General features: G+C 42.2%; 4 protein-coding genes across 6 annotated transcripts in view; all 4 read left to right on the forward strand.

Moving 5' to 3' along the window:
* Positions 1 to 14,722, forward strand: part of LOC137635934 (uncharacterized) — a 98,980-nt gene extending 84,258 nt beyond the window's left edge. For 2 of the 3 annotated variants that reach the window (XM_068368382.1, XM_068368384.1), the window contains exons 8-9: positions 12,075 to 12,119; positions 13,685 to 14,722. In XM_068368382.1, the coding sequence (XP_068224483.1) occupies positions 12,075 to 12,119; positions 13,685 to 13,801 (162 nt within the window). In that variant the 3' untranslated portion in view covers positions 13,802 to 14,722. The remainder of the gene's footprint in view (positions 1 to 12,074; positions 12,120 to 13,684) is intronic. The other variant, XM_068368383.1, reaches the window with a different exon arrangement.
* A 22,640-nt stretch (positions 14,723 to 37,362) lies between these two features.
* LOC137635936 (zinc finger protein 271-like) lies at positions 37,363 to 101,046 on the forward strand. The gene is made up of 3 exons (XM_068368386.1): positions 37,363 to 37,489; positions 37,970 to 38,015; positions 96,560 to 101,046. Exon 3 carries the CDS (start codon positions 96,773 to 96,775, stop codon positions 98,201 to 98,203), a length of 1,431 nt encoding a protein of 476 aa, XP_068224487.1. The 5' UTR covers positions 37,363 to 37,489; positions 37,970 to 38,015; positions 96,560 to 96,772; the 3' UTR covers positions 98,204 to 101,046.
* On the forward strand, positions 87,204 to 87,605 carry LOC137635928 (apical junction molecule-like). Its single transcript, XM_068368370.1, has one exon. The coding sequence runs from the start codon at positions 87,204 to 87,206 to the stop codon at positions 87,603 to 87,605; it is 402 nt and encodes a 133-aa protein (XP_068224471.1).
* Positions 98,773 to 99,102, forward strand: LOC137635929 (uncharacterized). The gene has a single exon (XM_068368371.1). The coding sequence runs from the start codon at positions 98,773 to 98,775 to the stop codon at positions 99,100 to 99,102; it is 330 nt and encodes a 109-aa protein (XP_068224472.1).
* Positions 101,047 to 135,000: the final 33,954 nt, after the last annotated feature.

A 135,000-nucleotide genomic window follows, 5' to 3' on the forward strand; every position in this document is an offset into this window, starting at 1 on the left:
TCTCTCGCATACGAACAAAGGGTGCCCTAGGGTTCCCTTGAGACACCTTTGTCATCAAATTAAAATAAACAATACATTGGGCTGATCATTTGAGGACTCCTCAAGGAAGGAAGGTGCCATTGCTTCTCAGGGTAAGCAACAGGGTCTTCCACACCTGAAAGTTGTGAGTGAGAAAAGGCACGTCCCTCTTACTTATTCGTCCTCTGGAGGAGACTGAGCAAGCAGAAACAGGAAGGAGGTGGGTTATTGGAGAAGAAAAAAGTCTGGGAGAATCCCTTCTGACTTCTTTCAACTTCGGCAGAACCCTTCCAAATGGTTGGATGGCCACTCCCGACAGCATGTAGCAGGATGATTCCTTTGCATGATAGGCAATGATAATGAGGATCCGTCTCTTAGAATGAATGGAACTGGTCACAAGCACAGCCGGTCTTACCTGGACAGAGCTGCTTACTGTTTTCTCAGAAAACTGCATTTGTCAGTGAAACAATAAAAGAAACAAAGTTTGAACATCCAGAAATAGAAAAAGAAAAAGGGGGACTCTATCAAGGTAGTGAGATACACTACCCTGCCGATTGCAGAACAGGTACCGATTGTGCCCGCTGCTGCAGGGCTTTTTCCCATTGAGGTGTGGGTGTCAGTTCACCATCCCATATCCCCTCTCCTCAACCTAACCTCACGTTCGTCAAGCAGTAGCACATTAACATCTTTCCGTGCTCCCGCCACCACTTCATCGCTTGTTCCTTGGTCTCGGGCCCAGACTCGACCAGCCCCGGAGGTGACATCATCCTCTCAAGTACCGATATCTCGCGTGTCTCGATATCAGAGACGGAGAATTCGAGTTTATGCCTATTGGTCCCAGTCCTTCTATGGAAGGATCTTGGCCTAGATCTTTATAAGTTCTCAGAGAGACGGCATAAGGGTTTGTAGGTCTTGCCTCCTCCAGGAGTCACCTTACATTTATCTCAACGTGCACAGGAATAGAGCTTTCTGCATGCTCCCATACGGCTCCCCTTGGGATGCTGATTGGAAAGATTTGGGATATTGTCAAAACAGCCTTATCCACCCGAGTTGACTTCAATGGTATCTACAGCTTCATCGGATCAGCCAGAAGAACCGTTTTATTTTCCTTTATCAAGAACCCAGGGGTACCCTTTGTTCATAGGTGAGAGAACACATTGTCATCCTTTCGTTCTTCCTCTGCCTCTTCAGCACGTGCACCGAGACCTAGTGCGCCAGCACTGTTCCCCCCTCCCTCTGCCAGTGCTAGCTTCCACTTGCACATCTACCCACATTTTATGGTTTAAAAACACCTGGAAACGAGAGCTGCCAGTACAGGGCATTACAATCCTGACTACATCTGGGAAAGGCTCTGCCTAGTCCTAGTACCCAAATGAAGGTGTCAGAAGCTGAGGCAGGTCTCTCCACCTTCTGGACATACTTTTTACCACAAAACTAGTAGGGGATTCAGATCTCCAAGAAGGAGATCTCATTTGTAGAGACTTACAGGCTCCCTCCTGCTGATACAGTCCTCCCCCTTGGGGGTCTCCCGGTTCTCATAGTCCCCGGAGTTTTCATATTCACGGGAAGTTCCTGAGCTCCAAGGGACTCCTCCATAGAAGGCACATAACACCCTACCTCCTTCTCAGGCTAATTCCAGGGTCGGAATAATTGAAACTCCTTCCCGAAGTATTGAGCGTCGATAGTGGTCTATGACCCCCTCTCTTCAACAAGGAATTTAGAGGCCGTTGTTAGAACTTTGGCTGTTACTCCCAGGGAAACTCCTCCCAGGCCTTGTTCCCCTTCCAAAAAGGCTCACTATGACGAACGTGAACCACCCCGAGCTCAGCCGAGTTTGAGGGGGGGATCAGATGCTCTATACGACGGCAATCCTGACTTACAGGTAATCGTCGACTTCCGACTGAGATCGGGACAGAGACGAGTCATAACTTGATCTGAATGTATGTCGAATTTAAAAAGTGAAATATACATTGATTTATCATGCTGAGTCATGATACTGTTTTAATCATTTTTAATCATTTAATTGATATTTTATCAATATTTTCTTACTGTACTGTATATCATTATTTCATTCGCTTGGTTCATAGGATATCATATGCTTCATTGAAGCATTTCGTATTCTATTTTTTTATTTTTGGAAGCATTTTAACAATCAATAATCACTGACTTTTTTTTTAGTTCACTTTTGGTTTTGATCAGGTGATCTCAAGGTCCTATTGAATCGAGAGAATGCTCACATACGACTAACAAGACGTATCGTTTATATAATTTCTCAACTTATTTGAAATAACTTCATGATGATTATTACATCAGCACCAATATATTATAGGATATCATAGTTTTCATACAGTTTGTTTATGGCCATTATTAATAATCATATGAATCGGTTCTTTTTCTCTTTCCGTGTTAGTGTGTATACAGGTAGTTACACATTTTTAGTTTCTTACATGATGAGTCTTCATGTTGTACTTAATTGTGATTTATTAAAGCATGTTTGTGTTCTATTTTTTTTTTCAATTTCGGGAGCATTTCAATAATCAACAATTACTTTTATTTTAGTTTTTGTAGTACTTGACTGATCTCATGGTCAGGCTGCTGTATTGGGATTATACACTCATATGATTAACAAGAAGTATCGTAGGTAGTAGGTTGGCCAGGGCATCAGACACCCGTTAAGATACTACCGCTAGAAAGTTATGGGGTCCTTTGATTGGCCAGACAGTAATACATTGTATCCTTCTCTCCGGTTACGGTTCATTTTCCATTTGCCTACACATACACCGAATAGTCTGCCCTATTCTTTACATATTCTCCTCTGTCGTCATACATATGACAACACTGAGATTACCAAACAATTCTACTTCTCTCAAGGGGTTAATGTCTGCAGTGTCATTGTTCAGTAGCCACTTTCCTCTTGGTAAGGGTAGAAGGGACTCTTTAGCTATGGTAAGCAGCTCTTCTAGGAGAAGGACACTCCAAAATCAAACCATTGTTCTCCAGTCTTGGATAGTGCCATAGCCTCTGTACCATGGCCTTCCACTTTCTTGGGTTAGAGTTCTCTTGCTTGAGGGTAAACTCGGGCACACTTCTATCTTATTTTACTTCCTGTTATTTTGTTACATTTTTTGTAGTTTTTATAGGAAATATTTATTATAATGATGTTACTGTTCTTAAAATATTTTATTTTTCCGCATTTCCTTTCCTCACTGGGCTATTTTCCCCTGTTGGGTAATAGTAATAATAATAATAATAATACAGGTAGTCGTAGACTTATGACGGAGATAGGGACCGATCTTGACGTGTGTCGAACTAAAAAAGTCATTTTTAATCAATTATTTTCTTAGTGTATCTCCTTATTTAATTTTCTTGTTCCATAGGATATCATATGCTCTAATAAAGCATTATTGTATAGTTGGCCCTTGTTAACAGCGGGTTCTTACTTCGCGGTTTCGGTATTTTGCTGCCAAGGGAAAAAACATTTTGATGATTGGCAACAGCATTGGGATATTGGGATGGCCAGAACAATGCAATACTTATTAAATAAACGTGCTGCGCTCCACTACCGATCTCTATACCCAGCTGGTCCTAGTTCTCTCTTTACAGTGTACAGTATATCATTTTACTGTTGTTAAAAATTACAGCTATATATGAAATAAACCGAATTTTGATTAAACTGGTGTTTCACTTAACTGTATGCAATGTTAATGCTTGTGATATTCACATTTTAGTATCGTATTTATAATTAGAAACATAGCGAATTATAATCTCATGCATTTTTTACATTCAAATCAGCTGATTAACCATGCGTAGTTTGTTCGTCGTCAACCTATACAGTAAAGGTATTCACTTTCACGATATTATCTCACTGACATGACCATTCACTTTCACAGAATTGCCTCACTGATATAACATATGCATATAAGTATGATATCTCTTTCACATTATTATTGTCCATTACTTATTATATCCTCAATCTTTTTCCCAATGCCTTCCCAAATCCATTTTGTACTTTTTTCATAACTCTGACCATCCTTTACATTCAGATCTCCCTGGACAATTCTATCCTGTTCGTAATACTAGGCAGGCCGTTAATTCTAATAGCCAGGCCTTCTCCATCACGAGGCTCAATACTACGCAGTACTCTAGAAATTTTATTCCAGCTGTTACCAAGTTGTGGAATGATCTTCCTAATCGGGTGGTTGAATCAGTAGAACTTCAAAAGTTCAAAGTTGGAGCAAATGCTTTTTTGTTGACCAGGCGGACATGAGTCTTTTTATAGTTTATTTATGACATATTTGTTTTTTATGTTGTTAATAGTTTATATATGACATGTCTGTTTATACGTTGTTACTTATTTTAGAATGATTTATTGTTAATTTGTTCTCTTCATTTATTTATTTCCTTATTTCCTTTCCTCACTGGGCTATTTTTCCCTGTTGGAGCCCCTGGGCTTATAGCATCTTGCTTTTCCAACTAGGGTTGTAGCTTGGATTGTAGTAATAATAATAATAATAATAATACATTGCTCTCCCACACACACATATCTACAACATATCTTTCCAACTCTTTTGATTCCCTCTACTTTTCACAATTTCATTCATCTTCTCTTTTCTAGCATTCATCTGTCATTTTCATCCTATTAATCATTCCAGACCCCTTTCTTATCCCTCATTCCCCCTATTCCCATTATTATTTTTCATTCCTTCTTCCCACATTTCCTAAATACCTTGATTTCGCTAATTTATTTGAGTTAGCATAGATTTGGCGGAGGGGATGTGCAAGAAGAAGGAACTCTGTGATCGTCCGCGGATTGGCTACCCCCTACCCTTGTCTCGTGTCTATCGCTCCCTTTGACGTATTGTTTAGTCCTTCTCTCTCCCTGTTCTCCCCGGTGTTTCACTTAACTGTATGCAATGATAATGCGTGTGATATTCACATTTTAGTATCGTTTTTATAATTATAAAAGCATAGCGAATTATAATCTTATGCATTTTTTACATTCAAATCAGCTGATTAACTCTGCGTAGTCCATTGTCCACCTCAATTTTCAAATCAAATAACTCCCTTACGTCTTTAGGAGGGGTCCTTAGTCCCAGGAGGACCCAGAGAAGCTGGGTAAACCCGTTGGAGTCCTTGACGTGGCACATTCTATAATAGAGTCTATTATTACATTTAAAATATGCAATATAGAAGAAATGGAAAATATTTATAGAACATCACTTGCCAATGAGTTAGAAATTGGCGAAAATAAAGAAAATAATTCAACTTTTTCTTGACTAGATCATCTTAATGTCAAAAAACACCTTAAATATGTTTGCGATTTATTAAGGCGTGCTACCGAAGGATATTTCATATATACTTAACCCTTTTACCCCCAAAGGACGTACAGGTACGTTTCACAAAAGCCATCCCTTTACCCCCATGGACGTACCGGTACGTCCTTGCAAAAAAATGCTATAAAATTTTTTTTTTTCATATTTTTGATAATTTTTTGAGAAAATTCAGGTATTTTCCAAGAGAATAAGACCAACCTGACCTCTCTATGACAAAAATTAAGGCTTTTAGAGCAATTTAAAAATAATATACAGCAAAATGTGCTGGGAAAAAAATAACCCCCTGGGGGTTAAGGGTTGGAAATTTCCAAATAGCCTGGGGTAAAAGGGTTAAAGAAACAATTATTACTTGATCTATTATTTTCCAATTAGCATACTGATTTTAATGGTTTTATTTGAAGTTCTTTTTTTTTAATTTTATTTACTTGTACTGTGAGTTGAATCGCATAACGTTAACTGGCGTTTCCGTCATGTTCCCGATGCATGGTATCTTATAGTTTTTAGCTCTGTGGTGCTTGATTATAAAGCTTAGGAAATTATATGAGAGAGAGAGAGAGGGAGAGAGAGAGAGAGAGGGAGAGAGAGAGAGAGGGAGAGAGTCAAAATACTTAGATTGATAAAATACACTTGAAATTTAAAACAAAAGAAGTTGCATCATGCTTCAAGAAAACGCAAAGTGGCATAGGCTATAAGTCTTGAACGAAAACACAGAACACTTACCGTAAGTACAATTGAGCTGTACTGTAGTACTGTAATATTACTGTACATATATATACATTACAGTATCAGTGAGTATTAGGTTACAGTACAATATTACTAGATAGAAACATTTTTTTTTTTGTTATACAGAACAGTAAGGGGATGATGACGACTCGGTAAAACTTTACCTTAGCTCATACTGTGCTGTAACCATACTGTGTCCGGTACGTAGTGTACATGTGTGCAAATGTACTGTACACTACATGTGATTATAAACTGTTGTAGAAACCAAATTAAAACCAGATTAGGCAGTATTTACCGTGTTAATCATCAGCTCGGGCACCTGCTCGTGGCATGGGGCAGCGACTTCTTAGGTTAGGAGTTAGCCCACCCCAGTGCAGTATTTATTCGCGAAAATTCCCTTTTTGCGGCTGTGTCTATAACCTAACTCACGAAGGAGGAGGTATGACTGTATTCTATTTTTCAATTTTTGAAACATTTTAGCAATCAACAATTACCAACTTTTTTGTTTACCTTTGATTGTGATAAGCTGTGCTATTGATCTGAAGGTCCAGCTACCATCTCTAGATAATGCACATATGTAGTTTATATAATTTCTTAACCCTTTTACCCCCAAAGGACGTACTGGTACGTTTCACAAAAGCCATCCCTTTACCCCTTGCAAAAAAAGGCTATAAAAATTTGTTTTTCATATTTTTTGATAATTTTTTGAGAAAATTCAGGCATTTTCCAAGAGAATGAGACCAACCTGACCTCTCTATGACAAAAATTAAGGCTGTTAGAGCAATTTAAAAAAAATATACTGCAAAATGTGCTGGGAAAAAAATAACCCCCTGGGGGTTAAGGGTTGGAAATTTCCAAAAACCCCGGGGGTAAAAGGGTTAATTTATCCATAATATATTCATGATGAATATTACATCAGCACCAGTATGTTACAAGATATAGTTTTCACCAAAATGAAAATATATCATGTATTTGATATGCGTAGTAGCATTATGCATTCATACATATAATAGTTCTGTTCATTCTGTTTTTTAATTTAAAAATGTACTTATTGATATAGAATTAATTGTAATTAATCATGACATTAAAATGAAAAAATATGTTACGATCTGTTATTTATTCATCAAAAGGAAAGAAAAATATATCACTAATGTTTTGACATGCTTAGTTGCATTGTGTGTACGTACCTACTGTACATACACACATTGCAGTACTGTTCATTGTTTTTTAATTTGTAATGTACTTTCTGTATCGATATAAAATAGGAGAGTAGGATCTTATGGCGGTAACTAGCACAAGGTAAGGGGATAACCAATGGGAAAGCAGGACGATGATGGCTGGTTTACAGTTTTGCGGCGTGCAAATTTTATTTTTTGGTGGCTGGGCAAATCTCATTTTGTATCGTGGGGTGTTTTCGTTATATAAGGCGAAAAAATCTACACTGGAAGGAGCACTGCGAGCGGTGGAGAGACTTATTGGGAGAAGGAATTGGAATATGTTAGAAAAGGAGATGGAAAGTTGGGATTAAATGCTGGAGAAGCTGCAGAGGTAGAGGGTTCATGCGCAGGCCTTTTTACATTTTGAAAGTACACACAGGTTTGTCTGGTGGTATTGCATGCTCTTCTCCAAGACCTCGTAAAACCTTTCAGTGTATATGGCCCCCTGGACACCTTCATAAACCTTTCCATGCTGGGGTCCTGTTCTTCAAACTTAGTCATTGCTCTCTCTAGTAGGGCAAAACCTTCTACCAAGGTTGTAACTTTCTTGGGCTGTTCTGCAATCATCTGGCTCTCCAGTTCTATGAGGTCCTCAGCAGACAGCTCTTCTCCATTAGATGCTAGGAACTAGGTGACATCATCAGCATCCACCTCAAGGTCCAGCTGCTTATTAAGGTCAACAATTTTCATTGCTGACAAACTTGGGGCAAAGCTTCTTCCAGACAACATTCATGTGGGTTTGCTTCACTTCATTCCCAGCTTTACCAATGTTCTTGGTGGCATCTCGGATGTTGTAGAACATCCAGAACATTTTGAAGGTCATGTTCTTCTCCCCTGTTACTTCCTAAGCCTTAGCAATTGTCTTATGGTAAATAACAAGAGGGTCATCCGTGCCTTCCTACTTAATTTTCAGATGACAGGTAGCTGATTCTTCCAAAACCTCCTTGAATATACTGGGATTTTCAGCTTGATACACCAGTATAGGCTTCAGCTTGCATCAGCTTGCATTTCCTCCAATAGGCAAAGTCAGTCTCTTCTTGCCAACCTTTTGTCCTGGTGCCGTCTCCTCCTTAGTAATGTACATCTGGTTTGGCATACACTTATAGAATAAGCCTGTCTCATCCACATCGAAGACTTGTTCAGCACAAAACCCATTTTCTTTAGTAATTTCAGCAATGCATCGGGGAATTTACTATCTGCCTCATTATTAACAATAGCAGCTTCACGTTTCACCTTAACCCTTTTACCCCCAAAGGACGTACTGGTACGTTTCACAAAAGCCATCCCTTTACCCCCATGGATGTACCGGTACGTCCTTGGCAAAAAATGCTATAAAAATTATTTTTTTCATATTTTTGATAATTTTTTGAAAAAATTCAGGCATTTTCCAAGAGAATGAGACCAACCTGACCTCTCTATGACAAAAATTAAGGCCGTTAGAGCAATTTGAAAAAAATATACTGCAAAATGTGCTGGGAAAAAAATAACCCCCTGGGGGTTAAGGGTTGGAAATTTCCAAATAGCCTGGGGGTAAAGGGGTTAAAGGCTATGCAAATTGGCATGAGCCTTAAATCATATAAGCTCCCCTTTACTATCCACAAACTTACCACTTTCACTCATTTTCCTCTTTGACATTTTATGGTCTCAAACAAACGCTTAGCCTTCTCCTGAATCACCATAAGGCTCATTTGTATATGTCACTGATTCTGGTGGAATGAAGGAGTGAATGTAAAAGTGAAAGAGAAAAAGAGGGCTTTTGAAGAATGGCTGCAGAGCAATAGTATAGAGAAGTATGAAAAATATAAAGAGAAAAATGTGGAAGTAAAGCGCAAGGTACGTGAGGCAAAGAGGACAGCTGACCTGAGGTGGGGTCAGGGATTGGGTCATTCATATGAAGAGAATAAGAAGAAGTTTTGGAAAGAAGTAAAGAGAGTAAGGAAGGCTGGCTCAAGAATTGAAGAGACAGTGAAAGATGGAAATGGAAGGTTGTTAAAAGGAGAGGAGGCAAGGAAAAGATGGGCGGAATATTTTGAAAGTTTACTGAATGTTGAGGATAATAGGGAGGCAGATACAATAATGAGACCACGTGTTTGGTAAAAATAGGGACAGATCAGATCATGTGTTCAAGGATGTAATGTTTATCCTTGATGATAGTCACTACTAAGGCCTGACACATAACTTTTTTAATCTCTTTACAGTGTCCACTTTCAGTTCCATCGTAATGGCTTTCCTATTCTTGGATGCACTGCCATCAGAAGAGTCCCTTATGCTTTCCAGACATGATACAAAGTAAAAAAAAAAAAAAAAAAAAAAAAAAAAAAAAAAAAAAAAAAAAAAAAAAAAAAAAAATCCCATAAAGAACAGCACCAAAATCCCAAATATGAATTATAAACTAAGATGGTGAACTGATGCTAAAGTGAAGCATAGCGCACCCTGGAGTCAGGGGACAGCATTAGCTGGTAGTTTGCGGGAGGCCGTTCGTAATGGCAAAAAGTCATACCTTGAGACCATCGTAACCCAAGGACTTCTTGTATTTAATACTATACTCAAGCAATTATGATTGGGTTTACTGGGTTTATGTATTATTGTGAATGTTTTTATGTACTTTATAATTGGAGAGCCTTCAGTAGTCGAAGAAAGGTTTTGGAATCTAGATGTAGGATTTCAATATTTAAAAGATTTTGGTTTTGAACCTTTGGAAAAAACTTATTCGAGATATCACTGCTAAAACTTTTCTTATAGGCATTAGTGAACTAAAAGATCTTTCTTGTAAAGTATGTTTTGGAGAACATAATACGATATCTTTAAATGTGTTCAGCGCCAAGAATGATTTTAAGCCAAATGAGTTACCACAATTTTTTTTTTTTTAATTTCCTTTGTAAAAGGAAGTTAGGATTACATCAGAGAGTAGATTTCTTTGTACAGCGAGGGCTGTTAAGTATTATTTCCTGATTTGTATTGCAGTATAGTAATTGGTTTTCAAAGTGACCTTTACCCAAAATGGCTATTTTTTATGGGTTAAATGATTGGTCACCAAGGATAACAAGGAGTTCTATATCCTTGGAGAGACTTTTAGAAGCAGCACAGAGGAAAAGCACCTCTTTTTTTAACACATACATACATACGTATACCAAGGCACTTCCCTCAATTTTGGGGGGTAGTCGACATCAACAAATGAAACAAAACAAAAAGGGAACCTCTAGTCTCTACGTTCCTCCCAGCCTGACAAGGGACTCAACCGAGTTCAGCTGGTACTGCTAGGGTGCCACAGCCCACCCTCCCCCGTTATCCACCACAGATGAAGCTTCATAATGCTAAATCCCCTACTGCTGCTACCTCCTGTATATAATCCTGCGAGACGTCAACTGTTTTTAACATACACTACTATTGTAAAAGGGGGGGGAGGCAGACTTTGGGAATGATTGGTCTGTCAGACAGAGAGTAATGGCGATACATACATACACATACCAAAGGCACTTCCCCCAATTTTGGGGGGTAGCCGACATCAACAAATGAAACAAAACAAAAAGGGGACCCTCTACTCTCTACATTCCTCCCAGCCTGACGAGGGACTCAACCGAGTTCGGCTGGTACTGCTAGGGTGCCACAGCCCACCCTCCCCCGTTATCCACCACAGATGAAGCTTCATAATGCTGAATCCCCTACTGCTGCTACCTCCTGTATATAATCCTGCGAGATGTCAACTGTTTTTAACATACTGTACACTACTATTGCAAAAAGGGGGGGCAGACTTTGGGAATGATTGGTCTGTCAGACAGAGAGTAATGGCGATTCTAAAATTAATTTTTTCTTAGACTGAAATAGTATAAGATTTTAGGAATAATAATTAGTTAGATCTGGTTATTAGTTTTGGTACGATGCTAAAAGAATTTTAAACAGTCATGGTGATGGGCGACAAGGCATAGTTTAGTTTATGGTCAAGGCACTGTTGGAGACGCTTCCAAGGGGTCTGGAATAAATCTAATCACAGGAAGTAAGACATTTAAGAAATAACTTTGGTTTAGAATTTCTTAGGTTGTGTCTCCTCATCACCAGTATCCCAACTACCATTTAACCCTTTTACCCCCAATGGACGTACTGGTACGTTTCACAAAGCTCATCCCTTTACCACCATGGACGTACTGGTACGTCCTTGCAAAAAACTGCTATTTACATTTTTTTTTGCATATTTTTGGTAACTTTTTGAGAAACTTCAGGCATTTTCCAAAAGAATGAGACCAACCTGACATCTCTATGATGAAAATTAAGGCTGTTAGAGCAATTTAAAAATATATATATTGCAAAATGTGCTTAAAAAAAAAAACCCTGGGGGTTAAGGGTTGGGAAGTTCCAAATAGCCTGGGGGTAAAAGGGTTATGTGTTTGGTTAAGATTTATTATAACTGTTTGCAAGATATTTTATATTTTTATTCATTACTTCTCTTATAATATTTATTTATTTCTTTTCCTCTCTGGGTTATTTTCCTTATTGGAGCCTTTGGTCTTATAGCAGCCGGCTTTTACAAATAGGTATTTTAACTATTGATGATAATAATAATAATGATAATAGAGATGATTTTTATATTACAATTTATTTAAATACTTGATTTAATAAAATTAAATAATGTTTCCCACCCTCCTCCCCATGCTTAGTGGTGGAACATTTCTAATAAATAGTATTGAAGACTCCCAAGAGAGGAGCAAGGGTTGCTGAAAGACCTCGTATTACGATGGAGAGCTATACAAGGCAGCATATAACTCTTAATTTTTTATTTAAAATGTAGGGGGTGCAGACGTCCAATACAGAGGTGGAACAGCGGTTAACTTCGGTAATTATTGAAGCAATTAATTTTAATCCATAAATTATATTAGTGGTAATGATAGTATAGTAATTTGTAGCCTCCTGTGTTTAATTAAGCTTCAATTTCATTGGAGTAATTAAACAACAGTGCTCCTTCGTAGCTAAGAGGATTTGTGTTCCAAAACAGTATTTAGTATTGCTGTATTGGTTCATTTGCAGCAAATGGTGGAGTGGAAGCAGATGTACGTCAGAGAGTGAATGAAGGTTGCAAAGTGTTGGGGGCAGTTAAGGGAGTAGTAAAAAATAGAGGGTTGGGCATGAATGTAAAGAGAGTTCTATATGAGAAAGTGATTGTACCAACTGTGATGTATGGATCGGAGTTGTGGGGAATGAAAGTGATGGAGAGACAGAAATTGAATGTGTTTGAGATGAAGTGTCTAAGGAGTATGGCTGGTGTATCTCGAGTAGATAGGGTTAGGAACGAAGTGGTGAGGGTGAGAACGGGTGTAAGAAATGAGTTAGCAGCTAGAGTGGATATGAATGTGTTGAGTTGGTTTGGCCATGTTGAGAGAATGGTAAATGGCTGTCTGCTAAAGAAGGTGATGAATGCAAGAGTTGAGGGGAGAAGTACAAGAGGAAGGCCAAGGTTTGGGTGGATGGATGGAGTGAAGAAAGCTCTGGGTGATAGGAGGATAGATGTGAGAGAGGCAAGAGAGCGTGCTAGAAATAGGAATGAATGGCGAGCGATTGTGACGCAGTTCCGGTAGGTCCTGTTGCTTCCTCCGGTGCCTTAGATGACCGTGGAGGTAGCAGCAGTAGGGGATTCAGCATTATGGAGCTTCATCTGTGGTGGATAACGGAGGAGGGTGGGCTGTGGCACCCGAGCAGTACCAGCTGAACTTGGTTGAGTCCCTTGTCAGTCTGGGAGGAACGTAGAGAGTAGAGGTCCCCTTTTTGTTTTGTTTCATTTGTTGATGTCGGCTAACCCCCAAAATTGGGGGAAGTGCCTTGGTATATGTATGTATGTATGTATGTATGTATTGGTTCATGGAATTGAATGTTGTTATAACCCAATTTTCGGTTTTAAATAATTTCTCAAATTTTGTTTGTGCAATTTGTATTTGTACATTTTTCACTGTTGTAGAATGTCTTAACTCTGCTTTGTGTAGATTTTAGAATACTTTTTATAACTGTAGAATTATTGTAACAATTTCCTTATCTTAACCCTTTTACCCCCAAAGGACGTACTGGTACGTTTCACAAAAGCCATCCCTTTACCCCCATGGACGTACCGGTACGTCCTTGCTAAAAAATGCTATAAATTTTTTTTTTTCAGATTTTTGATAATTTTTTTTAAAATATTCAGGCATTTTCCAAGAGAATGAGACCAACCTGACCTCTCTATGACAAAAATTAAGGCTGTTGAAGCAATTTAAAAAATATATACTTCAAAATGTGCTAGGAAAAAAATAACCCCCTGGGGGTTAAGGGTTGGAAATTTCCAAATAGTCTGGGGGTAAAAGGGTTAATATATATAAGAAATATTTGGTTGACTCCCAGAATAAAAAAAGTTTACGTAATTTATCCTTTCAGTGCGGTTTCCGTCTTCAGGAGTGGGTCAGAGAAGTTCCTCCTCACGATCCCAACATCACAGCACCTTTTGACTTCCAGAGTGAAACTTCGGAAGTTAAACTTTATCAAGTCATATAAGAATTAAGGGTCTAACAAGGTAGTTAGTGTCGGTGTAAATGAAAGTCAGTTGAAAGATCATGAGTGGCCGGTAATTGACATTGAGTCAACTTGTCTTACTTTCTTAATAAATGGAATCCAGTCAGGAATAAACTGTAATGTGCGAGGAGTAGTTATTAAAAGGAATCTGACTGTATCCCTCTTGCCAAAGATTTGAGCATTTTGGATGTTCCATGTGTGCTGTTTTAAGCACATGAGCTTTATGTATATAGTATGAAAGTGCCATGCCTTATGGATTTTGCCTTAAAAACATGTCCAGGCTTTCTCAGTTTTATTTCTTTCTTCTGGATTTGCAGAACAAAACCATTTAAGTATCCAAAAAAAAATCTTTAACCCTTTTACCCCCAAAGGACGTACTGGTACGTTTCACAAAACTCATCCCTTTACCCCCATGGACGTACCGGTACGCCCTTGTAAAAAACTGCTATTTACATTTTTTCCCCATAATTTTGATAATTTTTTTGAGAAACTTCAGGCATTTTCTAAGAGAATGAGACCAACCTGACCTCTCTATGATGAAAATTAAGGCTGTTAGAGCAATTTGAAAAAAATATACTGCAAATTGTGCTTGAAAAAAAATAACCCCTGGGGGTTAAGGGTTGGAAAGTTCCAAATAGCCTGGGGATAAAAGGGTTAAATGTAGATTTTTATCATAATCCAGATATTTCATCTGACCAAATTTCCTTTTTATCTAACTCTAATGCCCTTAATAGCGTGAATCACAGATATCATTTTCAGTATAATTTTTTTACTTGTAATTAAATTAGGAGATAAGTATGTCCACTAAAACTTTTTTCTGTTACGGTGATAGGCAGAGGCTTATATTTATATATGTACCAGACTTGAAAAATGTATGAAATGCAATTATACAAAGGAAAACTATATTGGTTTTTTCACAAGTGCCTTAATCATTTGTCGGTTCTTCTTCGTAGGAGGAAGGATCCTACCAAATGATCGTTTTAGTCTTCACACAATGTACGTGTGCATATCTTTTGTGAAAATCCTATGTGACACCAGCGCTGCCGTTTTTCTACACAACACTGTGGAATGCTGAGTGTTGCCATCACACAGAGCTGCCATAAATTCGTAGCTGCTGGTGACGTCAAATTTCCCTCCGTTTTCTATCCCATCATGATTGGTGAAATAAGCTTTATTTCAAATGTAGATCTTTATTCAACATGACGTAGAATTATCCACGTCATATTAAAACCTAAAGTTACACTGATTTCAAGTATTTAGCATTATTTTGATGAATTTACATAATTCAACATATTTTACCATATTTTTTTTTTCATATTTTTCTTCCTATTCATGCACTGATTCATGCTTCAAGTAAAGGACTGTGGATGTAGAAAAAAATTCTACAGTCAGTTGCCAGATGTCACAATATTTCTACAGTAGCAGACGAAATTCCATGAAACGGCAGCCCTGTGTGACGCCCTTACTGTGTAGAACTTGAAAGTACTTAGCCAAAAGAAAAAATCTATTTTAATTGATAAGCATTTGTACTTTCAATTTGTCTATTTAATATTTATTGGCCTATGCCATAAATTATTTTTATAAACACTGAATGAATCAGCATTGCTGTTTATATTAGATCTCATAGGATGAAGACTTGTATCCAAAAAAGGTCATATTTTGGACTTGAAACTTTGGTAGTCTTATGCAGGATGTTTTTCATTTCATTTTATAGATTAATATGCTACTTTAATTGATCGATTTACAAACGCTTTTCCACCCATGCCTATACATGCAGTAGGTAGTTGCTTGTAATCTAATTTGGGTTTTGTGGGCATAACCTTTTATTTCTGGGGTTTAGTGTGAATCTAGAAATACAGTGAACCCTCGTTTATCGCGGTAGATAGGTTCCAGACCCGGCCGCGATAGGTGAAAATCCGCGAAGTAGTGACACCATATTTACCTACAGTGATACCTCGGTACTCGACCATAATCCGTTCGAGATCCGTGTTCGACCTCCGATTTGTTCGAGTACCGAATTTTTTTTCCCCATAAGAAATAATGGTATATATTCTATTCCGTTCCCAAGCACTCGAACAGGCCCAAAATATTAATAAAACGTGTACCTAAACAACAATAATTATCTAAATGTGTATGAAATTGGTCAGAAAATCCTATAAAACAATTTTAAACCATTTACTGTACTAAAATAAAAACAATTTTAAACCATTTTCTGTACTGTAGTGAACATACCTTTGAGCAGCGGTTCGATGGCATACAGGGATGGATGTGGAGAGGATGGAAGGGGGAGGTTACTGCTTGGAAGGAGAGTCCCCTTCCATGATGTGGCGGGGTAGTTCTCCTTCAGGAGTTGTTTCTCTCTCCAATGAAAGGGTGGGCAGATCTATTTCAGGGGTTTCTTCTCTTCTTTGTCTCTTCTTTGGAGGAGAAACAGGCTTTGATGTAGCAGCTTTCTTTTCTTTTGTGAAAAACTGGTCTATTGTTAATTGTTTCTTCCTCCTCTGCAGTATTCTTCGAAAATGATACATGACACTATCATTAAACATATGCACTGCCCGGTTTGCTACTGCAATTTCTGGGTGGTATTTTTCAGCAAAAGCCTGCACATCTGCCCACTTGGAACAAATTTCATTGATGAGAGAACTTGGAACATCCTCCCTTACCTCATCCTCTTCTGAAGATTCCTGCTCCACAATCAGATCCTGCTGCTGTTGTTGTTGCAGGTGCAACAATTCCTCCACAGTCAACTCGGTAGAATGGCTTTCTACAAGCTCATCAATATCATCCTTGTCGACCTCAAGCCCCAAACTCCTGCCCATGACAACAATTTCCTCAACGACATCAGTGTCATCAGAAATTACAGGGGTAGCAGTGCTTGGACCCGCCTCTGGTTGGAAACCTTCAAACTCCCTCTCTGTGACACATGATGGCCACAGCTTACGCCAGGCAGAGTTCAATGTCCTATAGGTCACACCTCGCCAAGCTTGGTCAATCATGTTAACAGAGTTGAGGATGCTGAAGTGTTCCTTCCAGAATTCCTTTAGGGTCAACTTCGTGTCACTGGTCACTTCAAAACACTTTCTGAAAAGGGCCTTGGTATAGAGTTTTTTGAAGTTTGAAATGACCTGTTGGTCCATGGGCTGGAGTATGGGAGTAGTATTGGGGGGCAAGAATTTGATTTTGATAAAGCTGTATTCTTCTTTCAAGTCATCCTCGAGACCTGGAGGATGTGCAGGAGCATTGTCCATAACCAGAAGACATTTCATTGGCAAGCTCTTTTCAATGAGGTAAGCCTTAACCTGGGGGGCAAACACTTCGTTTATCCACTCAGTAAAGAATTGTCTTGTGACCCAAGATTTAGTGTTCGAGCGCCACATAACTGGTAGTGCACTTTTACAAATATTATTTCGTTTGAACACCCGGGGGTTGTCCGAGTGGTACACTAACAAGGGTTTGATCTTGCAATCGCCACTTGCATTTGCACACAGCAACAATGTTAGCCTATCTTTCATTGGCTTGTGACCTGGCATCTTCGTCTCGTCCTTGGTAATGTACGTATTGGCTGGCATTTTCTTCCAAAATAACCCAGTCTCATCACAATTAAAGACTTGTTGTGCGATCAAATTTTGTTCATTTATGTACCGATCGAATTCCCCCACGTATTTATCGGCTGCAATTTGATCCGAACTAGCTGCCTCCCCATGCCTAGTAACACGATGAATACCTGTTCTATTACGAAACTTTTCAAACCAACCCCTGCTCGCTTTAAATGTAAATGAATCACTTTCACTGGTACTCGGACTTTTCTTCACTAATTCTTCATAGATATGCAACGCTTTTTCACAAATGAACGCTTCACTAACACTTTCCCCGGCCAACTGTTTTTCTTTAATAAATATTAAAAGCAACTTTTCCATCTCCTCAATCACTTGTGGCCTTTGCTTAGTTACCGCCGTAACTCCCGTTGCAACATTCGCCTTCTTAATCATTTCTTTATGCTTTAAAAACGTAGAAATGGTCGACTTCGCCATTCCGTATTCTACCGCTAAATCGGACACTCGTACACCATTCTCATATTTCGCTATAATTTCCTTCTTCAACTCGATCGTTGTTCGCACTGTTTTCCTCTTCTCCTTCCCCTTAACACTCATTACTTTCTTGGGACTCATTATGAAAGCTAAAAAAGCAATTAAAAGCACTGAAAATCACTAAATCACAACGAATGCTGATCGCGCGTTGTCTGAGTGACGCTCTCGAGAGAACTGATGCTTCCCGAACAAGCGAGAGTGGCCGAGATGGCGCGATCATCACAAAGCCCATGCGGTCGTCACGTGTTCGGCTGGTCGAGTACCGAATTTTTGGTCGAGCACCGCAGCAAAAATTTCTCGAAAATTTTGGTCGAACTCCGAATTGTTCGAGTATAGAGTCGTTCGACTACCGAGGTATCACTGTATTTATTTAACATGTATATTCAGACTTTTAAAACCTTCCCTTGTACGTAGTACTGTTAACAAACTACCCTTTAATGTACAGAACACTTAATGCATGTACTACAGTACCCTAAACTAAGACAGGCACAAATATTAAAGGCGATTTTATATCATGCGTTTCCTAAACACGCCAAAAAGCACGATAAAAAATGGCAACCAATGTTTTGTTTACGTTTCTCTGATCATAATGAAGAAACAAACGCATTTACTGTACACATCTGTGTATAGGTTAGTTTTTGCATCGATTATATTGATTACTCAGTACAGTATGTTGATTTTGTTATTACCAACATGTATATATATACTGTATGGGTTATGAAAAAAATCCGCGAAGTGGTGAATCCGCGATGGTCGAACCGCGAAGTAGCGAGGGTTCACTGTAAAGTGCATTTCTTTGTTAATTATTTTTCCTAGATGGTCTGACTTTACTAGAGATACCTAATGACTGTTCTTAATTTTTTACACATTTGGTTTCATTGTTTTCATATTATTATTGAATAATATGGCCTAATGAATATGGTTCATATGGTAAATCATGCTTATATTTTCAAGTGAAGTATATTAATAGATGATGCTCATTAATATAATAAAATACCATGTCATTCTCATTCTATGTAGGTTTTTGTACCTCCTGAAGTATATTTTTAATTCTATTCATTTTCATAATGTAACAAAATTTTATAGCTTTACAGGAGCCAATTAAAGGTTTCTTTCTGTTGAAAATTATTAGCATTATACCACGCTTTTGCGGAGCCATTTTGCCTTTTATTTCAAAGGTATAACACTTGAAAGCTTAGTTTCATTGTGATAGCAGGGCAAAGTTTTTTTAGATTTTTGGGGACATGATTTTTATATTTTGAATTATTTAAATTTAAATCTTAGACAAGACTTTTTTATAAGGTGATTTGCCCACTTTAGCATTAAATAGTACTGTACAGGTTGAGAATCATTTATCTTAAGTTTCAAAAACAACAGAAATCATAAAGGTTTTGAAATTATGACAAAAATAATAAAAATCCACATTTTGGGGAAGATTCTACTAAATAAGAGCAGCAGAAGTAAGGATACTTGACCGGTGCCCCTTATCGTATGTGTGATAGCTCGATAGTATATATGTTAAACAAGATACGGCCCAGAACACTACCCTGTGGTACACCCTTCATAAGAATTCTCTCACTGGATCGGTTTCCAGAAACTTCTACAATAGTCTTCCTATTCACAAAGTAACTTCGCAAAAATATCAGTGCTCCCTCAGTCACTCCAATAGACTTTAAGTCGTCAAATTGACCGTGGTCATAAATAATAGCTTGGTCCATTTATTCAATGTTTATAACCCTCTATCTACCAACTAAGGTGTTCCTCACCTGACTTACCCTTTAACTACATAGTATCACTTTGCTATTAGCAGTTGCTGTAGAAGCTTCTTCCTTTCCTATTCTGATGAATCCTCTTTGTGCACTCCCTAGTTTGAAATACAGTCAAAATGTCAATGAAAGAAACATATATGCTTATAGCTAATAGAGAAGAGAGAGAGATCATACATAAATATACCATGGCACCTCCCCCAATTTTTGGGGGTAGCTGACATCAACAAAGAAACAAAAACAAAAAGGGGACCTTTACTCTCTACGTTCCTCCCAGCCTAACAAGGGACTCAACCGAGTTCAGCTGGTACTGCTAGGGTGTCACAGCCCACCCTCCCACATTATCCACCACAGATGAAGCTTCATAATAGAAAGATAGAAAGCATTTATGTTCATTTAAAACTGAAAAACAGTTAATAGTAGGGAAAAACTCTAAAGCAGCATAAACATGAAGTGTTATTTGAGAAGTTTGGTGTCAGAATAACTATAACCTAAAGAAATAGAAAGACAAAAGTTGAAGTTCTGTACTGAAGATGATGAGTAAAAGTTGAAAAATAAAAAAGGACAACATAGAACAAAAATTATCCAAAGACCTGATGGAGTTTGTTTGTATTTATCTTTGTTTAAGTATTGTATATAATTCTGAATAGTATAAGATGTCATTTTAATTGCATCTTTATTAATATAAAATGAGTGATTAACATGAAAATAATATTTCATTTATAATATATCAGAGCAACCATCGAGAATTCTTCAATGGATAATCCAAGAATTGTGGGACCTGATTGAAATTAGCTAATTATATTTTTTAAATTGGCATCGCTGTGGCTTAAAAATTGGTGGCTGCATTAAATTAACTATAAGAAAAAATCTCTATCCCAACTATTTGGTATCATCCATGAAATGCAAATATTATTATTATTATTACTATCACTATCCAAGCTACAACCCTAGTTGGAAAAGCAAGATGCTATAAGCCCAGGGGCTCCATCAGGGAAAAATAGCTCAGTGAGGAAAGGAAATAAATAAATGAAGAGAACAAATTAACAATAAATCATTCTAAAATAAGTAACAACGTCAAAACTGACATGTCATATATAAACTATTAACAACATCAAAAACAAATATGTCATAAATAAACTATAAAAAGACTCTGTCCGCCTGGTCAACAAAAAAGCATTTGCTCCAACTTTGAACTTTTGAAGTTCTACTGATTCAACCACCCGATTAGGAAGATCATTCCACAACTTGGTAACTAAATGAACTTTTGAGTTCATTCACAACTCCGCTCAGTAATGTGTATGCAATTTTTAGTGACTGATGCAATGCTGTGTTGCCTAATAACGAGACAAAAATGGCAACAGGTAAAGATATGAAATAGAATGGATAAGAAAATAAGCAAACATTTACCTCTCTCTTCCAACTGCATATATAAAAGTTATTCTAATTATCATGTATTTAGTCAGAACAGATTTATTTGCACTGATTTACATTCATTTTCTTTATTTAGCTGTGTTCCATGTAAACACTTTCGTCATAGTCTTGTAGGCCTTTCCCGTGTTATATGCTAGGGATGCTACTTAGCCAGATGAACTAAGATTTTTCTTTTCATAAAATCAATTGTTGATATTTATAAAACATTCTCTGTTTAAAAATTAAATTGAATAATTCCGCTGCTAAATCATGTTAGTTATATCAAGAACTAACTTAAATCCAAAAATGATTTTAGTTTTCTGAAAAGAAAAAAAAAATCCATTACTATACCACACTAAGAATACTGTATATACAACCGTCCTCTTACCCTCTTTTAGCAGATTTGCTTTTTTGAAAATTCACTTAGTACCAAATTTTTCCCACAAGACATTGTCCTGAATTTCCTAGCAATCCCAAAAGGACCAAATTTCCCCCAAAACAGAAATTTAAAAAAAAAAATCATTTTAATAATTTCAATATCATTTCTTACCTCAAAAGATAATTATGAATATAATAAAAACTAGTTTAAAACACATTGTAAAAAATATCACTAGCAAAGAAAGTTTGGCTGAACAAGAACTTGATGGAAAATAATCTAAGCATGGGTCTGTTGACACTGCACCAAGATTGTGTATATCGTGTGTTGCTGAAGTGACATAGTACAACACACACTATTGGTTGATCAATTATATGTTCATAATTTTCTGATATAGCATTTTTTTTTTATTATTTACTCTACAAATTTATGTAAGGAAGATGAGAACCTCTTAAGAGAAAGTCAATGAACATGAAAGAAAAGTTATCAAGGTTGAAAATATGTATCTACTGTACAATGGAGACCTAAGGTACAATTACACAAATTGTAAGAATAGTATATCAGTACATCATTTAACAAAAATGTAAGCATTGAAATTGGGTTGAATTATAGCTGGAATTGAGACAAGATATAATTATATAAGCATATCAAGTATTGACCCTTTTACCCCCAAAGGACGTACTGGTACGTTTCACAAAAGCCATCCCTTTACCCCCATGGACGTACCGGTACGTCCTTGCAAAAAAATGCTATAAAATTTTTTTTTTCATATTTTTGATAAATTTTTGAAAAAATTCAGGCATTTTCCAAGAGAATGAGACCAACCTGACCTCTCTATGACAAAAATTAAGGCTGTTAGAGCAATTTAAAAAAAATATACTGCAAAATGTGCTGGGGAAAAAATAACCCCTTGGGGGTTAAGGGTTGGAAATTTCCAAAGAGCCTGGGGGTAAAAGGGTTGAGTATGGGCTCTAACAACATGCAGAAAAGAGCACAGTAGTATACTGCACATCTACTGCTGACACGACCCCCAAGTTTGTCCATATAAGAAATGAAAGCGCACGGTTTATCTTTGCTTTCCAATGAGGAAACACGGCCTGACTGACAACTTCAACACACATTCATCAGTGTACCCTTCACGGGGCAACTACAGGCAAGCCACTACGCTATTTTCACAAAGTTTTGGTGAGGCATCCATTGCATCACTACAAATAATAAGGAACACCACAACCTTCACAACCAACCCCTTTTTAATGAAATTCTCTGGAATTTCAAACCCAAACAAACTCCGACGTATGTCTTTGTGTGTAAGACACATAGCTACAGTTCAGTGATATTGCCATAAAGCAAGTGTTTGCAAACCCGTCGCACAACGAATGTACGCCAAAATATCCCGAAGTCATGACACAAATCAGGTGGTATTACATTCAGTTAATCATCAGTATAGACTGCATTATGTTAATTGCTTAGTGTGTGCAGGGCATGGAACAAATCTGAAACAAAAATTAAGGGTCATGAGACAATTTAAAGACTGATGAGGTTAACATAATTAAAAATGCAATGTCAAAATAACAAAGTTTATTATTTCAATACAAATCACATGACTTACATTCCCAATTGTTGTTTGACATTTCCTGTCGTCGTTTGTTTAAAAAAAAAAAAAACATACTTTTAGCAATAGAGATAGAGCAATTAATTCAGTCTAAACCCTGCTGGCAGATCACAAAATTATAATGTATGGTGTTTCATAATTACGAAAGGAAAAAACAAATTTAGTGTCGTCGGTTTTTTTACATTTGAAGACTTATTAGCCTACAGCTTAAAAAAAATATATCGCAAATATTAATGTAGCCTACTAATTTACTAACCTACTTCAAACTTTTTCAAGTACTGTAATTAAATCAATAAGAATAGTACGCAATTTTCACCAGTACGAAATTAAATATTTGTGAACCCGCCATTATAGGGATATTCCAAAATCTGAAACTTATCCCGTCCAAGGAATTCAGGATAAGGAATTCTCAACCTTTGCTGAATAATCTTTGCATGACATGTCCAACCATATTTTGATAAGTTACTAAAGCTTTGTGATATTTTTTAATTGCTTTTATATGTACAGTATTAATTTGATTTCATTTCTTTTTAATCTTCATTGTAAACATCTTTATGTTGGCTTTTCCGTTCCTGTGGTAAACATTACACGAGTTCTCTCCACTATCTCCTCTCTTGTATTCTGCCTAAACTTCCATTTGGACTGAGTCTCCATTTATTCCATTTTTGCATGATATTCTGGGTTCTTTTTACAGGTTTTTTTTTATTACCATTTCGATATCTATGGCCTTTTTGACAAAAAGTTCCCAATCCTGTACTTTTGTTATTCTTCTTTTGTTGTCTTTCCACCATATATGTCCCACTGTATAGTAGGCTCGGCCGCTTGAGTCGACTTTCTCCAAATTTTTTTCTATTCCTTGTATCTTCTTTCCCCAGTCCTATGCCACCCATACCCCTTCTTACCACATACGTCCATCTGACCTGCTGATGCCCCACACTCCTCCTCTCTATCAGTGGCATGTTCTCAGTTCTCTTGATTGATTCCATCTCCTCCATTCATATTAAATGACAATAGTATTTCAGACAAGCTTCCCTAGTTTTATCTTTTACATTGCATATACCACACATTCTTTCATCTTGACTACTTCTTTTCCAATAGTGATAGTCCAGCAATCCATCTCACCATTCTTATCTCGGTTCTTTCCAACACTCCCTCTCCTAAGTCCCCAAGCCTCTGACCCTTATTTTTATTACTTGCTAAGCTACAACCCTAGCTGGAAAAGCAGGATGCTATAAGCCCAGGGGCTCCAACAGGGAAAGTAGCCCAGTGAAGAAAGGAAACAAGGAAAAATAAAATTTTTAAGAAGAGTATCAACATTAAAATAAATATCTCCTATATAAACTATAAAAACTTTAACAAAACGAGAAGAAGAGAAACAAAACAGAACAGCGTGCCCGAGTGTACCCTCAAGTAAGAGAACTCTAACCCAAGACAGTGGAAGACCCATGGTACAGAGGCTGTGGCACTACCCAAGACTAGAGCACAATGATTTGATTTTGTAGTGTCCTAGAAGAGATACTGACCATACCTAAAGAGTCTCGTCTACCTTTAACAAAAGGAAAGTGACCACTGAACAATTAGTACAGTAACCCCTTGGATGAAGATGAATTGTTTGGTAATCTCGGATCTCAGTGTTGTCAAGTGTATGAGGACAGGAGGGTAAGTAAAGAATAGGCCAGACTATTCTCTGTGTGTGTAGGCAAAGGGAAAATGAACCGTAACCTGGGAGGAGGATGCTATGTAGTATTGTCTGGCCAGTCAAAAGACCCCATAACAGAACAGTGTACCCTCAAGCAAAAGAACTCTAATCCAAGACAGTGGAAAACCATGCTACAGAGGCTGTGGCACTAACCAAGACTTGAGAACAATGATTTGATTTTGGAGTGTCCTCCTAGAAGAGCTGCTGACCATAGCTAGAGTCTCTTGTACCCTTAACAAAAGGAAAGTGGCCACTGAACAATTAGTGCAGTAACCCCTTGGATGAAGAAGAATTGTTTCGTTAATCTCAGTGTTGACAGGTGTATGAGGACAGAGGAGAATAAGTAAAGAATAGGCTAGGCTATTCTCTGTGTGTAGGCAAAGGGAAAATGAACCGTAACCATGGAGAAGGATTCTATGTAGTACTGTCTGGCCAGTCAAAAGACCCCATAACTCTCTGGCGGCAGTATCTCAATTGGTGTCTGGTGCCCTGGCCAACCTACTACATATAGTATGAGCCTCATAACAGTGTAATAGATCTTCATTTTGCCTCTGAAAAACATTTTCTTGTCTAAAACAACTCCAATTTTCTCAGTACCCCCCCATACCATCCTCCCCTGTCTCTTTCCTTACATACACCCAAACTGCTGCTCATGAATATCTATTAATTCTCAACCTTTCTTCTACTATTCTTTCTAGTGTCTATAGTGTCACTGTTACAAGATCCACATGCAATGCTACCTTCCTATCACCTCTCTCTGGAGTCTTGAGTTACAAATATAGTCTTGGATATTCAATCAAAGGTCTGTCAAATATGTTCCATTTGGATCTGTTAAGTCAATAAATGCTAGATCTACACAGAATTGGTAGTTTCTTCTTGTGTGAGTAATGTTCAATGCCCATATGTATAATAATAACTTTCATTAAGTCACTTGATAGCAAGACTTTATTTCATGGGAATCGTGTAAATATCTGGGAAACCTGGGTTGTCATTAAAGAATTAAAGAAAGTTTTTATGTTTAGCTCTTCAAAATTTGGAATCAATTCATCTCTGACTCTTCCTTACAGTACTGGTTTTATGTGAAAACTTCAATTTTACTGTATACATAGAATTTGGGCTATACTTTGACTTTTAAGTGCTAATAAAATCTCCAATTTATGCAATATTTTTTGTTGATTATTCAATACAGTACTCTACTGACTTATTCAAAAGGTTTATTTTAATTATAACAATTTTATTTTCCTTGTTTGCTATAATGTAAGATGATGATGGTCTTGCACGTAATATGGTATGAAACACTGTACGGTAGAGTGCAACAGTAACAGACATGGCTATGACAAATTTTGGTATATCCTGACTGAATCAAGATAACCATTGTAGTGAAGTTGGCAGAGGTCACTGTAAGAAGAGTTAGGCTGCGTAGTTCTGAAAAAATTATAACTATTTACTGTATATTTATTTACATGAAAATTATAAAACAATTTTTACTTTATTATTAGCAAATGTAAGAAATAGCCTATTTGAGGAATAATTTTATATCAATGAAATCAACTTTTTTCTGTGTGAGCCCAGCTGAGAACATGTAAACACACTCGGCTAATTTTGTCTTGTCATTAGTTGCTTCTAAGCTCTCGAGGATATGCTCATGTATAAATAACCAATAGTATTCTTAATATATGTAATGATGATGTTTTTACAAATGTTGCTTTACCTACTGCATCCTTAAAAATTCAAAATAAAGTAAATAAAGCCGTTTCGATATGTTTTTCCTACAAACAAACGCATTTACATATCCAATTAATTAACTCCTTCGCTACAACGACGTCGCATACATTAGGGCCGGGAGCACACTAGCGACTCTGTGGCGCCACAAAGCCACAGCATCGTGTGGCGGGGATGTGGTCTCCCATAGGTTTCCATTGTTTTCAAAGCCACACCACACCTGTGGCGGGGATGAGCGACAGAGAGCCACCGTCGCTTCCCACAGTCACTAGTTTGCGCGGCAAAACTTGAAAATAATGGAAACCTATGGGAGACCACATCCCCGCCACACGATGCTGTGGCTTTGTGGCGCCACAGAGTCGCTAGTGTGCTCCCGGCCTAAAACATGCTTGGTAGGATTTCTCTCCCAGGTTCCTTGGATCCCGCCCATTTTCCGAGGGTTAAACAATCTCAGGATTTTTTTCATTGTCCTGAGATTTCCAGGGACAAACTAATAGAAATTTAAATTGAATGGTCATCCTTTTATTGGCAGTAGTAGTAGTAGTGGTAGTACTATTACTGGTAGAAGTAGTAGTTGCTGTTGATAGTTATGTTGTTAATGATGTGACACAAAGACGTGTGAGAAAGAGATTCTCTCTCTCTCTCTCTCTCTCTCTCTCTCTCTCTCTCTCTCTCTCTCTCTCTCTCTCTCTCTCTCTCTCTCTCTCTCAGAATTATTAATTACAAATTTCTTTAGGAATTGTCTAATGGTTACTTACTAGGTTGAAAATTACTACAAATTTTGTAATAGATATTACCTAAAAACCATGGCCTTAATTTTACTTTTACTAATATAGAATATTTTTCATTTTGTTATATTATCAGCTGAAAAAAATAATGGTTAATTACACATTTTAAAATCATTATGAATTTTGTTCTAAATATTACCTACAGACAGTCCCCTTGATTTTACTTTTACTGATATAAAATTACGTTTTCCGTTTTGTTATATCATCACCAGCGAAAAGATATTCTTTTTAGTTTTGTAAAATCAGAAAATATATATAATTGAAGCCTTTGTGGGGTGAACAGTTAGTCCACATGAGTGTCCTTTCATCATCTCGTGCAGATAACTATAGTCCATTTCTTTTAGCGATGCATATTTGCACCGACTCGCAACGGTGCCCTTTTAGCTCGGAAAAGTTTCCTGATCGCTGATTGGTTAGAATTATCTTGTCCAACCAATCAGCGATCCGGAAACTTTTCCGAGCTAAAAGGGCACCGCTGCGAGTCGGTGCAAATATGCATCGCTAAAAGAAATGGACTATAGTAAAAGGGTGATGGGATATCATAGCACAGTACCTATGGGACTACTGTATACTTAAGAACAATGGTTATACTATATGGTTAAAAGCCAAAAGTAGCATTAATAAAAATACATCGTAAAAGCCATTCATAAAAAGTGGACGTCCCAGGATTAGATTGTAAGGACAGTGAGACAAGCGTCACCAAGATCAACTGATACTTTATTCAAATGTGCGTGGGACTATATTACAAGTTGCGGACGGAAAGGTAGGATGGCGCTGGCACCAAATCAGATTGAATTGCCCGCCAAAATATATGTGTTTTCTTACACTTACAAATATACGAATTATGAGTTAACAGAAACATGTAATGAAATGATACATATGTCAAAATGTAGCTCTGATAGAGCGGAATACATATACATGGGAAACCACGGTGTGGTGAAAGGAGAATTCAAATAGATAAACAGTTTGTTGATTTTCTGGACGACGAAGGGAGTGGTGTCCTTACAAGATGAAATTTTATCCCAGAATAAGATAAAGACGTCTCAAAATGGAGCAATGTCTGAAATATGGTGACAGGCTGGGAGCTCTACGAGAAGAATTTTCAATGAGATTCCGACCTTGGGGAAACACTCTCTAGGTATTGAACTGCTTGCTTCGCCATTTCATGTGGATGTGAAAAATATTACAGAGGATTTTCAAATGGAAATAACTGAACTGCAATGTAATAATGAACTAAGAAATAGGTATTTTGGTAGATCCATATATCAGTTCTATAGACAATTATCATCAAACACAAAATATCCAAAATTATAAACTATCATCAAACAAAAAATATTCAAAACTATCTGGTCATGCAATGAAGATGATGGCAGTTTAGTAGCACATATGTTTGTAACATCTTTTAAGAAATGAACCTGGTTAAAAACAAATTTAGGTCCTCGCTAACTGATGGACACTTAGAAAGCAACTTATGTGTTTCCACATCAACCAAGTCTGATATTGACCACTTGATCCAACAAATGTCGACTATCTCACTAGATTAAGTTTTCATTTGGTTGCTTAAAGAATGTTAGGATATTCCTATCATTTCAAGTACAGTTACCCTTACATACGTATTACAGCCATATATAATAATAAATACGCCATGAGAAATATCCATATATGATTCAGATGGATTTTGTTTAGGATGGAAACGTTAAGAATCTTAATTCTCGAGATAATTCGCTTGACATAGGCCAAAGGAGGATTTGTATTTTATGTATTATATATTACACACATGTTCTATGAAGCCATTTATTACTACAAAATGCTTTTCCTTATTTGAGTATACAAAAGTAATTTTGTAGCTGGTTTTTAAATGGGGCCGCACCCTCCATAACATGAGATTCTTGAGTAGTGGTTGTCTAGTGTCAATTTTAACACCACTCCTGAATGTTTTTGTTTTGAGTATCTATATACTCGTTTAAAAGGAGTGTGATTTTGTTTCAAATACTTGATAATTGGCTATTTACAAGGAGTATGACTTGCTGTAATATGTGTTTTTTATTTTATTGATTCTAAATCCTCCTTTTGATAACAATCAAAGCAACTTAGTAGGCCTATTAGTTAAGTGGGACAGTGTGTTTGAGGAAATCCTTCAAGTGGTATCACAAACTTTTCATCTTATTGATGTCATTATGCTCCATGCATACAATATTTACCTTGTATATACATCCAACCCCACTTGCAAGAAATTCAAATGTGACTTATATACATGTCTGTGCAAATACTTCCCAGCAAAAAAAAAAAAATAAATAAATAAATGAACTAGAGTTACAACTATCTTTGCTGAATGTGGTATGCCATTATGTCTAACTGGCTGCGTTGGTGAATGGCATACTAAGGTAGAGAGAGAGAGAGAGAGAGAGAGAGAGAGAGAGAGAGAGAGAGAGAGAGAGAGAATCTTTCATTAAATATTTCATGTAATCTCTATAGTCCATTATTTAGATTTACTATGAGAATTTTCTATATGGCTTGTATATTTCTTTAAATAAATGGTGGAGATTTTGTTATATGCATTATAAAGATGCTTGAAAATATCACATAAAAATCTATTGTAATTAATCCGACTGCTCTCAAATAATGCCTAAGTCATGACTATATAAAGTTATGCTTTTTAACTAACTATTATATATTTTCAAAGAATTTCTCTTATAGTTTCATTTCTAATCCTGTCCTGCCATTTAACTCCCAATATCCTTCTAAGGGCCTTATTCTTAAATCCACTAAATCTATTGGAGATTGTTTCTATGTCATACCATGACTCATGTCCATAGAGTAATACTGATATCACTGAACTGATGTATAGTCTGATTTTTATATGTGATTTCAGGCAATTAGATTTCCAAATTTTACTTAACCTAGCCATTGTCATATGTGGATGAGATAATGATGAGGGGTAGATGGAGATGGTTTAGGCATGCTCTTCGCACTCTCCAAGAGAAATTAATTCGCCAAATGTTCAGCTGGGCTCCACAAGGCACTAGAAGAGTTGGAAGACCCAGGCCTACATGGATGAGGACTATGAAACGCAAAGTAGGAGATGATGGTTGGAGAAGTATTGAATTAAAAAAGCTGAAGTGAAGTCTTGGGACACAAAGTTACAAGGAGAAAGCCATGGATATCAAATGATACTGGAGACACTATAAAAAGGAGACAAAGACAGAAATTGATCGTTAAAAGTTTTCGAGGAAGTAATGAAAATTACAAGGTAGAGCATACTAAGTAATCCAGTATTGATGTGAGGTCAAAAGAAAAGCCAGGAATAACTGGAGAGGATATTTATGCATTCCATCTTCTGCCTCCAACTAAACCAACTTTAACCTCCTTCCCGTGACCTCCTACTCCCACGGGTGTCGCAGCTCGCTGATATATCACTTTCCCTCTTACTGACAGAACTTATCTGTCAATATCTTTCCGCTCGCGGACACGGAGAGGACTGTTTAGAAGTTAAGAGCAAATAATGTCAATGCCCATTAATCCCATTAGTCCCTTGCTACTGCACAAACAAACCCCCCATGATTAAGATACCTGGTAGAAGCCAGAATGACCTATCCCTCGGTCAGCATTTACGAGTTTCAATATAAGAAAAATATGACAAATGCACTTGCTCTATAGAGACCACTCCTTCAGGCAAGAGCTCTAAGGGCTCGGCCAGAGCAAGCGCGGCTAGCTGCTAGGTTAGCGGCAAGAGGTAATGGCGGAAAATGGAAACCTTAGGTATCTTATGTAGGTGGCCAGATAGGAGGCGCGGGAAGCCTCGCGCCTCCTATCTGGGCACCTACATAAGATACCTGAGGTTTCAATTTGCCGCCATGACCTCTAGCCGCTAACCGCGCTTGGTCTGGCCGGGCCCTTACGGGTTTCAATATAAGAAAAAAAAATGACAAATGCACTTTCTCTATAGAGACCACTCCTCAGACAAGAGCTCTAAGGACAGAGCCGCCTGAACAACCCATGGGAGCATGGCATCTTGCCAATAACCCCCACCTGGAGACCAAACTCCAGGCTGCCGAATGAGGACAAACCGGCTCGCTCAAATCTGCCACCACCCTTAATCACTGACCAGAACCTAGGTTGGAGCAATCTACCAAGCAAGCAATAAACAAGTCATTTCTCAGTTGCCTCTCATTTCGTGCCATTACATTGTCATTTTGTGTAAATAAAGAAATTACATTCGATTATATCCTCAAGCATTCTTGCTCAAACTATTGCAAATTAATCATTTAGTTTGGGATGATTATGCCCTAGATATTAAAGTGAGTAATTAAACCAGAGTAACATGGGTAAATGATACTAGCTAGCGCAAGTTTTATTTCTATGCTTCGAAGTTGAAGATCCTGAGTTTAACTTCCGTACAATACACCATTGCTCTCCCTAACACACTACAAGCAATAATAATAATAGGGAAGTGGGGAATATGGGAAAAGGAAGAGTACCCCTGGATACAATCCAATTTATAGCTCAAAGGCAGGTACTCGGGATGGGAAAGATTAAGGAAATAGGGAGAAAGAGAAGTACAGGAGAAGAATAAAAGAGAGGGGCAGACCCTCTTGCGATATTAGCGAATTGGTATTATTATTGTTTTTCGTCACTGTCTCTGTTAATGTAATCAGTCTGAGCACATTTTATTAGGATTTACTAGTCTATGCCTTGAGTAGCACCAGAACCTCAATGTGTTATCAATTTTGACAGTCCCAATATAATTAATCTTTATACTTTAACGTGTGTATGGTTAGTGAATCGTGTGGTCATTGTGGTTCTCTAGTTTGTTGAATGTAAGAGTGTTTGTGCTCCATCTTCCAGGCCTGGGTCTGGAAATCAGAGCGAGGAGGCTTTCCTGGAATTATTTCCCACAACATTCAGGTCTTTAACCAATTCAGTTTCATAATACCAATATAATGGAAGATTGATGTCATTAGTTGCGGAAAATCAGTAACAAATAAATAGGTAAAAGAAAACACCTGTAATTTTTATGTTATTTAGTAGAACGTTATCTGTGCATTCGAAGTATTATAATATGTCAAATTGAATTCTAATGAAATATTTTCTTGTATATGTAGCTTTTCTTTAATTGATTTGCTTCTGAATTCTTATGTATGTTAGGGTTTAGTCTGGTGTATCTAAAGATAAAGTAATTAAAAGCAATTTAGCGCAAAGTGTGTGCGCAGTGGACAAATATATTTTCTAAACAATCAGACCTGAGTTGGTAATAGATTGAATAATGCACATAAATCATCAATATTTAAATCATAATTGAATCCAGAGGTTTTTTTTCTCGTATGTATATATGGCGTATGACGTCTGTCTCACGTGGCGTCATAAAAAGAGATGAGGTATATATTGTGAACCTGTGAGTTTACCATAGTATAGCCGCGATCTCGATTGACAGAAAACGGAAAAGGCGTGTCCTGGTCCCTAGAATAGAAAACGGAAATATCAGGGTTACGGGTTCCTCGTTGCTCTCTCCACAACACTGTGATTGTGGGCACAGTACTAGATGAAGCGTAGTAGGTGCAAAGATCTGCAATCTGCAGAAAAAAAATCATTATTATTAGTTACCTCTTACACAGACAGCACAGCTTGCATACTTTTACTTCTAAATTTACTTAACTCATTACAGTTAAAAACATGCTCAGTAGTATCCTCTGCCTCCCTACTGTCTTAGGCTAGATTTCTCTTGCTTGAGGGTAAACTCGGGCACGCTGTTATGTCTTGTTTATCTTCTTGTTGTTTTGTTAGAGTTTTTATATTTTATATATAGATATTTATTTTAATTTTGTTACTTTTCTTATGATATTTTATTTTAATTGTTAATTACTTCTCTTATTTCCTTTTTTCCTTTCCTCACTGGGCTATTTTCCCTGTTGGAGCCCTGGGCTTATAGTATCCTGCTTTTCCAACTAGGGTTGCAGCTTAGAAAGTAATAATCATAATAATAATAATAATAATAATAATAATAATAATAATAATAATGATAATAATACATTATACAAATGCTATGTAAAAATAAGATGTCAAGAAGAAAGAGTGAAAAAAATTCTTCACCAGATGGGAATGGGATCCATACAAGACAAATTCTTATTCTCCCACTGATATCAAATAGTTAGGTGTCGAATAAGTAAGCTCCTACCTCCAAATACCTAAAATTGTATACAACAAACAGATCTTGTAGGTCCTGTAGAACACAGGGGTCCAATGTTTGATATAACCTAAAAAACAAGTAAAGCGAGTGAACGTAAACATAGCTATGGCATGTATCATAAAACAATACTATATCTTTTGCCATAATACGATAGGATGGTTTTCACTCGTTGTAAAAAGTCTTCTTCCATTAGCATATATAAGAATATAAATCTATTGAAAAAAAAGAATACTTTACAATATTGTTTTTCAAGACAAAAAAAAAACTATATTCAAACACTGAGTAGTATTTGTGCAAGTACAGTATCGCAATAATAATGTTAATAATAATGCTAATAATAATATAATAATCGACCCATCATCAGCCTCTTTCATTCATTTATATAAATTGCTGAAACACCAGCAGAATTTACAAGTGGATAAAAGGAAATCATATAAATGGATGAAGGATAATCTGCAACTTTTATTCATTTATCAATATACTTTCTTATTTTGGAGGCGTCCCTGCCTCTTTTTAGGTTCATATGTAAATGAAGAAGGTGACGGAGGAGTGGGGGGGGGGAGGGTTGAGTACACCCATCCAATAGAATCATCTAGTTCCGTCAATCAGTTGGAGAGAAAGAGGTATTAGCAGCAGTTCCGGTAAGTAGAAGAACTCGGAGTGTGAAGCACCACTTGGTTTCTTTATAAGGAATGACAGATTTAGATATTCGACATTGACACCAACATCTTCTGGACGAGCAAAAACACCCATGTTTTCAATTTCATCAAATTTTCATCGCAATTCTACCAGATTGTTTCTTGAATGGAGTGGAAGACGGCCTTTATGCTGTGGAGGTTTTTACTGAGCCCATATTGACCCCTGGTTTAAAAGGCCCAGGGGCACTATTGTATCCAGTTATTAAAGGATAAAAAAAACGACGTCATGGCTGGTAAGTAACTCCCTACATTTGCTAGTGTGTGTTGAAAGGAAGGAGTTATCTAGGTCCACGGGAAGACCAACAGTATTCAAAGTGTGGCCTTTAGAACTAGGATTTGCCTTAGTGAGTTCAAGTGGGACATTGCCCATGCTTGGAGCTGTCTCTGGAACATAAACTGAATGTACTTGACAAAAATGTTCTGAAGGGTTTACTTTACTTTGACGGCTACTTCTTCGATCCCATACAGCAGGGGAACCCTACTCTCTACATGACTTCCACTGTCGTTTTACCTTGTTCGTTCAGAGTATTCAACGCTACAGTAAGAGTTAGACATGCTGATGACCCACATAGATTATTCGAAATGAGTGTGAATCGTGCTATAGGAGGAAGAACGTTTAGTTATGCTGCACCGAGACTCTTCAATGACCTTCCACTTGATGTCAAGAATAGCAAAAATGTTGGAGCTTTCAAGAAAAACCTGAAGACTTATCTCTTTGGAAAGTGTTATGATAGTGATCTGAAAACTATTAAGCCTGAATACAAATGCTAGCGAAATAACTGAAAAGATACAGAGCAAAATATTAACTGGAAAGAAATTATTTTCACACACCAAGGCCCGCCTGAACAGACTCTTAGTGTCTGATGGAGGGCGAGAAATCAACCCGTAAAAAGTAAAAGTAAAAGTAAAGTTTCATATCACGTATTGTTCATTTACTGTTAAATATTCACTGTTAGACGAATGATGAAATAAGAAAGTCTTCAGTTTCCTCTTGAAAGCCTTAATGTCTTCAATCCTTTGGATGTCTCGTGGGAGCTTATTATATAGTCTCGTATTATCATCACCATCAATAAAACCACGCAGAGGGGAGGCCCTTGTCATTTTAAGCCACTGAGTGTCATTAATTAAAAATGGGGCAAAGTTAAGGTCCAATGACAGTGTATATTGTAAATTCTGTTTCTAATTTTCAAAAGAATTCACTGTTTCAGACTTCCCAAGACACCATTGCTTTGGTCCCCTGTGTGTACTTGCCATAGATCTGTTGGTGCAACTTAAATAATACTAAATCACAAAACTACAGATTGCATTCACAGGGCAAAAGAAACGCCAGAAAAGTCTATCCCATTTAGTGAAGGTCCGGCATTTTGTTCTCTAGTCTTGGGTAGTGCCATAGCCTCTGTACCATGGTCTTCCACTGTCTTTGGTTAGAGTTCTCTTGCTTGAGGGTACACTCAGGCACACTTTATCTTCTTGTTTTGTTAAAGTTTTTATATTTTATATTGAAAATATTTATATTAATGTTACTATTTTTTAAAATATTTAATTTTTCCTTGTTTCCTTTCCTCACTGAGCTACTTTCTCTGTTGGGGCCCCTGGGCTTATAGCATCCTGCTTTTCCAACTAGGGTTGTAGCTTAGCATTTGATAATAATAATGATAATAATAATATATACAGAAACTAGTTAGTTACTCAGCAACTCCACCACAGTTTTGTTTTTTTTCTTTTTTCTTCTCAAGTAGATGAGAGTTCGAAATAGCTGCCAGCCTCCCACCACGCCAGTATGTTGGTAAGGGCTGGATTCAGTAAACAGTACACAATACTCGCAGGTGAAATAATGAGCCTTTATTTACAGCTAAGCACACACACACAAAGACCTCGACCTACTTAGTACACAGCAGTCTGATAACAGAATGCAGATCTGACGGGGATTGTACAGTAAATAGATGGAGCTGAAAAGATAATTACATACCAACTCAATAGCCGAATAGCGAAACATATGCATAATAAATAGATAAGTTTGTATAGATAATAACAAAACATATACACCGGCGCTAGGTATTTCCCTAACCAAAACCCCGATTACCAACTGAGGGGCCCCTAGCTTGTAGGGTGGGAAAGAGCATTAAGATACCCTTTCCTCTTGGAAATAATGTCAGATTCATTTGAAATACACCATAAATGAAGGATTATTTATGTTTTTTTTTATAGAAAATGCTGAGGCAACTTGTTTCTGGTGAAATTTTAGGTGGTAGGTTGGCCAGGGCACCAGCTACCCCGTTGAGATACTACCGCTAGAGAATTATGGGGTCCTTTGACTGGCCAGACAGTAATACATTGGATCCTTTTCTCTGTCCATGGTTCACTTCCCCATTGCCTACACATACACCGAATAGTGTGGCATATTCTTTACATATTCTCTTTTGTCCTTATACACCTGACAATACCGAGATTACCAAACAATTCTTCTTCACCCAAGGGGTTAACTACTGCACTGTAATTGTTCAGTGGCTACTTTCCTCTTGGTAAGGGTAGAAGAGGCTCTTTATCTATGATAATCAGCTCTTCTAGGAGGACACTCCAAAACCAAACCATTGCTTTCTAGTCTTGGGTAGTGCCATAGCTTCTGTAGGCTACCATGGTCTTCTACGGTCTTGGGTTAGAGTTCTCTTGCTTGAGGGTACACGCGGGCACAATATTCTATCTAATTTCTTTTCCTCTTGTTTGTTATTTCTTTTATAGTTTATGTACGAAATATTTATTTTAATGTTACTTTTTTTTAACCATTTTGTTTTTCCTTGTTTCTTTCCTCACTCGGCTATTTTCCCTGTTGGGGCCCCTGGTCTTATAACATCCTGCTTTTCCTCCTAGGGTTGTAGCCTAGTAAGTAATAATAATAATAATAATAATAATAATAATAATAATAATAATAATAATAATAATAATAAGCAACGTTAATATTTATTATGATTAATCTGTAAGTGTTTTCGTAATTTTGCGAACTCACTTGACCGCAGAAGGCGGTGTTCCCATTAAAAGTAGTTATTTTTATATTATCAAAATAGATTTATTCTATCGGCTATGAATATTATTAAAACTTAAAATAAAATATTTCAATATTTATATTTTTAAATGGACAAACAACGTATGAAACAGACTAAAGATATAGATATATGACAGTACCAAACGGTTCCAAAGGATTGTTGTCACCCGTCCAAGTTGTCTACATTTAGTTACTGTTGTTGTTGTTTAGTTTATCCAAGTAAGTTAATAAATCCTCATCCCAACGTTGTTACTGAGGTTCACTTGAAGAAACTCGTCATTATAGTAAGTATGTGTTCAGTGTTTTATCTGTTGAAATACTAATAGGGATTTTGATGGGAGTTTGTATAGGTGGTGAATTCAAGTAAGTTCTTCCCGTATAGATCAGTCCAAGTACTGCCTGTCTTATGAATGTATAGAGTATTGCTGAAACCTTCGTTTGGTGGATATACTCAGAACCCATAACCTAACTTGCTGTGGCCTGCCCCCCCCCCCCCCCCCCTTAACTTTGCAGGCTAAAGGGAGCCTTTGTATATCAGCGGCCAGTTCCTCATGCGTTCATTAGAAATGGACATCAACTAACATAAACTTTCCCCCTCCCTAACCTAACCTACAAGCCGTGTCCTTATCTAACGGTGGGGGGGGGGACTAACACACCCTTACACTGCCGTATTCTAAGTTAGGCATAATAATACATACATGTGGCCGCTATCATACATACACTCCTTTATGGAATATTAAGTAATTTTTTTCACATCTTTACAGGACAACAAAGCATTTCCGGGAGAGCTGCGTGGACGACAGTCGATAGGTAAGTATAAGATTGTGTCAATAAGAATGCCAAAGCAGTCATATTAACGTGGATTAAAACTGTATACTGTATATATATATATGAAAATATATATAAGGATATCCAGGCTATTGTCACTGTCCCTTGTCTCTACCATTCATGAGTAACTTTTAAACCTTTTTGTAGTGTGGTGTATATTTACCTATGCACCGCTCAAAGATGCTATGATATTTGCTGAGTAAGAAGTGGGTGTCTTAGGTTAGTTTAAGTAAGGTGAGGACTTCAGTCCTTTTGAGTATGGAATCTGTTATGAAATTACCAAATTCTTGGCTACGAAAAGGTACGGTGACAAAATGACTAGATCTCCTTCAGTCCCCCATAAGTAAGGACTCTTATATTTAGGTTAGTTTAGGTGGTGGAAGTTTAAGTTGTTCCTACAAGAATACGAACCATCGTCTTTTAATAGGAGTATAATTTCAGCGAAGCTGGAAAGGCTGTTGGAAATTTAACAAGGCAGTTGTTACAACATGTAGGTGGTGGATGTGGATAAGACCCAGTCAATTCTCAGTCATCAAGATTACTACTTTTGAATTCGGCTGCAAGCAGTATTCACATAGTTGTACTACCCATCAAATTTGGCTTCGATCCTACACGTACAGTAGTGCAAAACGTCAGAAAACTTGGAACAGCCGTTAGACTTTTAACAAGGTAAACATACAGTAGTTTTCCATCAGGGAAGAGGAAGCCTCACCTACCTGACAAGAAGAGCAATCCTTCAATTTGACTATGGCCGTCTGAGAGTACTGTTTAGCGCCCTTATCTTGCTGTTTCAATCTACTGCTTTTCTTTAAGTTTGAATGTTTAGTCTTGTAATCTTCTTGGAGGGAATTCATGATTGGTTATGCAGTGTTTCCTGGTAACTGTAATTGTGTATTGTTACGATCAGCTATTATACTCAACATAGATTATGTAAAATCTACTTTTATGATTAGGGAAAAATGGAAAAACAGTAACAGGGATAAGAAAATAATTACCAGCAAGTAATATCAATAACTATATTTATGATTTAACAAGTATATACAATATTTTACAAGGTTCATAGAATACGCACATCACACCAAATATCTCCACCAAAGCAATGATTACTTGGTCTATGAGAAAATTTGGTCAAGTGTGCTCCCCTCACGCTTCACATATTTTCTTATATATACCACAAGTTTTCTCTGGAAAATTCCTAATGAACTTTAGAACGTCCAGGGCTAATGTCATGCAATACACACACCGGGCCAGTAGCAAAGTAATTATGAGTAATATCTAGGAACTTATGTTCTAGAATACAATGACGTCTTTGAGTTATAAAGTTTTTATTATTACATTAACATTTGATATGTAAAAAAAAACAATGTTCCTTACAGGATGTATAGCATAATAAATATAAAATTTAATTTACCTATTATTATTATTATTATTATTATTATTATTATTATTATTATTATTATTACTTGCTAAGCTATAACCCAAGTTGGAAAAGCATAATGCTATAAGTCTTAGGGCTACAAGAGAGAAAATAGCCCAGTGAGGAAAGGAAATAAGGAAACTACACAGAATGTAATTAACAATTAAAATAAAATATTTTATTGAAAATACAGTAACAACGTTAAAATAAAAATTTCATATATAAACTATAAACACTAGAAAACAAGAGAAAGAGAAACAAGATAGATTACTGTGCCTGGGTGTACCCTCAAGCAAAAGAACTCTATCCCAAGACAGTGAAAGACCATGGTACAGAGGCTATGACACTATCCAAGAACAGAGAACAATGGTTTGGTTTTGGAGTGTCCTTCTCCTAGAAGAGCTGCTTACCATAGCTAAAGAGTCTCTCCTATCCTTACCAAGAAGAAAGTAGCCACTGAACAGTAACATTGCAGTAGTTTACCCCCTGAGCGAGGAAGACTTGTTTGGTAATCTCAGTGTTGTAAGGTGTATGAGGGCAGAGGAGAATATGTAAAGAATAGGCCAAACTATTCGGCGTATGTGTAGGCAAAAGGAAAATGAGCCATAACCAGAGAGAAGGATCCAATATAGTACTGTCTGGCCAGTCAAAGGACCCAATAATTCTCTAGCGGTAGTATCTCAACGGATAGCTGGTGCCCTGGCCAACAGTGTTTCATTGTTTCTGTGCTACATGCAACTATTCAGTAGAATTGTTTGTGTAGGTGGCATGTCTGTTGTTGTCCTATCTCACGTGTGTGGGGCTGACAGTGTGAGCCTAAGGAAGATTTTCTTTTGGGTATCGCTTGTGCTCCGTGGGCAGATTGCCGTCCTTCTTCCCTTGCGATCCTGGAAGGAGGTTTGCTGACATATGTCCTGTCCTATGAGAGTCGTTCATTGGCCTATACGACTTCAGAGAAGATGAACTTTGTCTTCTTTCCTTTTTGCATCTTCCCTACCACTTAGGAGAAGTTTGAGTAGAGATCATTGTGAAGTCTAGGAAGTCCAATTGATAGAAGTTATGTTCACTTAACTCTTACCATTTCTCTCCCTGTGAAAGAGACAATGCTGTATGCACTGTTAGTCAGGATGAAGAATGCCGCCCTATTCCCCTTCCTGGATGAGATATTGCCATGCACTGCTACATACTGCTGTCCCCCTGGTACCGAGTTCCAGAGATGGTAAACGAATCTTCGGATATGACGCCTGTTACGGAGTTCCGAAGACTACCAAAGGACAGGATGACTGATCTGTCTGTCTGGAGTTTGTCTGGTTTCTCTGCATGGTTTCTTGGGAGGAGTAGTGGTGTACAGTAAGCCCTCCGTATTTGCAGATTCGGTCACTTATGATACAGAGAACCAGATAACCTATCAAATAAATATTCACCCATTCGCTGTTTCACAATAATTACGCTTGCGACTCGACGATTTCAAACCGACCTTGTTCCTTTGCACCCTGCCTACTTCGCATCATTTCTCTTTTCGCACAGCACAACAGCCCATCTCTCGCTGACTCTGTCTCAGTCTCACATCGTCTGTCCTTGCTTGTGCATCATCTGCTTCTGTCGTCTTTGTGCTGCCATCACATTATCTTTACTTTGTTAATATCAAGGCCCCCAAAAGAGCTGCTTCAACAACATCTGAAGGTTCTGCTATTGTTTTAGGGTACTGTATTAACTTAGTGTACAGAACAACACTGTATACAAAATCCCATTTAATGTACCGTACTATACAGGTGTTTGGGAGTTGATAGAGTCGACTACTCTATACAATAAAGCCATCACTTACAAGTGATGTGTTGCTGTACCTTAGCTAATTAAGCTGTACTTTAGTGATAGTACTTGATCCTTTGGAGTGGCACTCCCTTCAGAAGGTGCGGGAGAAATTTTGTTCCTCCATCCAGCCTTCCCCATCTAAGCGTCTGGAGTGCTGTTCTTTCCAGATAGTCTTGTGCCCTTAGTGTAAGCTCCCTCCGCAACTTCTCATCTAGAGGAGTTGTTAGTAGGTTCTCCATGGAGTCCTTGCCAGGCTGTAGCATGCTGAGTCTACTCAGCAGGAGGAACTTTGTTCTTCCACTTTCCAGGGTAGGACGCCCTTCTCGCTAAGGTGATAGGGCTTTTTCACGTGAGCGGTCATCCCTCTCAAGCGCCTCGGAGGCGGGTACCTGATTTGTCAGGACCTTCCCTCAGTCCTTCGGAAATGAGCTCATCATAGCACCCTAGTGATGGTGACTGCCGACTCTCTGTAGTCACAGCCTCTCTTAACTGTGCCTCAAAGGCACAATGAATCTCTGCAAGCCTTGTGAGGTGGACCCTCCAAGAACCTTGCCTATGGCATCTAACCCATCAGGGGAAGGGTCTTTGTTTTTCTGTTTCAGTGAGTACTGTACATGTTCATAGACAAGATACCTTGCCTAGCTTGTATCCATTTGAGTGTATGTGCCTTTCTTCATGAGCATGTGAGGCAACTCTCGAACATCCTGTAGGTTCTTTAGTGAGTGTTGGCTTGCATATTTACAATGCTACATCTCGTGAACATCCAGTTCCTTTGTGGCACTGGAGTTTTCCACGTCCTCCAACCCTACTACTGACGAAGGTCTGATTGCTTTGACAGCTGTGTGCGTTACCTCATTGGGGCATGAGCATACCTTGATACTATCACGAAGAGATGCAAATACACGTGATCGCCCCATAGAGAACTTACGGAAGTCCCTTCATTTGCGAAGGATGCACCATGATTACAGCTCATAAGTACCGTGAATCAGGTAGTTTTCGACTCTGTTGCAAGGCATCAGTGGCCTCTTTCATGGCTGTTGGCAATATCTCTTAGCAGAGTCAGGTTCTCCAAGGAGCCCGTGCCCTCCCATAGAACCCGGATGTAGGAGGGTTTCCTCCAAGCAGGTTCCTCCTCCATCCCTATCAGGTCGTTGTTCAACTCCGGATTGTTCGTCTGGGTATTAGACGTACATAGACTCCAAGATTTCTCTAGACGTGTCATTTCCCTTTGGGAACAATAGGAACTTATCTCAGTTAAACTAATCAGTAAACGAAGATATCCGAGACAGGGTACGCCCTTTTAAGAGAATACCTTTCTCCTAAGAATGGGTAGGGATTTGGGGTCTCTGAGTAAGTTCTCATTTACAAACATCTACTAGTTGGGGCAGGTTGAGTTTGTGCATCTAGACTATCCATTCTGCTCCCAGAACTACCATCTGCCCAGATGGTCCCACCTCAGACTTCAGCTCCACCGGAAGTTCCTCGCAAGGACACCCTCTCCTCTTGTTTCCTTTGCAGCTGAGTCCTGGGAGCAAAAGGAGACAGGATCCCTTCTGTAAGACTGGGCTTCCAAGACTTGAGGCCCAAGTCATCGGAAGGACCCATCTGGTTTGGTTCTCGTTGCAAGATTCCTGACGACACAGAACCTCCCATCTCTGTCTCGGGCCCCTACTGGTGACCTTGTTGACTTTATTTTTGGAATTTGGTTTTCCCGTTGACACTTACGTCTCAGGCATTTGTTCCCCCTAGAGCTGGAGACTCGCTAAGTACTGTATCAATACTCCTTTAACTTTGTAGATTGGTTAATGGTCAGCAACGGTAAACACGAGCTTACCTTTACCACCTTGGAGTGCGACTTCTGTGAAGTCTTAGTATCAGAAATCCTCTAGAGAGGTAGTCGGTTCTATCTGTGTTTACCAGTCCGAGGTGCGGACACATGTGAACAACTTCCATCATAGGGAGTGTGCTTGAGGTGACTGTATGGCTCCCCAAGTGTTCACTCTGGTAGCTGCTTGGTCCCTTTTGTCAGAGATATGTTTGCTGATGTATCTCGATAACTTGTTGATCCTGGTCTTGTCGGAAAGGTAGTTGCTTCAGGATCGAGATTGCCTTCTTGCGGTTTGCCACGATCTGGGTACAATCAGCCCTCACTCTTTGCAGGGGTTATTATTATTATTATTATTATTTTTGGGCTCAGCCATGTTGTCCTGATGGAAGGTTCCTTTAGGCAGGTTTCTAAGGGATATTTGGCAACAGTGATATTCCCAGAGAATTGACCACAGGTCTCCAGAATTCTAACTCGTGGCGCGAGTATCCTTAAAATAACTCAAGGATATCGCATAATATCAGGGGATGTATTTCTTGATACGACACACGGCAATCTTCACCCCGAATAGAGTTTTCGCTCTGAGGGGGAAGAGTGGCGAAATTGAAGGGGAGCCGTCATCAAGGTTACCCGGTGGATCCCCTTCCCGTACTACTACGGCGAACTATTCCTTTTGTAGTAGCGAATTAAGCACGGTGTATCTCCCAACTGCTCTCGGTTTTGTTACTATTTCAAGGATTATTACTATGCAATCTCCAGCATCTTCATCCTCTGGAAAGTTGAGTATTATATCTTTCCTGTGTATAATTTTTCGCTCCCTTCTCACAGTTAAATTAGCATAATTTAGATGTGTTTTTTGGGCTCAAGCCATGTCGTCCTGATGGAAGGTTCCTATAGGTAGCTTTCTAAGGGATATTTGGCTACAGTGATATTCCCAGAGAATTGACCTTTAGGTCTCCAGAATTCTAACTCCTGGCGCGAATATCCTTAAAATTTCTCTTAAGGATATCGCATAATATCAGGGGACGTATATCTTGATATGACACATAGCAATCTTCACCCCAAATAGCATTTTTGTTTCGAGGGGGAAGATTGGCGAAAACAGAAGGGGAGCCGTTATCAATGTTACCCTTCCTCCTGTACTATTACGAGTATCCAAGGTGGCGCTCATTCCTATTTCTATAGCGATTGCGCACGGTGATTTTCCCTGTTATCCTAACGTTTTGTGATCGTTATTGAGAGGATTTATAATGCAATCTCCAGCTTCTTCTGCCTCTGGAAAGTTGAGTATTTATTCTTTACAGAGTATAATTTTTAGCTCCTGCTTCACAGTGAATTAGTGGAATTTTATGTGTTATGGAGCTTAGCCGCTCACCGGAGGCGCCATGGGCGCTGTCGTTCGTTATGCATGTGTTATTTAGTTAGCAGAAGGACATTCCGGTTGTAGATCCAAATGTTATTTTTCCTTTGTTTTTTATAAAGTGCAGATTTCTTAGCTCCAAAGTTATCTGTTATTTTGCGCAAGTTAGCAAGAAGAGGAGCTTTTAGCACTTGTTGGAGAATTGGTAATGTTACTCCTCTATGTAAATGTGTTTGTGGTAGCTCAAGTCCCACTGATTACCACCCAATTTCCATAACTCCTATTTTTAAATATTAAACTTAGCCGGTGAATATATAATAGCTGACGTCTCGGACGGCTCGACAGAAACACAAAAACTCGCGAGCGATCGCCATGAAGGTTGCGGGTGTGCCCACCAGCGCCAACTATCAGCCAGATACCGCATATACATGTAAACAGCTCCAGTTCTTCTCTGTCGGTCTTGTCGACAAGTTGATTCCATTACTCGCTGTTGACCTGGAGTTTTTCGTCATTCTTGGTGAAGTACTTCTTTTTGGTTTTGAGCTTTCGCAGTGCAGGTGTTTTTATCTTCAATTAAAACTCTTGAACCCTTTTTTGTATTGTTGATGACTTTGGATTGTTTTTGGATTTTCTTTGACTTTTCAAAATGGCTGACCCTTCTCCGATTCCTAAATTTCGTAAATGTAATGCTAGGGATTGTAACAAACGTCTTCCAAAGGCCTCTCTCGACCCACATACCGTGTGTTCTAATTGCCGGGGTAAAACCTGCCAATTAGGAGATCGGTGTGATGAGTGCGTGGTACTTTCGGAATTCGACTGGCTAGAGTTTGATAAGTATTCTCGTAAGCTAGAGAGAGATAGGGTGAGGAGAAGTTCCTCTAGATCATTAGATTTTTCCTCCTCCCATGCCCCTGAACCTAATCCTTCCCCTGTAGTAGTTGTGCCTGAACCTTCTACTAGCACTCATGAACCATCCATGCGGGATATGTTGCTTGCCATTCAAGCGTTGGGCGAGAGAGTTGAGTCTTTGGCAACGGACCGTAATCAACTCATGGCGGATGTGAAAGTGTTAAAGTGTCAGAGTGCCACATTAGAAAATCGTGGGGATAAAGTGATTAGTGCGAAGTGTTTTTAGTGTTGCGACCGAGGGTTCGTCTGTTCGTGCTTGTCGTTCTCCTAGTCCGAGACCTCTTGCAAGCTCCCATGCACCAGGGAGAAGTAATGTCGTAGGACTTATGGGGACGAGAGGCTCTAACCAACGAACAGACGTTCCCTCTATGGTTTTGGGCGTGTCTCGTCAAGACCGCCCCTACCATAAGACGAGCGAGGCGGTTTTCTCCTCGTCATCCGAAGGCTTCTCGCGAAAGAAACCGTGGAGCAAAGTTTCTAGACCCTTAAAGCGGAAGTCAGTCCCTTCAGGACAGGTCCAGCGTCCTGGCTGTAGCCATTGGGACAGCTCTGACCCTGTGCAGTCATCGGAAGACTGCTCGCCGCCTAAACGAAAGCGTAACACGGGCTCCGAGAGTCTTAGTAAAGGCAATGTTTTACCATCGTCTCGACCCGTACCGACTCCCGTTGATCCTAAATGGGTTGTCCTGCAGGATGTGCAGAATAAGCTTGCCTCCCTTATGGAGGAGTATACCGTTGAGTAGGTTCACGATGATCCTCGCCGTTACGCTGATCGAGATCCTGGCCTTCAGCCGCCCAAACGAGCCTTTACTCGTCCTGTTGACGTTACAAAGTCACGTCAGTCACGTGACTTGGAGCCTCACTCGATGCAGTCCCGTGTTGACTTTCAGCCGCTTGTTGATGTTCAGCCGCCACCGCATGCTCGTGTTGACGTTCAGGACGTTCGCCAACCATCTCAGTTGCCTTGTTTTGACGTTGAGCGTCAAGCACCGCAGTCAAGGGTTGTTTTGACTGCTCAATCTAGGCAGTCAAGGCAGTCTCGACTTGACGTCGAGCGTCCTCCCGCTCCTGTTGCTGTTGCTGGTCAGTCCTTTAAGCAGTTACATGACGTAGCATCCTTGACTGCTACTGATGCTCCTTTGCGTGTGGACTTTGCTTGTCAAGCATTGCCACCACGGCAGGTCTCTTCCTTGCTTGAGACTCATCAATTGTCGGACGAGGTTCCTTCAGATGAGGATGTTGCTGATCCCATGCCTACTGATAATCCTTTGGACATTTTATCAGACGTGGAAGAGCCTAAGGCTGCGCAACCTTCCATGGATTTTAAGAAAATTATGATGGTTTTTAAGGATCTTTTCCCAGATCATTTTGTTACTGCTGCTCCTCGTTCGCCTCCGTCTGAGTTTGCGCTAGGCTTAGCTGCTGCCAAGCCGTCATTTACTAAGCTAGTGCTTTCTCGCTCTTCTAAGAGGGCTTTAGGTAGTAGGTTGGCCAGGGCACCAACCACCCGTTGAGATACTACCGCTAGAGAGTTATGGGGTTCTTTGACTGGCCAGACAGTACTACATTGGATCCTTCTCTCTGGTTACGGTTCATTTTCCCTTTGTCTACACATACACCAAATAGTCTGGCCTATTCTTTACACATTCTCCTCTGTCGTCATACACCTGACAACACTGAGATTACCAAACATTTTTTTTCTCTCTCAAGGGGTTAAGTACTGCACTGTAATCGGTCAGTAGCTACTTTCCTCTTGGTAAGGGTAGAAGGGACTCTTTAGCTATGGTAAGCAGCTCTTCTAGGAGAAGGACACTCCGAAATCAAACCATTGTTCTCAAGTCTTGGGTAGTGCCATAACCTCTGTACCATGGTCTTTCACTGCCTTGGGTTAGAGTTCTCTTGCTTGAGGGTACACTCGGGCACACTGTTCTCTCTTGTTTCTCCTCCTCTTGTTTTGTTAAAGTTTTTATAGTTTGTATAAGAAATATTTATTTTAATATTGTTGCTGTTCTTAAAACAATTAATTTTTTTCCTTGTTTCCTTTCCTCACTGGGCTGTTTTCCCTGTTGGAGCCCCTGGGCTTATAGCATCCTGCTTTTCCAACTAGGGTTGCAGCTTAGCAAATAATAATAATAATAATAATAATAGGCGACTGGTTGGTTACCAGGAGGAGTTTGGGGAAGAATGCCTTTGCCTTCCCACCTTTTAAACTAGCTTCTAGAGCGAGCGTCTGGTATGACACGGGAGAAGTTCTCGGCTTGGGAGTCCCTGCCTCTGCCCATGGTGACTTCTCAAGCCTCGTAGACTCTCCCCGTCGCCTGGCCATGAGACGCTCTAAAATTTGTTGGTCCTCCTCGGACCTTGACCATCTCCTTAAAGGGGTATACAGGGCCTTCGAAGTTTTTAACTTTTTAGATTGGTCTCTAGGAGCATTAAGCAGGAAGATCTCGTCTGCTGACCAAGATGTGTCCTTACTTATTATGTCTTGTATGGACAAAGCCATCCGCGATGGCTCCAATGAGCTCGCCTCCACCTTTACGTCTGGAGTCTTGAAGAAGAGAGAAACCCTTTGCTCTTTCCTTTCAGCAGGAGTTACTCCCTGTCAAAGATCGGAACTTCTCTTTGCTCCCTTATCGGCTGCCTTGTTTCCTCAACAGCTGATTAAGGACATTGCTGCTTCGCTTGTACAGAAGGACACACATGACCTGATGGCTTCTTCTGCTCGCAAGGGAGCTCCTCCTTCATCCTTTGTTGTGAGACCCAGAATCGAGACTCCTGCGTCTAGGTTTATCCCGCCCTTTCGTGGCAGAGCTCCCAGCAGGGGAGGCTCTCGTGCCGACGGAAAGAGAGGTAAGAGGAGAGGAGCCAAGTCCTCCCGTGGCAGAGTCTGACTGCCCACGTCCTCAGACAGTGGTAGGGGCCAGACTGAACAACTTCTGGCAGGCCTGGGAGAAGAGGGGTGCAGACCAAGAGTCTGTGTTGTTGCTCAAGGAGGGGTACAAAATACCTTTTGTACGCAGACCTCCTCTAGTAACAGTTCCTCTAGACCTCTCTCCCAGGTATCGAGAGGAGTCAAAGAGACAAGCTCTACATCACCAGGTGTCTCTGTTGCTAGAGAAGGGAGCGGTGGTGAAAGTCTCGGACCTTCAATCACCGGGATTTTACAACCGTCTCTTCCTAGTCCCAAAGCATACGGGAGGTTGGAGGCCAGTGCTGGACGTCAGTGCGCTCAACGTTTTTGTTACGAAAACAAAATTTACGATGGAGACCACGAAGTCCGACCTAGCAGCGGTCAGAGAGGGAGACTGGATGGTCTCTCTCGACCTGCAAGATGCTTACTTCCACATTCCTATACACCCGGATTCCCAACCGTATCTGAGGTTTGTTTACAGGAATGTGGTGTACCAGTTTCGAGCACTGTGCTTCGGCCTCAGCCCTGCTCCTCTCGTGTTTACGAGGCTCATGAGGAATGTGGCAAAATTCCTTCATTTATCGGGAATTCGAGCCTCCCTGTACTTGGACGACTGGCTTCTCAGAGCATCGTCCCGTCATCGCTGTCTGCAGGACCTTCAATGGACGTTGGGTCTGGCAAAGGAGTTGGGACTGTTGGTGAACTTAGAAAAGTCTCAACTGAATCCCTCCCAGACGATTCTCTATTTGGGGATGGAGATTCGCAGTCTAGTTTTTCGGGCTTTTCCGTCTGCCACCAGGATAGAGCAAGCCCTGCTCAAAGTCCGGCTCATGCTGAAAAAAGACCGTTGCTCAGTAAGAAGTTGGATGAGCCTCTTAGGGACTCTGTCATCCCTGGAGCAATTTATCTCACCAGGGAGACTTCACCTTCGCCCTCTCCAGTTCCATCTAGACTCTCAGTGGAACAAGAGCAAGACTTTAGAAGCTGTATCAATCCCGGTCTCCGAGCCAGTAAAAGCATGCCTGAACTGGTGGGACAGCAACATAAGTCTGAGAGAGGGTCTATCCCTGGCAGTCAAGAACCCAAACCACGTGTTGTTCTCAGACGCGTCGGATTTGGGTTGGGGTGCGACTCTGGACGGTCGGGAATGTTCAGGTCTTTGGACGTCGGTTCAGAAGAGCATGCACATCAACGGCAAGGAGCTATTAGCAGTCCACTTGGCCTTGATGAGTTTGGAGAGCATTCTTCGAAACAAAGTGGTAGAGGTCAATTCAGACAACACCACAGCTTTGGCGTACATCTCCAAGCAAGGAGGCACTCACTCCCACACACTGTTCGTGATCGCAAGGGACCTCCTCATCTGGTCAAAAAATCGAGGCATCTCCCTGTTGACAAGATTCATCCAGGGGGACTTGAACGTCTTGGCAGACTGTCAAAGTCGGAGAGGTCAAGTGATCCCCACGGAATGGACCCTCTACAAGGACGTGTGCGTGCAAGAGTCTTTGGGCGACTTGGGGTCAACCCTCCATAGACCTCTTTGCCACCTCGTTGACCAAAAGGCTCCCGACCTATTGCTCGCCAGTCCCAGATCCAGAGGCGACCCACATAGACGCGTTTCTACTGGACTGGTCTCACCTGGACTTGTACGCATTCCCACCGTTCAAGATAGTCAACAAGGTACTGCAGAAGTTCGCCTCTCACGAAGGGACAAGGTTGACGTTGGTTGCTCCCCTCTGGCCCGCGAGAGAGTGGTTCACAGAGGTACTTCAATGGCTGGTAGACGTTCCAAGGAGTCTTCCTCTAAGGATAGATCTCTTACGGCAGCCCCACGTAAGGGATCTTCATCAAAGCCTCCCCGCGCTTCGTCTGACTGCCTTCAGACTATCGAAAGACTCAAGAGCTCGAGGCTTTTCGAAGGAGGCAGCCAGAGCGATTGCGAGAGCTAGGAGAGCTTCTACCATCAAAGTATATCAGTCGAAGTGGGAAGTCTTTAGAGACTGGTGCAAGTCAGCATCTATTTCCTCTTCCAGTACCTCTGTAGCCCAAATCGCAGACTTTCTCTTACATCTGAGAAATGTTCGCTCCCTCTCAGCACCCACTATTAAGGGCTACAGGAGCATGTTGGCGTCTGTCTTTAGACATAGAGGCTTAGATCTTTCCAATAATAAAGATCTCCAAGATCTCCTTAAGTCTTTCGAGACCTCTAAGGAGCGTCGTATGGCAACTCCTGGATGGAACTTAGACGTGGTCCTAAGGTTCCTAATGTCCGACAGGTTTGAGCCATTACATTCAGCCTCCCTGAAAGATCTCACCCTCAAGACACTTTTCTTAGTGTGCTTGGCTTCGGCTAAAAGGGTCAGTGAGATCCATGCCTTCAGTAGGAACATCGGCTTTTCCACAGATAAAGCCACATGTTCACTTCAGCTTGGTTTCTTGGCCAAAAATGAACTGCCTTCTCGTCCTTGGCCTAAGTCATTTGATATACCTTGCCTGTCAGAGATCGTAGGCAACGAGCTTGAAAGAGTACTGTGTCCAGTTAGAGCTCTTAAGTTCTATTTAGCTCGTACCAAATCCTTACGAGGTGGATCTGAGGCCTTGTGGTGCTCAGTTAAGAAGCCATCATTACCTATGTCAAAGAATGCTTTGTCATATTTTATTAGATTTTTAATCCGAGAGGCTCATTCTCACTTGAGTGAAAAAGACCGTTGCTTGCTTAAGGTTAAGACGCACGAAGTAAGAGCTATAGCAACTTCCGTGGCCTTTAAGCAAAATAGATCTCTGCGAAGTATTATGGACGCGACCTTTTGGAGAAGCAAGTCGGTATTCGCGTCATTTTTAAATATTTAACTTAGCCGGTGAATATATAATAGCTGAGCCTCCGGCGGCTCGACAGAAAAACACAAAAACTCGCGAGCGATCGCTATGAAGGTTGCGGGTGTGCCCACTAGCGCCAACTATCGGCCAGATACCGCATATACATGTAAACAGACTCAATTCTTCTCTGTCGGTCTGAACGAAAAGACGTACCATTACTCGCTGTTAACCTGGAGTTTTTCAACAGTCTTGGTGAAGTACTTCCTTTTGGTTTGAGCTTTCGCAGTGCAGGTGTTTTATCTTCAACTTAAATCTTGAACTCTTTTTTGGATAGATTTAATTGTTGATGACTTTGGATTGCTTTTTGGACTTTCTTTGACTTTTAAAAATGGCCGACCCTTCCCTTAGTACGGAAGTGTGTTTTAGGCTTTTAGCAATTATCTTATCACGTTATAAATTGTTGTTGTTAATTATAGATTTTCCTCTATATATTTTATATCTCAACCGCCTTTATTAGGCCTCTTCGATTAGCTTTCCATTTATAATAAACATCAAGATAAATTTTAATGATTTGTTTATATGCGACCTTACCTATTCCTCCCCTAATCCGAGAGTAGGCGGTCCTAACTTGGAAACCGAAGTTAAACAACGTTGAGCCCTTTCAATCGTAAATAACTTTTACAGAGCAAATGATTTAAAACTTATTAAATGAATATTTTTTAGTAGATATTTCATGAAAGATTTTCTTTGAGTAGTCTTCGTACTGTTTCAAAGATGAACTAACGTTTGGTTTATTTATGCTACGCAGTTTGCGCTCTATCGTTACGATAGAGAGAGAGAGAATCACGGTTTCACTTTGCAGAAAGAGTAAATCGATTCTGACGTTTTGTTCATTCTTCTTTCAAACGTAAATGTTTTAAATACTAATTTAAAGGAACTTGTTAATTTTCAATTTCTTAGTTCTTTTAAGTTTTTTCCTTTGGTCAAATAACCTGTTTATTGACGAAAGGTGAGTGGGCTTTTCTCTTCGGTGTGAAATCAAGAGAAAGAGAGAGAGAGAGAGAGAGAGACGGAGAGAGAGAGAGGAAGAGAGAACGTTCCGATCTTTATTCTCGTCCCAAGCGAGTAACGTTGTTCTCGAGTCAGTTTTTTACTCTCGTCCCAAGTCTCTGTACGGGGAGAAAGGATAAAACGTTTTTAGTTTTTATTCTCGTCCCAAGGCACTGTACGGTGAGAGATTGAAAACGTAGTTTTGAATGAACTAGTGTTTAGTCTCATCCCCAATCACTGATCTTTTTATCTTAATATATGTTTACTGTTTTTTGCTTGTATTAATGTGCTTACATTATACGACTTATTTCGCAATTATAACCTTTTGATGTAGGGTAGAATTGCGTGCTTCAGGTAGAAATCAGTTTTATTCATGCCTAATGTGAATTGTTGAAAAATTTGATTTCAGTGAAGTAAGTGTAAAACAGAAAATCGTAGTGATAAAGTGATAATTGCGCAAAGTGTTATCAGTGTTGCGACCGAGGGTTCGTCTGTTCGTGCCTGTCGTTCGCCTAGTCCGGGACCTCTTGCAAGCTCCCAAGCCCAGGGGAGAAGTAATGTCGTACGACTTATGGGTTCGAGAGGCCTTGATCAGCGAACAGACGTTCCCTCTATGGTTTCAGGCGTGTCTCATCAAGACCGCCCCTACCATAAGATGAGCGAGACGATTTTCTCCTCTTCATCCGAAGGCTTTTCGCGTAAGAAACCGTGGAGCAAGGTTTCGAGGCCCTTTAAGCGAAAGTCAGTCCCTTTAGGACAGGTCCAGCGTCCTGGTTATAGCCATTGGGACAGCTCTGACCCTATGCAGTCATCGGAAGACTGCTTGCCGCCTAAACAAAAGCGTAACACAGGCTCCGAGAGTCTTTTTGTAGGCAAGGTTTTGCAGTCACAGACGTTACCCTAGTCTCTTACCGCACCCATTCCCGTTGATCCTAAATGGGTTGTACTGCAAGACATGCAGAATAAGCTTGCCTCTCTTATGGAGGACTATTCTGCTGAGCAGGTTCACGATGATCCTCGCCGCTTAGCTGATCGAGATCCTGGCCGTCAGCCGCCCAAACGAGCCTTTGCTCGTCCTGTTGACATTGACGTTACAAAGTCACGTCAATCATGTTTTGCAGAGCCTCACTCGATGCAGTCCCGTGTTGACTCTCAGCCGCTTGTGGACGTTCAGCCGCTGCCGCTTGCTCTTGTTGACGTTCAGGACGTTCGCCAACCAGCATAGTTGACTTGTTTTGACGTTGAGCGTCAAGCACCGCAGTCAAGAGTTGTTTTGACTGCTCAGTCTAGGCAGTCAAGGCAGTCTCGAGTTGACGTCTAGCGTCCTCCCGCACCTGTTGTTGTTGCTGGTCAGTCCTTTAAGCAGTTACATGACATAGCATCCTTGACTGCTACTGTTGCTCCTTTGCGTGTGGACTCTGCTTGTCAAGCATTGCCACCACGGCAGGTCTCTCCCTTGCTTGAGACTCGGCAATTGTCGGACAAGGTTCCTTCAGATGAGGAAGTTGCTGATCCCCCTCCTACTGATATTCCCTTGAGGACTGTCAGACGGAGAGGAGCCTAAAGCTGCTCAGCCCTCTATGGACTTTAAATAAATCATGCTGATTTTTAAGGATCTTTGTCCGGATCTTTTTGTAACTGCTGCTCCTCGTTCGCCTAAACGTCAGAGTTTACACTAGGCCTAGCTACTTCGAAGCCGTTGTTTTCTAAGCTAGTGCTCTCTCGCTCTTCTAAGAGAGCTTTACGTTTGCTAGGCGATTGGTTAATCACCAGGAGGAGTTTGGGGGAGACAGCCTTTGCTTTCCCTACTTTTAAGCTGGCTTATAGAGCGAGAGTCTGGTATGACACGGGAGAAGTTCTCGGCTTGGGAGTTCCTGCCTCTGCCCAGATAGACTTCTCAAACCTCATAGACTCTCCCTGGCCCCTGGCCATGAGACGCTCCAAGATTTTATGGTCGGCTTCAGAGCTAGACCATCTCCTGTTAGGAGTTTTTTCGAGCGTTTGAAGTTTTGCTGTACAATTATGTCATGCATAAACAAGGCTATCAGGGATGGCTCCAATATTCTGACAGCCACGTTCTCTGCAGGAACAAGTCTATCAGGGATGGCTCCAATGATCTGGCAGCCACGTTCACTGCAGGAGTACGCAAGAGGCAAGTGCGCTCAAGGTGTTCATTGTCAAGACAAACTTCATGATGAAGTCTACCAGGCTGTCTTGACAGCATTAATGGAAGGCGACTGGATGGTCTCTCTCGACCTTCAGGATGCATACTTCCACATTCCTATACACCCGGATTCCCAACCGTTTCTGAGGTTTGTTTACAGGAATGTGGGGTTCCAGTTTCGAGCCCTGTGCTTTGGCCTCAGTCCTGCTCCTCTCGTGTTTACGAGGCTCATGAGGAATGTGGCAAAATTCCTCCATCTATCGGGAATCCGAGCCTCCCTGTACTTGGACGACTGGCTTCTCAGAGCATCGTCCAGTCTTCGCTGTCTGCAGGATCTACATTGGACGTTGAGTCTGGCCAGGGAGTTGGGACTTGGTCAACCTAGAAAAGTCCCAACTGATCCCATCCCAGATTATTCTATATTTGGGGATGGAGATTCGCAGTCCAGTTTTTTCGGGCTTTTCCGTCTGCCACCCGAATAGAACAAGCCCTGCTCAAAGTCCAACTAATGCTGAAAAGAGAACGTTTGTTCAGTCAGGAGTTGGAACAGTCTCGTAGGGACTCTCTCGTCCCTGGAGCAGTTTGTCTCGCTAGGGAGACTACACCTTCGGCCTCTCCAGTTCCATCTAGCCTCTCACTGGAACAAGGACAAGACGTTAGAGACGGTATCATTCCCAGTCTCCGAACCAGTAAAGGCATGCCTGAAATGGTGGGACAGCAATATCAGTCTGAGAGAGGGACTATCCCTAGCAGTCAAGAACCCAAACCACGTGTTGTTCTCAGACGCGTCGGATTTGGGTTGGGGTGCGACCCTGGACGGTCAGGAATGCTCGGGTCTGTGGACCTCAAGTCAGAAGAGCATGCACATCAATGGCAAGGAGCTATTAGCAGTCCACTTGGCCTTGATGAAATTCGAAAGCTTTCTTCGAAACTAAGTGGTAGAGGTCAACTCAGACAACACCACAGCTTTGGCGTACATCTCCAAGCAAGGAGGCACACACTCCCTCACGCTGTACGAGATCGCAAGGGACCTTCTCATATGGTCAAGAAATCGAGGCATCTCCCTGTTGACGAGATTCATCCAGGGGGACTTGAACGTCTTGGCAGACTGTCTCAGTCGGAGGGGTCAGGTGATACCCACGGAATGGACCCTCCACAAGGACGTGGGCAAGAGTCTTTGGGCTACTTGGGGTCAACCCACCATAGACCTCTTTGCCACCTCGTTGACCAAAAGGTTACCAATCTATTGCTCTCCAGTCCTAGATACAGAAGCAATCCACATAGACGCATTTCTACTGGATTGGTCTCATCTGGACTTATATGCATTCCCACCATTCAAGATAGTCAACAAGGTACTGCAGAAGTTCGCCTCTCATGAAGGGACAAGGTTGACGCTGGTTGCTACCCTCTGGCCCGCGAGAGTGGTTCACCGAGGTACTTCAATGGCTGGTAGACATTCCAAGAAGTCTTCCTCTAAGGGTAGATCTCTTACGTCAGCCCCACGTAAAGATTGTTCATCAAAGCCTCCCCGCGCTTCGTCTGACTGCCTTCAGACTATTGAGAGACTCTCAAGAGCTCGAGGCTTTTCGAAGGAGGCAGCCAGTGCGATTGCGAGAGCTAGGAGAGCTTCTACCATCAGAGTATACCAGTCGAAGTGGGAAGTCTTTCGAGACTGGTGCAAGCCAGCATCTGTGTCCTCTTCCAGTACCTCTGTAGCCCAAATCGGAGATTTTCTTTTACATCTGAGAAATGTTCGCTCCCTCTCAGCTCCCACGATTAAGGGCTACAGGAGCATGTTGGCTTCGGTCTTTCGTCATAGAGGCTTAGATCTTTCCAACAATAAAGATCTCCAAGATCTCCTTAAGTCTTTCGAGACCTCTAAGGAACGTCGTTTGGCAACTCCTGGATGGAACTTAGACGTGGTCCTAAGGTTCCTCATGTCAGACAGGTTTGAGCCATTACATTCAGCCTCCCTGAAGGATCTCATCCTCAAGACGCTTTTCCTAGTGTGCTTGGCTTCGGCTAAAAGGGTCAGTGAAATTCATGCCTTCAGTAAGAACATCGGCTTTTCTACAGAAAAAGCCACATGTTCACTTCAACTTGGTTTCCTGGCCAAAAATGAACTGCCTTCTCGTCCTTGGCCTAAGTCTTTTGATATACCTTGCCTGTCAGAGATCGTAGGCAACGAACTTGAAAGAGTGCTGTGTCCAGTTAGAGCTCTTAAGTTCTACTTAGCTCGTACTAAGTCCTTACGAGGTGGATCTGAGGCATTATGGTGCTCAGTTAAGAAACCATCATTGCCTATGTCAAAGAATGCTTTGTCATATTTTATCAGATTTTTAATACGAGAGGCTCATTCTCACTTGAATGAAAAAGACCGATGCTTGCTTAAGGTTAAGACGCACGAAGCAAGAGCTATAGCAAATTCCGTGGCCTTTAAGCAAAATAAATCTCTGCAAAGTATTATGGACGCGACCGTTTGGAGAAGCAAGTCGGTATTCGCGTCATTTTACTTAAAAGATGTCCAGACTCTTTACGAGGACTGCTACACACTGGGTCCATTCGTTACAGCGAATGCAGTAGTGGGTAAGGGTTCTACCACTACATTCCCTTAATTCCAATATCCTTTTAATCTGCTCTTGAAATGTTTTTTAATTGGGTTGTACGGAAGGCTAAGAAGCCTTTCGCATCCTTTTTTGTTTTGGCGGGTGGTCAAATGTCATTTCTTGAGAGCGCCCAGATTAGGGGTTTGATGAGGTCCTGTTGTATGGGTTGCAGCCCTTGATACTTCCGCTCCTGGGAGTCTTTCAGCATCCTAAGAGGATCGCTGGGCTTCGTGAGGAAAGCAGACTAACAAGGCAGAGTAATCGTCAGAGTCAGCTTCCTTACCAGGTACCTATATTTATTTGGGTTTTGTTATGATATAACTGTCAAAAACTCTAAGCATATACGCCGTAAACTGTATTAATACTGGTCTCTACCCTCCACCATGGGTGTGAATCAGCTATTATATATTCACCGGCTAAGTTTAATATTTAAAAATGATATTTTGATTATAAAATAAATTTTTGAATATACTTACCCGGTGAATATATAAATTAAAGGCCCCCCCTTCCTCCCCGATAGAGACCCAGCGGAATGAGAAGAACTGGAGCTGTTTACATGTATATGCGGTATCTGGCCGATAGTTGGCGCGGGTGGGCACACCCGCAACCTTCATGGCGATTGCTCGCGAGTTTTTGTGTTTCTGTCGAGCCGTCCGAGACGTCAGCTATTATATATTCACCGGGTAAGTATATTCAAAAATTTATTTTATAATCAAAATATCATATTATCTAAAAGTTTTTGAACGTCTTCTGGCAAAACGTCTTAATAGGTTTGCTGAAGGTAATCATCTAATCCCTAGTTTGCAATTTGGTTTTCGTAAAGGCCTTGGAGCATGTGATGCCCTTCTTACAATCTCCAATGCTGTACAGAAATCCCTTGATTGTGGTCAGGAAGTTCGTATGATTGGCCTTGATTTTAGTGCTGCCTTTGACCGTGTTAATCATGAGGCCTTTGTTTTCAAACTCAAACAGTTGGGAGTGGGTGGGTCGTTTCTTAGCATTATTAAGGATTTTTTAAGTAATAAATCTCAGAGTTGTTGTTGATTTGCACCATAGTGAGTATAGGAATTTGATATCCGGTGTTCCACAGGGTAGTGTTCTTGGCCCATTACTTTTCATACTATATACACATGACATGTGGTTTGGCCTAGAAAACAAGCTTGTTGCATATGCAGATAAAGCTACTTTCTTTACATCAATTCCATCCCCTGAATGTAGATCTGTGGTTGGTGAATCCCTTAATAGAAATTTGTTCCGTAACCGAAATACAAACCACGCTATTTACAAAGGGTTATTACTTTTAGCGTAGCTGAAATGGCGAGCCATTAGAATTTAACGAGGGTGTATTACCCCCGCGCTAGTTAGCGGGGGGGTAGGGGAGTGGTAGCTAGCTACCCCTCCTCCCCCTCACACACAGGTGAATACTCACTTTAACTTTTGGCTCGGACTGTGACAGACGTCTCTGTCTTGGTCCTCGCTTGGCAGCCATTGTCTGTTTTGTCTTTACTTAATTGCTTACTTTTCTTTTACTCAATATATATGTAAACATGTTTTCATGTTTGTATATATATTTGAGTATAGAAATAAGTAAGTTTCCTTTTCAGATGTGTGTGTGTAGTGTACGATATCTACGTGGAGGCCTCGGCAGTTAGGCCACCACGGCCTAATTTTATGGGTTGCGATCGAGTTTGACTTCGGTCTTTCTCTCTCTCTCTCTCTTGAGGTCGTTCACCCTTTTACTATGTTTTACTACGCCCTTGTAGCTTCCTTCCCGTGTGGGTGGGGTTGCTACGCCGTACATTTTGTCTCAATTAGTTTATGAATCTAATTGTAGTTGTTAATTTTTCAGCTTGTAGAACGATTCCTTTCGGGGTTTTCGTTTTTTTCTTTAGTGTTCATTCATTTTTAAATTACATAATTACATAGTTACATAATTATAATTGTTATAATTCTGTTTTTGTTACAGCTCTCCTTCCGCGAGTGTAAGTGGTTGTGAGGGCACGTGCCTGTTGTGTAATTCTTGTTCCTTTTCCTCGGGATTCCTCTTCGGAGCCTTCCCGGGGGAATGAATGTGTACTAATATTATTTGTTTTATTTTTTTACAGTTACCGATCTAGTTCGTTTCTGTAATATAGCAACGGTGTGAGCTGTCTGGTTGAGTCCTGGGGATTCGGCTGTTGCTGCCTCCCCCCTTGTATTGTCGTCAGGGGCGTGTCTCCTTCTCCTGGTAGTACTCCCGTGTCGACGGACAGCTCTCCAGTTCATTTTAGAACAGTCAGGAGGCTTGCCTCCTTGGGCGGATAACTTTCCTTCCGAGGGAAGTTTTTTCCTGTCCAGGCTTGAGCTTTTCCTCTTTTGGGGGGTTCTTCTCTTGCCTTTTTTTTCGTGCGACTATGCTCTTGGTGCTGAGCGGTCGCACCTGCAGTTTCGCTCAAGGGGCTGGGCAACTGCAGGAGCTCCTCTTCGGAGGATTGCCCCTTTTAGGTCACTGGCTGACCAGTCTCTTCCACGAAGTGTTTCTCTTTCGTTCGCGAGAGAGTACACTCATAGAGACTCCTCTTCGGAGGTTTCTTCTGTTGCTGTTGCTGTTGGCCTCCCTCGCCGTAAGGCCCTCCGTCCGCCTCGTCGTAAGGGCCTCTCATCTCCCTATAAGGGTGCTTGAGGCGCCTTTTTGAATCTCCGTTTGCAGCCTACAACTACTTTTTCTCGATCTTCCGTCTTGGTGCAGATGGACAGCAGTCTAATCTCGTCTTCCGACGGGCAACGGTCTTCCCGACGGACAACGGTCTTCCCGACGGACAGCGGTCTTCCGACGGACATCAGTCTCCCGGCGGACAACGATCCCTTCGGGGCAAAGGGTTGCCCCCACGGGGGTTCTTCCCTTGCGTGTCAGGGTTTCTCTGCGCGCCCTTCTGTTCGTCAGCGCTCTCCTGTTCGTCAGCGCTTTCAAGATGATCTTCCCTGCGGTTCCTGTTACGTGCCCTGTGCGCCCACGTTCGCCCTCGCGATCTAGAACTTCGGTTCAGGTCGGGGTCAAGGACTCTTCTTCTTTGCGCAGGCTTCCACGCGTAGCCTTCTGCTCGTCAGCGATCATCAGCTCGTCAGCGATCATCAGCTCGTCAGCGATCATCAGCTCGCCAGCGATCGTCAGCTCGTCAGCGATCATCAGCTCGCCAGCGATCTCCGGATCGCCCACGTGTGTTACAGCTGGCACGCCAACGTTCTCCAACACTTCTGAAGGAACATGGTTCGCCAGCTACTAGCTCAACTGCGGATGCTGATCGCCATCGCGCGACCCTCAACTGCAGATGCTGATCGCCATCGCGCGACCCTCAACTGCAGATGCTGACCGCCATCGCGCGACCCTCAACTGCGGATGCTGATCGCCATCGCGCGACCCTCAACTGCGAATGCTGATCGCCATCGCGCGACCCTCAACTGCGGATGCTGATCGCCATCGCGCGACCCTCAACTGCGGATGCTGATCGCCATCGCGCGACCCTCAACTGCGGATGCTGATCGCCATCGCGCGACCCTCAACTGCGGATGCTGATCGCCATCGCGCGACCCTCAACTGCGGATGCTGATCGCCATCGCGCGACCCTCAACTGCGGATGCTGATCGCCATCGCGCGACCCTCAACTGCGGATGCTGATCACCATCGCACCCTTTCACGCGATCATTCACCTGCGCATGCTGCTCGCCATCGCACAACCCTGAACGATTGCCCGCTTACGCATGCTGCTCCTCATCGCACAACCCTGAACGATCGCCCTCTTGCGGATGCTGATCACCATCGCACCCTTTCACGCGATCATTCACCTGCGCATGCTGCTCGCCATCGCACAACCCTGAACGATTGCCCGCTTACGCATGCTGCTCCTCATCGCACAACCCTGAACGATCGCCCTCTTGCGGATGCTGATCACCATCGCACCCTTTCACGCGATCATTCACCTGCGCATGCTGCTCGCCATCGCACAACCCTGCACGATTGCCCGCTTACGCATGCTGCTCCTCATCGCACAACCCTGAACGATCGCCCTCTTGCGGATGCTGATCACCATCGCACCCTATCACGCGATCATTCACCTACACATGCTGCTCGCCATCGCTTACCGCCAGCGATCTTCTTCACCTACGCGGCAGCACGATCCCTCGCCGTCACGCCCATTCGCCTGCGCGCCCGCGCGATCGCTTGCCTGCGCGCCCGCGCGATCGCTCGCCCGCGCGATCGCTCGCCTGCGCGCCCGCGCGATCGCTCGCCTGCGCGCCCGCGCGACCGCTCGCCTGCGCGCCCTCGCGACCGCTCGCCTGCGCGCCCTCGCGACCGCTCGCCTGCGCGCCCGCGCGACCACTCGCCTGTGCGCCCGCGCGACCATTCGCCTTTGCGCGACCGTTCGCCCTCGCGCGACCATAGTTCGCGGCGAATTCCACAGCCGGTGGTAGCAGCAGGGACGCGTGCTCCTAGGCGGCACTCGGGATCACCTCCATCCAAGCACAGGTTGGTAGTGCAGGACGAAGACAGGTCAGTACAGCATTCTTCCCACCTTCTTTCAGGCAGGAACCGTCGTGTCATCTCCAAAGGATCGCCCGATCCCTTTCACCTTAGCGAGGATTTCGGACTCTGTGTCCTTGGAGCAGCAGACATGGTTTGATCCGCTGGCACGGGCGTTAATGAGGTTTATGAAACCAGCACTCACCGGCCAGGGTAACAAACCAGCGGCTGTCTCTCCTACGCTGAAGAGAAAGAGAGGAGTGGACTTCGTGGTGACTTCCCCCAGGGCGAAGTTGGTTCCCAAGAGGTCGGTCTCGAGGGTCCCCTCTCCTGCACGAGTACTCTCTCCTTCTCCCGCCCTGGAAGGATTTTTGGCGGGGGGGCTTTCCGTTGAAGATTTCTCCATCGGACAAGGGGTGACTGCTTACCTCTTCCTCTGGGAGCTTACCAGGTTCTTTCCCTCCTCGGTTACGGCCCGAGGTTTGGTTCAAGGAAGCTACAGGAAGATCAAGGGTACTTTCCTCCTCTCGAGCTCAGACACCTTGGCCTTTCGTCGTTAAGTATCTACTTGCGGACAAGCTCGATGTTGTACCATCTGGACGCACTGACTGAAGTCTTCCTTCGGGTGTCTCATCTGTGGAGGTCAACGACCTCAGACACCCTTCCATCCTTGAGAAGAGTTTTGTCTTTGCCCAAGGACAGAGACTTAAACATCTGCTGTGCGGAGTAAATCGACTTCCGGTTTCACTCCTCCAAGGCGCTTTCTTCCAGACTCTGCAGGGCTCCAGCTCCCTTTTCTTTCAACCACGTCGGCCTAAGTTATCGGCTACGACAACTGGGACAAGGTGTCCAATTGCAGTTTCCTCCTGTCAGGAACAGATGGCACGGGAGACTCCCCCGGGGGGGCATAGTCCTAAAAGGAGTTCACGAACTCTAGGATTGCAGGTTTTTTCGCTGGGAGGATGCTTAAGGTTACTCATCCGAATGACAGCTTCCCGATGCCCATTCCCGCACAATCTCTGTGAGTAGCCAAGGATATCGCGCCTGCCGTCTCTGTCAGCGAATTCAGTGTCTCTGAACCTCTATGCCATAGCATCAGCAGAGTTGCCCGGTTGGGCAGAATGATCCATACCTTAGGCGAAGGTCTTCCTTAGGATCATCGACGGCTTCACCCCCGGCCCCCTCAGTCGATCCTTTCTTGTAAGGAAGGATCTGAGAGGGGATGTCCATAGTCGACCTCTCAGCCCTGATCAAGTTTGTCGAACAAACTTCGGCCAGCGTAGACCAGCAGAATCGATCAGACTGGTAACGAGGCGACAGGACTCCTTTAACCCTAGATCGGAAGGACGGGTACTTTCAGTTTCCATTCCATCCATCTTCCAGGGTGCTCGTCGAATTCAGCCTAAACTGCAAGTATTCCTGCTTACGATGCAGTGTGGCTATCCCGCCGTGTCATAGCAGGTTTGGTTCCCCAGAGAACTCTCCCTGCCTTCCTCTTGGCCGCTCAGGTGCAGACTTCCGCCTCCTCTGCTGTTTGGAGGGCTAGTCAACTCCGGTAGGCTCGGGTTTCGACCTTCTTCAGCGCCGGGAAAAGCTTCCGAATGCTGACCATGAGTGTGGGCTCATGGTATTTTGCTTGGAGCCTTCTCTTCCTCTGCCTCAACATCTGGAGTATCTGGCCATGATATTGAGTCAACCGCCTTACCACGTTGGAAACCCCGCTTCTCGTCCGTCCAGCGAGGTTAAGCAACGTCGGTACTTGGATGGGTGACCACCTGGGGACGCCAGATTCTGTTACCACATCCTCCGAGCCTTCCTTTCGGTTCACCGTGGCAAGACTGAGGAGAGTCGCAGTACCTGTTCTCAGTCAAGCAGAGTTTTCAGCCCTACCTTGGAACGTTTCCTAGTTCTTCTTTCCTCATTGACCCGTTTATAGTCCGAACGGTCGCCTCAGGATAAGTTCCATGTGGGGCGATCCAAGTTCCGGTGGCTTCAGGCAATGTTTAACCGGACTCCCTGGCCCTATGGGACCAGCGGAACTATTAAACCTGCAAAGGGTGTTGACCTATGGAGCCTCTTGATGGTAGTGGATATTCTCGTCCTTTCCCCACATTCTTGATGCGGTTCTCGGACTCGTCAAAGGAAAGGGGGGGGGCATGTTCCGGTCCAGGCCTATGGTCAAGACCTGAAGGATACCTCTCCATCATTCAGGCAGGCTTAAGGGCCTTAGTCTGACCCCTCTTCAGATCCTACCGCTCCTGCCAAGTCGCCCCGTTGCGTGTCGACTTCATGCTAACCAGCAGGGGACGCATTTTCACACCTTCACATCTTGCAGTAGAGATATCGGGATGATTGAGATTCTCTCAATTCCACCATCGGCTCTCTCATTCCAGGCAGGGGAATGTTTCTCTCAGACTATCCGAGCAGAGCCTCATAGAGAGAGTGTACCTAGGGGTCTTTGACCTTGGGTAACCAGCAAGTGCTGGTCTGGGGGACCTGATCGCGACAGCTTGGAACCTCAAGCTTCCGCTAGTTTTCCCCCCAGTCTCAGACCCCGAGACTCTGGCAAGATGCATTCCGGTGATGGTGGGACAACTTCGACGCCTGCGTCTTCCCTCCTTTTTGTCTGCGGACAATGGGCCTCAACAAAACCAGGTTGTCTGTCAACCTTTCAATGGGAGAGCTCCACTGGGACTATGTGCAGAACGGTTTCTGGACCCTCTGCTTCCCCTGACGGAACTCCCGGGAGAGCTTCTCCCACGGCGCAGACTACTCAAGCAACCACACTGCGACATCTCTCCCGAACCGGGGCGTCGCTTCGGCTTCATGCCTGGAGACACTACGCTTCCTCCTCTAGAAGAGACAACCCGCTACAGTCGCGGTACGGAGGTCGCGTCATCTGCGATAGTCATCCACAGGGGTCTCCCAGGCAAAGTGAAGAGTCTAAGGTGGTTGGTGCCGTGGGAGATATACCTCTTCCCGTGAGGCCTCTTCTCCAGCAATAACGGTCTTATTGCCTTTCGGCGGGAGGAAACTCCTTTCCGCTCTTGGCAATGAAGCCTGTCGCTCAGCCTTTCCCTGACCTTCAGGCTTAAAGGAATAACTTTTTCCTGCCCGCTGGATCTATCCTCGCTCATGCGAAGCTACGATCGTCCCTGCCCTAGTCGGAGGAAGACCTCCAACTTGGAGCATGGCTCGGACTTTTAGTCCTTTAAGAGATCTTCTCAAGACCCTTTTACGACAGGCCTCGGATTGTATTCCGCCCTGGGTCTTCTGCTCACTCTGGCCACGGCCAGTGTGTAAGCAATCTTCTTGGTCTCTTACTACTCCCCCCCCTTTCTAAGGAAGAGGGGAAGGCAACATTCAGGCTCACTCCTGAGTTGTTGGCTAGACTCAGAATCTGAGGGTCCCGACCCTTCGGTCCGATTCATTCAAGATTTTGAGTCTCCATTCTGTGTCTGATGTCCCAAGACCTTCTCTTTCTTGCCAGTACAGGAATCGAGAGGTTAGCGCTGGGAACAGCTGCAGTTTGGCCTCAGTTGCAGCCGATTTGGGAACACAAGGAGGACATGGGGGGAGAGTCACCAGTATACCTCTTCAGCCCGGACTCAAGGACATTCATCTCGACCTGTCTTCAGACCCTCCCCCGTCACGTCGCCCTACAGCACGATGTTGGATACATCGCAACGTCCCTCGCCTTCGAGTAATACTACTCTGTGACGCAGGTGCTACAAGCTGGAGTCTGGAAGCGTCTGATGACCTTCGCAGCCCGCTTCCTGCAGGGCGTGACCCACAGGAGTCTCGATACGTTTTCTATCGCTCTGTGGTGGCTACACAACAGCTGGTCTAACCTCAGGCTCCTTTTTGGACAGGTAGCAGAAGGTTGAGGGCATTGTTATCAGGTTTTAGTCTGCATGAACGAAAGAAGTATGTCTGGCCCTTACTTCTTTCTTCATCATCCCCTCTACAGGGAAGCAGCATCCTGGTCTCTGCATAGCTGACCTCGAACCTCTGCAGGTAAACCATGCTTCCTTGTGTTCCGAGTATTGAGTCAATACTGTCGCGTCCCCCATACCCTAACGAGGTGGTATTGGGAACGTCTTAACCCAGAGTTCCTTCTGGAACTCCAGGTCAACTGCCTAAGACGGGTCACACTTCTTCCTTCACACACAAGCTTACGTAGGCCACATGGTTCCTTGCGGTGCAAGGAACTTGTGAGGTGCAGGGACTCCTTTTCTCGAGTGCGACTCACTCGGATTCTGAGTCCCCGGGTAAAGCCAAAGCCAGTATGGCTGGGGACTTTCCACCCTTCCTAAGGGATAAGTCACCCTTTGTAAATAGCGTGGTTTGTATTTCGGTTACGGAACAAATGACAAATTCGAAGATAATTTGTATTTTTCCTAACCATACAAACCTTAGCTATTTACACATATTTGCCCGCCAGCCCTGTCCCCCAAGACAAGTCCTACCTCTAAGTGAAAGTGAGTATTCACCTGTGTGTGAGGGGGAGGAGGGGTAGCTAGCTACCACTCCCCTACCCCCCCGCTAACTAGCGCGGGGGTAATACACCCTCGTTAAATTCTAATGGCTCGCCATTTCAGCTACGCTAAAAGTAATAACCCTTTGTAAATAGCTAAGGTTTGTATGGTTAGGAAAAATACAAATTATCTTCGAATTTGTCATTTAGCTAAAATTAGTGCATGGTGCAAATTATGGGGTATGAAGTTGAATCCTAACAAAACTCAAAGTATGATTGTAAGTAGTTCAAGGACGGTGGCTCCTCAACATCCGGATCTCAGTATTGATAATGTTTCTTTTGTATGACTCTTAAAATTTTAGGTGTGATTCTCGACAGTAAATTTACTTTTGAGAAACACATTAGGTCTGTCTTTTTCAATTGCACAAAAAAATTGGCTTATTGAGAAAGTCTTTTAAGATTTTCGGTGATCAATCTATTCTGAAGAAGTGTTTTAATTCTTTCATTCTACCTTGTTTTGAGTATTGTTCTCCTGTCTGGTCTTCAGTTGCTGATTCTCATCTTAATTTGTTGGACAGAAACTTACGGTCTATTAAATTTCTTATTCCTGATCTAGATATTAATCTTTGGCACCGTCGTTCAATTAGTTCATTATGCATGTTGCATAAGATTTTTCATAACTCTGACCATCCTTTACATTCAGATCTCCCTGGACAGTTCTATCCTGTTCGTAATACTAGGCAGTCAGTTATTTCTAATAGCCAGGCCTTCTCCATCATGAGGCTCAATACTACACAGTATTCTAGAAGTTTTATTCCAGCTGTGACCAAGTTGTGGAATGATCATCCTAATCGGGTAGTTGAATCAGTAGAACTTCAAAAGTTCAAAGTTGCAGCAAATGTTTTTATGTTGACCAGGCTAACATGAGTCGTTTTATAGTTTATATATGACATATCTGTTTTGACGTTGTTACTGTTTTTAGAATGATTCATTGTTAATTTGTTCTCATTTATTTATTTACTTATTTCCTTTCCTCACTGGGCTATTTTTCCCTTTTGGAGCCCTTGGGCTTATAGCATCTTGCTTTTCCAACTAGGGTTGTAGCTTGGCTAGTAATAATAATAATACTAATAATAATGATAATAATAGCATTAATAAATTATGAAAGCTGTTTAGGCACAATTATACTAGTAAAGATATATTTATGCATATAAATTTCCTCTTCCTTATGTCGATCGTATACAGTAGAGTTTCGACGATTTAGGTAAACGAAATCTAGCCCTGCGCTAGGCTACCTAGCGTATGCACTTTAGTATACTCTCAGACATTATCCCCGTTTACCCTCGAGTATCGTTTTATCAATTTAACGGGAGATAGTCTATCTCCTAGAATTAAGTATATAACTCCATACTCGTCTCCTGTGGAGATTTAAGGGTAATCCCTCTTTCCCTCTGAGTGCCGCCATAGGCGACAACCTTACCTTGGTCTTGCCATAGAGTAGTTCACTCCGGCTTGACTAGGCTAATGTTTTCAGTCTACCACCCTTGCCGGAAAGTATCCCGGCTTGGGTTCTCGACAGAACCTCAGAGTATTCAGTCTTTCTGTCGGCAGCCGAGCAGTAGGGCGAGTAGTCACTCCCCTGCCGGCTTAGAGCTGCCGACATAGGAGGCTAAGCTTCCATAGGCCGCACTTGAAGTGGTAGTATGATGCCGCCACCTTCTTCCCTGCTGTCTAGAAGACTAGTCCTGTTTCGGCAGACCCTAGGCTGAAGAATAGACATTCTTCTGCCGCCTAGGATGTCGCCGATACCAAAACAAAGTTTCACCCTTGGGTAAAAGTGGCGGCAATCCTGCCGCCTTCTTCTACACTGGGTACAGGACCCTTTTCCCTGCCCCTCTCTGTCCTTTAGCGATGGCCGAGCTATTAATATTATCCCACAATATTAAAGATCTTAAGAAAGGTCAGTGTTAGTACAGTGAACCCTCGTTTATCGCGGTAGATAGGTTCCAGACGCGGCCGCGATAGGTGAAAATCCGCGAAGTAGTGACACCATATTTACCTATTTATTCAACATGTATATTCAGACTTTTAAAACCTTCCCTTGTACGTAGTACTGTTAACAAACTACCCTTTAATGTACAGAACACTTAATGCATGTACTACAGTACCCTAAACTAAAACAGGCACAAATATTAAAGGCAATTTTATATCATGCGTTTCCTAAACACGCTAAAAAGCACGTTAAAAAATGGCAACCAATGTTTTGTTTACATTTATCTCTGATCATAATGAAGAAACAAACTGGAGGTAGAGCTTTGCTTATTACCAAGACATATTTCCCATACTATTCCCTTAGAACTACATCACATCTTCCTACTTTAGATATATATATATATATATATATATATATATATATATATATATATATATATATATATATATATATATATATATATATATATATGTATATACTGTATATATATATATATATATATATATATATATATATATATATATATATATATATATATATATATATATATATATATATATATATATATATATATATGTGTGTGTGTGTGTGTATATATATATATATATATATATATATATATATATATATATATATATATATATATATATATATATATATATACATACCTACATATATACATACATACATATATACATAAATACATGCATACATATATATATATATGTTACTGTATATATATGGGTTATGGAAAAAATCCGCGATGGTCGAACCGCGAAGTAGCGAGGGTTCACTGTATAAACTTATTCTATCCCCAGAGGTTAGAACCCTTCTCCTTGAGTTTGCCTTGATATGGAATCTCTATAACTTTTAATTTTGGGGGAGGTCACAGCAATTGGCTGAACAGGAGACACAAGTATGTGTCTTTCCTATTTCCCTTCTAGCTTACTATCCTAAGCTATAATGGTTAAAATATTAATATTAGAATTTGCATAGATTGTTTATTATGTGAAATAAACAACCGCATTCTCATTTAAATTTCCTTTCTTTACAGGAGGACCAAATGAAGTGCGACGTCACCTTTTGTAACCGCAGGAGTAGGAACTTCTGTGGTCACAAAGCGTGCAGGTCTCATGCCCCCTGCACCATCACCACTGAAACTCTGCGGTACTGGGATCTCCAAGACTGCAACATCTGCTGGACCTTGGTGACCGAAGGTTTCGACGACCCCAGGTCAACGGAGTTGAGGGGTACAGCACGAGAAAAGCTGCGTAAATGGGTACGAGGGTTCCAGAAGAACTCTCCAGGACCGTACCTGCCTAATGAAAAGATGCGCGGCTTGGCGTTCCCGAAAGCGGGTAGTGAAGCTGTCGTACCCCAAGCACGACCCGAACCTCCCTGCCTCCAGATTGCCATCGAGACGGATGTCAGTGAGGCGTTGCAAGGCATGGACATCCACCAGGATGAGAGGATGTCTCGAGTGTCCAAGGACATCGAGAAGGATCTTCTAAGAGATGATCCCGAGGAGGAGTCTACCCTACCTCTGGAAGACGAAGACGATGTCGAGTCGGGGTCCCTTCCGTCTGTGCCGGCACCAGAGCCGTTACCCTTAACATCTTTCTCTTCTACCCCTCCATCAGGCGACATGAGCCAGCAACTGGCCCATCTTACGGCCCTAATAGAGAGCATTCGCAAACAAGGCGAAGCTAAGGGAGCGAAACTCGAGAGAGAGCTCCGTGAAGCTCGTCTCACCGCCTCCTAAGGGTCATACAAACGACCCAGAGTCCAAGACCTCCCAACCTGCTCCGAAACCAATCCCTGGAGATATGCGGAGTTTATGCCAATCACCAACGGCAAACTCTACATATCGGAGAAGATGGAAGCTGTCCCCTTAAATGACATCCAGTTCTGGCCAAGCTTTAAAGCTTACCCAGACTGCTTCATCCGACTAAAGCAGGAGCCAGCGTTGAAAGAGGAGACTGAACCCAAGGAGGTTTTAAAGGTTTAAAGGTTTGAAGGTGGCTCATGAATGTCAGAGGCAAGGGACAGTGACATTGCCCTAGCAATCAGGACAATACCCTAGAGACTGACCATATATTATATGATCAGCGCCAAAGCCTCCTCTCCACCAAAGCTAGGACCAGGGAAGGCCAGGCAGTGGCTGCTGATGACTCAGCAGATAGACCTATAGGCTCCCCCAAACCCCCCAACCTTAGCTCACAAGGATGGTAAGGTTGCAGATACGAATGGCTCTGACGAGTCTGAGCAGGACTCGAACCCCCAACTGGCAAACACCAGGCAGAGACGTTACCAATCAGGCCACAGCAACCCGTATTCGACCACGACAAGGCACAGACTTTCTTGTTGAGCAGCCTGAAGAAGGTGGGCTACACGAACTCGGAAGTGTCCGCCTTGAGCAAGAAGCATCCTACCTTTCTTGCTCCTGCTTCAATAGCCTTCCCCTTTACATCAAGGGCTTTTAAAGCTGTTGCTAAGGCAGTGGAGGCAGGCAAACCATGCCCTACACTAGAGGAGTGTAGACCTCTGTCGTTAGCCCTGCCCAAGGAGTATAAGGTTTGGAAAGAAGTCCACCTAACTTTCTCAGTAGGGAAGTTGGATGCAGATATCGCGGGACAACAGTTCAGCGAAAATCTTCCGAAACCGTCAGACTTTTTCTTGCGTAAGGAGCAAGAGACGAAGGAGAGACTTGCGGCATCCTTATCCCTACAGAACTGCATGGAAATGTGTGCAGGCCTGAAGAGCACCCCAGACATGAACATGGTCATGGCCAAAATGCACTTGGCCACCTTAGTAAAGGACCTGTACGCCTTTATGAAGGCCAGGAGAGCATGTAGAGAGTTCGTGTTTGCTGCAGCAACAGTGAAACATGAACCTAGGAAGCTGATATCTTCCAGTATCTGGGGAAAAGACCTCTTCCCAAATGAAGTGGTCAAGGAGGTAGTTATCAGAGCCGCCACAGAGAATAGGAACCTTCTCCAGAAGTAGGGCATTTCATCCAAGTGTCAGTCTTCCTTCGATACGGGTCCCCAGCCTAAAAGGAAGACCAAGAAGCCTAGACTACCCTCTCGGCCTGCCCAACAACATCCCACAGTCACCATGACTGCAGTGCCCCAAGTGGTTGCTCAACCACAAGTCACATTCTAGGTGGTGCCTCAACAGCTGGTTGCCCAGTCACCAGTATTCAACCCTGGGTTGGAGAGGCAAACCACTACCTTTCGTCCCAAAGGTAGAGATTCCAGACAGGGCTCCTCAAGACACGCCTCACGAGGTAAGGGAGGACGTGGTCAGGGAAGTAAATCCTCCGGACAATCAAAGCAATGCGATGCCTCAGGTAGGAGGGAGGCTCCAACAATTTCAGGATCGTTGGACCTTCGATCCTTGGGCCCACAGCCTAATGAAGAACGGACTTGGATGGAGCTGGAGCAAGCCTTCACCATCTTTTCCTCAATTCTTCCAACACTCCACCCCCTCACTGGAAGAATATACCCTAGAACTCTTGAGCAAACGGGTAATAAGGAGAGCAAAGTCCTTCAAATTCCAGGGAAGGCTGTTTTGTGTTCCCAAGAAGGACTCAGACACACTCAGAGTCATTCTGGACTTGTCGCCACTCAACAAGTTTATCGAGAACAGCAAGTTCAGGATGTTAATCCTTCAGCACATAAGGACCCTGTTACAAAAAGGGGCGTACACAGTCTCAGTAGACCTGGCAGATGCTTACTGGCATATCCCAGTCAACCACCCCCTTTCCTCCTACCTAGGATTCAAGCTACAGAAGAAAAAGTATGTCTTCAGAGCTATGCCCTTTGGACTAAACATAGCCCCAAAGGTCTTCACAAAACTTGCAGAGCCATAACCGGAGGCGGCCATTTTGGACCACTGTCGTACGCCATAAAACGGATTTTGAAGTGAAGCTAAAAATCTATTTTTGGGTGAGATAGCCATGTCGTCCTGATGGAAGGTTCCTATAGGTAGTTTTCTAAGGGATATTTGGCTAGGTAGCCCTTGGGACGGAGGGCAGGAAGCCCCCACGGGAAGAAGTGGACAGTGCCATGTTGGAATTGCTTCCGGTGCCGGCTCTAGAGCCGTTAACATCGACATCTTCACCCTCTACCCTGCTATTAGACAAAATGGACCAATTACTGACCCATATGAAAGGTCTAATAGAAAACTTTCACAAACAAGACGAAAAGGAGGAAGCTAAATTCAAGATAGAGCTCTGTGAAGCTCCACCTGTCGCTCCCCAAGGGTCGTACAAACGACCCAGAGACTAAGACCTTCCGACATGTTCCAAAACCAATCCCTGGAGGTTTGCGGAGCTTATGCCGATTTTAAACGGCAAACTCTACATCTCGGAGAAGATGGGTGCTGTTCCTTTGGACGAAATCCAAGCCAAGCTTTGGCGCTTTCCCTAATTGCTTCATTCGACTGAAGCATGAACCAACGTCAAGAAAAGAAACGGAACTGAAGGAGGTCATGATTCTCGACCATGATAAGGCACAGGCTATCTTGTCAAGTAGCCTGAGAAAGGCGGGTTACTCTGTGTCGAAAGTGTTCACACTAGGTAACAGACACCCTTCGTTTCTTGCTCCTGCTTCAGTATCATTCCACTTTACGTGGAAGGCATTTAAATCTGTTGCCAAGGCAGTGGAGGCAGGTAGACCATGTCCTGCACTCAAGGAGTGCAAGCCTCTGTCACCAGTCTTTCCCATGCAGGAGAAGGATTGGAAGGAAGTCCACTTAACCTTTTCAGTAGGAAGACTAGACGCGGATGTCGCTAGACGACAGTTTAGCGAGAATCTCCCTAAACTATCTGAGTTTCTTTTGGGCAAGGAACAAGAGACAAAGGAGAGACTTGCAGCCTCCCTATTCCTACAGAACTGCATAGAGTTCTGTTCAGCCCATCAAAGTACCCCAGACATGCTCATGGTCTTGGCCAAAAGGCATATGGCCACCTTAATAAAAGACCTTTATGCCTTTATGAAGGCTAGGAGAGCCTGCAGGGAGTTTGTGTTCGCTGCCGCAACAGTGAAACACGAAACCAGGAAGCTAATATCTTCCAACATCTGGGGTAGGGACCTCTTTCCAAACGAGGTAGCTAGAGAGGTGATTAAGAAGGCCACCACGGAGAACATAGGACTTCTCCAAAAGTGGGGCATCTTTTGAAAGAGAAAGTCTTCCACTGATGTGGGTCCCCAATCTAAAAGGAAGACGGAAAAGTCTAGAAATTTTCCTCGGGCTGTTCAACAACATCCCACAGTTACGATGACCGCGGTGCCACAGGCAAGCGGTCGAATATGTAAACCTTCTGATCAGGCGAAGCAAAGAGACGCTTCTGGTAGGAGGGAGGTTCCTTCAGGATCGCTGGACCTTCGATCCTTGGGTCCAAGGCCTAACCAAGATGGGACTAGGATGGAAAATAGATATGCCTCCACCATCATTTCCTCCAACCTTCCTACACTCCAACCCCCTCCTGGAAGAGTATACCTTAAAGCTCTAAAGCATACAGGTGGTAAGGAAAGTATAGTCCATCAAATTCCAGGGAAGGCTGTTTGGTGTTCACAAGAAGGACGCAAGAAAACTCAGTCATTCTGGACTTGTCGCCACTCAACAAGTTCAAATAAAACAGCAAGTTCAGAAAGTTAATCCTTCTGAACATAAGGACCTTATTTCAAAAAGGAGTGTTTGCAGTCTTGTCTGACGTGAAAGATGTCTATTGGCAGCTTCCAGTCAGTCATCCCCTCTCCTCCTACCTAGGATTCAAGTTACAGAGGATAACGTATGTCCTAGGAAAGATACTTGTCGGACTAGACACAGTCGTAAGTATCTTCACGGAATTGGCGGACACAGTCACGCAAAAACCAAGCCTAGAAATGGTTCAGGCAACAATGTACCTGGACGAAAGGCTGGGGTGGGCAGCACCCGAAGTGGCTGGTCTATGAGCATCCAAGGAAGTGTTCCAGTTCCCGGAATATCGGGGATGCAAGATAAGCTTCAAGAAGTCTCGATTCTCTCCAGCTCAAAGGCTTCAATGGTTAAAAAACCATTGAAACCTGTGGTCACACCAACTCTCCTTTCCCTTGGGGATGTAAAAGGAGATCGCAGGGTCGGTCAAGAGGCTATGGTAATCAGTCAGGATTCCAAGACGCTAACAGGGAGGAGTTCTGAACTCTCTCCAGTTCGCAATAGTGACAGACCCAGTGCTAAGAGCACAGCTGAAAGATGCATTAAGAGTCTGGAGAAGATACCCATCAAACGCTCGAAGAGATCTAAAAGGACCTATATTGGTCTTTCCTTAATCGCTTCCCAAACAATAGTCAAAGGCCAAAAGCCTATGGAAGACCATGCCCTTGCAACTACCCTGACTATTGAAGATCATCTGCATGGATGTCTAGTCGGAAGAATGGGGTATTCACTCCCATCAGAGGAAAGTCCAAGGGACTCGGTCATTTCTATCCAAGGCCATGTTGGTCCTGTTGTGGGTGGGGAAACTCTCCACACAGATCAGACCTCCTCAGGCTGCTCTGGGACATCGAAGCGATAATGAGACGTCAGAACCGACAAGGCTAGAGAGCGTCTCATATAGTTTAGGTGATGTTAGCCATCCCTTACCTAAAAGGATGGCACCTATCAGCAGTTCATGTACAATCGATCCACAATGTGACAGCGGATGCTCTATTCGGGCTCAAGCAGATAGAGTTTGAATGGTCCACAGACGCAGACCTATTCTCTCCCAGATGGGAACAAGTCCCTGAGCTGCAGATCGACCTCTTCGTCATGAGCGTCATCAAGAATCTTCCTCGATGTGTAGCCCCATACGAGGATCCTCTAGTGGAGATAATAGACATCATGTCTCTAGTGTAGAGGAGATGGACTTAGGAATTCCTGTTCATCCCATCCAATCTCCTGCTGAAGGTCCTCAACATGCTGAGATCCTTCCAGGGAGGAGTGGTTCTGCTGGCTCCCAAGTAGCCCAAGAGCAACCGGTTCCCTTTAGTGAAGGAACTGAGGCTGAGGCTGTCCCTAGATCTGAACTCAGGACTATCTCAGAAGGTTCGGAAGTTAATTGCCTTCGATTTATCACAGGGAGCCCAAACCCTTTATTTCATGATTTTCTTGCCCTAGCGGTTTGGAAAAGATTTGGGATTTCAGAAGGCAATATAGAATTCTTAGAAGAATACAAGTCTAAGTCAAATAGAAGACAATATGAGTCATCTTGGAAAAAGTGGGTTGCTTTTGTAAAAGCAAAAACACCGAAATTAATTTCAATGAACTTCTGTCTGTCCTTCTTTGTCCACCTTCATGATCAAGGTCCGGCGGCCAACACGATATCTACGTGCAAGTCAGCCTTGACTAGACCTCTCCTATATGCCTTTCAAGTGGATCTGGCGAATGAAATCTTTAATAAGATTCCGAAGGCATGTGCAAGGCTTAGGCCTGCAGCACCACCAAAGCCCATCTCGTGGTCTTTGGACAAGGTCCTACATTATGCCTCATCTGTGAACAATGATGATTGTTCCCTCAAGGATCTAACCCAAAAGGTTATTTTTCTGTTCGCTGTAGCCTCCAGGGCTAGAGTTGGTGAAATAGTGGCCCTATCTAGACATGAGGGCCACATTCAGTTCACAGAAGCGGGAGAACTGAATCTCTTTCCTGATCCAACCTTTCTCGCTAAGAATGAGCTACCCACTAAGAGGTGGGGTCCCTGGAGAATCTGCCCTCTGAAGGAAGATGTCTCTCTATGTCCTGTAGTGTCTTAAGGTCTATCTTCGTAGAACGTCAGACTTCAGGGGAGGACAGCTCTTTAAAGGAGAAATCTCTGGATCAAACTTATCCCTAAAACAACTGAGGGTGAAGCTCACCTACTTTATTCGCAGAGCAGATCCTGACAGTACACCCGCAGGTCATGATCCGAGAAAATTGCTTCATCACTGAACTCTTTTCAGTGTATGGACTTTGAGCGTCTTCGCTCATTTACTGGATGGAAATCATCCAGAGTGTTCTACACACACTATGCTAAGCAGGTCCATGAACTGAAGCATTATGTGGTGGCGGCAGGTAGTGTATTAAAACCTGTCGTTTGATTCTGTGATAAACAGTTAATTGATTGGGACTGTCAATTAAAGGGAGAAGGTGTCAGCACTTTTAGTATGATCCCCTTTTAAATGAGTGTTACCATGGTGACACTAAATCTGTTCAAAATCTCAGGTGTGGAATTATACAGATAATGTAGTACACAGTGTTGATAGGATATAACATGTACAGAAATTATGAAGGAAAATTTTATTATAAACCTTTCTTCAGTCTGAGAATGGCACTCATCATTTCTTCCCTTTCAAAAAATAATTTCTGTATATGTTGAATGTATAATTCCTTTATCATGCTATATTCGTTTTACTTGTTAATTCATTTAGTCATTTATTAGAAATAAAACGGATTTTGAGCGAAGCGAAAAATCTATTTTTTGGTGAGGTAGCTATGTCTTCCTGATGGAAGTTCCTTCATAGTAGCTTCCTAGGTTATATTTAACTACAGTGATATATCCCAGAGAATTTTATGTAAGGTATCCAGAATTCTAACTCCTGGCGCGAATATCCCTGGCTTTCGCCTTTAGGGATATCGCATAATATCAAAGGACGTATTCTTGACACGCCACATAGCTATCTACACCCTTAATAGCGTTTACGCTTCGAGAGGGGAAAGTGGCAAGAATTGTAGGAGGGCCGTTATTAGGCAACGCTTCTACTCCTACTACTGTTGAGCGCCAGTATGACGTCACGTCCCGGCCCCATCTTGTTATTCTTTGTAGTGTTAGCGAGTGCTACAGATACAGTACTTTTGGAAGGGATTCATTCAACCTTTGTAAAAGGAGGGTGGGTCCATCAGGACGACATGGCTACCTCACCCAAAAATAGATTTGTTCTGTAACCGAAATACAAGCCACGCTATTTACATAGGGTTTACTTTCGGCGTACCTGAAATGACGAGCCATTAGATTTTTACGAGGGTTAAACTACCCCCGCGCTAGTTAGCACGGGGGTAGGGGAGGGCCCCTCCCCCCCCACACACCGGTGAGCTGCCTCACTTCACTTTTGGCTCGGACGATGTCCAGACGTGTCTGTCTCGTCCTCGCTTTTTTTACAACCTTAATCTGTTTTTCTTTTTCTTACAGTTGTGTGTTTGAAGTTGGCCTCTACCTTTTCTTCCCATTATGCGGAAGTGCCCTGGACTCCCCGACCGCCCCTGTGGAACATTCATGTCGGCGGTCGATACAGACCCTCACACCCTTTGCCCGCAGTGTCGAGGTCAACGGTGTGAAAGTGATAATGTTTGTATGGAATGTAGGGAGTGGCCTACCTCCCAGTGGGAGAGGTTTGCCCGGCGGCGTAAGAAGAGTTCTAAGTGAGACCGTTCTCCCTCAGGGGCTGCCTTGAGGAAGGAAGGCTCCAAGGACTCTTCTTCTGTTGCCCGAACCTCCTCCGAAGCTCCCACTCGTTCGGTCTCTCGCGAGAGGCCGCCGAGTGGTAGCGTAGGTCCTTCTTTTGTTTCCCAATCTCGGGGTTCGGGAGAGGGTGTTGCCTCCCATAGCGAGGCAGCTCCCCCTCCTCCTCCGGGGGAGGACATTGTTGATTTTGTTGATTTTGATGACCAAACTGTGTATAACAATGATCGTTTCCAGCTTTGGGCTTCCTTGGGGCTTAAGGGCTCGCCCTCCAAGGAAGCCCTGTTTGATCTGATCCAGTTGGGGGCAGCTGTCCAACAGTCGCTGGTAATACCAGAGGTAGACCCTCTGGCTATTGTCGACGTTGTTGTGGCAGAGGCGTCCGACGGGTCGGGTCAAACTCCGGCTGCTGCTGTTGCGGATGTTGCTGAAGGCTCAGGTTCCCCCTCCGAACATCCTTCGAGGGGAAAGCTGGGTCCAACGGTCTCTCCTGCGGGTGTTCCTCCCCCTCGGGGGAGTGCACTAACAGAGACTCCTCTTCGGAGGACCGATGACGGTGATACCCTGCCTCGAGGTTGTCTTCGCCGTAAGGCTCGCCCTCCTTTTCGCCGCCGAGGCCTTCCTTCTTACAAGGGAGTTAAGAGGCGCCTTCTCTTCGGGTCTTCATCTTCGTCGTCCCCTGCAAAGGATTCTTCTCGTCGGGAGCAGACCGTGGCAGTGACATCACTGGACCTCTCCGCAGATCGTTCGCGATCTCCTGCGCCTGCCAGATCCTCCTTGTTAATTCAAGCACCAGTCCCTTCGGGGCAGAAGGGCTTATCCCACAATGTGGGTAAGTCCCTTCCGCGTCAGGTTACACCTGTGCGCCCTTCAGTAGCGCGCAAGCGCCACCGCTCTCCTGATCACCACCGCTCTCCTGATCGCCAGCGCCCTCCTGCTCGCCAGCGCTTACCTGCTCGTCAGCGCTCTCTTGCTCGCCAGTGCTCTCCTGCGCGCAAGTGCTCTCCTGCGCGCAAGCGCTCTCCTGCTGAAGAGTCACCTGACTCTTCTCAGCAGCTGGTCTTCAGCTGCTGATTCTCATCTTAATTTGTTGGACAGAAACTTACGGTCTATTAAATTTCTTATTCCTGATCTAGATATTAATCTCTGGCACCGTCGATCAATTAGTTCATTATGCATGTTGCATAAGATTTTTCATAACTCTGACCATCCTTTACATTCAGATCTCCCTGGACAATTCTATCCTGTTCGTAATACTAGGCAGGCAGTTAATTCTAATAGCCAGGCCTTCTCCATCATAAGACTCAATACTACGCAGTACTCTAGAAGTTTTATTCCAGCTGTTACCAAGTTGTGGAATGATCTTCCTAATCGGGTTGTTGAATCAGTAGAACTTCAAAAGTTCAAAGTTGGAGCAAATGCTTTTTTGTTGACCAGACGGACATGAGTCTTTTTATAGTTTATATATGACATTTTTGTTGTTGACGTTGTTAATAGTTTATATATGATATATCTCTTTTGACATTACTTTTTTTAGAATGATTTATTGTTAATTTGTTCTCTTCAGTTATTTATTTCCTTATTTCCTTTCCTCACTGGGCTATTTTTCCCTATTGGAGCCCCTGGGCTTATAGCATCTTGCTTTTCCAATTAGGGTTGTAGCTTGGATAGTAATAATAATAATAAGCGCTCTCCTGCTCGCCAGCGTTCACCTGCTCACCAGCGCTCTCCTGCTCGCGAGTGCTCTCCTGCGCGCAAGCGCTCTCCTGCGGATGAGTCGACAGACTCTTCTCGCCAGCGCTCTCTTGCTCGTCAGCGCTATCCTGATCTCCAGCGCTCTCCTGCTCGCCAGCGCGCAAGCGCTCTTCTGTCCCTGCTGCGCGCACTGCGCGTCAACAGTCTCCTGAGCGCCGTCAACCTCCTGCTCGTCAGCGCACTACTGCGTGCCCAGTTCCTAATGCACGCCATGCGCACCAACGTTCGCCCACGACCTTCGGATCTGGGCGCAGGCAAGGACATTGATCCTTTGCCTTGCCAGCGTTCCCCTGCACGTCGACCATCGCCTACGCACCACCGTGCGTTTTCTCCTGTGCGCACTTTTAAAGTGCATGCTCGCCCACGAGTCGACTCCTGAGCCCGCCCACGAGCGTTCGCCCTCGAGCACATCAGCGCCCCCTGTTGGCAACTTCTCTCCGCGCTACTGCACGCCATCCTACGTGTCAGCGATCTCCTACACGCCAGCGTTCTCCTACACGCCCGCGCGATCCTTCGCCTGTGCGCAAACGCTCGCCAACGCGTCTGATCGCCACAGGTCACCGACTCGCCCACACGCTAACTCGCCCGTGCACAGTCGGTCGCCTACTCGCCCCACGCGTCATCGTTCACCAACGCGCCATCGCTCGCCAACGAGCCATCGCTCGCCAACGCGCTTACACTCACCTACGCGCCATCACTCTCCTAATCGCCAGCGATCGCCCGGGCACTCGCGCACACCCTCACCTGTGCATCCACGCACACCTTCGCCTGCGTGCCCACACGCCCCCTCGCCAGCGCGTCCACACGCCCAGGCGCCAACTCGCCTGCGCGCCCACGCCCTCATCTCCGCGCGCCTGCGCGCCAACGGTCGCCCACGCACGACCCAGCGCCCACGCGCGACCCAGCGGTTTTGCCATCGCGCGACCCCCAACGCGATTCCCGCCGGGTTTTGCAGCGCGCCCAACCTTGCGAGTTGCCGGGGCCGCGTGCTTCCAGATCATCCTCGCGATCACCATCTCGTAAGCACCGAGCACACGCCCAGGAGCAGGAAGATTCATTGGAGAGGTCCAGCAACATTCTTCTTCCCTTTCTTCATTTCAGGCAGGCCCAGTAGTATCCACTCCTAAGGATCAGCCGATCCCCTTCCCTCCAGCGGGAATCGCTGACACTGCGTCAGTCAGCCGCCAGCCTTGGTTTGGTTCCCTGATAAAAGCAGTCGTGCAGGCTATGAAGCCAGCCCTCGCTGATCTGGGACTAAAACCAAAGGCTCCCTCGCCCCCGCTGAAGAGAAGGAGAGGAGTGGATTTCACGGTAACTTCTCCCAGGGTTAAGCTGGCTCCCAAGAGGTCCGTCGGGAAGGCCCCTTCCCCTTTGTAGGCGTTTTCTCCTTCTCCTGCGGACGAAGTTTTCCCGTCCTCAGGAGAATCCAGCGAGGTGAGGCACTCTCCCATGGCACCAATGGGAGGAACCCCACCTCAAGGAAGAGAAACGTCTCGCGTAGGAGGGACCTTCCAGACCTCTTTGCTAAAGTCCTGTGGAGCCCAAGGACTCAAAGACGATACCCAAGTCATCTTCGAGGATTCGTCCAGAGCCAACCATTCCCCGGGAGGACGTCCGCGTGTCCCCCCAAGAAGAGCCAATGGGGACAGGAGACTTAGCTGCCAGTCCACAAGGAGGAGAGCAGCGCGAGTCAGAGCATGCCTTCTGGCAGGTCCTTAACTTATGAGGCAACTCAATAGTTTTAAGGACCCCGAGACCGGCCCCCGCGAAGGCAAGGATACGGTCCTGGACCAAGTTTATGGTATTCAGAAGCCCCCCAAGGCCAGTGCAGCCCTGCCATGGTCCCAGGGGGTGAAGAGTGCCAGGGACAAGGTCGAGGGCCAGCTTTCCGAGCTCGCCTCCTCCAGCCATTCTTCTGCCGGGAACAAGCTCCTCCCACCTCCTCGCGTTCAGCAGAGGAGGTACTTTGAGATCATGGAGGAGTCTTGTTTAGCTCTTCCCCTCCACCACTCTGTGGAAGAGCTCACCAGGGGTCTCTCTCTAGAGAAACTCAATTCCCGGCAGGTGACATTCTCAGCGTCGGAGATTCTAACCCAAGAGAAAGTCGCTAAGTGTGCCATGCAGGCCACTTCGTGGCTGGATGTCTGGCTGGGGTCTCTGGACATCCTATTGCGCTCTGAGGACTTGTCCAAGGAGAGCAATAGGAAGGCCCTGGAGACCTTTCTCCTCTCGGGCACGCGATCCATCGAGTTCTTGGCTCACCAGGTCACTAATCTGTGGGCTAACTCGATTCTAAAGCAACGTGATGCGGTGACTGAGAGGTTCCACCCGAAGGTCCCCGCTGTGGATGTCAGCAAGCTCAGACATTCCTCCATCCTTGGAGGACACCTGTTTGAGCCCAAGGATATAGAACGGACAGCTGAGAGGTGGAGGAAGACAAGTCATGATTCGCTCCTCCAGAAGGCCCTTACATCTCGGCCGTACAAACCTCCAGCTCCTCAACAACAACAGCAGCCTCGCAGGACACCGAAGCAGGCTCCGGCAGCTAAGACCAAGGTGTCTAAACAGCAGCCCTTTCCTGTCAAAGACAAGAAGGGCGGAAAGTCCTCCAGGGGAGGCAGAAATCCTAGAAGGAGCGGCCGAGGCCACAAACGGTAGGATTGGCAATCCCCTGCGTGTCCACCTGTAGGAGGATGCCTGCAAAGTTGCGTGCACAGGTGGCAGCAACACGGGGCCGATTCCTGGACGGTCTCTGTGATCGGACAAGGATATCGCGTCCCGTTCATAACATCTCAACCTCCCCTGACAGCGAATCCAGTGTCGTTGAGCTCCTATGCCATGGGATCGGCAAAGGGGCTAGCCCCTCGGGCAGAAGTCGAGACCATGCTCAAGAAGGATGCTCTCCAGGAGGTCGTGGACGGCTCCCCAGGCTTCTTCAGTCAACTCTTTCTTGTAAAGAAGGCGTCTGGAGGCTGGAGACCCGTCATCCACCTCTCAGCCCTGAACAAGTTTGTCAAGCAAACTTCGTTCAGCATGGAGATAGCAGACACGGTCAGACTTGCAGTGAGACCGCAAGACTTTATCTGCACACTGGATCTGAAGGACGCATACTTCCAGATCCCAATCCATCCGTCTTCCAGGAAGTACCTAAGATTCAGCCTAGACAACAAGATCTACCAGTTCAAGGTGCTGTGTTTCGGTCTCTCCGCAGCACCTCAGGTGTTCACCAGAGTGTTCACACTGATATCTTCGTGGGCGCACAGGAACGCCATCCGTCTCCTCCGTTATCTGGATGACTGGCTGATCCTGGCAGACTCGGAGTTGACCCTTCTTCGAGACCGAGACAGGCTTCTGGGAATTTGCCAGGATCTAGGGATCATGGTAAATCTCGAGAAGTCCTCTCTGCTCCCAACACAACAACTGGTATATCTAGGCATGGTCATAGACACCAATCTCCACAAAGCCTTTCCATCAGACAACAGGATAGCAAGGCTGAGGAGGGTTGCAGAGCCTTTCCTCAGTCGAGAAGACCTTCCAGCCCAATATTGGTTACGTCTCTTAGGTCACCTAGCCTCCTTGGCCCGTCTTGTTCCCAACGGCCGCCTCAGGATGAGATCTCTGCAGTGGCGGCTCAAGTCCCGGTGGGATCAAGGCATCGATTCCCCGGACTCTCTGGTCTCGATAGGACCTGCGGAACGGACGGACCTGCGGTGGTGACTGACCGACGACAACCTTCGAAAGGGAGTGGATCTTCTCGTCCTTCCCCCGGATTTGATGCTGTTTTCGGACGCATCAAAAGAAGGGTGGGGGGCCCACGTTCTGAACCAGAGTTCCTCAGGCCTATGGTCAGAATCAGAAAAGTACCTCCACATCAACCTGCTAGAGATGAAGGCCGTATTTCTGGCCCTTCAACAGTTCCAACAGACCCTGGCGGGCCACTCCGTGGTGGTGATGAGCAACAACACCACAGTAGTGGCTTATATCAACAAGGAGGGAGGTACCTTTTCACGACAGCCATCCCATCTTGCAGTAGAGATACTGAGATAGACCGAAGTCCACTCGATACGTCTATCAGCTTGCTTCATTCCTGGCAAAAGGAATGTGCTCGCCGACAGTCTGAGCAGAGCTTCGCGGATAGTGAGTACCGAGTGGTCTTTGGATCCTCAAGTAGCCAACAAAGTCCTGACTTTGTGGGGTTCCCCAGCAGTGGACCTGTTCGCAACAGCCTTGAATTTCAAGGTGCCGCTGTACTGCTCCCCAGTTCCGGACCCCAAGGCACTCTGGCAAGATGCCTTCCAACAACGGTGGGACAACATCGACGTCTACGCCTTCCCACCGTTCTGTCTGATGAGAAGGGTACTCAACAAGACCAGACTATCGGTCAACCTGTCAATGAGCTTAATAGCTCCGCTATGGCATCATGCAGAATGGTTCCTGGACCTTCTGCAGCTCCTGACGGAACTCTCGAGAGAGCTTCCCCCATGACACGAGTCAGTAATACAATCAGATATATAGAATCAGTCATAACCAAGGACTGATACCTGATACAAAAACACATACTTGTGAGGTTTGTTTGCTTTAGAACAGATATTGTATTTGTTCAGAATATATTTTCAATATAAGAGGATAATGAATTGCTCTGGCACCTTTATTTTATTTAGAATTTTTGGGGCGAAAGGAGACGCAAAATTCAGAAATGTATTTATTGATAAACAATAGATAACAAGAATAAGGTGCATTTTATAATACAATATAAAATGAAAAATGCATAATTTAAATGGTAATAATAGAAATACTTGTTTCACCTGAAAAGAAACGTGAAGCCACTTTAAGGAAATATTGTAATATTTCATGTTTCCTTATTTCTGTCGTTACAGTTCATAAACACTTGCGTAGTTATACGCATGGCACATGTGTAAGTCTTTTATGCTTCTTTCACCTTCATACTTAGAACAGTTCATAGTGTCATTACTGTGACACTTCACTAAACATGTCACTCCATAGGGAGGGACCATGTACACCCTTCACTAAAAGTCCCAATTAGTGCACTGTTCCTCGCAGTATTCAAGCGGCAGGTTTTAGGACACTACCTGCTGCCACCACGAAATGCTTAATCTTTTGCACTTGCTTCGCGTAGTGTTTGAAGAAAACCCTGGATGACTTCCATCCAGTATAGGAGTGTAGACTTTCAAAATTCATATTCTGAAAGAAATTTAGAGACGAAGCAATTTTTCTCGGATCATGACCTTTGGGTGTGCTGTCTGGATCCGCTCTGCGAATGAAATAGGTGATCTTAGCCCTTAATTGTTTCAAAGTCAATGTCGAACTTGAGGTTTCTCCCCTAAAAAGCTGTCCTCCCCTAAAGTCTGAAGTTCTACGAAGATAGACCTTTAGGCATTCTACTGGACATAGAGATGCATCTTCCTTCAGAGGGCAGATTCTCCAGGGACCCCACCTTTTGGTGGGCAGCTCATTCTTAGCGAGAAACGTTGGGTCAGGAAAGAGATTCAGTTCTCCGCAGTCTGTGAACTGAATGTGGCCTTCATCCCACGAAAGGGCCACTATTTTGCTAACTCTGGCTCCTGAGGCTAGTGCAAATAAGAATATAACTTTTTGAGTCAGATCCTTCAGAGAGCAGTCTTCATTGTTCAGGGTTGAGGCTAAATGAAGAACCTTATCCAAGGACCAAGAAATGGGCCTCGGAGGTGCTACGGGCCGAAGCCGAGCGTAGGCCTTAGGGATCTTATTGAAGATTTCATTAGAGAAGTCCACCTGGAAGGCATATAGCTAGGGTCTAGTCAAGGCAGATTTACACGTAGAGATCGTGTTGGCTGCTAACCTTGTTTATGGAGGTGAATAAAGAATGATAAACAGAAATCTGTCGAGATTTCTTCTGGTTTCTTTGCCTTGACGAAGGCAACCCATTTCTTCCAGGAAGGCTCGTATTGTCTTCTAGTAGATTTCGACTTATATTCTTCTAAAAAGTTGATACTGTTGTTTGAAATCCCTAACCTTTTCTTGACTGCTAAGGCGAGAAAATCATGAGATGAAGGTTCCGGGTTTTCGGTGATGAAGCGGAGACAGTCAACTTCTGCACTTGTTGAGTCAGAACTGGATCCGGCAATGGAATCAGCTTCAGTCGTATTTCCGTTATTAGGGGGAACCAGATGCTGTTGGGCCACTTGTGAGACACTATCGCTGCTGTTCCCTGAAAGGATCTCAGTTTGTTGAGGACCTTCAGCAGGAGGTTGGTTGGAGGGAACAGGTAAATCCTGGACCATCTGTTCCAATCTATGGACATCGAATCCACTGCTTCCTCTAAAGGACCCTCGTACGGGTCTACATACCGGGGTGAGCCTGGATAGAGCGTCCGCCATCACATTGCGGAACCCTTGAAGGTGAACTGCTGATAAGTGCCATCTCTTCTTTTCCGCCAGGCGGAAGATGGCCAACATCACTTGGTTGATTTGGGGCGATCTCGAACCTTGTCGATTTAGACATCTCATTATCACTTCGCTGTCCAGGACCAGTCGGATGTGGATCGAGCAGCGAAGCTTCAGTTTCTTCAACGATAGAAAAACTGCCATGGCTTCCTGAATGTTGATGTGGAAGGTCTTGAAGAGGGAGGACCAGGTTCCTTGGACTTTCCGTTGGTGAGAGTGGCCTCCCCATCCTTCCTTTGAGGCATCTATGTGAATGGTGACCGAGGGTGGAGGTGGTTGCAAGGGTACCTTCTTTAGGTACTTGGCCTCCAACCATGGCTTGAGAAGAGATCGCAGACGAGTTGGTATCGGCCTGGTTAGATCTCTTCGAGCGTTTGATGCGTATCTTCTCCAGACTCCTGATGCATCTTTTAATTGTGCTCTCAGCACTGGGTCTGTCACTGAGGCAAACTGGAGAGAACCCAGAACCCTCTCTTGTTGCCGTCTTGATATCCTGTTGGATCGTAGAAGTCTCTTGACAGATCCTGCTATCTCTCTCCTCTTCTTTGATGGAATGGAGAGGCAGTGTGACTGTAAGTTCCAGTGAACGCCCAGCCATTGGAACTTTTGAGCTGGAGATAGTCGAGACTTTTCCAGGTTGATCTTGAATCCTAGATGTTCCAGGAACTGGATCACTTCCTTGGAAGCTTGTGTGCATTCTGCTTCGGGTGCAGCTTGAATCCTAGGTAGGAGGAAACTTGTCGATTGATTGGGACATGCCAGTATGCGTCTGCCATGTCTATGGAGACTTTGTATGCCTGCTTGGGCAGTAGGGTCCTTATGTGTTGGAGAGTAAGCATCCTGAACTTGTGGTTCACTATCAACTTGTCGAGTGGTGACAAGTCCAGAATGACTCTTGAGTTTTTCCGAGTCCTTCTTTGGAACATAAAACAAGTCGAGACTTTTCCAGGTTGATCTTGAATCCTAGATGTTCCAGGAACTGGATCACTTCCTTGGAAGCTTGCGTGCATTCTGCTTCGGGTGCTGCCCACACCAGCCAGTCGTCCAGGTAGGCGATCACCTGAACTCCCTTTAGGCGTAGTTGATGAATGACTGCGTTTGCAAGCTTTGTGAATACCCTTGGAGCTATGTTTAGTCTGAAGGGCATTGCTCTGAAGACGTATTGTCTCTTTTGCAGCTTGAATCCTAGGTAGGAGGAAACTTGTCGATTGATTGGGACATGCCAGTATGCGTCCGCCATGTCTATGGAGACTTTGTATGCCTGCTTGGGCAGTAGGGTCCTTATGTGTTGGAGAGTAAGAACTTGTGGTTCACTATGAACTTGTCGAGTGGTGACAAGTCCAGAATGACTCTTGAGTTTTTCCGAGTCCTTCTTTGGAACATAAAACAGACTTCCTTGGAATTTGACGGACTTTGCCCTCCTTATGACTCTCTTGTCTAAGAGTTCTTGGACATATTATTCCAGAATGGGGGTTGAGTGTTGGAAGAATTGAGGGAAAGTTGGTGGAGTTGTGTTCCAACTCTAACCCAGTCCATTCTTGATCAGGCTGTGGGCCCAGGGATCGAAGGTCCAACGATCCCGGAAAGAGAAAAGTCTCCCTCCTACCGGAAGCATCTCACTTAGAGCAGAGAATGAAGAGAAGGTGGATTTAAGAAGGAGCACTAATGCAAACAGAATGGTAGCTAGACGTGAGGTAGAAGACAAAGCGCAAATGAATTTAAGAAGGAACACTAATACAAGCAGAATGGCAGCTAGATGTGAAGTCGAAGATGAAGAACAGAGGAATTTAAGAAGGAACACAAATGTAAGCAGAATGGCAGCTAGGCGTGAAGCAGAAGACAAAAGTCGGATGAATTCAAGAAGTAACACCAATGCAAGCAGAATGGCACCTAGACATGAGGCAGAAGATGAAGAGCAGATGAATTTAAGAAGGAAAACTAATTCAAGCCGAATGGCAGTTAGACGTGAAGCACAAGATGAAGACCAAAGAAATTCCCGCCTTAAAAATAATCAACAGAGAATAGCAGCTACAAGAAGTCAGGAATCAAGAAATCAAAGAACGACTCGATTTCACTAAGAATGATTGTCAATCGAAACCAAGAAACATCGGAAGGAGTTGAGAATAGTTGCCATATTGATAGAGTAAGGTGTGCAGAACCAAGAGCACGTCCTTTTAAGGGGGCCAGCCGGCTAATGCCGATTTTTAATGACAGGACTTTGATATTCATACCACTTAATGAAGTGACTTAGGACATCAAACTGCCTAGGATTTTTGCCCCTGACCTTCGGTTTTGTGACGCCAGGGCGATTTATCTTGAAAATTAGGGTTTGTCAAATTATATCTCCTACCTTGATAATTTTTTCAAATTATATCTCCTACCTTGATAATTATCACTAAAATCTGGGATTACTACCCTATATAGACCTCCAAAAATATGAAGTGTCTTTTTTCTAAACATAATTTTTTTGCCAGATATGAATTTTTTCATTATGGTAAAAAAATAAACTAAAAATTAAGGGAAAAATAAGAAAAAAAACATGAAATAAAAGTGGGAAAAGGGCTTCATTTCATTGTTTTAGAATCTATTTCTAAGTTAAAACCAAATTTCAATACTATATCTTTAAAACCGAGGGATACAATTGAATTTGAAGGTTAATAAGTATAGTTTTGAGATATGGGCGTTCAGAGTTTTTCTTTGTATATTTACAAAGACAATATCAATAAATCATGATTATTATGGATTTTTCAATATTAAACTTAGCCGGTGATCATATAAGCTGTCAGCTCTGCTGCCCGACAGAAAAACCTAAGGACAAAATACGCCAGCGATCGCTATACAGGTGGGGGTGTACATCAACTGCGCCATCTGTCGAGCAGGTACTCAAGTACTCCATGTCAACACAGAACCAATTTTCTCTCTGTCGTGCCACTGGCAAGACCTACTAAATACGCTGTTACTAACTGGATTTGTTTTCACAACTATTTGGTGAAGTACACTATTCTAGTTTTGAGCTTTCGCTATGCAGGGGTTTTATCTTCATCTCAAAACTTGAACTCGTTTTGGATAGATTTAATTATGGTGACAAAGAGAGTATGGACTCTCTTTCACTTTTAAATGGCCGACCCTTCCCTTAGACGGAAGTGTGTTTAGGTTTTTAGTAATTTTGCTTAACACGTTATAGATCTATATATTTTATATCTCTCCGCCTTTATTAGGCCTCTTCGATTAACTTTCCATTTATTATAAACATATAAAAATAAATTTTTATGTTTTGTTTATATGCGACCTTTCCTGATAGTAGGCGGTCCTAACTTGGAACCGAAGTTAATCAACGTTGAGCCCGTTATATCGTATTTAGCCTTTAAGGAATTTAAAACTTTTTAAATTTAATGTTTTATGAAAGAATTTCTTTGATAGTCTTCGTACTGTTTTCAAAGATGAACTAACGTTTAGTTTTTTTTAGACTACGCAGTTGTTGACGTTCAGGACGTTCAACATGCGCTCTATCGTTACGATAGAGAGAGAGTGTATCACGGTTTCACTTTGCAGTAAGAGTAATCGATTCTGACGTTTCGTTCATTCTTTCTTAACTTAAATGGTTTAAATTCTAAATTAAAGGAACTTTTTATTTGGAAAACCTTTCAGTTTTTTTCCTTTAGCCAAATAACATGTTTTTTTGACGATATATAATTGGGCTCTTCTCTCAGGTGCGAAATCAAGAGAGAAAGAGAGAGAGAGATAGAGACGGAGGGAGAGAGAGGAGAAAAAAACGTTCCGTTCAAGCGGGTAACGTTGTTCTCGTGTTACTCTCCTCCCTAGTCGCTGTACGGGGAAGAAGGTAAAACGTTTCTAGGGTTTTATTCTTGTCCCCAGGCTATGTGCGGTGAGAGTTTGTAAACGTAGTTTATTTGAACTAGTGTTTAGTCTCTTTCCCAGCCACTGAATTCTTTATCTTTATATATGTTTTCTGTTTTTGCTAGTATTAATGAGCTGCATTATACGACTGTTTTCGCAATTACTACCTTTTAATGAAGGGTAGAATTGCGTGTTTCAGGTAGAAATCAGTAAAAGTTTCGATTTCAGTGAAATAAGTGCAAAACAGAAAATCGAAGTGATAAAGTGATATGCGCAAAGTGTTACAGTGTTGCGTCCGAGGGTTCGTCTGTTCGTGCCTGTCGTTCACCTAGTCCGGGACCTCTTGCAAGCTCCCAAGCCCAGGGGAGAAGTAATGTCGAACGACTTATGGGTTCGTCAGGCCTTGATCAACGAACAGACGTTTCCCTCCGTGGTTTCGGGCGTATCTACCCAAGATCGCCCCACCCACACAAAGACGAGAGAGCCCATTTACTTCTCGTCTGCGGAAGAGCTTTCTCGTAAGAAACCATGGACCAAGGTCTCGCAGCTTATTAAGCGCAAGTCGGTCCCTTCCGCGCAAGTCCAACGGCCCAGTTGTAGCCACTGGGTCAGTTCGGACTCGCTGCAGTCTTCCGACGACTGCTCACCTCCTAAGAGAGGCAAAGCGGTACCGCAACAGGCAGTAACACCGTCTGTTGCCGCACCTGCTACTGTAGACCCTAAGTGGTCTTTGCTGCAGACCATGCAGACACAGTTAACATCTTTAATGAAGGAGTATCGTGCGGAGAAGGTTGACGCTGCACCCGTTAGCCTACAACCAACCACGGTTGTGCGTTCAGTTGACGCTGAGGCTACCTTCTCCCGCACTCCGGCTGTGAGAGTTCCACCACCCATGCGCAGTGTACCCTGCCAGCCGCACGTTGACGTTCACAGACGCACGGAACCCTCCGTTGACGTTCGCGAGTTACCACAACAACAGGAGGGTGGAGTTAAGTTGCTTTGTTTTGACGCTGTGCGTCAACCTCCGCATTCTAGAGTTGTTTTGACTGCTCAGTATAGACAGTCAAAGCAGTCTCGAGTGAACACTGTATGTCCTCACGCACCTGTTGTGGTTGACAGTTCAGTTGTTGACAGTTCACAGACTGTCAAGCAGTTACATGACGTTGCCTTCTGGTCTGCTACTAATGCACCAGTGCTGTATGTCCTCACGCACCTGTTGTGGTTGACAGTTCAGTTGTTGACAGTTCACAGACTGTCAAGCAGTTACATGACGTTGCCTTCTGGTCTGCTACCTATGCACCAGTGAGAGACTCACTGAGATAACCTAGCTTTTATCGGACAAGGTTCCTGTAGATGAGAAAGTGCTGTTCTCCCTCCTACTGATATTCCTTTGAGGACTCATTTGGAGAGGAGCCTTAAGCTGCTTAGCCTCCTATGGACTTTAATTAAATCATGATGATTTTTTAAGGATCTTCGTCCGGATCTTGTAACTGCTGCTCCTCGTTCGCCTAAACGTCAGAACTTACACTAGGCCTAGCTACTTCGAAGCCGTTGTTGTTAAGCTAGTGCTCTCTCGCTCTCCTAGAGAGCGTTACGTTGGCTAGGCGACTGGTTTTTGCACCAGGAGGAGTTTTAGGGATACAGCCTTTGATTTCCCTTCTTTTAAACTGGCTTATAGAGCGAGAGTCTGTAGGACACGAGAGAAGTTCTCGGCTTGGGAGTTCATGCCTCTGCCCAGATAGACTTCTCAATTCTGGTAGACTCGCCCTGGCGCCTAGCCAGGAGACGCTCCAAATTGTTTACAGGTCAACTTCTCAACTTTTGTCGAGCCTTTGAAGTTTTGCTGTACTATTATGTCACACATAACAAGGCTTCCAGGGATGGTAAATGGTTCCGCCTCAGTCGCTAACCCCGTCTGTTGCCACACCTGCTCCCGTAGACCCTAAATGGGCTTTGCTGCAAGACATGCAGTCCAAGCTTGTGTCCTTGATAGAGGACTTAAATGCGGAGAAGAACCTTCTGGCCAACAACCTTCCAACCGGTTGGTTGTGCGCCCTGTTGACGCTGAGGTATCCTACTCGCGTCTGCCAGTTGAGGTGGTTCCTCCACCGATGCGACCCAGTGTGGGTTGCCAGTCGCACGTTGACGTTTAGTGACGCTCGGAGGTGGTTGTTGACGTTCAGTGTGTCACTAGGAAGACGTTCAACAACCAGCAGAGGTGACTTGTTGTGAAGCAGTGCGTCAACCTCAGCAACCCGGTAGGGTGTTGACTGCACAACCCAGACAGTCTAGACAGTCTCGGGTTGGCGCTGTACTTCCTCGCGCACCCATGGTTGTTGACAGTTCACAGACTGTGCAGCAGTTCCATGATATTGCGTCCGGCTGCGTCACGCATCCACCAGTGCGACCGGATTCAGTGAGTCAGACGTTGCCCACTCCGTTGCCGTTTCCTCATCAGTTTCGGATGAGGAACCCTCTGATGAGGACGTTGCTGAACAAGACGATCAACCCCCAGCCCTGCTATCCATCCAGAAGATGCTGAAGAAGGAACGCTGCCCAGTCAGGCTGTGGATGAGTCTGGTAGGGACACTGTCATCCGTGGATCAATTTGTGTCACTAATAAGACTACACCTCCGTCCTCTTCTATACCATCTAGCTTTTCACTGGAAAAAGGACAAGACGCTAGAAGCGGTCTCGATCCCGGTTTCCGGATAGATAAAGCCTTGTCTGACTTGGTGAAAGGACTATATCAACCTTAGAGAGGGTCTTCCCCTGACTGTTCAGACTCCCAACCACGTTCTCTTCTCGGACGCATCGGACGTAGGCTGGGGTGCGACATTAGACGGTAGGGAATGCTCGGGATTATGGAACGCGAGTCAAAGGACATTGCATTTCAACTGCAAGGAGCTACTGGCAGTACGTCTGACCTGGAAAGCTTCAGGTCTCTCCTTCAAGGCAAAGTGGTGGAGGTGAACTCGGACAACACCACGGCTTTGGCGTACATCTCCAAGCAAGGAGGTACCTACTCTCTGACATTGTACGAGATCGCAAGGGACCTCCTCATCTGGTCAAAAGGTCTAGACATTTCACTAGTAACGAGGTTCATCCAAGGCAACTTGAATGTCATGGCAGATTGTCTCAGTCGGAAGGGACAAATAATTTCAACAGAATGGACCCTCCACAAGGATGTATGCAAGAGACTTTGGGCCACCTGGGGCCAGCCAACCATAGATCTCTTCGCAACCTCGATGACCAAGAGGCTCCCAATATTTTGCTCACCAATCCCGGACCCAGCAGCAGTTCATATAGATGCCTTTCTACTAGATTGGTCACATCTAGATCTATATGCATTCCTTCCGTTCAAGATTGTCAACAAGGTACTGCAGAAGTTCGCCTCTCACGAAGGGACAAGGTTGACGCTAGTTGCTTCCCTCTGGCCCGCGGGAGAATGGCTCACCGAGGTACTTCGATGGCTAGTAGACGTTCCCAGAACACTTCCCCTAAGGGTGGACCTTCTACGTCAGCCACGCGTAAAGAAGGTACAACAAGGCCTCCACGCTCTTCGTCTGACTGCCTTCAGACTATCGAAAGACTCTCGAGAGCTAGAGGCTTTTCGAAGGAGGCAGCCAGAGCGATTGCTAGAGCAAGGAGAACATCCACCCTTAGAGTCTACCAATCGAAGTGGGAAATCTTCCGAAACTGGTGCAAGTCAGTATCCGTATCCTCGACCAGTACCTCTGTAACTCGAATAGCTGACTTTCTCTTATATCTGAGGAAAGAACGATCTCTTTCAGCTCCCACTATCAAGGGTTACAGAAGCATGTTGGCATCAGTCTTCCGTCACAGAGGCTTAGATCTTTCCAACAATAAAGATCTACAGGACCTCCTTAAGTCTTTTGAGACCACGAAGGAGCGTCGTTTGGTTACACCTGGTTGGAATTTAGACGTGGTACTAAGATTCCTTATGTCAGACAGGTTCGAACCGCTACAATCAGCCTCCCTGAAAGATCTCACCTTAAAGACTCTTTTCCTGATATGCTTAGCCACAGCTAAAAGAGTCAGTGAGATTCATGCCTTCAGCAAGAACATCGGATTCTCATCCGAAACGGCTACATGTTCTACAACTTGGTTTTCTAGCCAAACACGAGCTGCCTTCTCGGCCTTGACCAATATCGTTCGATATTCCAAACTTATCGTATGGTTGGAAATGAACTAGAAAGAGTCTTATGTCCTGTAAGAGCTCTTAAGTTCTATTTAAAACCTTTACGAGGCCCGTCTGAAGCTTTATGGTGTTCAGTTAAGAAACCATCTTTGCCTATGTCAAAGAATGCTTTATCCTATTTTATCAGACTGTTAATACGAGAAGCTCATTCCTATCTGAATGAGGAAGACCAAGCTTTGCTGAAGGTAAGGACACACGAAGTTAGAGCTGTCGCAACTTCCGTGGCCTTTAAACAAAATAGATCTCTGCAAAGTATAATCGACGCAACCTATTGGAAAAGCAAATCAGTGTTCGCGTCTTTTTATCTTAAGAATGTCCAGTCTCTTTACGAGAACTGCTACACTCTGGGACCATTCGTAGCAACGAGTGCAGTAGTGGGTGAGGGCTCAACCACTACAATTCCCTAATTCCAGAACCTTTTTAATCTTTCTCTTGAAATGTTTTATTATTGTTTTTGGGTTGTCCGGAAGGCTAAGAAGCCTTTCGCATCCTACTTGATTTGGCGGGTGGTCAAAGTCATTTCTTGAGAAGCGCCTAGATTAGAGGTTTTGATGAGGTCCTTTAGTATGGGTTGCAACCCTTCATACTTCAGCTCCTAGGAGTCGCTCAGCATCCTATGAGGATCGCGAGGCTCAGTAAGGAAGACGTACTTAAAAAGGCAGAGTAATTGTTCAAGTCGACTTCCTTACCAGGTACTTATTTATTTTATGTTTGTTATTTTGAATAACTGCTAAAATGAAATACAAAATACTTAGCTCATAATAATGTCAACATGTAATGCTGGTCTCTACCCACCCCCCTGGGTGTGAATCAGCTTATATGATCACCGGCTAAGTTTAATATTGAAAAATTTTATTTTTATTAATAAAATAAATTTTTGAATATACTTACCCGGTGATCATATATTAAAGGACCCTCCCTTCCTCCCCAATAGAGACCCAGTGGGCCGAGGAGAAAATTGGTTCTGTGTTGACATGGAGTACTTGAGTACCTGCTCGACAGATGGCGCAGTTGATGTACACCCCCACCTGTATAGCGATCGCTGGCGTATTTTGTCCTTAGGTTTTTCTGTCGGGCAGCAGAGCTGACAGCTTATATGATCACCGGGTAAGTATATTCAAAAATTTATTTTATTAATAAAAATAACATTTTATGTTATTTTTGGGGTATTAATTAAAGAAAACAAAATTATTTATCATAATCTAATCATAAATGAAGATCCTTTTGCTCAATATCTTGCTTCTTTTGCTCGTGTTAAGCAAGGCCGTTGCTTCTCCATTCACACAAGTCTCTCTCTCTCTCTCTCTCTCTCTCTCTCTCTCTCTCTCTCTCTCTCTCTCTCTCTCTCTGCACTACCAATATCACCCTCTTCTGAACTCTTAATAGATCGAATTTTCTTCTTCCTTATGTTAGCAAGATGTTGAAATTATCTTTTCCTCTTTGAAATGATAAAATTCTTTCCGAAAGTGAGATAAACAAACGTAAAAATGAGTGAATGTCAGATACCCCTATGAAACAGAAGACATAGTACAAGTTGTATTAATGCCACTACTATATAGTCACTGTGATGCTCAGAAGTGGAAGAATGAACCTCTTGGATTGTGTTGTAGTGGAAGGAAATTAGACTGTCTTTCTTAGTTGAACCTCCTGAATATCTGAAAAAAACTTCTCAATGGAACATCCCACCATTCAAATCATTTTCTTGAAAACATACAACTATACAATAAAGCTTTCCAAATGACTTCATTGGGAACAAAATTTGTGAATGAGGGGCAATTTAGGCCCACATTAAAACTCCAAGGACAAATATACTTGGGGATCGCTGGGTACCCCCGCTAGTAATAACAATAATAATGATAACAGTAATGATAATGATAATTTGTGAGTCTCCTATTTAGGTAACGAAGGATTTTATTTGTGTAGGATATATTTGCAAACCTGGGTTCTTAGGGTTACACTACCCATTTCAACCTCTGCCCTCAGTCTGAGTCTTTACATTGAAAGTACCAATCTCACTGACTGGTGATTGAACAGGCCTTACCCGCACCGTCATTCGGTAGTTATAACTAACCTATTAATGATTCATTGTCCATTCCAGCTTACACTGAAGTCATACTCCTAATTACAGGACTTAGCTTTGCATAGCTAGATAAAAAATAATACTTGAAATATTTATGATTTTTCCTTGCTTTGAAAACTTTAATTAGTTGGACTACTTTTCTGCACCCAGTACCTGTTATTAACCCTTTTACCCCAAGGCTATTTGGAAATTTCCAACCCTTAACCCCCAGGGGGTTATTTTTTTCCCAGCACATTTTGCAGTATATTTTTTTTTTAAATTGCTCTAACAGCCTTAATTTTTGTCATAGAGAGGTCAGGTTGGTCTCATTCTCTTGGAAAATGCCTGACTTTTCTCAAAAAATTATCAAAAATATGAAAAAAAAAATTTTTATAGCATTTTTTGGCAAGGACGTACCGGTACGTCCATGGGGGTAAAGGGATGGCTTTTGTGAAACGTACCAGTACGTCCTTTGGGGGTAAAAGGATTAACTACCCTGTTAATGAATCAATATCCATTCCAGCTCTGCTGAAGACATATTTTTTTTTTTAAAGGACCCAGGTTTGTATTGCTAGGATAAAATAATATCTATCCTTGAATATATCTGTTTTGGGAAAAGGGTTTTGAGGCGAGTAACTCCGTACTGTGTACCCATTGTAACTGATGGTCTCACAGGAGGTGCTCTGCATTATGAAATATGTAAATTGTGTGGGAAGGTATTGTTAGATGCCTAAAATGTATAAAAAGAACAAATGGAAAGTATAAGAAAATAGTCTGGTTTGCATACTAAGGAAAATTACAGTTTAGGTATAGAAAGTTGTCCTTTTATTTAATAAAACTACAATATATTCACCTTTCCCTTTTCTAATGATAGTTGTTCTCTTTTATTTCAGTTTTCCCATCCAAAAGGAAATCATCATTCAACTCTTGTGGCAAGATTGTGTAAACCTCCGAAAATATCTGCAAGAGATACATGACTGGGAAAAAGGAAGAAGGGTCCATGTTGGTTTATGTTGTACGACATTGATGTAAAATTGGGTGTCTCAGAATAGGAAGTATAGCATTAACTTTCTCTTTGTTGGCTGTTTAAGACAATATTGAAGAGGATGTCATTTTGTGATAGGGAAAGGTTGAGGAATTCTGAATCCATAGAATTTCCAATGAAAAGCGAAAGTAAAGATTTCTCGTCACTCTCTGCAGTTCAGCTAGAAAATAACGATTTTGTTGGCAATGAATTGCTCTTTGTTGATGGCTCTCTTTTCATTGATCCAGACATGGAATTCAAAGCAGAGCCAGAAATATTTGAGTCAAGCAAAGATAGTATAGAATATTATGACTGTGATGCATCAGTGAGTGATGGGGATTTACAAAATTGTAAAATGGAAATCATTGAAGAGGATGAAAGTGTAAAGACTTATTTGAGTACAGGTATGAAAGAGGAATGTGGAACAGGGGAAGTCAACGAAGAGGTAAATAGGGGAAGTGAAATAACTCTTTGTTGGGAAAATGATCTCAAAGCTCACTCTGATGCTGATATAAGAGAGAAGTCATTTGTGTATGGCAATAACGGGAAAAATTTTAGTGGAATAGTCAACATCAACGCTCACCAATTAGTTCACACTGAAGGCCAGTTCAGATGCAGAGAATATGACAAAACCTTTTCTAAGGACGTTGATCTGACAGCACATCATAAGAATAACACTAAGAGGAAGTCATTCAATTGTAGTAACTGTGACAAAGTGTTTTTTCAAAAAGGTGATATTAGAGCACATTTGAGAACTCACACTGGGGAGAAGCCATTCAAGTGTGATCTGTGTTATAAGGCATTTTCTCAGAAAAATAATCTCACAAAACATTATAGAATTCATACTGGGGAGAAGCCATTCAAGTGTAGTGTCTGTGACAAAGCATTTGCTCAGAAAAATAATCTCACAGACCATTATAAAATTCACACTGGGGAGAAGCCTTTCAAGTGCAGTATCTGCGACAAAGCGTTTTTTCTGAAAAGTTATCTCACAAAACATTATAGAATTCACACTGGAGAGAAGCCATTCAAGTGTAGTGTCTGTGACAAAGCATTTTCTCAGAAAACTGATCACACAAATCATTATAGAATTCACACTGGGGAGAAGCCCTTCAAGTGTAATGTCTGTGACAAAGCATTTTCTCTGAAAAGTTATCTCGCAAATCATTATACCATTCATACTGGGGAGAAGCCTTTCAAGTGCAATGTCTGTCATAAAGGATTTTCTCAGAGAAGTGATCGCACAAATCACTATAGAATTCACACTGGGGAGAAGCCCTTCAAATGCAATGTCTGTGACAAAGCATTTTCTCAGAGAAGTATTCTCGCAAATCATTATAGAACTCACACTGGAGAGAGGCCATTCAAGTGCAACGTCTGTGACAAAACATTTTCTCAGAGAGGTCATCTCACAAATCATGTTAGAAGTCACACTGGGGAACAGCCAGAAATTGCAAATGCCTCTAATGACGTTGACCACAGAAATGGTAGCGATGAAAATAGACAAATTTAGCAATATTAAGACAAGAAATAGACAAGATACCCCATTTCTGGCTAGAAAAAGATCACAGCTCTACACCAGAACTATGAGAAAGTCTTCTCCAGTATAGTACGAAGAGAAGAAGAATTACCGTAGTGGCTCACAACAGGAAACACCACTCGCCTTCCTATTGAGCTATGAGACCGGGTTCCACAACAAATATAGGCCCAATTGCTGTCTACCAACAACCTACAAATGGCTTACAGGAATCTTAGCAGATGAGGTCCATGAACACCTAGATCAAGGCAAATATATGGAAAAAGGACAAAAGGGATGTATAAGAAACAAACTTGGAACCAAAGATCAATTGATAGTAAACAAAATAATGCTAGAAGACTGTTAAAAAGGAAAAAGAACCTTTCTATGGCTTGGATAGAATATAAGAAGACATATGACAGCGTGCCACACCAGAAAACTTGAATGTCTGGAATTGTATAATATCAATGAGGAAATAAGATCATTCCTGGCTGCCCAGATGGTTAAGTGGAAGACCACCATTTTGTCTTAAACACTCCTAAGGTCAGATGATAATTCCAAACGTAATGATAAAAAGAGGAATATTCCAGGGTGATAGCCTCTCACTACTTCTCTTCTGGTTAACCATAGATCCGTTTAGTAAAATTTTGAATTACCTTAACACTGGCTATGACCTAAACAAAAGCAGAGGTGGAAAAGACAACGAAAGAGTGAACCACCTGTTCTTCATGCATGACCTCAAGCTATATGCAGACTTAGAAGAAAAATTGGAAGAACTAGTTAGGATATTCCACAGATTTTCAAGTTACATCTGCATGGAATTTGGGTTAGATAATTGTGCTAAGATTACAATGAATATAAGGAAGAAAGTAACATTAGAAGGAATAGAAGTATAGGAAGGCATGTTTGTAGAATATTTGTCAAAGGAGTCTGCATATAAGTACATGGGAATAGAAGAAAATACTTGTATAGAACACAAAAAATGAGAGAAAAGGTAAAGAAAGAGTACATCAGCCACTTAAGAAGATCTGTAAGTCAGAATTAACACCAGAGAATAAGATCACGGTCATAGATAAGCCGGCAATACCAGTGGTGACTTATGGTTTTAGTATTGTAGACTGGCCACAAGGTGAGATAGACAGGATGGATATTAAGACTTGGAAGATTCTCACATCGCATAAAGTCACATATAGACACCAGTGTATGGACAGAGTAACGGGGACTAGGCCTAACCAAGATTAATCAAGCGTACAGAGCAGCAATATTAAGTCTATTATTATTATTATTATTATTACCTGCTAAGCTACAACCTTGATTGAAAAAGTAGCATGCTATAAGCCCAGGGGCTCCAACAGGGAAAATAGCCATGTGTGGAAAGGAAACAAAGAAATAAGAGAAGTAATCAACGATTAAAATAGAATATTTCAAGAACAGTAAAAATAATGAAATAAATATTTCCAACATAAACTCTAAAAACTTTAACAAAACACGAAAAAGAGAAACAAGACAGAACAGCGTGCCCAAGTGTACCCTTAAGCAAGAGGGTTCTTATAAAGTGCTTAGGATGGAAACATCAGAAAGGTTGCACAACATCATAATTAAGCCCTGAACCAACTAACATCAATAACAAAACAGGCTAGAACTTCAGAGGAGACTTGCTAGTAGATATGAAGGCCACTGAACAGACTACAGCAACTACGATAACCAGGAAGACCAGGCAGAGGTTCAATTATAGAGAGGAAGTACCTAGATGGAAAGGTGGAAAGACCATAGAAGAGCCGGGAGATTAAAAAAAAAATCAGAAGAAAGTTACAAAGAAAAGTCACTTATATAAATAAGGAATGGAAATTTAGGTTTGGATGGAGAAAATGGTGAGCATTTCACGAAATGACCAGTGTAGGTTTTGTCATCCAGCAGTTGAGAGTGTTAGTCATCTGCTTTCAGTCTGCCAGACCTTACTTACTGATGGTTACTACACTGCTTATCACAATAAGATCTGTAATTACTGTATATACATTGGAAATTATGTAAAAAATGCAAAATTAAAGTAAAAGAAAATGCATGGGAGCATGACCAGATCGAGCTACCTCCCATAGGACCATTACCATCTTTTATGATAATTCCAATCGGAAGATATTTAGGAGGGGCTATAAAACCTGATATTGTGATCTGAGAGGCACAAAATAACAAAATATCAAGAACCAGAAAACGACTTGAAAAGTCATGAGAACGGAAATAATTAGGAATGCCTGGGGGTGGTGGAGGCCACTGGACTTTTGAAGAAAAACCTGAGCTAATACCTTCGGCGATACCAAGTTGCCCAAGCATAAATGAGGTGCAGATTGCTGCCATCAAGAGAATAGTGACCATCTTGAAAAGAGCCCTTAAATACAGGGCTAGTGGAGCGTAGAGGGGCAGCCATAGACCCCAGGCTGGGCCCATTGCACCCCTGATGACCTGTTGCACCCCTGATGTAAATTGTAAATAATTAAGGTAACAAGACAGAAACCATTCAAATGCAGTAACTGTGAAATTACATTTTCCCATAAATTTTGTCTTCCAAATCATGAATATTTGTGCTTAAGAAAATGTGAACGGAAGTGAGGAAGTCCTGTTCTTTTGAAGAGGAGAATGCTGTTACAAAGCAATTGAATTTCCATACCAGCTAGATTCCAGCTGTACTTTCATTTAAATCTCTACATCAGCTCACCCAAGACAAACTATAAGACTGCTTTGATTATGAAGAGGGCTCTCTCTCTCTCTCTCTCTCTCTCTCTCTCTCTCTCTCTCTCTCTCTCTCTCTCTCTCTCTCTCTCTCTCTCTCTCTCTCTCTCTTTTAACTGGGATGAAGACAGTTCCTTTGTAAATGACTATAGGGAATTTTTACAAACTGATTGGGAATTTTTATCGAGCAATAAAGATATGTCTGGTTAAATGAGATCTGTGTTTCCTTGGTGATGTTCAGCTTGAGAATTTAACTCTGCTGGTCATCTCAGAATTTTACTGGACTCCCCCAAGCTTCATCATCTGAGGAAAAACTCAACCTTGTAATTTGGGCCAGCTGTTATGAGGACACTTTTAAATTTGTACTGTACCTCTGACACACTAATCATACACATCCTTTATTGCTTAAGAATATTTGACGGTTAAAAAGTGAACAGTATTTTTGAAAATTAAATGATTAAAGAGAATACTTGGACAATAGAAAATAAAAGTATGTTGTATGCATTTGTCTACTAATCTCTTTTGCTGTGTGTTGGAAGGACATGATTACTGTGATACATTTTTCTTTAATGGTCTTGGTGCTTAGTGAAATTACACTCAATTGATGTAATATTATGCTGAAATTGTTTTGTATTTCAACGTTTGATACTAGTATTTATGATAGTATTTCCGCAACCAGTCACACACAAACAGCTACATAACTACTTCAATTAAACAGTAAGATTTCTTATCTAAATGGAAGACAGCCTGTGAATAGTGGTTTTCACACGCCCCTGTTAAATACACGACACCTACAAGGTGATCGCGCGAGGGTTATAACCTCTGCATTCCATGCTTTTATCTTTCTCTAGTATATTTGGAAGATTTATATTAGAAAAGTGTAAAGAAGGACCCTTTTCACCGGGCGTCACAGGCCTCTTCCCAGAAATAGATTTTTCCTTCGTCAAAATCCCTTTTTCAATATTAAACTTAGCCGGTGATTATATAAGCTGCAGCTCTGCTGCCCGACAGAAAAACTCTACGCTCAAAATCCGCCAGCGATCGCTATGCAGGTAGGGGGTGTACTTCAACAGCGCCATCTGTCGTGCAGGTACTCAGTACTCAATGTAAACACAGAACTCAATTTTCTCTCTGTCGTGCCACCGGCAAGACCTACTAAATTCGCTGTTGCTTACTGGATTGGTTTTCACATATTTTTGGTGAAGTACACATTTCTAGTTTTGAGCTTTCACTTTGCAGACGTTATCTTCAATACATCCTTGCATTCTTTTGTTGATATCGGATTATTTGTTGACGACTTTGGATAGTTTTTTGAATTCCCCTTTGACTAATTCAAAATGGCTGACCCTTCTCAAGTCCCTAAATTCAGGAAGTGTAATGCTAGGGACTGTTCAAGGCGTCTTCCGAAGGCCTCTATCGATCCTCACACCGTTTGTTCCAATTGTCGGGATAAAACCTGTCAATTGGAAGATCGATGTGAGGAATGCGTTGGGCTTTCGGAATTCGATTTTATCGAATTCCAGAAATATACACGTAGGCTAGAGAGAGATAGAGTCAGGAGAAGTTCATCTCGCTCCGTTGAATTTTCCTCTCCTCATGCCCCACAACCTATTCCTTCCCCTGTAGTGGTTGCTCCTGATCCCCCTTCTAGCACTCAACCTTCGATGGCAGATATGATGCGTGCCATTCAGGCTCTGGGTGAGAGAGTCGAGTCCTTGGCTAGTGACCGTAACCAGCTCATGGCAGACGTCAAGGAGCTGAAGTGCAAGAGTGCAGTGGGTAGTGATAAAGTGAGTGGTAGTGTTGTGGATAGTGTTGCGCTTGAGGGTTCGTCTGTTCGTGCCTGTCGTCCTCCCAGTCCGGGACCTCTTGCAAGCTCCCAAGCCCAGGGGAGAAGCAATGTCGTACGACCAAAGGGTTCGAGAGGCTTTAATCAGCGAACAGACGTTCCCTCCGTGGTTTCGGGCGTATCTACACAAGATCGCCCCACCCACACGAAGACGAGAGACCCCATTTATTCCTCGTCTGCGGAAGAGGTTTCTCGTAAGAAACCATGGACCAAGGTCTCGCGGCCTCTTAAGCGCAAGTCGGTCCCTTCCGCGCAAGTCCAACGGCCCAGTTGTAGCCACTGGGTCAGTTCGGACTCGCTGCAGTCTTCCGACGACTGCTCACCTCCTAAGAGAGGCAAAGCGGTACCGCATCAGGCAGTAACACCGTCTGTTGCCGCACCTGCTCCTGTAGACCCTAAGTGGTCTTTGCTGCAGACCATGCAGTCACAGTTAACGTCATTAATGCAGGACTTTCGTGCGGAGAAGGTTGACGCTGCACCAACCTCTAGCCTACAACCACCCACGGTTGTGCGTCCGGTGGACGCTGAGGCTACCTTCTCCCGCACTCCAGCTGTGAGAGTCCCGCCACCCATGCGTTCCAGTGTACCCTGCCAGCCGCATGTTGACGTTCAGCGACGCACGGAACCTTCCGTTGACGTTCGCGAGGTACAACAACAGCCTAAGTTGTTTTGTTTTGACGCGGTGCGTCAACCTCCGCAACCCAGTGTGGTTACCTCTGCTCGCCCACAGCAGACTAGACAGTCTGGAGTAGACGCTTTGCGTCCCCGCGCTGCTATGGTTGTTGCCAGTTCACAGACTGGGCAACAGTTCCATGACGTTGCGTCCGGTTCAGTCACGCGTGCACCCGTGCTGCCGGACTCAGCTGACCAGCCGATTCCTACTCCTTTGCCGCTTCCTCCTCAGTTTTCAGATGATGGACTCTCTGATGATGACGACGCTGCACACATTGACGACCCACATACGGACATCGACGAACCCAAGACCACGCAACCCTCCTTGGACTTTAGAAAAGTTCTTGCTCTGTTCAAGGAGATGTATCCTGATCAGTTTGTGTCTGCGGCTCCACGCTCTCCTCCGTCAGAGTTTGCTTTAGGCACGCAGTCATCAGCGCCTGCCTTTACGAAACTCGTCCTCGCCCGCTCGTCCAAGAGAGCTTTACGAGTTTTAGGAGATTGGATGCAGTCCAAAAAGAACCTTGGGAAGACAGCATTTACGTTTCCCCCTGCGAGACTCTCTTCCAGATCGAGCGTCTGGTATGCCACGGGAGAAGTTCTCGGCTTGGGAGTTCCTGCCTCTGCCCAGGGCAACTTCTCAAGTCTAGTAGACTCTCCCCACAGGCTAGCCATGAGACGCTCTAAGATATGTTGGTCTCCTTCAGACTTAGACCATCTGTTGAAAGGAGTGTTTAGAGCCTTCGAGGTCTTTAACTTTTTGGACTGGTGTCTGGGAGCTTTGAGCAGGACGATCTCCCCTTCTGACAAGGAAGCTTCCTTGCTCATTATGTCCTGCATGGACAAGGCCATACGTGACGGATCCAGTGAGCTTGCGGCTTCGTTCGTATCCGGGGTCCTCAAGAAACGGGAAAACCTTTGCTCTTTCCTGTCAGCTGGAGTAACACCGTGTCAGAGATCGGAACTTCTTTTTGCTCCTCTCTCAAAGTGCCTTTTCCCAGAGGACTTGATAAAGGAGATTGCTGCCTCCTTGATTCAGAAAGACACCCATGACCTGGTAGCGTCCTCTGCCCGCAAAACCACCCCTTTGCCTACCTTGTCTAGACCCAGGATGGACACTCCAGCGTCCAGATTCATTCCGCCCTTTCGTGGCAGAGCCTCCAGCAGAGGAGGTGCTCGTGCCGAAGGGAGACGTGGGAAGAAGAAAGGTACCAAGTCCTTTAAAGGCAGAGTCTGACTGCCACCTTCTTCAGACAGCAGTGGGAGCCAGACTCAAGAACTTCTGGCAGATCTGGGAGAAAAGGGGCTCAGATGCACAATCTGTGAAGTTGCTCAGAGAAGGGTACAAGATCCCGTTTGTACGCAAACCCCCTCTAGCAACGTCTCCCATCGATCTCTCTCCCAGGTACAGAGAGGAAGACAAGAGACTAGCTTTGAAGCAGGAGGTGTCTCTCTTACTAGAAAAAGGAGCGGTAGTCAAAGTCCGGGACCATCAATCCCCGGGCTTCTACAACCGTCTCTTCTTAGTGGTAAAGAAGACAGGAGGGTGGAGGCCGGTGCTAGACGTCAGTGCGCTGAATGTCTTTGTCACAAAGCAGACGTTCGCCATGGAGACCACAAAGTCCGTTCTAGCAGCGGTCAGGAAGGAAGACTGGATGGTCTCTTTAGACCTAAGGGACGCATACTTTCACGTCCCCATCCACCCAGAATCCCAACCTTTTCTGAGATTCGTTTACGAGAAGGTTGTCTACCAATTTCAAGCCCTGTGCTTTGGCCTAAGCACAGCTCCTCTTGTATTTACGAGGCTGATGAGGAATATTGCCAAATTCCTGCATTTAGCGGATATCAGAGCCTCCCTCTATTTGGACGACTGGCTTCTAAGAGCTTCTTCCAGTCGTCGCTGTCTGGAGAATCTAAAGTGGACTCTAGATCTGATCAAGGAATTGGGTCTCCTGGTCAATATGGAAAAGTCCCAACTGGTCCCATCCCAAACTATAGTGTATTTAGGGATGGAGATTCACAGTCAAGCTTTTCGGGCTTTTCCGTCGGCCCCCAGAACAAGTCAAGCCCAGGTATGCATCCAGAACATGCTAAAGAAGGAACGATGTTCAGTCAGACAGTGGATGAGTCTGATAGGGACGCTTTCATCCCTGGAACAGTTCGTTTCGTTAGGGAGACTACACCTCCGTCCCCTTCAATTTCACCTAGCTGTTTACTGGAAAAAGGACAAGACGCTAGAAGCGGTCTCGATCCCCATTTCCGAGAAGATGAAGTCATCACTGACTTGGTGGAAGGACAATATCAACCTCAGAGAGGGTCTGCCCCTGGCTGTTCAGACCCCCAACCACGTTCTCTTCTCGGACGCATCGGACACGGGCTGGGGTGCGACATTGGACGGTCGGGAATGCTCGGGAACTTGGAACTCGAATCAAAGAACGTTACATATCAACTGCAAGGAGCTACTGGCAGTTCATCTGGCCTTGAAAAGCTTCAAGTCCCTCCTTCAAGGCAAAGTGGTGTAGGTGAACTCGGACAACACCACGGCCTTGGCGTACATCTCCAAGCAAGGAGGGACCCATTCTATGACGTTGTACGAGATCGCAAGGGACCTCCTCACCTAGTCAAGAGATCTAAACCTTTCTCTAGTAACGAGGTTCATTCAAGGCAACATGAATGTCATGGTGGATTGCCTCAGTCGGAGGGGTCAAATCATTCCAACAGAATGGACCCTACACAAGGATGTGTGCAAGAGACTATGGGCCACATGGGGCCAACCTACCATAGATCTCTTTGCAACCTCGATGACCAAGAGGCTCCCAATATATTGCTCACCAATCCCGGACCCAGCAGCAGTTCATATAGATGCCTTTCTACTGGATTGGTCCCATCTAGACCTTTATGCATTCCCCCCGTTCAAGATTGTCAACAAGGTACTGCAGAAGTTCGCCTCTCACGAAGGGACAAGGTTGACGTTAGTTGCTCCCCTCTGGCCCGCGAGAGAATGGTTCACCGAGGTACTTCAATGGCTGGTGGACTTTCCCAGAACTCTTCCTCTAAGAGTGGACCTTCTACGTCAGCCACACGTAAAGAAGGTACACCCAGGCCTCCACGCTCTTCGTCTGACTGCCTTCAGACTATCGAAAGACTCTCTAGAGCTAGAGGCTTTTCGAAGGAGGCAGCCTGGGCGATTGCTAGAGCAAGGAGGACATCCACTCTTAGAGTCTACCAGTCGAAGTGGGAAGTCTTCCGAAACTGGTGCAAGTCGGTATCAGTATCCTCGACCAGTACCTCTGTAACCCAAATAGCTGACTTCCTATTATACCTGAGGAAGGAAAGATCTCTTTCAGCTCCCACTATCAAAGGTTACAGAAGCATGTTGGCAGCAGTCTTCCGTCACAGAGGCTTAGATCTTTCCAACAACAAAGATCTACAGGACCTCCTTAAGTCTTTTGAGACCACGAAGGAGCGTCGTTTGGCTACACCTGGTTGGAATTTAGACGTGGTACTAAGATTCCTTATGTCAGAAAGGTTCGAGCCACTACAATCAGCCTCCTTTAAAGATTTCACTTTAAAGACTCTTTTCCTGGTTTGCTTAGCAACAGCTAAAAGAGTCAGTGAGATTCACGCCTTCAGCAGGAACATCGGATTTTCATCTGAAACGGCTACATGTTCTTTACAGCTTGGTTTTCTAGCCAAAAACGAGCTACCTTCTCGTCCTTGGCCGAAATCGTTCGATATTCCAAGCCTTTCAAATATGGTTGGAAATGAACTAGAAAGAGTCTTATGACCTGTTAGAGCTCTTAAGTTCTATTTAAGAAGAACTAAACCTTTACGAGGACAGTCAGAAGCTTTATGGTGTTCTATTAAGAAACCTTCTTTGCCTATGTCAAAGAATGCAGTTTCCTATTATATCAGACTGTTGATACGAGAAGCTCATTACCATCTGAATGAGGAAGACCATGCTTTGCTGAAGGTAAGGACACATGAAGTTAGAGCTGTCGCAACTTCAGTGGCCTTTAAACAAAATAGATCTCTGCAGAGTATAATGGACGCAACCTATTGGAGAAGCAAGTCAGTGTTCGCGTCTTTTTATCTTAAAGATGTCCAGTCTCTTTACGAGAACTGCTACACCCTGGGACCATTCGTAGCAGCGAGTGCAGTAGTGGGTGAGGGCTCAACCACTACATTCCCCTAATTCCATAACCTTTTTTAATCTTTCTCTTGAAATGTTTTTATTGTTGTTTTTGGGTTGTCCGGAAGGCTAAGAAGCCTTTCGCATCCTGGTTGATTTGGCGGGTGGTCAAATTCTTTTCTTGAGAAGCGCCTAGATTAGAGGTTTTGATGAGGTCCTGTAGTATGGGTTGCAACCCTTGATACTTCAGCTCCTAGGAGTCGCTCAGCATCCTAAGAGGATCGCGAGGCTCAGTAAGGAAGACGTACTTAAAAAAGGCAGAGTAATTGTTTAAGTCGACTTCCTTACCAGGTACTTATTTATTTTATGTTTGTTATTTTGAATAACTGCTAAATGAAATACAAAATCCTTAGCTCATAATAATGTAAACAATTAATGCTGGTCTCTACCCACCCCCCTGGGTGTGAATCAGCTTATATAATCACCGGCTAAGTTTAATATTGAAAAATGTTATTTTTATAATAAAATAAATTTTTGAATATACTTACCCGGTGATTATATATTAAAGGACCCTCCCTTCCTCCCCAATAGAGACCCAGTGGACCGAGGAGAAAATTGAGTTCTGTGTTTACATTGAGTACTAAGTACCTGCACGACAGATGGCGCTGTTGAAGTACACCCCCTACCTGCATAGCGATCGCTGGCGGATTTTGAGCGAATAGTTTTTCTGTCGGGCAGCAGAGCTGCAGCTTATATAATCACCGGGTAAGTATATTCAAAAATTTATTTTATTATAAAAATAACATTTTATTGTAGTGTTACTTTGAGGGAATTTTCTGTATGTTTTTCTTTTGTTTCTGCATATGAATAAAAGTCATTGTGCTGCTTTTATGTTTTATTGTTATATTCAATGTTGTTATTGTCATGAAATCTTCCTATTTGAATATCATAGATTTATGATCCCAAAATTAAAATCCACATTACTGGAAAGAGAACAAATGCCCGGTACTGTAAAAAGCTGTCAAAACAAACTATGGTACTTAACATTGGTAAAGGTGAAGTAGCAGCGTCAGTCATGATGAATTCAAGCCAAAAATGGGAAAAAACACCAAGAGCACAAACAAAACGACTAAGCGAGCAAGTCCAAAACAGAAGGATGTCCTAGAGGGCGCTCGTGTTAGGTGTTGGTGGCGTGGTCCAAGTGTGTTTTCTAGGGCCTCTGTTACGGCCCTTCCCTTTGATGAAGGAATTATCTAAATGGAAGACAGCCTGTGAATAGTGGTTTTCACATGACCCTGTTGTATACACGACACCCACAAGGTGCTCGCGCGAGGGTAGTAACCTCTGCATTCCATGCTTTTATCTTTCTCTGGTATATTTGGAAGATTTATATCAGAAAAGTGTAAAGAAGGACCCTTTTCACCGGGCGTCACAGGCCTCTTCCCAGAAATAGATTTTTCCTTCGTCAAAATCCCTTTTATTGTAGTGTTACTTTGAGGGAGTTTTCTGTATGTTTTTCTTTTGTTTCTGCATAGGAATAAAAGTCATTGTGCTGCTTTTATGTTTTATTGATATATTCAATGTTGTTATTGTCATGAAATCTTCCTATTTGAATATCATAGATTTATTAATCACTAGTCCTCACTAGTTTTGTGATACTTCTTCAGAGGACTGATTTATTGAGCAAGTTCTCTTTAAATTTTATAAGGTGCAGTAAGCGTAAGATCATACTTACAGATATTTTATAAACAATACACTACTCCCAAAACACACAGGTGTGTGTGGGAGGAGTCCAAACCTCATTAGCCATGTGTTAGAAAGGGTTATTTCAGATGACTGGTAAATATTTAGGCCTACCGATACAATTTCTTGATATTAATAAGTGTTAACCTTATTCGTATGAATACATAAGCATAATATATATATATATATATATATATATATATATATATATATATATATATATATATATATATATATATATATATATATATATATATATATATATATATATATATATATATATATATATATATATATATATATATATATATATATATATATATATATATATATATATATATTATATATATATATATATATATATATATATATATATATATATATATATATATATATATATATATATATGTGTGTGTATGTATGCATGAAAATCACAGGAAAACGTGATGCTCAGATGCAGAAGAACCACAGGGAAAATGAAAATACGAAATATACAATTAAGTCCTGTATGTATGTATATACACACTCACACACTCATATATGGGCTGCGTTTGCTGAATTGGTCGTTCGATTTACTAATCACTTTTCCCTTTTCAGTGTATTTGTGGCTGTTTACAATGTCCACCCCTTAAGCCAGACATGAGGCTTTGCCCAGGCAAAAATGACCGCAGGTGTGGCTGCTATATGAGTAAACCGGAAGTGAACCCTCTTGTGCCTTGTGGTTTTTGCTGGGGGCATGGCTATTCACAGTAATCCCCTTGTGAAGCATGTAGGGAGTGGCTTCCTCTACAGTGGGCAGAATTCTTGAAGAAGAGAAAGAAGATCAAGAGGGATTCATCGGCATCAAAGGGCACTCCCATGCTGATGCCGAAGAAGCTTTTTAGTCTTATTTCCCTTCTTTGGAAATGAAGCTGGCAGTTTTTGCTTTATTTTCTTCTGAGGCTCTATACTCTGAGGGAATGTATCAGGAGAAAGGAGACTGCCCTCAACACTGCGGAAATTGTTCCAGGTAGGCTGGTGTATGGGCCTCGCCTTATGCAAGCAATACACCTTCCTCTCGCTCAACTATCTCCCCCTGCTATATTTACTATTGATGAGGCTGGCAAAAATTTAGATCTCTCTAGGTTATGACCTTCGCTTGGGATTGTTGGCACTCCGTTGGTGAAAAAGTTATGGAGGCACTTACATACCTTAGAGCATAGAAGTCTTCTGTAGTTGCTCCCCCTGCTGGGTCTTTTTCTCCTGCTTCAGAGGTGCCTCCACAATCTCCACATGCTGGATCATTGCCTTTTGCTCAAAAGAAGAAAATGAGGTCACCGAAGTACAGGATAACTGGTCTCTCAGAGTCTCCTAAGACACCGAATGATCCCCTGCATGGTTTTTGGGGGTAGTACTGCTACACAGAGCACCGACCCTTGGAAAGTAAGCTCAGTGTTAGTTTCCAACGCTCATGTGAAAGTTCCAAAGGATCGGAATTGTAAGAGACTGATCCAACGCATTACTAGTCAGGACTCCGGTCCCTTTTCTGCCTCAGAACACTCCCAAGACGTGTTGGTGGTTGCCAGCCCAATGACGAATGCTGCTAAGAGGAAAGAGGTGCCAGATGACACTTCCAACTCTTCCAATCCACCAAAATCACATTTTCAACGGAAGAAGATGTGCTCCCCTACTCGTTCTCCTCATAAGAACAAATCTTCTTATATACTAGAAATTATAAAATGCAATCCGTGAGCATGATCGCCACGAGCAAACTCAACACTCATGATCACAAGGCGACTGAGCCACTCAGTCTAGTTCTTCACGAGCACAATTGCTATGACTGTCTGTCTCACTCTACTCAAGCAAGAATACACTGAGCTTTTCCCTCTTTTCTTCCCAAGGATAAGAAATCTCATACTTCTATCTCTTGCTTGCTGTGATAGAGAAAATCAGAAGCACCTCAGCCACATTCTCGCCAAAACTAGATGGTTCAAACTTCCAAGCCTTGTGAGGAACAACAATCACGGACTCCCTGATCATGCCCTGAGAATCGTAAACAAGGATCCTCCCAAACCCATTCACGATCCCAATTTCCCCGATCTGGTTAATAAACACACTCACGCCTCACGGCCACAAGCACACGCTGGCAAAAGATCTCATTTTCACTCCCTGCGCACCAGGGATCGTAGAGAGGAAACTGTAGTATTATCCTCACAATCGCTATTGCAACGGCCAACAGAGACTGGTCTAATTACAACTCCCCTCTCCCTGTAAGGGATCTTAGACTTTTAGTGGCAAGACTCATTCAGAGAAAACATCCAGCCTTCGAACCTGCCGTGGCCAAGATGACAAAGGCATTGGAGAAAACTCCTTGTTACTCCAAACGGAGAGAAATCTCTTCTCCTGAAGTTTCAGAGTTGGAAGTAGTACAACCCAGTAAGTTCCAACTTCTGGTCCGAGCGTAAGCCTAGTACTCAGGTGTGGTATTCCAGGAGATGCTCGACCTCTGGAAGATGACCCTCCGAGAGGGAAGATCGAGCATCAGTGTCTGCAGAGAGCTACTCCATCAGGGAGATGAGTCATGCTTCTGCTGCTTGGTCTGAGGACCACCGTCCCGAGTCGTTGTTAGCCCTGTTCAGTCCTACATGTAAACAATACAGATTCCTTCCTCCCGTGTAGAGCCTTCCACTTCAGATTAAGGCCCTCTACCTGCTGAAATAGACAAAAACCCAGAGACGAAATTAACTTTTCTTAAGGTCTTAGCACTGTTTCAGGAGGTCAGTAAGTTCAGCGAGTTTTCATCAGAGCCAGTAGAGGGAAGTCTGACGTCAAAAGAACTGCACCATGACACTCCTCAGGATCCGTCGCCAAACCTTCAACTACCTGGATCTAGGTTAGCAAAGGCAGCCCTAAACAAGGTAGATCTCCAGATTGCAGGACCAGTAATTTTCTTCAGTCTAGCCAATCTGGCAAGGTTCTCCTTCTAGCTTTATCTAGGCAGCTGAGATTCTACGCCCCAGAAGATGCTCCACCCTCCTCTTTGCCAATTGATAACAGGGATGCCACTTTCTCCTCTCAAATGTGGACATCATTAGCAAACCTCCTGGGAATCACCCTACATCAGACAACTTCCTACAACCCTGCTGCCAACGTAATGGTTGAATGTTTTCATCGCACCCTCAAATCAGCTTTTATGTGCCGCTGCAAGAACTCCAACTGGTTTACCCAGTTTTCCTGAGTCCTTCTTGGACTAAGGACCACTCCTAAAGATACCCTGGATGTCTTGGCAGCTGAAATGGTATATGGAGACCTGTTGGGCATTCCTGCCAAATTTTTTCCCTCTGTAACCTCCTCCAACAATCTCCAGTGCCTACGACACATTGTGGGAAAATTTACTTCATGCCGCCAGACTTACAAGCCATCAGCTAAGCAACACATACTAACAGATCTACACTCATCAATGCATATTATCCTGTGCAACGACACTAGAAAGCCATCATTAATGCCCCCTTACACGGGCCCATTTCTCGTGATCCATCGTATGCCTAAAGCATTCCTCCTCAATATGTGTGGCAAAGAAGACTGGGTCTCCATTGATAGCCTAAAACCTGCATATCTCTTGCCAGATGACCTGCCTACTGTATGCCTCTCAAGAGAAGGGCACCCTATTTCACATGTATGTCTTTTTTAGGGGGGAGCCATATACCACACGTGTATCACACACGCTTATACACTGTAACGGTAGTTCTTTTCTTTTTTATTTTGTATATTGTCGTTATCACTCTACCATGCACTGATAACCTGTTAATTCCTTTATTTTCCTGCACCATAGTGTTTGAATTTTTGTGCCGTTCTTGACTGGAGCGAGCTGTATAGATACTCAAGCTCCATCCAAAAAAAGTTAGTTGCATTCAACTTGTCTCTCAGTCACCTCCTAACGGCTTGCTTGCACATTAACGGCTCACCTGCACACTACCATCCTGTCTGATTTGGGGGGGGGTCATCAACAGAGTTGGAAACCCCAAATATCAGAATGACTCTGGTGGTTCCAAAATAGCCAGAAGCCAAATGGTTTGCCTAATTCCTGATACTCCTTTCTAAGTACTAATAAAACTACCTCCTCTGCCAGCCATATACTCTGAGCAAAGGGTTTTTCGTGAGGTACTGAATGGGGGATTACTGGATATCTGGGCAGAAATTCTGCAGCAGTCTACCAGGGTAAGTGGGCAATCTTCTGCAATTGGTGTCATAAAATGGGATATTTCTCTGCTTGGAATATCTCTAGAAGTAATTGCTGATTTACTCGTCTTTCTTCGTTTAGAGATGCACCTCTCAGTAGCTACTGTAAAGGGCTATTGCTCAGCCCTAAGCCAAGTTCTCAGACTAAAGGGTCTAGATATTCCCACTTCATGGGAACTGTCTATGCTCATGAGGAGCATTTAACAGTCTTGCTCTCCTAAGGAACTTTGACCTCCTGAATAGGAGGTACTCAGCGCTCTCAGGAGAGCTATACAGGAGCGACTTAAAGAGGCGTCAGATCGCGAAGTGGCTCTTAGACTGTATTTCTGTTTGCCCAAGCCTCGGTGAAGAGAGTCGAAGAGTTACATGGCATCTCGGATGCCGTTGGTCATATTCAGGTTAGAAGGAGGTTTCGTTTTATTTTGTCACGCAGTTGTTGGAGAAAACTCAGAACACATTGATCTCGGATTTTAGGTTCAAAACCTTCTCCATTGCGTCCCTTAAAGAATCAAATAGCTACTTTGTTCTATGTGGATGTTGAGATGCTGCTTCAAAAGAACTAAGCATCAGAGACTTTTTCTAACCTCTGGTAAGGTCAAAAGATTGATCTTCAAAAACACAATTTCCATTTGGCTTCAGGAACCTTGAGAGTAAGGGCATACAAAATTAGGTGTATCAGTTCAACCTTAGCTTTCAGGAATATTCTGTCCATGATGCAGGCCATGAAGGCCTGAGTCTGGAGACGTCATACGACCTTCACTGCCCATTACTTTTGGGAACATGCCTACAGGTTCCTGGATATCTTTTCACTGGGACCGGTAGTAGCCACTCAACAGGTAGTGCAGTGAACTCAGCTCCAGCAAAGGACAAGTAATATCGCATTTGGATAGTGGTCACAACATAAGTCTAGAATGTAAGGTAAGAATGTCTGCAATTTTTTCTTTCTCCATCCCCTCTCTTTATGGGAAGCAGTTGTGCCGTTGTGTTACTGAACCAGGCATTAGATGCAGGTAAGATATTCACTGGAGTTAGTTACTATTCTTTACAATTGGTATCGTATTGAAGCATTCAAATAACTATCATCCCCGCCACATTATTAGATACTCGAAGAGAATAAGTATCATTATTACACAGAAATAACTTCCTTGAATAATATGCACTTTAATTATTAAAAGGATACTTAATTCAAATCTTTACCGGGCAATTACGTCCACTGAAGTTGGAGTTGACGAAAAGATTGAAGAGAAGGGGAGTCGGCCTTACCGCACTCTGATGTAGTGTTACTGGACATTAGACAACGCATTGAAAGCTGAGATATATAAGCCTTGTGAGGGGAAAAAGGGGGAAATTTAAACAAGATTTTGGGTAACTGATTAAAGTTATCTTGAGAACAAAGTTCATCCACTTCCTTATGTAAGGTAATGCACATGTCCCAAAAAGAATTTCCAATATAGATTTATGAAGTAATAAAATTTTCTGAACTTTTCAAGTAGATATTTCTTCATAACTCACACAGAAATGCCCAGTGAAGTTTAAAATTTAACCTTATGGTGATCCCAGCCGTGATAAGATTTTTGTCAGGCTCATAACTCTTGAGCAGGGAACAATGACTGCATGTGTCAACCTACTTATATTGACGTTTTGTAGCTTAACTAGCAAAGGAATAATGATAAAAGGAAACTGAAACTTTAATTAGAGCCCTGAATACATGTTCTATAAACAATGGATGATGTTTAAGTGCATCATCAGATTCTCAGATAAAGGGAAACTACAAAATAATTTACTAAACTGAAACCGTTTTAAGGTTTGAAGAAAGCTCCCAAGGGTGCACGTGTCCAAGCGTTCATTCTCTGCCGTCTGAAATTTAGAGACAAATTATATATTCAACTTTTATAGGTGATGAAAATAAACATGAATATGTTTGTTCATGAATTTCCTTCAATGGCGGCTCGTGATAGGTATTGTGGAACTGCAGGAAATGACATCTTTCAGCAGTTCACCTCGAGGGAGTTCGCAATGTGACGGCGGACTCCCTGTCGAGATCCAAGCCTCAGGAAACTGAATGGTCTCTGGACATAAAATCATTCTGTTTCATTCTAGAGTAAATACCGCGATTGCAAATCGATCTCTTTGCAACGAGCTTCAACAAAAAACTTCCCCCATAAGCTTAATGGCAGTAGCCATCCTTCACTGTATGCAAAAAAAGGTAAAAGAATTTTTGTGCACAGTTCCAGCTGTGTGGTGTTTTGCTGTTGTGCACATACACATAGGAAGCTACACTTGAGTGTGAGCCATGCGCTGAGAGGGAGAGAGAGAGCACTGTCGTTCCCACAGTGCAGATTTTGTTCTTTTTGGATTTTATCAAGTTTTTTAATACATTTCCTTATACCTGTTTGTTTCCTTCCACACAATACTAAAACAAGAGCTACAAATTTTTTGGAGCCGCACCCCCACTGATTTTATCCACGAGCCAACACTGGTTTCCTTGTAGATATCTAAATACCTTAGATTTAATTAAATAACAAACTTTTTTATTACAGTGTTTAGGTACTGTACAACACAATTCCTACTTTGTTGTAATAGTGAGTAAATTATCTCACTGTATTTTGTTATTAATAATTTTCATCAGATGTGTTTACCGCGCGTAATTTCTAAGACCTAAGAAAACTTTTCTTGATAAAATGTTCTCTCACATATAATTTACTAATTCTTTGTAATAGAACATTACTTAAAATAGAATTTTATTTTTGGTATTAAAAATGGTACACTATAAAAATAATATTACAACTTTTACTCTTAATATTATATACAGTTAAACTTCCATCTTCTCTTTTAACATTAAAGTGAAAATTTTTTCCTCTTGACATAAGATAGACAAAATGTTAAGTGACTTTTAATCTCAAATATAATCTCCACTAAAGTATAAAATAGTAAGGTTTCATTTTCAGTATCAATCTGACCTAGATAACATTGTTCAATTGTCTTGAAGACAGAGGAACAAGGGAACTAGAAATTTCCATTCATGTAAGCTCTACTCCACCCATCCGTAGCGTAGAATTTTCATGAAACATGACAGCCTGCTAGCCCAAGAGCCCGTGTTCCATCATGAAACAATGGATAAGAAATCAAAACATTTTGGAAGTCATTTGTTTTTACCTAACTCTATAAACCTGAGCTCGTTAAATTATATGTTTTTGGTGAAGCTGGAACTATTATTAGCAGGTTGAGGGTGAGTCCCACTTGCATGACAGTAAGCAATGCTCCCACTTTTGAACTTGGACTTGTGACTTGTGGAGTGGTTGAGGCAGGCAGTGTAACTTAGAGGACATGGGTTTGTTTTGTTAAGAAGAATACAAATGACTGAAAATTAGATTGGCTTCTATACAAATATAAACCATCATCCTTTAATAATGGCTGGGTCATTGTCCCAGGATTTGTCGAGGTACTTGGCCATACAAAGGAGCAGAAGTTATGACTCCGAGCAACCTGGGGCATGAGTAAGTCACATGTGTTAAACTAGGTCCCTACCTGGTGACTGGTAGACAGTGATGAGAGAACCCATATCCATGTAGAAGATATATCATAATATATTGTCATTTATGAGAAATGGATTTACTTACAGTACATACTATCCATCCTCCCTCTCACCTTGAAGAATAAGTTAGATAATTCTTAACAAAATTTGTCTGTAAGGAAAGTTGCTTGATCATGAGGTTCACCTGCATATAGCGTCCGGTCTGGCGCTACGGTATAACTGTTGCACACCAAAGGAAGGTAAGAAAGATGAGGGGAACTCCAGTTAATTGTACATTTCATTTTAGAATTATGATGCGACCTCCATCTTGGATGAGAGGCTTCTTTTCCTGTTGAGCAGCCACCTCTTGACTAAGGGTATGGGTATGCCCTTGGAAAGGTTGTCTGTCATTTCCAGACCTGCCTTCAAGGCATGCACTATTGACAGAGTCTTCCTGAAAGCTAGAGCACTGAAAAATTCTCAGGTACTCTAGCCTGGAGCTCTGATTTCTCTTTAGGAACCGTCATAGTGCCCTCACAGGAAAGAGAAGCAAATAATTCTAATCCCCACTAGTTACATCTTGTAGAAAAGAGATGGAAAAGGACTGTTCAATGCTCCTAATGAGCTTAGACAATTCTCACGAGAAGGAAAAGTCTAAGCTCTTCAGCATGAAGACTTGTGTAAAGCCTGAGTGATAGCCATTGGCCACAGAGATTGAATAAATTGAAAGTGACTTTGACCAGAGAAATGTTCCTTCTACTCCACCAATCACATATGCATAGTTCTCTCGGTACCTTGACAAGGAGCATCACCAGATCCAGATGCCATTTGGCGTTTGGTCACTTGTAAGCCACCAAGGTCATCTGCTGAGCAATCGGTGAATCAGGAAGAAAGGTGAAATACATACGATTCTATATTATCCCATGGGTGTTGGAAGGCGTTCTTGAATGCTGTTAATGGGTCTGAAACCGAGGAGCAGACTACTGAAAGTTTCTTGTTCAACCAAGTGGCAAACAGTTAATCAGTGTTGATTTCCAAAAAGCAAGAAGCCTTTCCACCATGCAAGGATGTAGGGACCACTCCAGCCCTGAAGAGCACCCTCACCGACTGAGCATGTCTGCTAGAACATTCCTCTTGACTGGAATGAACCTTGCTGTCAGTTCTGCTGCATTGACAGCTACCTTACAAATTGTCTGTGAAACAGTGCACTTTTGTTAGTTGACATAAGCCACTACCGTAGTGATGTTGTTCTTCAAGGCTCCTGATTGCCTTATCAAACAATGTTAGAAAGCTTGCAATAATATTAACACTGCTTATATTTTCAACAAGTGGATATACAGGTTCTTTTCTTCTGTGGACCATATCCCTGAGGTGGTCTGGCTTCTCCGGTGTACGCATTACCCCTCTTTGGATGTGTGTGTGTAAACAGCAGCCTTTCTTATGATGGGAGAGGAGTCATAAAGCCACCAGGCTGTATTTTTCCGTACTTCTTGTTCCACTGGGACACGATGGTAAGGGACATTGTTGGGTGCTGACCATTGATGCTCCAGACACCACTGAAGCAATGGCTGGTGGGGTGTAGGAATAGCTCCTCCAGTGCTGAAAGATATCCCAGAAGATCTTACCACTGTCATGTTGGAAATACTTGATCGTGCAAAATCGGGTCTGCTGATACAATCGTCCAGTGGGAAGGCTCTTGCTGCATCTGTGTCTATCAGGATATCCAAGTATATACATCCACTGCTTGATCGTGAGATTGGACTTTGTTTGATTTACACAAATCCCCAGATCAGGGTAAATACTTGAGGAATGGTAAGTAGACAGTACAAAGCACAATTGCTTTTTGTAGGACTGATGGATGGGTATCTGGAAGTGCGCATCCTTCAGGGTCACAAAAAGCATGCTTTTTTCTGACCGCACAGTGCTTGCCGTCTCCACCTTAGAGAGTATTCAATAGAACAAACTTGTTCAGCGTAGAGAGATCGGTGACTGGTCTCCTACCCCCAGTTAACTTCACTAGGAGGACAACTGTAGAAACCTGGAGAATCATCTGGAACACTTAAGAGTGTGTTCTCCTCCATTGCTTTCATTTATCTTGTTAGAGCTAGAGCATTCTGTGATTTCATGGGTTAGGTCTGGAATGTCAACGGTTTGCAAGTGATGGGAGGGCAAGTGGTGGTGAAAAGTAGGTGGCATCTTTCTTAAAGGACTTCCACCATCCAGCTTTCTGTTCCATGTCGCTGCCACAATGTCCTATGACTTAACAGGCATCCCCCCCCCCCTTGGCAACACCTGGAAAAGTGAAATGTTGACTTCCTTCTTCCTCTACCACCCGTCCTTGACTGGCCAGGCTACAGGCAAACGGGTACAAAATTGTCCACATATTTCTTGTAGGAGGAAGAGGTTGGAGGTGAAGATCAGGCTTTGGAAAATGCAGGAGTCTTCAGCTCTGATTTCAAAGGTGTTATGGGGTTGAACCTCGCTATTATTATTATTATTATTATTATTATTATTATTATTATTATTAGTACTACTACTACTACTACTAGCTAAGTTAAAGCCCTAGTTGGAAAAGCAGGATGCTATAAACACAAGGGCTCTAACAGGGAGAGATAGCTCAGTGAGAAAAGGAGATGAGGAAAATGATAAACTAAGTGAAAGAAACGCAACGAATAATATAAGCTAAGTAAGAAGTAATGAATAAATTATATAAAATATCTGAAGATCAGTAACAACATTAAGATTGATCTGTCTTATAAACTATGAAGAGAGACTCATGTTAGCGTGTTCAACATAAACAAATTTACTGCAAGGTTGAACTAATGACGTTCCACTGGTTCAACTGGGCCCTTAAGAGTAACTGCACGATAGATAAACGAGTAATGGCTCGCCCTCCTCCGCTTCCCCATTGTAACTTCCACGTAGTTCTGCATGAAAAAGGCTGCCGTCTCCAGCAACAAGGTGTTTCGCACCTCCTCTTGCCTCACCTACGTGGCGAAATGGAAAGCAACAGCATTCCTTCTCTTCAGACCCAGTTGCCCCACTGGTGTTTTGACTGGTGCAGCAAGGTCACAGCCTTCACCTCTGTAAGGTCCATGTCAGTGTACAGTACTACTTCTGCATCTGGAGATTTACCAAATCCTGGATTCTGGCAAAGTGGTCAATCCAGGAGATCACTTGGAAGCTGGCCATGAAAGTGGTTACCCTGGCAGTAAACGTAAGTGCTGAGAAAGAGGTACTCTTATGCTTGAATCTCTCCATTATGGCCCTTGCTGTCAGTGTGGCCACCGCTGGATCGATGGGCAGAGCTCCTCCACAGTGGATTGATTATCAAACTAAATAAAAGTATGCACCAACAATATCTAATTATCTAATACAGAGGAAGAAATAGGAATTTTATATGAAGATCTGGAGATATCATGAAAAAAATTACTATTTGCAGTTGTTTTGGGCGATTTGTATGTAAACTAGGTCATAAGAAGAGAGGAGAATTATCTGTAGGCAAATTTGAAGTCAGCACAAGAAATGACAGAGAAAACATTCTTGTAGCATCTGCTGAGAAAAAAGCTAAAAATCATTAACACCTTTTTTCTTCTTTTTTTTAAATTTAACATAGAAAATAGACATGAAGCCCAATTATAGAAATTAAAGTGAAATAGATTCTATTCTCAGAGAAAAAGTTAATTCAGTAAGAAAGGTAAGAGCATTAATCAAATTAAAGGTAAGTGGCCCTAGAATTGTTAGAAGTAAATTTGGTCCACATCTAAGGAATGAAAGAAAAGGGCTGATTTTAAGAAAGAAAACAAACATTCCTGTACTAATATGAAAATATGATGAGTTTAGCAATACAAAATATGTAGGCCTACTTCTAGGTACAAGACGAAATAGAAGGAAATAAAGAAGAAATTAATATTAATTCAACAAAATTTGTTTTTTGGCGTCAGCGCAAGAGAGCTAGGTGGAAATTTTTGTAAACAAAATAAAAAAAACGATCAGAAAACACTAAAATCTAATAAACGAAATATTGGAAATGAGTGCAAAATCCAAGCAAGATGAAATATAATTATCAAAATATATAAAAATACTATAAAAAAAATAAGACATTCGTAAACACAATCAGACCACAATAGAGAAAACATTAAAGAAAGGATGCATAATTGAAGTTATGATAAAAGAACACTTGTTTACTTAAAAGGATGAGAATGGAAATATCCACAATAGAGATGAAGTGATAAATATTAATATTATTATTATTATTATTATTATTATGAATTGCTAAGATAAACCCTAGTTGGACGAGCAGAATGCTATAAGCCCAGGGGCTCCAACAGGGAAAATAGCCCAGTGGGGAAAGGAAACAAGGAAGAATAAATTATTTTAAAAACAGTAACATTAAAATAAATATCTCCTATATAAACTGCAAACACTTTAACAAAACAAGAGGAAGAGAAATTAGATAGGACAGTGTGCCCGAGTGTACCCTCAAGCAAGAAAACTCTACCCCAAGTCAGTGGAAGACCATAGTACAGAGGCTATGGCACTACCCAAGACTAGAAAACAATGGTTTGATTTTGGAGTGTCCTTCTCCCAGAAAAGCTGCTTACCATAGCTTAAAAGTCAATTCTACCCTTACCAAGAGGAAAGTAGCCACTGAACAATTATATTGCAGTAGTTTTATATATATATATATATATATATATATATATATATATATATATATATATATATATATATATATATATATATATTGAAGGATTAATTTTTGCTTTATAATTTTATTTTTGTTTTTGCTAAATCCACTGAGAGAGAGAGAGAGAGAGAGAGAGAGAGAGAGAGAGAGAGAGAGAGAGAGAGAGAGAGAGAGAGAGAGAGAGAGAGAAGGACTGTTGGTATAACAGGATGTTTGTTTATTTATATATTTATTTATTTATTTATTTATTTTTTGTATCTACCTTAGAACAGTGGTAAATGTTTTGAGCTAATTCTTCTTCTTCTTCTTCTTCTTGTACTACTATTAGTGTGCTTTTTTCCCATCCGTGTGGGATAACACGGTAGATTTAATTCTGTGTGTGAATGCTGGATTTATCATTCATCATTTTTACCATCCTGGAAGTGTTTATTTATATTAACAGTAAGTACAATTTTATTTATCTTTGCTAGGCCTAATTGTAGAAACAATTTATTATTTATCCTGTAGAGTGACTATTTTTTTCAATGTCTATCTATTGTTGCTGACTAGGCCTGTAATAGATAATTTTATTTAGATTTCTCTTTTATATTGTACAACGGTTGATGATCTGTTTTGTGCATTAAGATTATGTATGATGATGATGATTATGATGATGATGATGATATCAATGACCCCGAAGAGTTGAGGCTGTTGTGGCAAATTACCAGACAGTCTTTTAAGAGTTGGGCCCTATGTGTACTATATACAGTACAGTATATATATATATATATATATATATATATATATATATATATATATATATATATATATATATATATATATATATATATATATATACATATATATATATATAACGGTTTATTTTGGAAAATTTGCCGTTTTACATAATACCCGACCATTATGCAAATAAGACCAAATTCGTGGTCACTCTGCAAAATGACCGAAATATCTCGCCATTTTGCAAAAGGGCCAAGATTTTGGTCCATTTACAAAATCGTCAGTGTCATCGTTGGTAAGGCTACTAAAAGTCCAGTCAGCAAGTAGGTTAGGTTAGGCTTGGCTAGGTTAGGTTAGGTTAGGTTAGGCCAGGCCGCCTACAGGAATTGTTGGCTACAATACAACGAACGATGCATTTCACAATCTGGAGCATTTGAAGAATATCAATCCCATTTAACCCTTTTGAAGAATAGGGGCCCCAGTTTGGGCCTTTCGAATATTAAAGGTCCCAGTTGGGACCCGGTGAATATAACGAGGAAAATGAAACAACTGTTAATGAAAGAATACTTTATTCTGTAAGTTATTGTGACTTAAGATGGAATCACGATAGTGCATTTATAAAGACCAGTAAGCAGTCATATATCTTTTATTTTGTAAGGGAAATAGTATGAACATTATGCAATGTGAGATGCGTAGAAAATTATAATTGTTGTATTGAATTTTTTGTAATAATATAATATTTCTTTTTGTCGAGTATTTTTTGAAGAGTAAATTACATTCAATAGTTGTTTGACCTTAAGCAATCGTTAACGAGTTGTTAAAGTTTGTTTTTGGCGAATGCGGGTCGGCCATACGTGGATCGTCAGTCGTCTTTGAGTGATTTGACTCAGAATCGAGTTAGTACCGGCTCACTTATGTGACTGTGAGGGTCATAGTTACCCTACGGTATCTCAGGGGAGGGAAGGAATTAACACACCCACGAGAGGAGTTCTTATCATCATGGGTTAAGCTAAGTCAAAATTTTATAAGTGTTTTGTGATGTTAGTGATATTGAAGGGCATGCATGCACGTTAGATATCGTTACTAGCAGACATTTGTAAAATAAGATTATACTTCGGGTTGCCGGATAGGAAATTTTACAATGAATAGTTTAAGGTTAGTAATAAATATGAATAATCTATTCCTGGTCAAATAATGATTTAAACACAATGCAATTTCTCGATTTATTGAATGAAAGGAACAGAAAAGAATCCTCGAAAATCTGATAAGGAACCTGGTGATATGTAAACCAAATTGGGGTAAATATAGGTTTCCATATTTATTGAAGGTTCCATATGTTTACTATTTTGGATTCTTTTGAGTAAACATATAAGTAAAAAAATACATAAACATAAAGTATATCAAATTAAAAAGTTTGGAGAATTGAAAGCAACAATTTATTGTATACAACACTAAATCAGTCGAAATTAATTGCACAAATATTGTTTTGAAATTTCAAAACAAAAAGAATCAAATAAAGTTTCCTTAAACCGTTCACGAAACACAACTTCCTGTAAATAGGAGTGTAAGAATTCCCTTTTGCATCCATTCATCTTTTTTATTTTACCTTTCTGCTTGTTGTAATAGAGTTCTACGTGCTGAGTATTAACACGTCTTTTTATCAACAAAATTTAAGGAATGGTTCACAGTTTCATGTTGGTATCTTATGTTGCTGATTTTCTTATATGCTTTCCATTCGTCTGAGTGAACAGCGGATCCTTGCCTACCTACTTTTTCAATTATTGGCAAAAGAGTACCATCATCATGTCCCTCAGCTATTTCCATATATCCTATGGCTGGTGTTGTTGATGTGTCTACAATGGTAAACGGAGGACTGACCCAGGCGGAGGATTGACCCATAATCTTTGGTAAAACTGACCTTGAGTGGTTTGGAGGACTGACCCACAATGTTTATTTATACTATAGTGCATTTATTATTAAAGTTATTTGATAAAATATAATAACATATGGATTCCATATAACATTAATACTTATATGTTGTAATAAAAACTTTTATAACAGTCATTGGTAAATTTCATATATTTGCAGGTAGAACCTTGGATAGGGGTTGTGACCTGGGAAGGGGGTCCGGGGGCTTGCTCCCGGCTAGGGGTTGTGACCTGGGAAGGGGGTCCGGGGGCTTGCTCCGGCTAAGGGTTGTGACCTAGGAAGGGGGTCCGGGGGCTTGCCCCCGGCTAGGGGTTGTGACCTGGGAACTTCTAGGTTAGGTTAGGTGGGTTTGTTAGGTTCTGTACCCTTTATAATTACATATTCATACCCTATAAACACATAAAATATTTGATAAAAAACAGTAAATAAAATATCAATGAATATTAAGCTTTTCCTTAATAAAATCATGTAATAATAACAAAGAATTAGCTTTAGAAAAGAAAATAAACATTGTGGGTCAGTCCTCCAAACGCACTCCGGGTCAGTTTTACCAGAGATTGTGGGTCAATCCTCCGCCTGGGTCAGTCCTCCGATATTCTCTACAATTCCAAAAACCCAAATTTGTGAATGGGGAGTTCTTCCTCTGTTATGTCTGGGTTTATGTGAGAAGCAAGACTCGTTCACTTGCACTGTAATATTAGGCACACGTAGTTGAACGGGGTTAGTATTTTTGGGTTGTTTGTTCGGTGGTTTGAAGTGTCGGTCGTATGGTGGGGGGGGGGAAGTGAGGCCAGGAGGGGTGAGGTTGTCTGTGATTAGCATGGATCAAGGTGTCACAGCGGGAGCGCTCCTAAGACAGGTCGACCAACAACGTACTGTGAGTATACCCTCAATCAATGGTAGCAGAGCAACGTTCGACCACGGGATGGCCTATTGAAAAAATTTGTAGTGCTTTATTTTTAGCAGTGTTGTCTGTGGAGGATTATTTCATAAAGTAGACCATTGTGCAAATAATGTCCAGCCTAATTATTTAAAGTGTGGATATTGAGTTTTTTGGTGCTAGCCTAATAGACCTGAGTTGGTTACATTGGTGGTGATTTCATAGTTGAGGTTTGGCTGAGCTAGGTCTAGTTGTGTTGTTGTATTGTAGGGTTGTTTGCTGTAGTGTTAAGGTGTTAATTGAACATGATTTTTTTCCCTTGATGGTTTAGGTGACCTAGGCTTGACTATTATTGTGTTAAGATGGCGACTGGTAAAATTCCACTTACACAATTTAGGAGAGATAAAAATTATTGTCTGTTTAAGAAAGAAGCAGAGGCTTGGTAAGTTGTGACAAATGTTAAAGAGGAGAAACGGGATATTGTGTTGGGTTTGGGTTTGCCTGAGACTGATGATTTTAATTTTAGGGAGAAAGTTTTAGAGAATCTAAGCTTGGATATGCAAAAGGGTGTTGATGGTGTTAGGGATTTGATTACGTTTCTACATGAACAGTTTGGGAAGGATGAGTTGGAGGATAATTTGCAAAATTTTGAAGATTTTGAGGACTATTGCAGAGGTACTAGTGAGGATATTGGTGAATTTATTACTAATTTTGATTTCAAGGACAATAGAATTAAAACTGACACTCTTAAATTACCATCTGAAATTCTTGCATTCAAATTGCTGAGGAAGGCAAGGTTGAATAAAGTAGAGAAATTGCTAGTCATCTCTGGTATGAATTATCAAGAAAAGAAAAAATTCATAGGAGAGGTAATATGTGGGGGGAAAAGGCTCAGCCAGGTTTTGGAAGTTATTAAATTAGAACCGACCTATATAACTGCTGAACAGAGGAATTTTAGACCATGGCATGGTGACTCAAAGACTGGGCATGGCAGGAGTGGAGGTAGATATTCTGGTTTTGGCAAGCGTGGGGAGAAGCCTGTGAACCCAACTGGACCAGATGGTCGACCTTTAACATGCAAAAGTTGCGGTTCTTTTAGACAATTTGAGAAAGACTGCCCAGATAGTTGGGAAAGATTAAATCATGTACACATAACTAGTCAGGGTGTTGGGTCTGATGAGGGAAGTAATGAGTGTGGAGTGGGTGCTAGTCCTGATGAGAGTAATGGTGTTATTCACGGGATTTGATAAGTCCGAGATCGCAAGATTTGGGATTAAGGCGGGTAGCCGTGCTGTTTTAAACAGTGCATGTTCAAGTACCGTTTGTGGAAAAACATGGCTTCAGGGTTATTTGAGTTCATTGAGTGAGGATGATAGGTTGTTATTTGAGACCATAGATAGTAATATATATATATATATATATATATATATATATATATATATATATATATATATATATATATATATATATATATATATATATATATATATATATATATATACATATATAAGGATTAATTTTTGCTTTATATTTTTATTTTTGTTTTTGCCAAATCCACTGAGAGAGAGAGAGAGAGAGAGAGAGAGAGAGAGAGAGAGAGAGAGAGAGAGAGAGAGAGAGAGAGAGAGAGAGAGAGAAGGACTGTTGGTATAACAGGATGTTTGTTTATTTATATATTTATTTATTTATTTATTTATTTTTTGTATCTACCTTAGAACAGTGGTAAATGTTTTGAGCTAATTCTTCTTCTTCTTCTTCTTCTTGTACTACTATTAGTGTGCTTTTTTCCCATCCGTGTGGGATAACACGGTAGATTTAATTCTGTGTGTAAATACTGGATTTATCATTCATCATTCTTACCGTCCTGGAAGTGTTTATTTATATTAACGGTAAGTACAATTTTAGAAACAGTTTATTATTTATCCTGCTGTTCGAAATCTCGCCCTGTAATACAATACAAATTTACCTTATCCTGTAGAGTGATTGTTTTTTCAATGTCTATCTATTGTTGCTGACGAGGCCTGTAATAGATAATTTTATTTAGACTTCTCTTTTGGATTGTACAACGGTTAATCATTTGGCCTGTGCATTAAGATTACGTATGATGATGATGATGATGATATCAATGACCCCGAAGAGTTGAGGCTGTTGTGGCAAATTACCAGACAGTCTTTTAAGAGTTGGGCCTTATGTGTACTATATACAGTACAGTATATATATATATATATATATATATATATATATATATATATATATATATATATATATATATATATATATATATATATATATATATATATATATATATATATATATATATATTACGGTTTATTTTGGAAAATTTGCCGTTTTACAAAATACCCGACCATTATGCAAATAAGACCAAATTCGTGGTCACTTTGCAAAATGACCGAAATATCTCGCCATTTTGCAAAAGGGCCAAGATTTTGGTCCTTTTACAAAATCATCAGTATCATCATTGGTAAGGTTACAAAGTGTCCAATCATCAAGCAGGTTAGGGTGGGTTAGGTTAGGTTGTTAGGTTAGGCTAGGCGGTAATTTTGTATATTATTACATCGTGTGACTACGCACAAGAAATATATAATTTCCTATAGCAAATAACGAGATTTAACCGATTTTGATGACCATTTCAATCGCAAACAAACAGATCAACCAATTCGGTTAGTTATAACTTGACGAATTGGTTGATGTTATTACGGATGAAATGAATGAGAAAACCAGTTAAATCACGATATCTACTATAGGAAATCATATATTTCCTGTACGAAATCACACAATGAAATACAATACAAATGAACCATATAAATATTAACACTGTGGACATATATACTGAGTTAAAATATATAAACAACAGATGTCGGGGACGATAACATTAGCAACGTTACCAATGGTTGACAGAACTACCAACGATGACGAATGGTACACAGTGTTACCAACGGCACGATGTCTATACTAGAGGTAGAAATAAATTTTTCCATACGAAAACTAAATAATACTACCATAAAACTATTACACAATAAATAAAGAGTACCAAAAGGCCACAGAACCTAACAAACCCACCTAACCTTGCCTAGAAGTACCCCGGTCACAAAACACATATAATAAGAATGGGGGAATGACTTACCTTGATACACAGTACTACCAACGGAGACGAATGGTACACAGAACTACCAACGACACGATGGCATTACTAGAGCTAGAACTGCTAAATATCTCCTCAGATATATTCAATAATTTCTCCATATAACTGGTACGAAATATATAAAAAGTACAGAAAGGCCACAGAACCTAACAAACCCACCTAACCTTGCCTAGAAGTACCCCGGTCACAAAACACGGATATTGACTATTGAGGAATGACTTACTTTTATGAAGGAAACGTCGAAACTTGCTGGACTTGGAAGGAAGAGACAAAAGCGCACGACACTAGGGGCAGTTTAAACGTTGAGGAATAACATTGTGAGATTTAAGAAAATGGTCAACATAACCTGAATTATCAACAAAATCACCATGGAATTGAGCCACTGCTTTTAGATACGGAATGCTGCAACCGGTACAAGTTTCTATAATATGTTCCATCTCAAAATACGGGAAAAAAAACGCACTAGTAACGAAGGACGAGTAACTAGGTCAAAGGTTAAAACGGGAAAGGCAGGGGAACAATGGGTCGGAAAACAGCGCATACAGAGATAAAGGAAGGGGGGGTAGGGAGATATCTGAATAGGCCTAGAGTGATGATTGGTTAAGGGAAAAACAACGAACAAAAGAGTGAAAACATGAATGAACTAAATACGGAAACTAGACGAAAGAAAAGTTTTATAAGACACAGAGGAGAGAAAAGGAACTAACCAACAAAAATAAATACAAGCAATATAGGAAGATAAAATGGAATGAACGGTAAATAATAGTGAATGGGAATATAAAATGAGGAGATCATACCGAGAATTAACTGGATAAAAAAACTAGTCCAGGGTAAGTATTTATGTGAAACCGGGAAGGGATAAAGAAATAACTCAACAAATAAAACCAATATAGGAAGGGAAAATGGAATGAATGATAAATAATATTGAATGGGAATAAAAAATGAGAAAATAACACTAATAAAAAGAGTAAAAGGGGGAGTGGAAACTCCTGCGCAGGAGGGGGGGGATATATGCGCAGATCGGAAACTGATGAAACGAACGTACGTACAAATGGGAAAGGAAATAACAAAACAAATAAACCCAATATAGGAAGGTAAAATGGAATGTATGATAAATTATATTGAATGAGAATATAAAATGAGAAAATAATACGGTAATAAAAAGAGTAATAATGGAGAGAAACTCCTGCGAAGGGGGGATATATAAGCGAAGGACGGAAGGTGGGGCGAACGAACAAACGAACAAATGGGTGCTAATGTTAGCATGAAACGCTAACATTTGATCTACATCAGGTATGGAATTCTAACATTTAATCTACATCAGGCGTTGGCAGCACTGGTTACTGTATTACTACAAGAAATAACCTTTGAAACGGCTCCTCCCAAATATATCCAGGTTATAATAAATACCAGAAAGAAATGTATAGAGAAGAAAAGGACTGAATTACGGTTATATATCGGTTCCCCAGTATGTTTTCCCCACCCAAAACCCCGAGTTCCCACTGGGGGTCCCCCATTATCGACGGATATAGATGTATATATATTTCTGTAACTATTCATTTGCGACGGGAACGAGTGTTATTTTCGAAGGGAGCGTAATTTTTCCTATAAGAAAAAGTAGTTGGAATACTAGGATACATTGAGATGTAATAATATACAATGAAACCGGCTAGGCTAGGTTAGGTTAGGTTAGGCTAGGCTAGGCCCGTGCCAACAGGAATTGTTGGCTACAATGCAACGAATGATGCATTTCACAATCTGAAGCATTTAAAGAATATCGGTCCCATTTAACCCTTTTGAAGAATAGGGGTCCCAGTTTGGACCTTTTAAAGAATAGGGGTCCCAGTTTGGACCTTTTAAAGAATAGGGGCCCCAGTTTGGACCTTTCGAATATTAAAGGTCCCAGTTGGGACACGGTGAATATAACGAGGAAAATGAAACAACTGTTAGTGAAAGAATACCTTATCTTTTAAGTGAAAAAATACATAAACAAAATATATATAAAATTAAAAAGTATGGAGAATTAAAAGCAACAGTTTATTGTATACAAAACTAAATAATTTAAAATTGATTGCACAAATATTGTTTTGAAATTTCAAAACAAAAAGAATCAAAAAAAGTTTTCTTAAACTGTTCACGAAACAAATATGAGTTTAAAAATTCCCTTTTGCATCCATTCATCTTTTTCATTTTACCTTTCTGCTTGTTCCAATAGGATTCTACGTGCTGAGTATGACCTGGGAAATTGGTCCAGGGGCTTGCTCCCGGCTAGGGTTGTGACCTGGGAAGGGGGTCCGGGGGCTTCCCCCCGGCTAGGGGCTGTGACCTGGGAACTTCTAGGTTAGGTTAGGTGGGTTTATTAGGTTCTGTACCCTTTTTAATTACATATTCATACCCTATAAACATAAAATATTTGATAAAATACAGTAGATAAAATATCAATGAAATATTAAACTTTTCCTTAATAAAATCATGTAATAATACCAAAGAATTAGCTTTAGAAAAGAAAATAAACATTGTGGGTCAGTCCTCCAAACCACTCCAGGTCAGTTTTACCAGAGATTGTGGGTCAATCCTCCGCCTGGGTCAGTCCTCCGGTATTCTCTACAATTCCAAAAACCCAAATTTGTGAATGGGGAGTTCTTCCTCTGTTATGTCTGGGTTTATGTGAGAAGCAAGACTCGTTCACTTGCACTGTAATATTAGGCACACGTAGTTGAACGGGGTTAGTGTTTGTGGGTTGTTTGTTCGGTGGTTTGAAGTGTCGGTCGTATGGTGGGAGTTGGGGTTGGAGAGGTGAGGCCGGAGGGTGGAGAGCAGGTGGTTCGTGATTATCGTGGATCAAGGTGTCCACTCCTAAGACAGGTCGACCAACAACGTACTGTGAGTATACCCTCAATCAGTGGTAGCAGAGCAACGTTCGACCACAGGATGGCCTATTGAAAAAATTCGTAGTGCTTTATTTTTAGCAGTGTTGTCTGTGGAGGATTATTTCATAAAGTAGACCATTGTGTAGTGTCTAGCCTAATTATTAAAAGTGTGAATATTTGGGTTTTTGGTCTAAGCCTAATAGACCTGAGCTTGTTGCATTGGTGGTGATTTCATAGTTGAGGTTAGGCTGGGCTAGGTCTAGTTGTGTTGTTGTATTGTAGGGTTGTTTGCTGTAGTGTTAAGTGAATGGGATTTTTTTTCTTTTCTTTTTGATGATTTAGATGAACTAAGCTTGACTGTATTATTGTGTTGAGATGACGACTGGTAAAATTCCACTTCCACAATTTAGGAGAAATAAAAATTATTCTCTGTTTAAGAAAGAAGTAGAGGCTTGGCAAGTAGTGACAGATGCTAAAGAGGAGAAACAGGGTATTGTGTTGGCTTTGAGTTTGCCTGAGACTGATGATTTTAATTTGAGGGAGAAAGTTTTTGAGAACCTAAGCTTGGATACGCTAAAGGGATTTGATTACATTTCTAGATGAAGTTTGGGAAGGATGAGTTGGAGGATAATTTGCAAAATTTTGAAGATTTTGATGACTATTGCAGAGGTACTAGTTAGGATATTGGTCAATTTATTACTAATTTTGATCTCAAGGACAATAGAATTAAAACTGACACTCTTAAATTACCATCTGAAATTCTTGCATTCAAATTGCTGAGGAAGGCAAGGTCGAATAAAGCAGAGAAATTGCTAGTCATCTCTGGTATGAATTTTCAAGAGAAAAACACACTCCATGAGCAAGCCAAGAGATCTCTAAAATAATTCATAGGAGAGGGAATATGTGGGGGAACAGGCTCAGCCAGGATTCAAAGGTTATTAAGTTAGAACCGACCTATATAACAGCTGAACAGAGGAATTTTAGACCATGGCATGGTAGATATTCTGGTTTTGGCAAGGGTGGGGAGAAGCCTGTGAACCCGACTGGACCAGATGGTCGACCTTTATCTTGCAAAAGTTGCGGTTCTTTTAGACATTTTGTGAAAGACTGCCCAAATAGTTGGGGAAGATTAAATCGTGTACACACAACTAGTCAGGGTGTTGGGTCTGATGAGGGAAGTAATGAGTGCGGAGTCGGTGCTAGTCCTGATGAGAGTATAGTGTTATTCACGGGATTTGATAAGTGTGAGATCACAAAATTTGGGATTGAGGCGGATGGCTGTGCTGTTTTAGACAGTGCATGTTCAAGTACCGTTTGTGGAAAAACATGGCTTCAGGGTTATTTGAGTTCATTGAGTGAGGATGATAGGTTGTTATTTGAGACCATAGATAGTAATAGGGTGTTCAAATTTAGGGAGGGGGTTACTCAGTTGAAGTCTCTTGGGGAGTGTAGTCTACCGGCTTCCTTAGTTGGGAATAAGGTAACAATTAAAACTGACTTAGTTAATTCTGACATTCCTTTGTTGCTATCAAGGCAGGCTATGAAAACTGCGAAGGTAAAGATGTATATCGAAAACGACTCGGCGGAGATTTTAGGCAAACCAGTAGTTTTGAATATTACTTCTTGTGGACATTATTGTATTCCTCTTGATAATGATGTCAACGTAGAGCATGTTGACTCGGTAAAACTTGATGAATTTTCAGATTCTGAAAGATTAAAGACCCTCTTAAAGTTGCATAGACAGTTTGCTCACCTGAGGCAGAGTAAGCTGGAAGCTTTGTTGAGTGAAGCTGCGATTTGGCGGGAACAGTATGCCCATGATTTAGAGAAAATTGAGAATAACTGTGTTTTGTGTAAGCAATTTAAGAGAACTCCACCTAGACCAGTGGTTGGTTTGCCCATGGCAAGAAAATTTAATCAGGTTGTTGCTTTGGATTTGAAACATTGGCAGGAGAGAAAATGGATTCTTTATCTTATAGATATGTGGTCTCAACACACACGGTCGGCTTTCATAGATAGAAAGAAAACCACAAATGGGATTGATCAGATAATGAAACTTTAGGTGGGAACTTTTGGGGTTATGGAAGGGGTATTACATGATAATGGTAGGGAATTCAGTTCAGATGAGATGAGGGACGTAGCTTCAGTTCTAGATGTAAAGATTAACACAACAGCTGCCGAAAGTCTATTTCAGAATGGGTTGTGTGAGCGAATACATGCAGACACTGACGTAATGCTTGCTAAATCAAAATTTCAATATCCTTGAACTCCTATAGTTGTGTTGTTGAAGTGGTTGAATATGGCAAGAAATTCACTCCAGATGTGGAATGGCTTTAGCAGCCACCAGTTGGTTTTTGGGAAAACCCTAACCTTCCAAACATCATGACTGATAAGATTCCTGCATTGGAGGGCAAGACCACTAGTGAGGTTTTGCTAGGCCTCTTAGTGCTCTACATTCATCTCGGCAGGCCTTCATACAGACAGAAGCCAAGGAGAGAGTGAGGAGGGCTCTGAGGAGTAAGGTTAGGGTGGCAGAGCAAATTTTCCAGCCTGGTGATTGTGTGTTTTATAAACGGGAGGGTCATGATTGTTGGCTTGGGCCTAGGAAGGTGATTTTTCAGGGTGGTAGGTTGATCTTTGTAAGGCATGGGGCTGCAATTGTTAGAGTATCACCAAATAGACTTATTAAGCAGGGGTTGGAGTTCAGTGGGGGAATTTAAATCTGATGGTGCTGGGAACATGAGTAATAAAGCTAGGGGTTTAGATGGTGATGGTGATGTGGAGTGGGACTTGACATTGTCTGCTCAGTCAGATTTGAGGGAAGCCATATCTACTGTAAATGGGTTTGGAAGCAGTGAGGTGCAGTCAGAGGTGCCAGTTGAAGCAGAAGATGAAAGTGAGAATCGTTCAGTTCCTAAAATTAGACTTCGAAGGGAAGAGAATGATTGTTGGAAAATATATGCTACAACTCTTACTAAAGCCAAACAGAACACGTCAGAGTGTCAGAGAGCAAAATAAGCGGAACTAAAAGACTATGTGACTTTGGCACTTATGAGGAGGTACCTGTTTGGGGGCAGAAGTGTATTTCAACCAGGTGGGCTCTGACTGAGAAATATTTTGGGATAAAAGCATGTTTGGTGGCAAGAGGTTATGAGGAAGAAAGTTCTTTTCAAAGTGATTCCCCAACAGTGGTTAGGAGTGCCATCAGATTGTTTTTGACAGTGGTAGCTAGTTTGGGGTGGGAAATAAGAACTACGAATATTAAATCCGCTTTTCTTCAGGGAAGGGACCTTCAAAGGGATGTATACATTCATCCTCCTTGTGAGGTAAGAGTGGAGGGTGTGGTGTGGAAACTAAAAAAAAGGGCCTTTATGGGTTGGGAGATGCTTCCAGACAATTTTATTTGAGTTTTAGGGAGGAGATGCAAAGATTAGGATGTCAACAGTGTGTTACTGAGCCAAGTTTATTTTACAAATTGTATGGGAAAGGAAAACTTGAGGGCATTTTGGTTACTCACATAGATGACTTTTTGCATGCGGGTACGAGTGTTTTTAGGGAGAAAGTTATGGGGCCATTGAGAGAGTGGTTTCTTGTCGGTAGGGTGGAGGGAGGTGATTTTTCTTATGTGCATATTAGAATAGTGCAAAGTAAACAGGGTATTTTGCTTGGTCAAAGTAGTTATGTAGATAGTGT

This window comes from Palaemon carinicauda, unplaced genomic scaffold (assembly GCF_036898095.1).
Source record: "Palaemon carinicauda isolate YSFRI2023 unplaced genomic scaffold, ASM3689809v2 scaffold2, whole genome shotgun sequence".
NCBI classification, from domain to species: domain Eukaryota; kingdom Metazoa; phylum Arthropoda; class Malacostraca; order Decapoda; family Palaemonidae; genus Palaemon; species Palaemon carinicauda.

Bases quoted from the DNA above. Each gene is read 5' to 3' on its own strand.
- LOC137635928 (XM_068368370.1), top strand. From the start codon at position 87,204: ATGGTAGCTAGACGTGAGGTAGAAGACAAAGCGCAAATGAATTTAAGA.
- LOC137635936 (XM_068368386.1), top strand. From the start codon at position 96,773: ATGTCATTTTGTGATAGGGAAAGGTTGAGGAATTCTGAATCCATAGAA.
- LOC137635929 (XM_068368371.1), top strand. From the start codon at position 98,773: ATGATAAAAAGAGGAATATTCCAGGGTGATAGCCTCTCACTACTTCTC.